This window comes from Uloborus diversus, chromosome 7 (genome assembly GCF_026930045.1).
Source record: "Uloborus diversus isolate 005 chromosome 7, Udiv.v.3.1, whole genome shotgun sequence".
NCBI classification, from domain to species: Eukaryota; Metazoa; Arthropoda; class Arachnida; order Araneae; family Uloboridae; genus Uloborus; species Uloborus diversus.
The window spans coordinates 9,353,513-9,475,408 of NC_072737.1; the positions used below are offsets into that span (position 1 = coordinate 9,353,513).

General features: G+C 35.2%; 2 protein-coding genes across 2 annotated transcripts; both read left to right on the forward strand.

Moving 5' to 3' along the window:
* The first annotated feature begins 11,659 nt into the window (after positions 1 to 11,659).
* On the forward strand, positions 11,660 to 78,670 carry LOC129226224 (cadherin-86C-like). The gene is made up of 25 exons (XM_054860822.1): positions 11,660 to 11,711; positions 14,682 to 14,750; positions 16,815 to 16,960; positions 18,704 to 18,748; positions 18,994 to 19,086; positions 20,644 to 20,856; positions 31,329 to 31,469; positions 31,623 to 31,701; positions 36,987 to 37,108; positions 38,354 to 38,557; positions 41,781 to 41,939; positions 43,030 to 43,194; positions 46,462 to 46,532; positions 51,401 to 51,650; positions 54,519 to 54,758; positions 57,731 to 57,810; positions 60,275 to 60,346; positions 61,434 to 61,508; positions 65,554 to 65,593; positions 65,687 to 65,811; positions 66,825 to 66,926; positions 67,742 to 67,884; positions 70,554 to 70,805; positions 75,354 to 75,582; positions 77,596 to 78,670. The coding sequence occupies exons 1-25, from the start codon at positions 11,660 to 11,662 to the stop codon at positions 78,668 to 78,670; spliced, it is 4,242 nt and encodes a 1,413-aa protein (XP_054716797.1).
* Positions 78,671 to 85,569: 6,899 nt separating this feature from the next.
* Positions 85,570 to 120,748, forward strand: LOC129226225 (neprilysin-1-like). Its single transcript, XM_054860824.1, has 9 exons — positions 85,570 to 85,639; positions 96,768 to 96,929; positions 99,000 to 99,083; positions 103,934 to 104,139; positions 105,492 to 105,677; positions 110,216 to 110,317; positions 111,738 to 111,892; positions 116,391 to 116,628; positions 120,644 to 120,748. The coding sequence occupies exons 1-9, from the start codon at positions 85,570 to 85,572 to the stop codon at positions 120,746 to 120,748; spliced, it is 1,308 nt and encodes a 435-aa protein (XP_054716799.1).
* Positions 120,749 to 121,896: the final 1,148 nt, after the last annotated feature.

Sequence of the window (121,896 nt, forward strand, 5' to 3'; positions counted from 1 at the left end):
GTGGAATTTTTGATGTAAAGGTGAAACGTTTTTTCATAAAATCGATTTTGTTTAAACAGTTTTATTAATTATAAATTTTTGAAATACTTTAGCTTTAAAATATCATCGCCGAAAAGTGACAGTTAGATGTATTACTGTTTACAAATTCCTTTGTTAATTGTGTTTGCTTTTTTTTATGTTTGCAGTTCCCCATTTCCGTTTCCCCCCCCCCCCCCCACAAATTTCGGGTTATTATTTATGTATTTATGTTCTTTTGAGAAGTAGAACGTGATTTACTTTTTGAAATTCTTTTTTAATGTTTTCAGACTAAGATTTCTTCGTTTCCTATTGGTCTAGTTATTGAGTTTTTCTTACTTTCATTGGTTGTTTTTTAGTTCTGTGTTATGATGAATTTAAACTGTTTTCTGTTTCTAACATAACTTTCTTCGAATGTCTTTACATCCACCAGTTCACGTATTTTCTATTGAAAAAGGAATTTCTTGTACAGTAATTCTAGACCAAGTGTATGAAAAACCAAACTGTAGAAAGATTTCTGCTTTGTGCTGCTGTTTTTAATAGTTATGGTGGCTACAGATGTCTTGAGTGTATCAGGATTGTCTTAATTTACTCTTGACCTGATTATGAAAAATGTCCCAACTTTGACCTGAAACTGATTTTTCCTTAATGTTTGCAAACATTTAAGCTAATCAAGTTAGTTCTTGCTATGTGTTTTATAGGCTTTCCGTGATTTTATTCTTTAAATGGAACAGTTTTCATTAATATTTATAATTAAAATTCACAATTTAAAGAATTTGTTGGTTTCAGTATGTTAAACTATGTTTCAATGATTGTTTGAAATCGATTTGTCGTTCAAATTGTGAAACGATTGATCCAAATTAAAATAAGTTTCATCTTGTCGCGTACAAACATATTTGGGCGAAGAAAACTTACTGAATAAGATATCGTTTCTACAACCAAAACGCTCGAGTACATTTTTTTTTAAATACAGATTGGTTGGAGTAATAAACGGAATCTTGAGTGGTAGGAGCATGTGTGGCAAAGTGAGGTAGTTAAGATGACTGAGCTTTTTCAAAATGAACAAATTAGAATTGTTTTTGAAATTTTTCATTATTGTTTTTTCATGGAGCAAAGTAAAAAATAAAGTGTTTTTCTAATAAAATATTTTCTATTTGTTTATAAAAAAATAATTTTTAATCAAATTACTTAGTAAATGAAATGTTGAATGAATAAATGAAAAGACACTGAAACAATAAATGAATAATTAAAATATATTAATATATGAAGAAAAATAAATGAGTGAGTAAAAGATTGAATAAGAAAGTAAGCGAATGAATGAATAGATAAATAAGTAAATTACTTAATGAAGGAATGCAAATGAATTAATAAATGAATACGTAAGTGATTTAGCAAATAATTGAATAAGTAAACGAAATGAACTACTTCACTTTGCCCAGCATGCATGTTAAACTGTGAGCTTTTAAAAAGTGCTCAGCTTATTAACTTTAAGTGGAAGCTCAACCAGGACGTATGATACTTCTTGAAAAAACATATTTATCTTGTGCAACATCATGAAGAGCCAAATTTAAAAAGTAACTTGTTTATTATGGCTATGATATATACAATGACATGTTAAAGGAAATATTGAGAATACGCTCTTTACATTATTAAGTTGCTCATAATACTTTAAATGACTTCTGAATCTAACATTCTAAGTCAAAGTATGAAACGTTAAACATACTGAGCTATGATATTCATATCAAGAGCAGTAAGCCGAAACTATCGGCAAAAACGGAGAGACTCAACTGAGCTGCCGAAAGAAACAACCAAGTCTGACTTGGGTTGAAATTGAAAGGGAAGAGAATGAAGCAAAGTGCCGGGAGCTAAAATGCTACCGGCAATTTGCATATTCTGCTGACGCGATCTTGTTGCAAGAAGGAATGAACGAATGAGAAAAAACCTAATGCAAATTAAGGTTGCCAACACTTTTGGAAAATAATTTACTTCCTTTCGTAACAATGCACTTGACTAATTGTACATAATATTTAAAATACAAATCACCTTAATATTAACTAAATAAATACTGCATCGAATATTATAAGCTCTCAATTAGTATTTAAAATGTTAATAACAAGAACTTTATCCTTTTACAGTAACAATAAAAATTGCTTGTATTATCATATAATTTAATCTTCGGTGGTATTTTTTTCCTGACTGGAAAAGACTGCATGTGCTACTACAAAGTTAAAATATTACGACATAGGTGGCGCTAAATGCAGAGTAAATATTTCGCCATTTCACTTTGCCCCACACTATTTCTTTAAATTTGCAACTCCAATAAACTATAAGAGGCGCTTCAGCCACTGCCTAATGGCGGATGAAAAGGGTAAAACAAACAAACGCCGTAACTTATAACTTGCTTTGACGCTTTTTTAATGTCAGTAATTTTTCATCGTGTTTGTGGGAATCTTTCTTTTCTATTCTTCTGAAATTACATTACGCCATAAACTGTCAAAAGCTTGTAATTTACCCCAAAGAAAAAACTTGGAGTGGAATGTTTTACCTTTTTCGATAGTATTGTTAATCACCGTAAGGTAGCGTATTCAAGCTCTGTAGTTGCGAATGGTGTGTTGATTTTGGATGAAAGGCATCTATTCACATCAATTTCAATTCTTACCACTAGCACAGCCAGGGGTTTGATCATTACTAGAGCTAGATCATTACGATCTAAGCTTTTCTCAGGGCAAAGCGTTCAGTCGTAACTGTCCACTTCTGCGTAAGCATGACTTCATCGGCAATGGAGCTTAAAATAAGGAGCTCTGGGGGAATTAAACCCCTTAACCACCCTACTCCTCGTCTCTACGGCCGAGATTCATGCTTTTGAAGGGGGGGGGGTGTTCATTTTTAAATTTTTTCCACAGTCAATAATCTGATATTTGCTTCTTTTTTCTGCTCCTTAATTTCAGACATTAGTAGGCCAAAGCCAATCTATGTCTATAGTAAGTCCAAATGTAAGTACCTGGCTTAGGGTGGAACGACCTTGAGGTGGTGAAAAACAACACGCTAGCCGGCCGATGGTATTGAAAAATCTTTCCCCTTACATACATCGATTCTCCAAATGATTTTCAGTTGCACGCATTTTAACACGCAATGCCCGTGAACTCGACACTTTTCTACGACCGCTTAAATTATAAACATGTGAGTGAAAACCGTAATGCCGTGAGGCCAGGACATTCGATACTGAATGATTATTAACCCATTTCTTTGAAGCAGAATCAATAGTAGAAGGTTAAATTTCTAGTATTTCGTAATTTTAAATCGATCAGTTTCATTCATTGATAAGAATAGTAAGAAAATAACTGAAAGGGAGATTCATTCGTAATTTGTCATTCTTTGAGAAATACGCTTTAATATAAAAACATTTTGTTTTTCTGTAATTATTTAGTTAAAGATGTTTACGCTGAAAGATATAATAGCAAAGTAAGTATACATGCACTTTTTATCTTGAAGAGTTACTGGTCACAAAGTATTTTTCTTCCTTTTTTAAAAGTCTCTCTCGATTTTTGAAATATTTTTGTTCGCTTGGGTCCATAAAAAAATAAATTTATATTTAATAATTTCAAATCGACCAGTTTTTTCAGTGATGAAACATCCAGAAAAAAAAAAGTTTTAAAAGTAATAGAAAAGCGATTTGTTAATCTTTGAAAAGTACCCAATGCCATTTAAGCGTTTTATTTAACTATGGTTGCTTAGTTAAAAGAAGTCTATGTTTACGCATTCTCATTGAATCAAAATTTAAGAATTCTTTAACTTATTGTCTTTAACATTTACTGAATGCAAAGAATTTTCTCTCAGTTTTCTTAAAAGCAACCCAAAAATTTTAACCAAATCCATTCAGTATCCATACAGTAGTCTCAAATCTATCTGTTTAATTATCTGGCCAAATGATAAGAACAATGTAAAAAAAAGTTTTCAATTTTCCAATCTGGAAAAAAAAAATTTTGCACAAAACACTATTTTACGGTAATTGCATTCGTAAAAAAAAACACAAATTATCTTTGTAAAGCGAATGACTTATACCTACAATATTTTTAAAAGAATTTAAATTGACAGCATTTTTTTTTTACTCCCTTAAACCTCGAATCATTTATGCTTGCTTAGGCCCGTAAGATCAAGAAATAGTTCGTACTAGAGATAAATAGCAACTGCAACTTTACTGCAGCAGAAAAAATGCAAATAGTTACATGCGTGCATACCGTGGTTTGCTTTAAAGAAACTTTTTTATCAATGCAAGTGGTTTAGGGTTATCGTTGAAAAAACATTTTCAAAATTATCGAAACGAACAAAAATTTTAGCGGATATTCATTTCTTCATAACATTATGTCGTTTGCACCGAAGAAGGGGTTTCTTTTAATTCCGAAACCCGTGCATGTATGTAATCGTAAGAAATCTTTATGTTCGATGAACGTTGATTTAAGTAATTTAAAATAATTAGTCAGAAATGAATTGAGTACACTTTTTTTTTAATACAGTAGTATTAGTTTGTGTAATAAATGCGCTGTTATTTTACTTTCTTAATTATTGCAGTTTTAACATGTATTCTATTTGTCCCTTATAATACTCTAAATTTTTAACGATTATGTGATAAGCTAATTAAGGTCATTCAAGGTAACTTTGAGCCACAATTTCTGTCTTTGAAATTATTATACTCATTATTAACACTCATATTTTCATAATCTAATTTCCCTGTCCCACTGATAATTTAATAACCTAATTTAATTCCTTATAGTACTCTTAACTTTTTTTAATTGTATGATAAAGTAATTCGAGTCATTTAAGGTAACTTGGAGCCATAATTTCTCCAATTGAAACTGTCCTACTAATATTTTATAACTAATTATTTCAATCTAGTTGTATCCCTTGTAAAACTCCTAAATTTTAATAAGCATGTGAAATACTTATTATAGTTATTCAACGTAACTTTGAACCACAATTTTTCCTTTGAAACTGTGTCACTCATATTTGAATAATCTAATTGTATTTCTTGGTAAAAAAAAAACGAAGTAAAAACTCCTAAAAATGAAAAGTAATATTTGTAAACGCTAAAAATTTTTCCTATTGTACTTTATAACGTCACAAGATTTCTATCCTTTTTAATACTGCACAGAATATTACAAAACAGAAAGAGAAATTTCAACAACTTCAAAAATAATTTCCAGACATTCACTTTAAAATTATTGAATAACTAGCTGACCTGTGAGAAGCATTCGCGTTCACCAGCAGGAATCGAAAATCCGTTTTATGTGTTTTTTCTGGAAAATAACCAAAATATTTGTTTAGTTTTCGCAGATGGCGGTAAAACAATCTTTGAAATACTGCCTTAATTACGAAATTTGATGAAGCATTAAGGAAGAAAGTTTTAAAATGCTCGCAAAAAAAAAATAAATAAATAAATAAATAAATTTAAAAAAAAACCACTTTGGAATAAGAAGTGTTGGAATGATGCAATCAGCTTTGCACAATATTGCGAACCTTTTCTTGTAAAATCATGCGTAGAAAACTTGTTTCACAACATTGCCAAGTGAGAGAAGCAATTGAAGGGGCTCAAAGCCATACTACATGACTGCACCTAAATTTTGTACGCTTAGATAATTACAGTGAAAAGTATTTTGAAAAATAACTAAAACAACTCATTTTCATATTTTTACTGCATTACCTATTACATTTTGCCATTGAAATATGTATTTTTAAGCAGAAAATGATTCAGCATAGCATAGTATTGTGTTTTTAAAATTTTTAACAATGGTTATTTAAAAGAAAACCCTAAAACTTAAAAAGCGAAAATTTATATTTTGATATCACAGCAGAACATTAAAGATTACTTCCATGGAAACATAAAATTCTTAATAGTATCAAAATTAGGTAGCTTTCGCTATCGTCGTCATATTGATACTTTTATACCATTTGAAAAATGAAAGAAGTTCTGAGAAATCAAAATTTCAGTACTGTTTTCTTTTTTTCTTCCTTTTCTTTTTTTTTTTTTTGTTATTAGATTTTTTATTAGAAAATTAAGAAAATACAGTCGGACCCGATTTAATGAACCTCTAGTTAACGAATTTCGCGATTTAGCATATTTTTCTTTTTTCCCGAGCAAAATGAAGGCAAAAATCTCTGTTTAACGAATAATAAACCCCGAATTAATGAATTATTTTAACAGCCGATTTTTTTTTTTTTGTATTATTTTGAGTTTGGAAATGGTGTATCCATCTTGACCGAAACAGAAAAAGACTTTTTTGGAATCGGCAATTTTTGACGGGCGGGGAGAGGGGGGAGCAATGAATAGCAATTATGATGCAGAAAGTGAATATGAAACTCCCACTAAAGCTGTTACTTTTTCTGTTTTACATCGCTTGGAAACTATAAAATCATATCTCATGCAGCAGGCTGTAAATGACACAGTATTTTTTTTTCTCTGCATAGAGTTGAAAGAAAATTATCTCGGGTCAATTTTCAAGGAAATTGTCAAACCCTATTGTTCAGTACTTTAAAATTTCGAATTAACTATTGTGTAATAACGGAATGCTGAATAAAATGTGTACACTTTCTAATTATGGCTATTTTTATGCAGTTGCTTATCAGATAAGACAAGTGAAAAAAATTCCGCACCCCGATATTACGAATAACCCCGATTTAAAGTATAAAAGTTTCGGTCCCTATGATTTCGTTAAATCGAGGTCCGACTGTATAAGCATGAATAGTGTTGTACATTTAAAGAACATTTATTCAAATTTCTGATTTTGTACTCATTTTGAACGATTTTATTCTTTTACGACTGCAATTTGTAACATTTGCAAATAGATAAAATTCCGTGCATTTTAAAATTCAGTGTTGCCATTGTGAAAGTTCAGTGTCCCATTGAAATATCGATCACTAGTTTTTTTATTTTTTATTGTTAAACATTTAATTTCTTTTAAAGATACTTCCTGTTTCGCCGCAAAACTTCTGCAAAACATTTTATGCCTCATATTAAAAAAAATCCAATTTTTCATCTTGATGACGGAATTACCGCGGAATGAAAATTATGCAACTGCGATATAAAAACAGGAGGTACACAGTCACCAATGTAATATTAGTAGAACAAGAACGTTTTTGAAAAACTTCCGAGGAAAAGGTACGTGAACCCCCTAAAATTTCATTAGCAGTGACCTCAACTTGATAAAGTTTCATCCTTAACACCATTTTGAAGTGTCGTCATAAAAATTTAAAAAAAAAAAAAGAAAAAGAAAAGCTCAAATTTTGATAAACCATAAAATTCTAATTTTAAGAACATGTCTCCGAATCTCAATCATTTTCATAACAGCTCTTTTCAGAATTTTACACTGCATTCCATTCTATAAAACAACCACAAAACAAAACATCAAAACTTATAGGTGGGAAAACAAAACAATGACGTAACCTCTTTTCAGTGTTGACAAACGCACTAACAATGTTTCCGTTGGACCACTTCTCCTGACGACATCATCGACTGTCATTACGTCACTTTCGCTCGAAACGTCACTCTCGATGAGATGACCGCATCATTAACGAAACGGTGAGAGAGCAGAGGCATTACGAGATATTTCTTCCTCGTTAACAATAGTATTTTGGGTTACTTTAGCAGTAGATTTTTTTGGTCGGCGTAAATAATGTAGGAGGCGTGTTTCACTTCCTAGTGTACTAGTACAGATTGACTTCCGGGACAACTTTACCCAATCGCCTGAATATATAACAAAAGAGATGAAGACAAAATGATTTCCTCTGTGGATATTTTCTGCGTTGAAGTGAATTTGTTAATCAATGAAATTTACAGCAGCAAAATATCTGTAAGATTGTAACTTGGTAGGAATATCACATTTTAGTAATAAATATTTTTCACTAAAAAAAGGAAGTACATCGGGAACTGAGTAAACCTAGTTTTAAGGGAACTATCTTCTGGTTATTGCATGCTCTTGCAATTATTTATAGTTCTATTTTTAATAATTCAGAAACTCAAATGTTAAAGGTAGGTCAAATTGAAAAATAATATAATCTAATAAGTTTCATTCACGGTTATATTTAGATAAGAAAAAAAAAAATGTTCTAGTCAATCTCTCCTGTACGCCAGGGGTCTAATTCTAATGAGAAACTTTTTACGCCAGTGCCTAATTATAGTTTTTAATCGCAAGGAAAGTCTTAATGAGGTGTATTTTACATAATGTGCAACCCTAGACTATTCCAAATTGTGAATTGTCATCTTCTTGACTAATAATAAAGCTGAAAGTCTCTCTGTCTGTCAGGATCTCTGTCCGGATCTCTGTCTGTCAGGATCTCTGTGACGCGCAAAGCGCCTAGACCATTCGGATGATTTTCATGAAATTTGACACAAAGTTAGTTTGTAGCACGGGGGTGTGCACCTCGAAGCGATTTTTCGAAAATTCGATGTGGTTCTTTTTCTACTCCAATTTTAAGAACAAAATTATCATAAGATGGACGAGTAAATTACGAAATTATCATAACGTGGAACATTAACATGGGCGCAAGCCAATTGGCGAGAAACGAAATTATCATAACGTGGAATTGTTACATGGGTACAAGCCAATCGGCGAGAAAATTCACCATAACATTATTTGTAAATATACAGGCGAACCAAAAGACCTTTTAATTTTTCTATTACGGGCAAAGCCGTGCAGGTACCACTAGTTGATAAATAAATAAGAAATAAGAACAACAATTAAGAAAATGAGACTCACACTCAAGAGATTTTTTAACAAATAAAAGCGTCATAAACAAAGAATATTTACGCTAGGAAACTTCATTCAGCAGAAAAAATTAAACAATTTCATTTGTAAAATAATATAAATATCTGATATCCGCCTGAGCATTATTTTGGGTATGCTCAAAGTTCAGAACCCTCTCGTTCGTTTTCTGTGAAGCTCTTAAAGAACGAAAGAGTTAATAAATTGTCGATCCATGTACCAACCACACTCTAGGGTGTCGTAGGAAGAAGCGAAGGGTGCCACGAAGTGTCCACGATTTCAATATGTATAGAAAGAGACATAGTCTAGGATGCTTTGAAACGAACTGATGTGTGCATCACATGACTTCCTTTTACTCCAATTTAATGTCATTTTCTCATTATTGGCAGTTTTAATGTGATTAAATAGTTTACTCTCTAAATATCACCAACAATGGCCAAATTGAAACCAGATTTAAAAAAAAAAAATTAAAAAATCGCCAAATTTTTCGCCAAGTTGGCGACAAAACTTTGCGACCAAAAGACTGGCGATATATTGCCATGTGTCCGCCAAATTATAACACCACTTGAGCTTACATCAAAATTAACAATGATTTCCCCCCAAAAAGGTGTAAAAGACCCCCTTTGGAGCATCCGAATGCAACCAAAAAGGAAGGTGCACAATTAGACCCCACTAGGAGTCTAAGTACCAAGTTTCAACTTTCTAGGACATTCCGTTCCTGAGTTATGCGACATACATACACACATACATACGTACATACAGACGTCACGAGAAAACTCGTTGTAATTAACTCGGGGAACGTCAAAATGGATATTTCGGGTGCCTGTACGTTCCTAGACATATATCCACGTGTGGTCGGGTTGAAAAATAAACTCAACATTCATTCGGGGGTGTGCAAAATGGAAATTAAGGCCGATTTTTGAGTGAAAATTTTTTCGCGAATACATACTTACTTTTTTGTAAAAGGAAGTAAAAAGGTTAATTCTTCGATGGGAGCCATAAATAAGAAAAGTTTGAGAACCCCTGATCTACAGTACACGAATTGCAGTTTGTGTTATTGCATTAAAATCAGAGAAGAAAATGTTTCTTTAAACGTGTTAAATCGCCATATCACAAATAATGTTTAGCGTTTTTTTGTGAGTGTTTCCGTAATACATGATAAAACTACCAAAGAACGGCATCATTTTGAAGTGCTTTTTCACCACCATTAGTTAAAAATAAGTTTACATTTTGACTTTTTCGAAAAAATATCATTAACGAAAATCGGATTTTCGAGTTACCGCTGTGGAGTGCAAATGCTTGGCAGGGGCCAACTAGTTTTCACAAATGAAAAATGATTTGAGCATCAATAACGTTTCTACATAAATCCCTCCTCTTGAAACTCAGAATACTAATTACTCTGCTTTGGCAGTCTTGACTGAAAAGAAACTGCAGTTCAAAGATTAAGAAACTTTTTTCTGAAAACAAAATGGTATTGGTAGCACAACGTCATGCAGAAGCAAGACACACAAAATAATATTATGTAGGAATGATAACAGTACTTGTCAAAAAGTAGTACATCAACAGTACTTGTTGTTGTACAAGTCAATAAGTTACGAAGAAAGCATTTCACAATTATGGTAATCTGACACTTGGAACTTTTAATCTTATTATTATTTTTTGTCCATGTGAAAAACCAAAGGACAAATAAATAAATAAAACTTAAACTCATTTCAAAAAAAAAATTAAAGCTTTTCAAATCAAGAACTGCAACCATCTAACTATTCCGTATTCCTAAAATTTAACACTTTGTGTGTATACCCTTTTTATATTTTTCTTCAATTTCAGATTGAGTGCTATTATCAGTTCAAGGATTACCAAATAAGCCTTCATACACTTTTCACATCAGTTTATTACGTTAATATAGCATAAGCTCTCTGTTCGCGTGATTTGTACTTTTGGAAAAAGAAAGAGACGAAATTTTATTACTTTTGATTAAAATGGTACTTTTGTTACAAATGAGTAATTTCATCTAAACAAAATTGCAGAACAAATGGAAGCATTTTATTGCAACTTTCGGAAGCATTGATAAATTGAAATGTAATAAATTGTTTGTGTTATCATATATAATTCGATGGTTTTATAGCGAAAATACATTAAATAAGAAAGTTTACCTTTTTGCCTCAATGGTACAGTAGATATAGCGTATATTTCTCGTATCTAAATCAGTTGGTTAATTTTGCAAAATCATTCAAGTTCTTAATGGATTTTTTTTTCAAAAAATAGGGCTGCGTTTCCGATGGACTTTGACGTAACAATCATTGTTATGTGACTAATTTTGGAGTACATATTTAGTAAATAGGTTCACGTGACTGTTGGGAGCAAACAAAAGAAAAAGCCACTGAAATCGGTTACCTAAAGCTGAGGTCGAAGTGAGATCAATAAGCAATCTTCTTTATTGCTCAGTTTTTAGATTAAACGTAAGCAAATCCAGAAAATAATAAACAAACAAATGGAGCACTAGAAAAAAAAGTTTTTTTTCTCCCAATGACTTCCCCGACGTTATTTTGCATAATGTGTTTTAGTAGAATGCTGCATATCGATTTTTTAAGTGCGGAACATTAATTGTTTTTCCAGGATGCTACGCATCAAATTTTAAGTTTAAATAATGAATTGTTTTCCCAGGATTCTGCATATTAACTTTTTCAGTGCTAATAACGAACGGTTTTTCTTGGATTCTGCATATCGACATTTCAAGTGTGAATCATGAATTGTTTTTCCAAGATGCTGCATGTTAAATGCAAATCATTAACTGATTTATTGTTATTTTCCAGTTGATATTCCTGTGGCACTGAGGAGTGTCTCCGCAGCCGGAGAATGAGGCCTCGTCGGCGGCGGGAAGCCTGAATATGATCCTGAGCCTGTGCCTGATACTCATGGCCTTCGTCACCGCCGCTACAGGTAAGCCTTGGATACAGGACTCTGCCTTGGAAACCCTTATTTACATAGGTTTACCTATTACAAATCTATACGTATGTATAAATAAATGCAAATGAAGAGGATTTTTCTGGATTACCTATATTGCTTACCAAATGTATGTACCTATATGTATGTTCTGGGGGGACCTATATGTTTACCAAATAAATCAACAGCTTGCGTCGGATTATAATCGAATTTGGTACGAAATTTTCTGATGTGTAGAAATTCACATACAGCGGTTATTTGGGCTTGCAATGTAAAGAGTTAGAATTTTTCTTTTAGTGCTATACCTATTAGGTTACAAAAATTTTCGCGGAGAAACTTGAAAGTTCAATTTTTTTTCCGTAATTTTTTTTAAATCTGTTTGGGATTATTTTCGTTGGCTAGATGTCTAATACTGGTTACGAGGACACTCAGCTGGAGATTCGGGTGCTGCTGCATCGATACTGGAAGAAAAGATTAACAATAATAGATGTTACTGCTGAAATCAAAGTCGATGGCACATTTCAGATTGTGCACCGTTCTATTAAGGTCTTTTCCGTTCAATGCAACACTTTCTGAAAGGACACAAGTTCGAGTCGTCAGAAAAGTTGAAGAAGCATGTCAAGAGTTCTTTGATTCGACGCCATCTGAATGGTACTTTTACCAGATCCGGAAACTCTCAGATCGATGGCAACAGGTGATAGATAAAGTCGGGGTTGATTTTGGGGAATAGCTTTTGCTTTGAATAATTTTTGAACACAACATCTAATTTTCAATTTTGTCCGCGAACGTTTTCTAGAACCTCGTAGCCTAAAAGTGCTCTTTGAAGAAATTACCGTATTATTTGGACTTTGTTACTTTTAGAAAGCTTGCCTAAAACTGTCTCGCTTCAAGTTTGCTCTTTGTGCTGAAAATCATAGCGTTTGTATTAAATAAAACAGGATTCATTAGCACTTTTCATTCAACGGGCTTTTATTTTGGCAAAAGTTCTCCACGATTTTTTTTTTTTTTTCATAGAATGTATGAACTTAAGAGGCGTGAACAAAATAGCCAATGTAAAAAAGATATTTTATTTAATTATTTTCAACTTAAATATCGTTTTTTTTTTTCAGTTTTAATGGGATTGTTTTTTGGTAGACAATTCAGGTATAATGTAATTATTAGACGCTAAATAAAATGACTCTTTTCCGCACGAAAGAATGAAGGAACCTTAGTATCGTATCGCTTACCCAACTCGACCTCCTTAGACTATCGACGAAACTTTGCAAAAATACTAAGAAGAGAAATGAATCATAATGTAAATCTGTTCCTTGAAAGTAAAGAGCACTATGTTCAAAATCAACTTTTTGGAAAAATATTTGAAAATCAGGATTTAAACACAATCCTACTCAACTTTTCATAACTTCCGTAACAGCATACAGTAAAGAACTAAGAAGGTATTGAAAAGTCGGTGTCAACAGCTTTCGCCAAGTGACACGATATATTCATTACTTCTTGAAGTGGATTCAGAGATCCCTTTTACATAACATCGATACGAAAAAACATAAAATTAACCTTGGTTTGCCTCAAAAAAGAAATAATCCGTTTATTTGGATTATCAGATTGCAATCAACAAAGAGGAGTGCACCACTTGACACTGTAGTAGTAGTATATACCAAATTTAAACCTTCTATGACTAACTATTTTTGTGTACAACCATTGTTGTATTGTTAACGTACATCATCCAAAACTAGACTAATACCAGATAAAAATCCTTAAACCTGTTCTTTGAGAGTAAAAACGCATATTTTGTTTGTCTACAAGTTTATAACATAAATAATTTCATATCAAAAAAATCAAAATTCGTTTAGGGAAACTGAACTGGAAATTAGTTTCAAAATTTGAAAGTTTTCATAGAGACAATCCCTCCACCTTTTTTTCATTTTGCAAAAAAGAGAAAGATTCAATACGCTCTTGTGTCATCATAAAATTTTAAACTGTAAGTATTTTCTGTATAATCCCAGTTTTCAGTAGGCATAGTTTTTTAATCTATTCCGGGGGATTTAATCAAGAAGGGATAATCCGAGTTTTTAATCTCTAAGCATTTTGTGGATAAGCCGAGTTGGTGTGAACACCAATTACCTTGAACTTTCGTGACTCCACTGTAATTTTATGTTCGTGAGGAAAAATTAATCCTATCAAATATTATTGAGAGTACGTTCCCAAAACTTGGGGATGAGCAAAATTTGCCATGCCTATTTATAGAACAACCATTTTCAAACTGTCTGTAAGCGATCTGTGGCATTAACAAGCATCTGGGAAACCCAAAGCTAGTTTTGAATAAACCTGACGCACTTTTCTGTAACTCAGCCTACATAATAGTAATAGTACACTGTTAAAATTTTTCCGGAAAATTTACGATAATTGTTACTGGCATCCATGTTGCCAGTAACTATTACCGTAAAAATCAAATGTTACTGTAAAATTTTACGGTTTCCTTGGTAGGCCGCAGCAACCAATTGGCGCTGGGATCGCTTATTTCTCCGGTAAAAATTACCGTAAAAATCAGCGATGCGTTAGCCCGCCATTTTACAGTAACAATTGCCAGAAAATCTTCCTGAATTTTTAACAGTGTAATAATAATAATAGTAATAATGTAGCTTTTAAATATAGCAAGATTTTGTTAACAGCAATAGTGAAGCTGACAATAATAGAACTCAGAAAAACAGGTGTTCAAATTATAAACGTCGACATTGTTTGTGCGTTATTTTTGTGTTCAATTGGTTAACTTTGTAGATATTGAAAATCAATTTCAAAATCTTAAGAACTGAAAATGTTAAATGCTAAAGAAATGTTTGTAGTTATTACTCTTAGTCTAGTTTTGTTGAAGAAACTGAATTTGTAAAGTGAAAACTAACATTCAAAAAAAAGTTCGAATTAAAAATTTAATTTGAGCTTAAAGTCTGTATTTAATCAGTTTTCATTTTTCAGGAGTGGCCCCAACTATTGACCTATCGCACAATATGAGAATTTTAAAACTTCCAATTGATACCAAAGTCGGTAAGTGCTTCCTTTTTTTAATTTGAAGTAACATTAAGAACAAATGCCCTCCTCTAGAGCAGAAACAAAATTTTGAAAATCACATCACAAAATAGACTTGCTTTTTGGGGTTTGTGGGACACTTGTTTTTGGGTTACAAGGAACCAGTGGCACACATGGGAATTTTTAAAAGGGGGATCCTGGATTGAATGTCCACCGTTCTTGTATCGCACTCCAGCGCACCGCCAAAAACTCTTCTGATTTTATCGATTGTCTGAAGCAAAAAAAAAAAAAAACAGAAAAAAGAATTACTGAATAAACAGTTTTTATTAAATAAGGACATCGGTGGGAGGAGTAATAAATTAATCGAGGGTGATGAGCTGGGGGAGGGGAGGAGTAATAAATTAATCGAGGGTGATGAGCTGGTCGGGGGGAGGAGTAATAAATTAATCGAGGATGATGAGGGGGGGGTTGGATCCCTTGGACCCCTCCCTTCTGTGTGCCAACGCATGTAACCCAATTGCTAATTGAAAAGGCTTTTTAACTTTTTTTCGCAATTTAAGCATCAAAATAATGCTGTTGTGCTGCCTGCTTGAGTGAAAGATCCGACTTTTTTTTTTTTCTAATTCTTAAAAAAATATCTGCTAATCCTGAAACAGGTATAAGCAATTTACTTTTGCAACTACACTGAATAACTGTATTGTAACCAGACATTTAGAAATGTTACATTTAACATCATCATTCTTCTAGCAATTAAATTTGTAGAAAGCTTATGATTAATGGCAGAGCTGTTGGAATAGCGAAACGTGTATAATAATCATGTTAAATTATCTGCTAAACTAAGACACAAAAGATTTAGGCACCGCACCTAGGCGGAATCGTACACCTGCAAATAAATCAGGTTTTTGAAACCGGTACTTTCAGATGCCTCTGTTATAGTTACATAAGTTATATTTTACTTCAAAATTACACTGAGGGTCTCAAAGTTGCAGAAAAAGTTCTGCAACGTATAAAACGTATTAGATTTGTTTATACATTGTAGTATTAATAATTTTATTTTCCGAGGAAGTTTTGTAATTTTTAAGGTGACGAATCGCATGAATATTTCGTAAATTTAATTAATAGAAATTATTAACTTAATTATCCTTCCCTCAAGAATATTTGGTTATTTTAAAGCTTGTGATGTTCAAAAACTGTAACAATAATGACCGTAATACAAATATTTTTCTTCTTAAAAAAAAAAAAAAAAAAAACAACATTGTTGGACTATAAAATATTACAATCAACTGTTTCCTACCACAAAATTCAACGGAGGTTACTTGGATTTAAGGTCCCTATATAAACGAGCCGGCGCATCAGCTTAAGATCAGCCATTTTGGATCGGAGCACGTGCTTCAGTGGTTGTCTTTTCTGGCGAGTTATCGCGTTTGGCGATTGTTCACTGCGAGCGATTATTAGCTACACATGAATTTTTTATTAAATAAAATATTATTTGCAGCAAATTTGGAGAAACACGAAACTTTGCTGTGGTAACCCTGGCTCCGCAACAATGAAAAATCCGATCCAAAGTGGCTAAACTTAAGCTGATGCGTCGCCCTATCTATATAGCGGCTCTACTTGGATTAGCTGGTTCTATTGCAAGAGTTGGTAGGGTCCAACTCCTTTATTTGTAAAAGCTACAAATACACCTTAGCCGATTATTCCGATCGGTTTCTCTGCCTAATGGTCATGGATTCCGTAGTGGGCGGTCGAAAATTTTCCGTGCATACTAATGGTGACATGTATCGCGGTCACAAAGTTCCCTGAGATCCCCCTACAGTTCAAAATTTGTGGGATATTGATAGTTGGCTATTTCGCTCCTGGTCTGGAGCGAAGTGTGTTGTCTGAGAAAAGTCTAACTTCCATCTTAGTTTTGTACGCTGCACTCTTCTGCATAAAATCTGATAGTAATGTAAAGTACTCGGTCTCAGTTTACTGAGTGGTTTAAATCACAAAAGCACACAAAAGCAGAAATGCTACAAAATAAAATGAAATTTGAAATTTTGCAAAATTCTACCTTGTAATACTTTTTCTTTCCAATTACAGGTTCTGTGATCTACCGTCTTCGGGGTTCCGATCCAGACAACAACGTCCTGACTTTTGGGGTCCGGGGTGAGGTTGGAAATAAACTGCTGGATATCCGGTCCGTAACGGAAACGCGAGCCAATGTCTTCCTCAGATCCGTCCCCACGGTAAAAACATCATTCTGAAAAATGTTTGTTTTGTAACGTTTGACAGTTTAACATGTGACGAAATTTAAGTAAATACAGAGTACTCTCCCAAATCTCAACCGTGAAAATATGCGCTCTTGGAAAATCCTGAACAATATTCGGGAATATTTCTGTGATTTAAAAAATCTCGTTTGTTTTGCATTGTATAAATGACATGTATTTTGTACCTCCAGGTGCTCCATGTTTCAACAAAATTTAAGTTTTTTACGATCGGACCATCCGGGGAAACTAGTAGTAACTGAATAGAAGTACACTGATTCCTTGAACAGTTCAATAAAATCACTCAGTTACAGAAACCTTGAAGTAACTTTACACATTTGCAAATGACATCAATCATTCCATGCGTCGTCTTGGACTTTTTGATTACTTCAGAGACGTCATTTTCTTTTCGTGTGCATTACAAACCACACTGTTAAAAATTCAGGATGATTTTCTGGTATTTGTTACTGTAAAATGGCGGACCTAACGCATCGCTGATTTTTACGGTAATTTATACCGGAAAAATAAGCGATCCCAGCTCCAATTGTTTGCTGTGGCCTACCGAGGAAACCAAAAAATTTTACAGTAATATTTGATTTTTACGGTAATAATTAGTGGCAGCATGGATGAGAGTAACAATTACCGTAAATTTTCCGGAAAATTTTTAACAGTGCATTTAACGTCTTTGAGACGCCATAGTTGAATATAGTACATTAACCTCTTGACATAATCAATTGCACAAATAATTTCTGCTAATCCTAAAAACAGGTACAAGCACTTTACTTTGCAACTGCAGTGAAAAAATATATTGTTACCAGACGTTTAGAAATGTTAAATTTAACAACATATTTTTCAAGCATTAAGTTGTGCAGAAAGCTTATGACCAATAACAGAGTTATTGGAATTGCGATTTTCATACCCCTTGACATAATAAGTTTCATGCTTTCGACTATAAAAAAGTTCCTCTCAATTATATAATAACTCAATAATAACATAAGCCCTCGCCATACAACGACATCTCAGAGATATCATTTCTTTCATGCAGATCCACCGAGAGCCCTTGTCAGTCTAGTCAAAAACTGAGGGCCCGGACTTTGTACAGGCCCGGCTCCGAATTGGAATAGTATAAATATAAATTTTAAGGGGGTAGGGAATCCGACGACCAAACTGGCAATTGACTTGCCATGGCTCTCGACTTCCGTAAAATGGCTCTAATACGCGTCAAAAACATAGTCTAACGTATTCAATAAGTTACCACCCTATAGCCAGGGCTAAGGCAGAACTACATATTTTCAGGCTTTAATTTGAGAAAAAAAATAGAATTGTTAAAATCGGGGGTAAAGCAATTAAAAGTTAAAAAATAATTTAAATGCATTTTGATTTTAAATATTCAAGATATCAAACAATCTCCAGGCTAAGAAACCAAAATGACACACGTCTTTTTTTCTCAACCATTTTTCATCTTTGTCTTAGAAAGATAGTTTTGAAATTAATTTTACTCCTCTAAAAAATGTGTCAAGGAGTACTTTCACGCTTTAAAAGAAACTCGAACAATATTTATTTATTTATTATTATTATTGTTTTTTGATAAGTCTCATTCTTTCTGCTGAAGAATAGGATCAAAACATGTTATAAAATGTCGAATACTATTACTTATTTAATTAAAACGAAATTTTGTTTTTGGAGATTCATTAATCGTTTTAAAAAAATTATTTGGTCTTTCAGGAACGAGCGTATAAGCTTACAATCTACGTTACAGACGGCATTCAGGTAAGCTATATTTGGATACGCTGAATAATATTAAGTAAAAATATATAACAAAAAAAGTTTTGTTGATTTAAATAAAAAGTTTAAAATGATATTAATTTTTAATGATTTTTAAATGATTAATTTATTTTTCATCTATTATCTATTAATCGTTCGCCACTGTCTGAAAGAAAATCTAACCTTTAACTGAAATACTGTTAATGCGTACTTTAAATTTTCACTTTGTTTTACTGTGATTTTTTTTCCAGACAACAGAAGTAGAAACCAGTATTATCATTACAAATGCCACCAATCAAAAATCACCTTTTTTAGAGTTCCCACCCCTCATCACAGTTTCAGAGGTAAACATTTGATACTTTTTTAGAAGTTACTTTTATAACTGAAAATATTGTAAGATAAGGATGATAGTCTGAAATTATTTGTTTAGGAAGGAAACTGTAAAAGAAGCTTTAGACATTTTCGTTCTCTTTTATATAAAAAAAAAACACAAAATGCTGTCGGATTGGCGAAAGTAGTCAATTATCGAACTCTGACGGAATAACCCCTTTTAACCACCATGTGGTGAAGTGTGGAGTATATTTAACCCTAAAATATATTTCTTGGGCTCTCAGCTAATTTTTCCCAAATTTAAACATTCTTCTAGTATTTTGTAAATTTAATTTAAAGTCGTCTGAATTCAAAAGCTCAGTTTTTCCGGAATGTCAGACAGCCCACCTGACTAGTAAAGGGCCAATGCACTGAATTCATTGTGACCATTTTTGGAAAATGTCCGTCACTATGTGAAGAGTTTTTGTGACTACTTTATCTCAAAACGTGACGCAAGAGAACAAAAATTGGTACTAGACTGAAATTTTAAAACCTTCGACGAGTTTACCCCATAATCAGTCCGACTCGCACTCTTACTCCACATCCTTGGCAGCAGTTAGTTGTTGGAAGGGAAAATGACCATTTCTAGCTCCAACTTTTGGAATTTTCATGCTTTCGACTGCCGATTCGGAGTTCATGTCTCGGCCTTCGACTCCGCAGTCATGGTTTCTAGTAACGATGCAGCTTCTTCTTAAATAAGTCAAAAATTATTTTTGCTATAAAATAGTAAATTTCTTGTTCTGGACATTCAAAATAATAATTGAGATTATTAATATTTGGTGCAGTATTTATTTAGTTAATATTAAGAAAACAAGTGTTTTAAATATTTTGCACACTTAGTCAAGTGACATCAGGGCAAAGAGGATGGGGCGAAATGAAATCGTTCATTTCGTTCAGTTCTTCAATCATTACTAAATCACTTACATATTCTTTTATTAATTAATTGAATTACATTCCTTCATTTAATAACTCGCTTATTTATACATTTATTCACTGTATCATTCACTCATTAGTTTTTCGTCATATGTTAATTAATTAATTATTTATTGGTTTATTGTTTTGTTAGCTTTTAATTGTTTTATTCATAAAGTCACTCATTCATTCAGTCAATCATTTGATCAAAAATATTTTTCATAATCGAATAGAAAATATTTGCTTAGAAAAATATTTTATTTTTCGATTGCACCATGAAAAAAAGAAAAAAATGAAAAGGTTCCACTTTTTTGCAAGGCACAAATTTACTGCCAAAAATTAAAAAGTCATGTTTCAATGAAAGTTGTATTTAAAATTGTTCTTTCTCTATATGCTGCAATTTTCAAAATACATTTCCAAGTTGTTCATTTTGAAAAAGCTGTACCATCCTAACTGTTTCATTTTGCCCCACACATACCCTTACTGCATTTTTTTTATGCTGTCGAGATGTCAACGAAATATTGCGAGTAATTTTATAACGCATTCCGAGAAAAAAAAAAAAACTGCCTTACTGTCCTGAACGACGACACACCACTAATATATGTACATCCTTTTTGAAGCTGACCCAAGAGAAGGAGGTGATAGGAGACCTGGTGGTGAGAAAGAGGAACAGCAGCAGCCTCCCTGTGCTCTTCGAAGTCGAAGGTTCGGACAAATTCGCCATCCGTTACGTCATCAGTCCCCTCAAGGAAGCGACCAAGGCGGAGATCTTCCTCGTACAAATGTTGGACTACGAGAAACAGAACCTATTCACGCTCACCGTCTACGCCTTGGTACGGAAATTACTGTGCTTTCACACAAGCAATTCCCATTATTTAAAACTTCTTTTGCATCTAGTTAACATTATTGTAGGCTTTCGCACGAATTTACCGCCCTTAAGCCACGGCTAAAGCAGTCTAAAAGGAACCGATTGCTTTGGCAAATTAGGATTCAAGTTAACATGAAACACAATTTTTTAAAAATAGAGGAAAAAACTCTCAGGTGGGAACATTTGAAGGTTCAATGTACAAAGTTTGGAACAAAAAAAAAAAAAAAAAAAACACAAGAGCCTTACATTTTAAAAACTTACATTTTCACACATTATTCTTTCCTACATTTAAAGTATTTTTATCAGCAGAAAATCGGTTTACTCCTTATTACGCCATGAATTTATTTCTTTAGTCTCAATTCTAATTAATACAACCTCTTTATCATTCTAACTATTCTTAAAGGCAATTTCGATAGTAGAAAATATGGTTAATCTAGGTAATATGGATAATCAACAAAACAAATCCTTAGAATATTAGTTTAATTTATCAAAATAGAAAAAAATAACATTTTGTAACAAAATTACATAGAATCGTTCACCAAGACTAAAAAATAATATTTTTTTAAAACACGTGCCTATGTGATCGAAGCACGTTCCAGCAAGCACTTTATCCTTGGCCCTTAATTACTGGCCTGATTTTTCAAAGATTAAACCAACAAATACATTCAAATACATTCGGTTCAATATGGCCCTTATCCAGTAATTATGGGTTGATAGCTCAGCTGGAGTAGGGTCGAGTGTGCGCTCCAGGCCACCATGATGTTTGTTTATTTACTTTAATCTTTTGCACAATATATGCAGAGGCTAAACATTTTATTGAAATTTAATGCGAATGCTTGAAGTATTTTTGAAACTTTCTCGCTATCATAATTTTAAATTGTTACTTAAGTGAAATTAAAAAAAAAATCAAATTTGAATCAGATTATCTGGAGTTCCGGATCAATGAAGAGCGAATTAACGAGATTCTACTGCAGTAACATATGAGCCATTTAGGGGAACCTTGAGATGCAGATTATCTGGAGTTCCGGATAAATGAAGGGCGAATGAACGAGCTTCTACTGTAATATCATAAGTCATTTAGGGTAACGTTGAGACAAAGTTTCTGTATTTTAAACTGACTCACTCACTTAATAGTTTCCCTGTTTAACATAAAATGGCAGAAAAACTCCGAAAGTATTCCACAGCTACATAAAATATAGAAAAAATAATGATTAAATTCATTTAAAATGGATCTTGCTCATAGTTATCATGCCTCTTTGTATCACATTGAACCTCGTCAGAGATGAGACGCAGAACAAATTATTTTAACAACATTAGTGCCACTTTAATGCAGGAAAATAAAGCTTAAAAACTTTTAAAAACTCATAATCGTTCAAAATTTCCTGAGTAGCTACGGAAAACAGTTTTCGCAACACAATTTATTTATTTTTTTATTTGGTGGATAGGTACCGCATAAAAAGTCTCACGCAGAAAATAATCCAACAAACTTACGATAAAACTAAGAATTGCTTTTTTAAAGGGATTCAAGACACCGCAGCTACTTGGAATCCCTCTAAAACATTCACAACCTGATTTATATTTAAAAAAAAAAAACATGGCAACATTAACAGTAAAATTAGCAAAAGCTCTTATTTTACAAATACAAAACTTTTGAAAACGTATAACCATTTTCTTAAGTAGCCTGACAGCACGCAAATTTTCTTGCAGCAAACTGGTTCAAAATGACTTTCGCCACTTGATACCTCGCATACGTTTTATAAGTAGTTTCATCAATTGAGTCCGAGTTTGATTGAAATTTTCATGTACCGCACAAAAACAGGTTTGAGTGAATAGAATATGACAATATAAGATGAACAATTTCAAAAACTTCAAAAATGGCTTCCAAACAGTTAACTCTGACCGATTGAATAATGCAATATACAATACTGCCAAATTTCTGTTTGGAAAATAAAGACTAGTAAAACTATTTTATAACTTTGCCAGGAAATCTAGCATAGGACCTTCTAGATCTTTTTATCAGTAAAATAGACTAGAAATTCATTGAGTGGTGCAAGGTTAACAAACATGGTTCAAATTTACTATAAATTACTTACTCTTGAACTTTTTTTTTTATAATTAACGCTCAAACATCATTTGAAGCAGTGAGAAGCAAACGGATGTAAGGGCCAAAAAAAAAACAAAAAAAAAAACAGATAATCGGTGAAAGTATTAGGAAAAACCACTCCTTTATTTCGGGACAAGAGATGGTACTAGTAGCCCTGGTAGGTGCTACTGTACGGCATGATTTAGAGAAAAAATCTATGAAAGCCTACCTAGGATCTGAACTTTAAACGCCTTTTACTCAAAACTTTATAAGTTTACTCATATTCTTTTGCTTCTCGCTGCCTCATTTGTACGTTAATTTAAGGGGTTTTTTTTCTATTAGAAGACTTTCTAAAAACAAGTGGAAAGTTAGTAAAGACGCAGAAGCACTATTAAATAACCAGAATTCTAATTTGAATAACTCATTCATAGAAAGTACATAAAGGACGTAAATCTCTAGACTTTGTACACAATGAATATTTAAGCAATCATTTAAATGGGCTTGGACCAAATGAGAAGTTAGTTTTATTACCAATAGCAATTTTTTTTTTTTTTGAGCAATCACGATTGCTTATTGCTTTCATTTGACTGTTTTTGGAGTTCTTATTTTATTTTCCTACCGCCACCCTCTGCACCATCACCGTCGACCGGCTCCTCACGATGCAGCTCCTATAGCGAAAGCCGTCTCCAGGTTGCATCCATGTCCTACACACACGCGCGCATACGCAGGGCCTGATTAACGCACGGTCCGGTGGGTCCGCGGACCTGGGCACCACAAATTTAGGGGCACTAAAATAGACTAAATTAACTTCCTTTTTTGCTGTTCCAGTGAACGTTCCTTTTCAGCTTTTAAAAGAATCAAAAATCATTTGAGAAGCTGCGTTTCTCAGGATAATTTAAGCGTTTTCCTTATTGACCATTGAAAATTCTGCGACATCAAAATTAGATTTCGATGATTTGATCGACACATTTGCCTCTGTTTACCCCAGAAAGGAGCCTTTTTAAAGCTTGATGTCAGAATTAGATTTTTTTTTTTTTTTTGCTATTTTTGCAGTGTTAAATTGTTTTTTAACTCATTTTCACCTTAAGGTAAAGCAATTTTAACTATGATTAGTATGGTGACTATCAAGTGTTTGATATTCAAATCCTAGGTTTCTGTCATAATGTGTAGGTTTCTAGTATATTAGATTTATAGTATAAAACATTGACTTTAAAATTGTGCTGATTTTCTCATGGGGGGGGCCCATCTTCTTCTCAGGACCTGGGCACCAGTTTGTCTTGATCGGGCCCTGCGCATACGTACGCAACTACACACACACAAGCACACATACACACAAACAAACACGTACATACCCACACGCATACATACGGACACCTACACATACACACACGCATACACACAGACCTACACATACACACACACAAACACACACACATACACACACATACATACAGATACCTACACACACAAACACACACACATACACACACGCATACATACAGACACCTACACATACACACACACAAAAACATACACACACGCATACATAGACACCTACACATACACACACACAAAAACATACACACAACTACCCACACATTCATGCCTGCACACATGCCTACACACACATACACATACCCCTACACACAAACACACCTACCCCCTACACCCAAACACACCCGCCTACATACACACTCTCGTGATTGCGAAAAACATAATTTGAATTCAAGATGTCAAAATTCAAATTTTTTTTTTTTTTTTTTTTTTGCTTTCAAATCCAGTTCGCCCCTAAGTTTCCTGATGAGATTTTAAGTTGAAGAACCCGTCAGTGTCTGTTAAAGATGAATTTTTATGAGCTTAATTTTTAAAACCCACCTCAGACGTTAAAAAATATATATTTAGCAGTAATATTGATCATATGATATTCAGGTAGTCCATGGTTTAATTTACATTTGAAATCTTAAAAACCGATGTATTGATAAGCAGATATTGTTACTGTTTTCTACAATTTTTCCGATCAATCTTTCGTTTAAACGTGAGCATTAAACCGTCTTATTCCGAAATCTTTGAAGTTTACTTTGTTTCACTTTCAATTTCATTCCTTTCTGCTAAAGAAAAAAAATCATTTAACTACATCAATTGTACAGATTTTTTGTCTGATAGAATTATTTTTTTCATTTAATTATTGTCTCTATTTATTTCGATTCACCCTAGAGCTAATATTACTAAGTTTTTTAAAAAATTTATTACAAGTTTGTATTGTATACGTATGATACGGAAACACTTGTTTCCGTAACGCTTTAATTTTCGCGAGCCCGTCATAATCACGTAAATTTAAGCCTCGTGAAATATTTTTTACTTCTTTTTCGGTTCTGTTCCTTAAAAATTCGCGAAAGTTTTTGCTCGCAAATTCACCAACGTCTTCATTTTCACGAAAAATACGGCTCACGAAAAAAAGTGCTTTATAGTAACGCGTTCATGTGGTTTTCAGCGGATTCAAATCCACAATCAAATGCAATAATTAGCATTAGATACAAAAGAAGGTTATTCAATACAAAAGAAGGCTATTCACTTACCTCTATTCGCCAATATTTTGATTTTCAAAATTTTCTACGTTCCTTAAGTGGAGGCACTACAAAAATTTCTATCCTATATTGAATAAATTCTCCGACATTGTAACTTGCAAGAACTATTATTTTGTAGCATTTCGAATTAATTTTTTTTTCTAAGCATCCTGATAACGTTTAACTCAAGCACACACATGTAAGTACAACCAAAAAGAATTCACAATCACAATATCTCAATGGAAGCCATTTCAATACACATAAACAGATAACGCCACATTTCCGCAACGCCCATCCAAATCAACACATTGGCAACTCTACGAGCTTGTTGCCAATGCAAAATTCAAATGCAATAAATACTCCCAACAGAAGTAAGAGTTTTTATGCAGAAGAATTTCAATTGGGACTATTCACTCCAGTGTCCACCGTACCTGCCACTATTTGTGGTTTAACCAGTTGGATGGGACCCTGATGATAGGACATCTCTAATTCTTTGATTTAGATCAGAAGCCGTGAAATCTCGCGTCCAGCACCCCCCGAGGTATCGTTTCACAAAGAGGACTTTGTGACCACGAGCATATTTAACGTCCCGCAGTCACCATTAATGAAAACGGTGGATCTTCGACCGGTTAGGATCGGCCCCGATCGAGCCCAGGATTCTCCGGTCACAAGTTCGATGCTAAACCGATAGGCCACTACAATCTTGTTTCAATTGGGACTGGGGTTGATTGGGTTTTGGTGCCCAATAGCTGAAAGGAAGTTCAGCATTTCACATTACGGTGCAATGATGAAATCCGATGTTGTTATTGCCTTAGCACACTAGGTAATGATAATTGTAGCAACACAATGTCTATCTAGTACATCAATTATTTATTGGAGGGTTACTGGTTACTTACATTTCGAGTTCGTGTACTTGGTCACGCAGGACTCGTTTACGAACTCACTTCCAATATGACAAATAGTACAATTCAGGCACATATATATTCAGTAAGTTACCGCCCAATAGCCAGAACTAAAGCAGAAATACATGAAATACACCGCCGTTCAGTCATTTTCAGCCGAGGACTGCAGTTTCGTGCTTATTAGCACTCATCAGCCCGGCATAGGAAAGTGACTGAGCTGGAAATGGAAAACCTCTTAAGGAAACCAAGAGTGTCAAACAAACTGGTAGCTAATATAAGAATTAGCGCAGAACAGACGAGTGACCGAAACAATGGTTCGGTTCAGTTCGAATATTGAAGGCAAGGCATGGTATATTCACATAGTATAGGTCAGGCACATAGTATAGGATAGAATTAACAGCACAGAGAAGGAAATTACAACCAGGACAAAAGGGCGGGAATCGAACCCATCACCTCGGGATTATTCCCAACTACGCTATCGAGGACCGATGATATTAAATGCTTATATTTATACGGAAGCTCAGCAGTTTTGCATACATAGAGGACTGTGTATTGTCCGTTTTTCACAAGAAGGCACTTGACTCCTCCCTAGTCACGTGGTATCCGATGATTCTATTTCGCTGTTTTCGGCTGAAACTTTTAGGCAGAAATTCGGATAAAAGCAGCAGTTTTTAAAGTGTAAGAATAACTAAAATGACAACAGACGAGTGAAGCAAGTGATGTAAAGGACACTAAGACTTTTTTGCACATTAAAATGCACGCCCAAGTTAGGGATGTCTGATTGTGTCCTTTAGAAGTGCGTGGATTGCGAACCGATCACCCCCGGCGTAAAATGGAACTCTGCGTTCGAGGAGGCGTGGTGAAGTGCCTTCTACTGAAAAATGGACAATACAAAGCGCTTTGCTGCCGAATACACACAGGTAAAGCATTGGTTTCCTAGGAGCGAATCGCCGAGAGGAAAAGTTAATTCTTCTGCGCATGCGCGCCCGTGCGAAATCGACGTCGGGAGTGGCCACGCCGGAATCACTTGACATTGATTTCAGTGTCACGCCGAGTAGCGACGCCAAAGCTCGGTGATTTCGCTTCTAGGAAACCAGGGCTTAAGATAGAGACCCAAATGATATCATTAATAGCTTGGATGTTAATTTTTCTCCTTAATGGGTAGACGTGAAATGGTTTGAAGTTAAGCGAAATTAAATGTGGAGACATTTCCTGATATGTTCCATTTTTCATGTATGACAAAATCTATGATTTGTGAAATGATTATTACTTTTTACAATGGGAAAAAAAGTTTGTGAAAACATGTTATAGATTATTGTGTAACCTGAACACCTTTTGCGAAGGCAGTAGGAAGCCAAGTGGCTAGGAAATCGCAACATCTCGGACTCAGTTCCCGATATTATAAGGATCCTCTGATTTTTTGTGTAGTACATGTCTTTATCTTTACTAATAATAAAGCTGAAAATCTCTCTGTCTGTCTGTCTGGATCTCTGTGACGCGCATAGCGCCTAGACCGTTCATGAAATTTGGCACAAAGTTAGTTTGTAGCATGGGGGTGTGCACCTCGAAGCGATTTTTCGAAAAGTCGATTTTGGTATTTTTCTATTTCAATTTTAAGAACATTTTCCGGAGCAAAATCATCATAAGATGGACGAGTAAAGTACGAAATTATCATGACGTGGAATGGGAGAACGAATGAACATAGCCAATTGGCGAGAAATTCGTCATTCATTATTTGTAAATATACAGGCGAACCGAATGACCTTTTAATTTTCAACTACGGGCAAAGCCGCGCGGGTACCACTAGTACTTGATAAGTCTGTGGGCTCGAAAATCTTATGGTCGGTCGATGAACAATCACCACAAGTACGTGAATCTGGAGTAGATTTCCCTCACCTTCAGTCTTGTGTCCTAGTAATTCAGGTGGAAAATACTGGTGCTGCCATTTCTTGATGGTTAGGTCATTTGTCGCTGTTTTGTGTTAAAAGTTACGGTATTGCCTACTAGGTGCTCTTTTGACATTATTAATGACAATATTTTCCACTACTTGTATGTATGACGAATTACTGTGAAAGATATGATAAGAGTTGACATGCGTTGTTATGTGAATGACAACATTCACATAGCAAAGACATCGTCGAAAAATTGAAAATTTCCGGTGATTATGACATGCTCCAATTCCGGTCACTCACTGCAACATCTTCGGCATTTCGTCGTTTTACACATTAGCTTTGACTCGTCATGTTGGAATGTTAAAACGTGCTAAAAAGTTAATTGTAATTCTAAAAGATCATGAAAGAATGGAATAACTGTGTTTTTCATACAAAATTATTGAATGTAATAAGCAGTAAGTAACGTAGCGGGATCTCGATGGTGTGCCAAATTTATTTTAGCTACCTGTTTGGTGGCCAGATTAAATGAGATGATATGCGCCGCTAGATTGATCATTGTTCAGTGGCGCACACAAGGGAGGGGTCCGGGGGGTCCGGACCCCTCCCATAGCTCTTGCATTTTTCTTATTCCAACTGATTATGATTCTATGTACTTTATACACAAAATATTTCCTAACAAAGAAAACAAGAATTTCAGTTCTAACAATCGAGAAAAAAAATCCTCTTAAAAGATTTTTTAGAAAATGTGTACGTTTCTTGTAAAGAATTGCACAAGTGAGAGATCTTTCTCGACTTTGAGAAGGCTAAAAACATTCTAAAATAGTACTATGTATAATTGAACGTTTAATGTGTTTTTGTACTGCGGAATTCAAGCAATGTCACCATTACACACTGAGGAAGTTATAAATAAAATCGAAAAATGAACTAGAAAACTAAACTTTATTCTACGATGTTTTGTAAACCTATAGAGGCAGACTATGGGTGACTGTAAATGAAAACAGAGTGATAATAATGTTTCTAGTTTTGTAATTACAGGTTATAAAATGAGATTTTTCTTGTTCTTCAGACTTGATGCTTCTTATACTTGAATTCTGGCATCTGTTTTCATTTATGAACAATGATAATTGTAAATACATTGCATAAATTCTTTTGCTTTCAGGTAATTTAAGTATTTGTTATTAATATTTTTTTATTAATTAGTGCTAATTATTTACTCAATAATTTATTTTTTACTGTTTTTGTTCTCAAGAATCAATAAAATCAAGTCAATATGTTTGACGGCATATTGGAGTATGATATGAAAATGGGACTTTTAACTATGGACCCTCCCCTTGCAAAATTTCTGTGTGCGCCACTGTCATTGTTTAATCTAGACTGACCCGTCATAACAATGACGAAACAGCAGTCCCTGAAAGTAATAATCGGGCGGGCTATCGGTATATTTTATGATTAAATGTGGAGGTACTAATCAAAGCTATCCATGTCAAATTTCGACAATTTTTTGGGAGTCCACAAAAAACGAGTTTCTAAATAACCTTTTATGGAAAATTTATTTATATTTTTATATATAGATTGATTTAGTCTCATCTATGTTGTTAAAAGAAAGCTTTTAAGAACATAACCATGTAGAAACCTGAAATCAAAATTTTAAATTTGATTGAATCTAATGGACATGTTTTCCTTTAACTAAAATCAGAATGAACGTGCTTGTTTCGAATGAATTACGAACCTAAAACATTAACAGTCGTTTACCATAATCTCAACAGCAAGTAGCACAAAACTTGACAGTAGATCAGATCCATGTCAAGTGACCAAAATTGGGTCTCTTAATGGCTTGAAGATTGCTTTTTGATTGGAACAAGTCCATGGATATGTTCTTGTTTGATTTTGAACTCTTCTCAACATAGTATAAAATGAAGTGTCCAAAAAGCGTCTGTGTGTTTCAACCCGCGAAACTCGAGAACTACTCGGCCGATTTCGCTGAAATTTTCACAATTTGTTCCTTTAAGTCCTGAGAAGGTTTGCAGACCAGTTCGAAAAAAAATCGCTGAATAGTTCTTTTTTTATTCCAATTTAGGCCCAATTTTCACATAAATTCCCGAATATGGGGGTGAAAAATTACTCGCAAATAGTAATATTATATATCGTTGGAAAGGGAAGAATTTTCCGGGTTCTACGCAATTTTTTCCATTGCTCTAACTTAATTGCGGCGGGAGGTTTTTACGTTTTTAGCTTGAATTTGTTTAGGCTTAGCTGAAATTTAGGCACTACTTTCTTCATTAAATTTATCAATAAAAAGTGAATGAATTGTCCTACAGTTTTCGTTTTGACACCATTGAAAAGAGCTACCTTTTTTACTCCAGATCTAACTCGACCTATGGTCGGAAGTTTAATTCTCTATCTCCATTAGAAAAAAAGTTACAAGCTAATGAAATGAAGTTCAAACATCTGTTCTCTATTCAAGTTTTCAACCATTTTATTTTGCGTTTCCACGGTAACGCTTTTTGAGTCCATCGTTTCCACCTTTCTCATTTTCCATTCTGAAACTTATTTTATTTTGTGTTTCCATAGTTACGCTTTTTAAATCCATCTCTCTCATTTTATTTTAATTTCTTAAAAGTATTTTAATATCTGTCGTCATTGTTTGGAGTTGAAATTTTGCATGATGATTTTTTTTTTTTCTTTTATTTATGCCTGATTGTTGAATATACGTCACTTGACACAATTTTTGTTTTCAAAGTAGACCGGTCAAAGCCGGGCAACGCAGCTAGTAAAATATAAAAAAGAAAAAAAAATGACATTATTATAATTTTATTGAAACTAACAATACAGTCTAATAGAAACCATCTTATATATATCTGAACCAGCTACTAACTGAATTTTTGTAGATACTGGATAAAGGTGGTTTTGATTGGTACCTAGTCAAATGAAAATCGTAAGAAACGTTCCTTTTTTTTACACCAAACAATAAATAAATATCACTTTGATAATCTTAGAACCCATGGACAGACGAAGACGTAGACACTAGAAATGTGGCCATGTTGACGATCCTGGTAGCTGTGCGAGATGCCCAGGACACACCCCCTGTCTTCCACCCCTTGCCACCTGTCATTCAAGTCTCCGACAGCTTACATTTGGTAAAGACGCATATTTTTACCAGAACATGGATTTTATTATTTGTTATTTGCATGCATGAAAACTATAGCATTGATAACAAAATCTTCTTTTTTTTTAGCTCACGAAATTTAACATTACATTATTCTTTTCTCAAACGTCTTTTTTACTCATAGGGAGACTACGTAACGCAAATCATTGCAGAAGATGGAGACTTCGGCAATCAAAGAAATGTCACTTACAGTTTTGTTCCAGGTAATTGTATTTAATTATTCTACTTAACTTAATTCAGTTTCAATTGTTAAATCTCTTTTTGAACACAAGAAAGGTGATGCCATATTTTTTTTTAACTCAAAACATCTTACTGACCTAGTTATATGTCTACAATTTCTGCAAAATTTATTTATTTAAGTGATGTGTTTTCGATTGGAGGGGTGGATACAGGATTTCTTTTTAGGGGGGGGGGCATGCTCAAGAACGTAGTCCTACGTACAAGAATTTCTTCTACGAACAACAACCCCTCCCTCCCCCACCGCAAAAACTCTTCAAATATACAAACAAAAGTTATTGAAATCATAAAAGCTCTTCAAATATTTCGATTCCGAGTCACAACTGACTACAACTGTATTTATGTCGAGGACTGCGTACTAAGTGCCTTGCCTCCATTATTTTTTATACCGATAGATGGCAGCACCATCACCGGATCGAACAGTTAATGAGAATTTAGAACTAGACCAGGAGCTAATAGCTACCTGGTGCTAGCACCCCCAGAGGTATCGTTTCACTTGGAGGACATTGAGACCACGAGAATATTTAACGTCGCCCATCCCCTTTAATGACGACGGTGGGTCTTCGACCATCGAGGTTCGAACTCAGGACCCTCTGGCCCCGAATCCGACACTCTACCGATCGGGCATCCACGGCCCACCTTCAAATATGCTTACAAAAATCATCGAAATCATTGATAAAAATCATTCTAAAAGTTTTATTTAAAAATAGTTTTTCAGTTTTAGAATGCAAGCCGAAAATTTTCGGAAACAACTTAAAGTTTTCGGAAATTTCGGATCACAAAACCTCTAATTGATTAAATATTTGCATTATACTCGACACATATTTATCTTAGATGATAACTTTGCATGATACTCGAACACATCCATCTCGTATGCAGAAAAATAACATCACTTAAAATAATAGTAAAAAACACGGCGAAAATCTAATAAAAAAATAAATATTCCATTAATATAATTCGGACTTGATGAATTACTCACCGAGTGATTAATTTCAATTGTAGAAAACTCGGAGGTTGACGAAGAAGTCGTCGCAGTCTCAGAGTCTGAGACAGGGACTCCAGATATGTTTCCATCGATTTTGGATTCATCAGTTTTTACAACAGTCCAAAAAAAGTCTACAGTCGACTCCCGCTACAACGCGATCCGACTTACGCGAAATGGCTATAACGCGAATTTTTCCCCGGTAAAGAATTTTATTCCCAACGCGAATTCTTCACCCGCAACATGAAAATTTTCCGAAGGGAATCGCGGTTTTTTTCGTGAATAGACCTTCATCCCTTTGACATCGCTGAGGGTGGAATTTCCTACACCATATTAGTCTGCACATCGCTTATACAAATAACTACTCCTCATTTTCCATTTATCTTTTTCATTCTATATGGTAAAGTTGATGAAATATAATGACACCTAAGAGCGCTGTTTCATTTTGAACTGTGAAGATAGAAGGAAAAAGAGAAAGTTTCAACAACTATAGTGCATTTGTTTTTCTTACTACATAATATACGTACCGTAGTGGTTTATTTTACGTCTTCCTTTCCCATTGATCATTGACTTTCTGCATCGTAGCAGTTTTTTATGTTAAATAAAACGATTTTTTTTTAAATACAATAGATAAAAATTCAATTTTTTTTTTTAAAGAAACAGTAATGTATAGTTAAGAAATGGTTTTTAACAGTTTGAGGTGGTGTTTATAAGTGTCTTTAATCGTATGGGTATATTTATAAAAGTTCTTACACATACCCTTTTCCACAATGCGATATTTCAACTTACGCGAAGGATCTTGGAACGCATCCCTCGCGTAAGTCGACACTCGACTGTATACTGCTTTGTCACTCGAACGCTTCATTGTTTTTGTTATAGGTCAGGGGTTCCCAAAGTGGGTGCCGTGGCACCCTCGGTTGCCGCAAGGAAGAGTGAGGGGTGCCGCGAGCAGTTCATGTTATAAATATGCGTGTATAATTGAAATAGATTAGGGTGCGGTGAAAAAATTGTAATTAATCAAAGTTTGCCGTAAGTCGCAAAAAACTGGGAATCCCTCTTACATGTAGTTCTTTTCTAACAAACGCGGCCTTTTTCAAAATGGTTTCCGTTTAATACGGCGGGCTAGTTGACGATAATCTTTGTATAATAAGGTTTTGTGCTAATAGGCCAGTGCCAGTAATGTTTGAGACCAAAAAAATTTAGAACAGGATGAAACTCATTGCAAAAGTAAGAAAATATAATAAAATTAATAGGAAAAATAATTTACGGGCGATCGGAGTTCGGGAAGGGGGGAGGAGGGGAGTTTAAGGGAGGGGGGAACGGTTTATCACGATTTTCGGAAAAACTACAAGTCCTATCGAAAAAAAGTAAATGGCAAAGTTGTTGGCAATATAGTGAGAGCCGCTTATTAAAATCATATTCGTTCTCAGAATATTTGATTTTTTAAAGATGCTGATTTCATAAACCGGAATACCTACCTTTAAAAAAAATTAAAGGTTTTGAAGTTTAAAAACTTTTAAAAAGGAAATGAATTACACCATTTATTTTTGTTTTAAGTATTTCAAAATGCAGTTCTCATTTTAACTAAACATAAGGGGTTTCTTTTATTTTACGCAAGGTTCTTAAAATATTGGCGTATTGCAGTTTGGTTAACAGAATTGGAGAGTAAATAAGATTCAATATCGTTTGTGTGTGTGAGAGAGTTTGCTTAATGTTTTGTATCGTTCAACATTATATTTTCTTTTTTGCTCTAAAGTGCATCATATATCATCAAGAGCTTTTCTGGCATCCATTGAAGAGATAAATTTGGCGCTGAGATTTCCTCATCTTCTGAGACCAATTCCTTTCCTTCTTGGTGCTTCTTTATCAATTTCTCTGCATGATGTCCAAAATTTTGATTTTATAAAACGGCGATAGTGATTTTATTAAAGGATGGTTTTAACATGTTTTGGTATTACAATGATTCTGTTCTTCCAGATTTGATTTTAAAAAGCGGCTGATTTTATGATCCAGTGATTTTATTAGTGGCGGGTACTGTAATAGGAAATACAACTTTTGTACTAGCACTGATTGAAGCCCAACACTGAATAATTACTGTGTTTATTTTTTGGTGCATTTGTTTTGTGCTCATGTTTTGCGATCATTTTAGTGCTTAGCAATATTTTTAATTCTATATCTTCGCCTCAGAGCAACACTAAGACATCTAATCCCAGGAATAATGTTAAGATATCCTACTGTTGCACTGAGGCTATGCTTTTGCAATTATATTTTCGTTTTGTTATAAAGTATGGAGCATCGCATCTCAAACTTAAAAAAAAAAAAATCGCCCAAATTTTATTGTCTTTGTGCGTGTGTGTGCTTACGTTTTTTTTTTTGCTTGGTTCTTATTACTTAGTACCCAAGGAGTTCGCCAGCTTACTTCGGAGTTTGGAAGGCGTTCGCAAGGGAAAAATGTTGGGAACCACTGCAATACAGGACCAAAAATTCAACACCGATATTCAGTATTTCTAAAACGTAATACCGGAATTAATACCGGTATTTAAAATTTCTCAAAAAAATGATTGAAAACATTTTGTTTCGATGCCACACTTCATAATTTTGTACACAAATTGTATTATTTATAAAAACGTATTATGAACAAATATAAAATGAAGGAACAAACGTCATAATGAAAAAATCAGTAATAGTAAAAAAACATAATGCATTTATTGAATTGTCTAATCTTTGAACTCATTTTAGTGCTCAACTTTTCTACAGCTGAAAGTACTCTTTCTGAATTCATGGAGGTTGGTGATACTGTTAACAATGTGCGATTCATCTCCCCTAATTGTCTAGAAGTCCTTCATCTTCAAATAATTTGGTCTCTTGCTTTTTATTTTGGGATAAATTCTTTTGTGTGTGTGTGTTTCTTTTGTATAGAATTCGGAATACCGGTATTGCAATTACTACTCCCATGTTATCGGTTCCGAGATATACTTTGGGGAATATAATAGCTCAATTTTAAACTAATGAAGTGATAAAAGTAATGAAAGCGACAATAAAGACAAATATAAAATATTTGAAGTGGGACAACACTCAACATACTCAATGGCTTTTCATACTGAGAAAAACCCATCTATTTTCCAAGCCAGGGGTGCAAATGACAATGCTTACTGGTCCACGAGTATTTCTCGAACTACTAACATAAGAGATAAGAGTGCGAAGCAAAATAACCAACTTCTTTACTACTGTTCAAAGATAAGAAAGGAAAACAAAACAAATCTGTATGCGTTTATATGATTTTTAGCACGAACTTGTTTATTACGAGCACACGGTTATAACGAGCAAAGAACGTGGTTTCTAGGCTCTCGTTATAAGCTAATTCGACTCTACTATACCGGGTGTTCCGTTTTAACCTGCAAAAAACCTCTATTTTCGCAACCAGTAGTCGTAGATGCATAATTCCAATTTGCAAAAATGTTCAATATCAGATGCAGAGTTAAAATATTGAAAATTTGAAATAAACAAAAAAAAAAAAAAAAGAGTAAAAAAATTACAAAGTTTAACTTTTTATACGTACCCCAAGTCCCCTAACTTATGTTTAGGGAAATAATCTCCATTGAAAAACAATTCTAACACAAAAAGTTTGAAATGAGTACGACCAATATTCATCGAGATATGCAACGCAGCGTTTTGTGACTTACACCACTTTACACTCGCCGTCAATAACACCTTTTGGGGGAAAATATAGCATTTAACAAGTGTTTATAAAACTATATGTGTGCAGAGTGTGGTTTTTCAAATTGTTCGAGGTTTTGCAGAGTGTTTTTGCGTATCACGGCATAACATTTGCATGAATTTTTGAATAGCAATGAAAAATATAAATACCTTGCTTTTTTTAATTTGACAACCTATCATTCTTCTGAAAGGGCGATAAGTTCCAATCATACCTTCTGTATGGTCCCTTAAAACCTTGAACTGGAATATCTCCTTTAGTTTCGGTCGCATAAGTGTCACGTTTTTTGAATCAAGAATAGTTTTCAATTCAGATTAGTTCTTTAAATATAAGTTAGAGGACCTAGGGCCCGTATAAAAAGTTAAATTTTGTATTCTCTGACTCATTTTTATTTTTGCTTCAAACTTTCAATATCTTAACTCCGCATCTGATTTTAAACATTTTTGCAATGGGAAACATGCATCTAAGACTAACGGTTCCGAAAAAAGAGGTCTTGCAGGTTAAAACAGAACACCCTGTATATATTTTACAAGTATCTTTTTTTTTTTCAACAGGTTCTCAAGGAATCACATACTTCAACATGCACTCTAGGACTGGAGTGATCACTTTAGCGTCTTCTATTGAGCTTCTGAGGGAGGCATTTCAAACGGCGGGACCATTCGTGCTGTCGGTCCAGGTATGTCTCCATCAATGTTTCATCACATTCAACACTAACGCGGTTCCCGCACGGCTCTGCCCGTAGTAGAAAATTAAAAGGTCATTTGGTTCGCCTGTATGTTTAAAAATAATGGATGATGAATTTTTTCCAATATGCTATATTAATTTGTTCGTTCATGTGGTGGTAATTTGCTCGTCCATGTTATGGTAATTCGCTCGGTAAAATGATCCTAAAATTGGAATAGGAAAAGAACAAAACCGAAATTTTGAAAAATCGCTTCGAGGTCACACACCCCTATGCTACGAACTAATTTTGCGCCAAATTTCATGAAAATTAGCCCAACGGTCTAGGCGCTATGTGCGTAACTGACATAGATCCAGAGATCCAGACTTTCGGTTTTATTATTAGTAAAGATAAAGATTGATCAAATATCAAACTCAAACCAGTAGAAGATCGGTAATAAAATATTTTGTTCCTTGATTGTTTTTAACTCGCTAATTCATAGCACCAATTGAGAAATGTTGCAATAATGACAGAACATTTTTTTTTTGTTCCTTCGCGCTTTTAACTTGCTCATAAAAGTGCTGACACATGCTCAAGCATGCTTGCGAATTCAAACTTGAGCGTGTTGTTGTAACGTGAATAATCTTATACATTGCCAGCATCGTGCTGGTATGAAATTGTCCAACACTCATTCAAGCTTGCCGGTACAAACATGTTTCAGCAAATTCATTTAGAATCAAATACAGCGTTCGTGGTGCCGAATGTTTTGATCGTTGCGATTTTTGCACAATCGGTACAAACTATTTCATTCTCGCCTCTAAGTCAGGCAGGACTGTAAAATATTAAATATCCAGTTGGGGTTGGGGGAATGTGACTGACTCATTTTCCCAACCACGGATTCTCGTCACAAAAGTGAGTGTTTTTTCTGATTTTGAAAAAAATATATAATCGTACATTAATCATTTCAAATGCTTATATTATGTTCTTTTATTGTTTAGAGAATATTTTACAAACAAGTTTGATGTTTCATCGTTTTATTATCTGAAATATGCATTTCTATAACATGTGTCCGGATTATTGGACGTGTCATAACTATTTCAACCTCACCTATAAACTTGAAATTTTACCTATAAGATATTCTTTACCATAGTACACTGTCTACCAAACAAAAACACTTTTGGTTAAGTATTTCAAAATTCCGTCTGAAAGGGTTAACACCAATGGATATTCTTAGCTCTTCATATAATTAATTTTTTCCAGGCTACGGAGGTAGAATCAGAGTTGATCCCCGGCCTTCCAGCCAGTTCGGAGGCGACGATGGCCGTCGTGCTGGTCAATACCGAAAATAGGCCTCCGAGGTTCACTAGTCGGCGGTACGTGGCGACTATCGAGGAGAATAGTCCCATTCTCACCGCAGTCATCTGGGAAGGGCCGGAAGTCCCCAAAGTATTCGACGACGATCAGGTAAGATCACTTAACTGGCATGGAATTTTATCTTGTTGTAAGTTACCGCCCTAAAGCCAGGGCTAAGGCAGAAATACTTAAAATACACCGCCAGCTAAGTTATTCCATCCGAGGACTGCAGTTTCGTGCTTTTTAGCACTCATCAGCCCGGAATAGGAATCACACTAGCTGGAGGCGAAAAATCTCTTAAGGGAGCCAAGAGAGCCAAACAAACAGGTAGCTAATGCAGAATTAACAAACCAGATGAGCGACTGCAGTAATGGTGCGGTTCAACTCAAAGATTGATGGCAAAGCTAAGGTATTTTGTAGTAAGTTACCGCCCTAAAGCCAGGGCTAAGGCAGAAATACTTAAAATACACAGCCAGCATGTTTGTTTGGCTCCTTTAAGAGATTTTTCGCCTCCAGCTCACGTGATTCCTATTCCGGGCTGATGAGTGCCAAAAAGCACGAAACTGCAGTCCTCGGATGGAATAACTGAGCTGGCGGTGTATTTTAAGTATGGAATTTTATTGTTTTGTGTTTTGCGGGTGCGAACATTCAAACTGTACAAACGTTTTCCGTGTGGTAAAATGGCGGTACGTCTAGTTAAAAAACTTTACCAGACAATTATAAAATTTTGTCTCCTATGTAGCGCTTGACAGAAATGCATTCAACGATAAGATGTACCATTCCTTTTATATAATTCTGTTAATTATATAAAAGAAAGGGTTCATCTTATCGTTGCATTATGTAAGTCATTTCATATGATTTTGTCTCCTCATGATTTCACATGATGTTGCTGTTGGCTTAACCATACATGTAAAAGTCTAAACTGGACCAAAGGCGGTCCTGACAGCTTCGGTGTCCTCGTAGAGGTCGTCGTGGTGGTTACTCAGGGGTTATCTTTCTTTTGGATGGCAGGGAAGGAAAGTGATTGCAGTTCTAATGGGCTCTTGTGTTATTCTTTTGAATTTTCAGCTGACGAAAGTGTTTTCTCCTGAGTTGTGTAATTGTTCTTCTGGGTACTTAATTCGCAAAGATTTGATGTTTGATGCATGCTTCAATATGATCTTGATTGTTCCTTTCATAAACTTTAATTTTGTGACTGAGAGCGACTTATTAGGGCTCCGTATTGAGAACACTCACCTCTTTCGTCAAAATATCGGTGCCCTAATAACTTTCAATGAGCACAACATGATGTTGTACCCTTATTATTATTTATTTCTCTCTTTTTTTGTACCTTGGATCAACTTTTATGGTGTCAACAATTGGTTTACATCTCGTGACTTATCTCGATTCATTCAATATGATGTTGGGCCTTGCTTCAATGTAAATTCCACTTTAAAATTGTACGCTTACAGTACAGAGCAAGTTTCAAATTGTGCTGGAAAAGCACACGATTCCATCTTCAATTCGTTGCTGTTTCAGCTATTTTTAACTTATGATTTTCCAATACAAAATTTTACGGGAAAACGTGTTGCCAACGTGGATGGCGGGCAGGATACGCACCTGATTCGTGTTGTAAAAAAAGGATCATCAATACTATTTTTTGACGAACCTGCACTATCCTTTGAACACTTTTAAACACCCCTCAAAGCAGTTCCAAACCATTCCTTAACTGTACAGTATCGTTTTCTACATAAATGCAGTACTTAAAAAACTGAGCTATTCGACGTAACATACTGTTACGATGCATAAAATCTTTAACTGTAAGAACCTTTTTTTTTCCTATCTTCACAAGCTTTCAATGAAGCAGCGCACTGACTGACGCGGTGTGCAAACTTCTGCCATCAGTGATGTTAAAGGAATTAAAATCCATTCTCAAAGCCAATGTTCAGAACCCAATCCTGAATCCGATATTTACGCCCCATGCTTCATTTCCAAAAAAAATCTTGTGTTTCGGCCAAGGAGTTTGAGTTAATTCTGAGATACGTTGCTCATGAAAAACTCGCGTTGCATTCCATTCGCGTAAGCCAAATCACGTTGTACGAGAGTCCATTGTATTATTACTTTCTTCTATATCTAATATATAGAAAAAAGTATTGGATTCGTGCAAATTTTCGAATTTCGAATTTTGACGGATTCGAACGTTTTGAGGTGTGCTGAGTCCATTTCGACTATTTTTGGAAAATGTCTGTCTGTCTGTGTGTGTGTGTGTGTGTATGTGTGTATGTGTGTCACGTCTGTGTGTGGCCGCTCTACAGCAAAAACTATCGCATGAAATTGAACGAAATTCGGTACACATATGTGACCCTATGTGAACTTGTGCCCATTGGTTTTTGGCGCGGATTCCTCCAAGGGGGGTGGAGCAATGGGACGTTTTTTGAGTTACGAGTGCTTGCTATTCCTCAGGAAGTAACTGGCGGAATCAAACAAAATTTGGTCTATATGTTGCCCCTAACTGGAGCAGGTGCTGATTCAATTTTGGTGTCAATAGCTCAAACGGGGGTTGAGTTATAGAACGTTTTTTGTCGTCGATTGTGACTGCTGCATCTCAAGAAATAATGAACGGAATGAAAGAAAAATTTATCGGCGAGTAGCCCTTAGTGGGTATAAGAGCTGATTTTATTTTGGTGTCAACAGCTAAAAAGGGGGTAGCGCAATCGCCCGTTCTTTTTTTTCCATTGTGAGTGCCCTATCTCAAGAAGTAATGCTACGTTCTGTTTGAAATTTGGAATATATGTGAATCCATATGTAAACAGGCTTTGGTTCAATTTTGACTCCAATCGCTCCAAGAGGTGTTGATTTTTTTTTTTTTGCGAATAAAAATAGTTTTATTAATGCAACAATAAGAAAGATAAATCGTAATAGATTGTCGTCTGCGTATTTCTCGTGATTTTAATTGTATGGAAATGATCGGAAATACTATCTCAATGAATTAAAATTTTTAACTGATGCCATCTTATGTTTTTTAATAAATAAAATATTTGTAATTAATTCAAGTAAGGCTTTTAAAGTAACTTTCAATTTTCGCTCTTTGCTTTGCTTTTACAATAATTCAGACATTGGGATGGTCGTCAAGTTTTTGCATGTGTCATTTTGTTTTTGTTAGGAATATTGCTTCCTCGTCAAGCATGGGGAGGGATCAGAAAAAGGAAAAATATAGAAGAAAGTTTCGTGATGGCCACAACATACTAGTTTTTCGTAAATTTCAGTATTTCGTTTACAGTGTGTGATTTATACCCTGATTTATTTTTGTAGCATGTTATTTTCGATATTATCTTGATTCATTTTACACTTCCAGGGAAAGAACGGTAGTTTCGAGCTGGTCTTGGATGGTGACGGGGGCACTTTTAGCGTTCAACCCTCCAGGGGAAGGAACGAGTTGATGTTTTCGTTGTTGGTCAAGAATTTCACCTTGCTGGATTATGAGACGTCAGATACCAAGTACCTCGAATTCAGAGTTAGTATATTAATTGCCAATTACTAGTGATCCAGATTGGTCCAACTCTAATCTGTACTGAAATTGGTTTCCAAAGGGGATATATCCTGCTAAACCATAGGGAAAATATCTGATACCCCCTTTAAATTTTGCATATGGGCGCCCTTGCTTTAGAATGCTCTCTTTCATTTTTTTTCAACCCTTAGTCAAAAAAATCCGCACTCGCTAGTGTCATGAAATGTGTTTTCAAAACGCAGAGATTCCACACATAACACTATTGACGATCTCCTCATAATGTTTGATTTTTTTACCGTTTTGTAGACCTATATATCTTATTATATTTACTTATTTATGGATTTATCGCTTTATTTTCAATAAACAATATGCTTAGAAAATGTAATAAATTACTCACCACTGGGAAAATAGCAGACCAGATATTTGATCAAACGATTTGCTTAATTTACAGTCACTGAAACACATTTGTTTTATTTACTACACAAAATTGTCTGGGGCGCCTTTGAGCATTTGAATAAATTCATTTTTAACAACAATATTCTTTTATAGTTAAATTTGTAATTATGAATATCACTGAAATTAACACATTGAAAGTTTTTCTTTATTTTTCAAGTAATCAATTTGTCGCTAAAAATGTTCGTATGTCAAAAAAAATCGAAAAATGAGTGATGACGACCACAGAAATGTCCAAAGTCGATTTTACAATATGACCAATGGGCGTATCTCTACAATAAATAGTAAAAAAGTTGCAGTCCCACACCCCCACAGGATCTCAAGCGATACAGTAAACTGGAAATCTTTGAATCGGTTTTCTGCAAAATGCTTAAAATTGAGATACGCTCGTTTGTCTTTTTAGCGACGAATTATTTGTTTAAGTCAGTTTTTGTTAAATTTTATTATATTTCCTAAAGTGAATGTTTCATATTTTTAATTTCTGTTGCCTGTGTGTAATAGCAAATATTTTATGCATTTGCTAAAGAACCATGTTTTTGCATTTATCAAAAAGAATTTTCTTTTTGTGAAAGTAAAAATAATGCTCATAAATGCAATTTCAGAAGGAAAAGAAGCGCAAATATGATGTACATTTGAATTTCAGGTCATTGCTCAAGAGACAGCTTCAGTGCGCCCCCTGTCAGCGACTGCCGAAATTCGCGTGAAACTAACGGATGCGAATGACAACATTCCACAGTTTTCCAGCGAAGTGTATAACGTGACCCTGCCAGAAGATGCACCCCCGGGTACAGTACTCACGAAAATACAAGTGGGTACTTTTCCCTGAGAAGGATATCAACTATTTATCAAAATTTAAATTGACCACCGTTGACTGACTTGAACGCGACGTTCCCTCTGATTAATTACAATACCTCTGATTAACCTAACAGTGGATTTAAGAGGATTTCTGTTTGGCTTATTCTCATTAGTCATAAGAGGACCTCTGTTTTGTCCTCTGAAGATGTTCTGGATGGACTATGGCCGTAAATCCTGGAATTTAGCTTAAATTTAACCAGGACTTTTGACAGCCAATAAGCTGGCATTATTTTTGTATACAGGATGTTTAAGAAAATGTATACACATTTTGAACTTCCATAGAAAATTTATTTACAATGTAAATAAAACGTAAATAACAAATGTTAATACTGTTCAAACTGGTAACCTGCAGCATCAATACAATTCCGAGTACTAGTTACCACTGATTCTGTACATCGTATGCACATCACACACTGTTCCATGAACTTCGAATTCGACTCCGATGCGCGTAATTGTTAATCTTGAAGATGGTTCTGTATCATAATCCCTTCTGTCTTTGAACTTTAACATTATCAACTTCTAGTACCACGTAATAACCTGCTTACGTTCTAAAACTCAAACCTACGTCCGCCATGTTGATATTACGATTCGATTATGCTGCCACCTGGTGAAAAAATAACATTAGCCTTGTAGAGCGGGAAATCCTGAAATGCAACTTTGTAGAACAGTAAATAAATTTTCTATGCAAAGTGTGTATACCCTTTTTTTTTTTTGGAACACCCTGTATATTAGGCAACTCGTTAAGCAAAACTTTAGAGCGAATATAAAAGCTATCGCTTTCACGAGTGCATTGGTAATACTAATAAACTTGCAAGAAATGTCTGTCATAGAACTCAAGTTAATTTCCGCAGCATATAGATCCAGGGTTCCCACTCTTCCAGCATTTTATAAAAAAAGGGTCTTTATATGGCTTTTTTAAGGCCCATTTTTAACTACTACATAGAACCGCTTCATGACAGTATCGCAACGAGAAACTTTTCAAGGTGGAAAGAGTTTCGCTTAAAAACACATGCAGAGAAACATACAGGTATACAATCGGACCTCGCTATAAAGTCAATCTCGTGAAAGTGACCCGTGCCTTTGTAACCAAATCATATGTTTTTTATCAATGAGCATGTATATAAATAGAAAAATTCTTTGTTAAATCTCCTGTGCTCCAAATTATCAGTTTATTAGGTTGTAGCTTTTTTTAACAAATGTCTTTGCCGTTTATTAAAAGTCCAGGGGTTTTTCAAATCCTAAAAAGTAGGGCCTTTGGTCAATTTTTAGAGCTTTTGGCGACTAAATATGCCTATAAGAGGAGCCCCTACGAACAATACTTGAAAATAGGACGTTTATAGGGGCTTTTGTGGGCCCGTGGGAATCCCGAGATCGTTATTGTCAGTTTATTCAAGAAAGTTCGTGACGATCTGGACTCGTGGTTGCAGCTCAAGAGATGTATTCGTTTGAGATACTGAGAAACAACATAATTACTCGCCTTATTTTTGAAAGGATTTGCTTTTTTAAGGACACAATTGTCGCAAAAAAGACATTTGAAGGGTTTGCAGCAACGAAGAGTTAACTCTATTTTTTGATCGTTGGGAAATCTCCTGGAGTTAATTAAATGTTGCCTCAAGCCAATGAAGCAGCAAAGTCATTCTAGCGAATAACTTGAGAACTATCAACTGGAGATAACTCCATGTTAAACCAAATGAACTTGAGAACTATCAACCTGAGATAACTCCTTGTTGAACAAAACGAACTTGAGAACTATCAACCAAAAATAACTCCTTGTTGAACCGAACGACCAAAAGCTGGAGTTAATTCTTTGTTGCTGCAAACTCTTCATTTAGTATCAAAACTAACTCAGCCCACGAAGTTTCAAAAGTATTTTTTTTCCCCGCATAATTTCATACTTATTTTTCTAAACTATCCCGTCACAGAACGATTTGGAACGAATCCCTCTTAACCAGGTGCTACCGAATGCTGCCGAAAGCCCTCTCTACAATAGAATCTCGTTCATCCCTGGTTTTTTCCGAATCTCCGGATCAAATTTGCAGCCTCTTAAAAATGTATGTTCTCATTACTAATTTTAAATTGTGATAGCAGAAACGCAACGATAAGTAAATGTACTAAAACTTTTTTATTTTATTGTACCATCGATGCAGCACATTGCACATTTTCAGCACAGATTTTGCATTAAGTTATGGTAATCCAACACGTACCCCTGAAGCTGCACTATAATGATAAAGCATTTGGCTATCTTTCTTGATTCAAACGCACGTGATAAGAAATTAAAAGTATCTGATAACAAATTAAGTGAAAAATTGCTTTGGTATTTTGAACTTTTTGTCCACAAAATATGATTTTTTGATGTAATGAATGTCTGGATTATCTGTATTTTCAATTATCCGGAGTGCTTTTGGTCCCACTTAGTCTGGATAAATGAGGCTGTACAGTATAAAACCAACTAAATCCATAAGATAAATAAATACCTTTGTGCTGAACATCTCCCTTTGTTTATTTTTACCTTTTTGTCTTGATTGACACCCCCCCCCCCCATTTTCTTCTATTTATCTTTATTTTTCCTTTTTTCGAATATTTTTTTGTTTCTGTTTATTTTATTTCATGGTTTTCCATTCAGCTTTTCCTTTCTTGCGGTTCACGGTTACTGACAATTTCTTTTCCTTTTGTTTAAGCTTCGGCTTAATCTTTGTTCAATTGAATTCTTTCTTTCTGGGTTCGTACCTAAGAGAAAGCTCTTCGCCTTTGCTTGCATTCCTATTGGTTCCTGATCGGTTTATAACTTTGTCATTGGTGTTTGGCTAATCCGCTGTTTTTATCTTTTATGCTGCATGCTTATCTGCTCTTGGCTTTTGTTGGATGTCTTTTCATCCATAAGCTCATTATTTTTTGCATTGAAAAAGGCGTTCCCTGTAACGTCGAAACACGTGTCTGCTGTAATTTACAAATTTGTACTTACTTTACAACTAAATCTATGCTTTTACCGTATCGCCACTATAAAAACGTACGGAAAACATAAATTAAAAAAATAAAACGAAAATGAAATCATACACCGAATGTTTTCCAAACAAAGAAAAAAAGCTTTTAGAAACGAGCGCATTTTTTTTTTTCTCTAATGTAAAATTATAAAAAAAAAAAAAATTGATTGAGCTAGTTTGATGCTATACGCTTGAAATAAGCTGTCTTATTTGTAATAAAGAAATAAAATTTCTTACAGGCCACAGATGAAGACACCGGAAGCTATGGTGTTGTGAGATATACAGCTGTTAATGGGCCTATTGCTGGGAAGTATGTGGTATATTTACACATCTAATATTCTGTTTTTTTTGTTTTTTTTTTTTTTAAATTTGATTATGCATTTTCGTTCTTTCTGCTTTTGAGCAAGAAATCATCATTAAAATAGAAACCAAATGGAAAATTCAACCTCAGTTGACTTACCGAAGTTATTTTTTTCTGTTTTTAATAAAAGAGACAGTTAAATGATAACAAAAATTCAGTTTCAAACCCCATTAAAAATCGAGTTAGGAGGTGATACAAAGAGCGATTATGACTTTTTTTTTCACACCATCCAATTCTATACTCTTCAATGTATCTGGAAGAATATTCATAATGGATTCAGTGTGCTTGTCCTCTTAAAATGCACAGAGAATGATACCAAATTGGCTGTTAGCCCTTATAAAGAAACTTTTCATACTTACTTTTCTGAAAATCATTTTTTGTTGCGTTCACCCTTTATACACATAACCCAGCGGTCGGCAACCTGTCGATCGCGATCAACCGGTCGATATCGAACCTATTTTCAGGTACCTACGGGTACGTTTAACGGTTTTACGGGTAAAGTTTAACGGTATTTAAAAAATTTCCCAACTTTATGTTCAGCGGAATTTTTTATGTTCACTATTTTATCAATTTTAAAACAAGTAATATACTTATGGGTGAAAATATTTGTATGTGAGTTAACAATGTTCTCATAATATTATTTTATCAAATTAAAACTAATATTTCATAAGTAGTAAAGTCTATTTTGATAAGATTTTGCCTATAATTTGAAATCAGCATAATTTTAACTTAACCACGAACGCAACACGACCGTTTACACCTCCCCCCTCGTTCTAGGAACTCATCAGTCTAGAGTACTGGAATAATCGAACTGGAAGTAGATATTCTCTCATTGAAACTTAAATTACCAACAAATTGGTAGCTGAAAAAAATTTAGATCACCGGTGGAGGACCACGTGCAATGCTGCGCTTCAACTGCTAAACGGAAGTAAAAGCTTAAGAAAAAAGCTGTAAGCTACCGCGTTCAAGTCAGGATAACTATCAACAGCCTGGTTGTGGCATCCACAGAATGCAGTCATTACCGAGTCAGAGACAGATGTCCTCTCATTGATCTTCTCATATAGAACATCAATGAGAGGACATCTGCCTCTGATTATGACGGGGCTGTCGGTATATGCTAGTTTTTTGTTTTGCCTTCGAGCGGCAACTTTGGGGGGAGGGGGGCGGTAACTCGAAGCGAATGAAGTACATCGTTATTTATTTACATTGTACATGATAAGAAAAAAATTTAAAGGGGATATAAAAACCTTGCTAAAGAAACTATCAACAAGGTTTCTTGTGAAGTTAAATAAAATAAAAAGTGTGAAGTGGGACAAAGCAGCCCTACTACATGTCTAAAAGCAGCCCGACTACATGTCTCAAATTAGGCCTACATGACTGTACCATCTTCTTTCTTTATCACAGTAATTTGAAAGATTGTAAAGTGGTGCAAAGTAGCCCTACTACATGGCTCAAAGTTGCCCTAAAGGACTGTAACATCTTCTTACGCTTTTGCGTTAAATATACTAAACATTGTAAAGTGGTGTGAAGCAACCTTACTACATGATTCAAAGTAGCCCTAAATGGGTGTACCATTGTCATTCTTTATTGCATCTTACATAATTAAAAACTGAGCGTATGTACCTATCTATCTATCTATGTCCGAGTTTCTTTTATCGATCGCCTGTGAACTGACCATCGAACCAGGCATCGATAGATTCGTAATTTTCCTGTCGTTATGTTTGGATATTTAACATAATCCTCCGATAATAACTAGCTGAGATATCAAGTAAAAACTATTAATTATGATACTAAGATTTCGACATAAAATCCCTATTTTTCGATGGCTTTCCTCCATTCAAATTATTATTCAGTGCTTCATCTCAACTTTCCGTAATAATCTTATATAATTAAAAACTGAGCGCATGTACCTATGTATGCACATACGTATCTTTGTCCCAGCTTCTTCTGAACGACATTGAACTGACAATCGAACCAGGTATCGATGGATTCGTCATCTTCCCGTCTTTATGTTTGGCTATTTAACATAATCCTCCGATAATAATTAGCGGAGATATCAATTAAAAACTATTAATTATGGCACTTAGATTTCGATGTAAAATTCCTATTTTTCGAAGGCTTTCCTCCACTCAAATTATTATTTAGTGCTTCATCTCAACTTTCCGCAACAAAGCTTTTATTAAAATTTATAGCGTGAAGAAAATCATTGCGACGAAAGATCAATTGCCATTTTTCTTCTCCATTATGAACAAATAAAATTCTGGAATTTGTTTTGAGGCAAAAAAGAGACTTAAAATGTTTCTTTTTTCGTTATTTTTTCGAAATATGCCCCAAAATTTTACTGTTTTTTTTTTTTTTTTTCAAGCCTGATTGCTGAACACGAGTGACTTGACATAACTTTTATTTTTGAGGTAGACCGTGCAAAGCCGGGCGACGCAGCTACTTAAATATACTAAACATTGCAAGGTGGTGCAAAACATCCTTACTGCATGATTCAAAGTAGCCCTAAATGATTGCACCGTCGTCTTTCTAAATTGCAGTGAACTCACTAAATAGTGTAAAGTGGTGCAAAGCAGCCCTACTACACATTTCAAAGTGACATTAGGGGCCATTCATTAATTACGTTACGGTCCCAAGGGGGAAGGGGGTTTGAAAAATCCCTACATACCCTCACTGGGGAGAGAGAAGGGGGTTAGACCCTTTCTTACGTAATATTTTCTAAGTCGATATTTTATATTAGAAATGCACGGTCAAGTGGTTTGGCAGTAACATACTTCATTTACTGCTGGAAGGTAAAAATTATTTTAGGATGACTGTTTTTTACTTGTTTTTCAAAGAATGAATAGTGTAAAATTTTATAAAAGAACTAGCAGTACCCGCACAGCGATGCCCGTGCTAAAAATTTAATGAAAGTCCGTTGAATAAATAAAATTGACGCCCCCTCCCCCTCTAATGTAAAATGATCATTTTTCTTTATATAAAATGCGTACACACCTTTTCAAAAAAGGAAAAAACTGTGGAAGTTTATTTGGAATTGAAAACGTTTCGTCAAATCATTAAATTAGATTTACAGTTGCTTTAAAACTCTATTTAGCAAGGGAAGAGGTTTTTACTACAATTTAAAATATTTCGCCAAATAAACAAGGAAAAAAAAACATCAAATAATATCTTTCATGTGTAAAAATAATTCCGCAACTCTATTGTTTATCGCAAAACTTGCCCAGCAACCACGCTATCATAATCGATCCGTCTAACGGGAAAAAAAAAAAGCATATAGTGGAACATTCAAAAATCGTCGTCAGAAAAAAAAAAGAAAATGCCGTACATTTCACTCGGATAAAAACAAATCAAAAGTTTCTTTTCTTTCAAAATAAATCGCCAAAACAATGAATTACACTAACAATTGCCTTAAAACAATAATCCTAGACTGAACTGCTCAGGGCCTAACGCGCCAAGCGACCACGCTACCGGAACCCAGCTTTTTTGCGAGTGAAGCGGATGTTTTTTCTTTGGCAATAATAAATGTTTCGCCAAACAAACAAAAAGGTTTAAAATCACATTAACAGTAGCTTTCAAATCTTTATATATTAAGAGTTGCGTTGCCCGGATTTGCCCGGTCTACCTTGAGAATAAAAATTGCGCCAAGTGACATATATTCAACAACCAGGCTTAAATAAGAGAAGAAAAAAAAACACCATGCAAAATTACCCTTCCAAACAATGACGACAGACATTAAAATACTTTTAAGGAATTAAAATGCGAAAGATTGATTTTAAAAGCGTAACCATGGAAACATGAAATAAAATAAGTTTGAGAAATTAAATGCAAAATAAGGAAACAAACAATGGATTCAAAAAGCGTAACCGTGGAAACGCGAAAATAAAATGGTTGACAACTTTAATCAAAATGACATATTTCGAAATTGATTTAAAAACGCTTGTAACTTTTTTTTCCTTTGAAGATAGAAGCTAATTTTTTCGACCACGGATCGAGAAAGATCTAAAGTAAAAAATGTCGCTGTTTTCAATGGTGTCAAAAGAAAACTGTGTTACGATTCTTTTACTTTTTATTGACAGATTTAATGAAGAAAGTAGTGCCTAAATTTCAGCTAAGCCTAAAAAGGTTCGAGCTAAAAACGCAAATTACTCCCGCCGTAATTAAGTTAGATTATTGAAATAAATTGTTTAGAACGCGGAAAATTCTACCCTTTTCAACGATACATAATATTAATATGTGCAAGTAATTTTTCACCCGTTTAATAGCCAATAATAGGGAATTTACGTGAAATTTGGGCCTAAATTGGAATAAAAAATGAACTATTTATCGGATTTTTTTCGAATGATAGCCTATGTTACTCAGTAAGAAAGCACCTTTCATATAGTGAAGGAATTTTTCAAATAGGTGCAGAAGTTACGGAGATTACCTCGAACATATACACACACAAAAATCCGCCCTCTCTCTTTATAATATTAGTATAGATTGCACTATGTATGACATGTCTTTTTTTTTTTTTTAATTAGTATCGCATCATACACAAAAAATATTTGTCGAAAAAACATTAAGTCTGAATTCCTTTTTGTAAATAATTGTTTGCACAAATTAAAATAAAAAAAAAGAGTAATAGTGAATTTAATAACCGTTCCAGTAATGTAAGATTCCTTATTTTATTATTTTGAAAAACGGAACGGAATCTTATGTAAGATAGGGGGGGAACTTATTTAATACGCGGGGGAAGGGGGCAGGGGGGGTCGAAATTCCCAAAATCATCCTTACGTAATAAATGAATGGCCCCTTACCATCATCTCCTTCTGTTGCAGTCTCCGCCTGGACCCCGTGAGCGGAGAGTTGAGCCTGTTGAGCGGCGAGGGTCTGGACCGCGAACGCATCCCGGAGTACCAGCTGACGGTCGAGGCGAGGGACGACCAGGGCAAGGGCAACCGGAACACCGTGGAAGTGCGCGTGGTGCTCTCCGACGCCAACGACAACGCACCAGTCTTCCTGCAGCCCAGATACGACGCCGTCCTCAACCCCGACATGAGAAGCTTCTACGAGACACTCAGAGTGCAAGTAAGTTCATGTGACTTGGGAGCCGGACATAACGTCCAGATCCAAAACGTCCAGGTCCAAAACGTCCGAGGGACATAACGTCCAGATCCGAAACGTCCACGGGCAAAACGTCCAGGTCCAAACCGTCCGAGGGACATAATGTCCAGATCCAAAACGTCCGAGGGACATAACGTCCAGATCCGAACCATCCACGGACAAAAGGTCCAGGTCCAAAACGTCCGAGGGACATAACGTCCAGATCCAAAACGTCCACAGACGAAACGTCCAGATCCAAAACGTCCGAGGGACATAAACGTCCAGATCCAAAACGTCCAGGTCCAAAACGTCCGAGGGACATAATGTCCAGATCCAAAACGTCCAGGTCCAAAACGTCCGAGGGACGTAACGTCCAGATCCAAAACATCCACGGACAAAACGTCCAGGTCCAAAACGTCCGAGGGACATAAGATCCGACGGACAAAAGGTCCATGGACAGAAAGTCCACATTTTTGGACAGCTAGGACGTAACGTCCAGTTTTCTGAGCAATCTGGACAAAACGTCCGGATTTTAAAATTTTTCCTTTGTCTCAATTTGTCTGGATTTGGACGTTATGTCCGACATTCCTGTGGCTTTCGCTCAGAGAACACATAGACCCAGGGGCGGATCCATGGTCTATTCAAGAGGGTGGCGCACAATGTTTCGATTAGTACAAGCTAGGTGGACAAAAGTCATGTTCAAAATTCTAAACTTTGGTATTGGGATAATGCAAACAAGAAACCAAAACATGATACTTAGTTATTTGTTTATGTCTAACTCCCTTCCGTCACGTGAGCAATAAGGTTCAACGGTACGTATCCGTTTGTAATTGAATAAATCAGTTTAGTTCCAGACATCATTTCATCACACAAAATTAAAGTCTTTCTAATTTCATATGATTTTATTGTTCAAGATGGTTATTATTTATAGTAGGAAGTGCATTTTTTCCCTAATTTAATTAATCTATCTTGCTATTTAAACAGTTAAAAAATTTTTTAACGATGAACGAAGGAGTTTTGACCCGTTTCAAAACTTTCAAGTGATGGAATGACTTGTACCCATTTGTACCCGGGCTAAATTTTTTGTATATAGTAGCTACAGCTTTCCTATGATTAATAAGACGTATTTATAGTCAGCACACTCGAGTGCAACTTTTTTTTTTTAACCCAAAGCTTTGGGTGCTTTAATACTTCTTCAAAAAAATCCCTACTCTAAAGAAAGTACTCTAGAGAAAAAAATATGTTGTACTCGAGTATACTGACCTATAATACGCCTTATTAATAATGGAAAAAGTGCAGACATTACATACAGAAAATTTATCCGGGTACAAAAGGTTAAAATCATAACCATTACTTGAAATGTTTTAAACGAGCAAAAACTCCTTCGTTTACCTTTAAAAAATTTTAATATTGTTTAATTATCAGAAAGAGTAAATAAATTAGGGAAAAAAAGCACTTACTAGTATAAATACTATCCATCTTGAACAATTAAACCATGTGAATTTAGGAACACTTTAATTTTGTGTGATGAAATGATGAATTCTGAACTTGACTTTTGTCCACCTAGCTTGTATTAATCGAAACATTGTGTGGCGGGTGAAAACCGTAAAAGTCATCGCCCAGAACCGTCGGTATTATTTAACTTTTTATTATCATTATCTTGTCTTTTAAATACTAATCCCCCTGTCGCCCTCACGAATTTATAGCCCCCTTGAACTGCCAAATTGCAACTGTGTGGGCGATCACTGTCGCAAGGCAACAAAATTTGTAACAATGAGTTTTATACATGAAATACACCGCCAGCTCAGTCAATTCCAGCCGAGGACTGCAGTTTCGTGCTTTTTAGCACTCATCAGCCCGGCATAGGAGTGACTGAGATGGAGGTGGAAAACCTCTTAAGGAAGCCAAGAGTGCCAAAAAAAACTGATAGCTAATTCAGAATTAGCACTAACCAGACAAGTGACCGAAAACAATGTTTCGGTTCAACTCAATTTTGAAGGCAAAGGCAGGTATATTCAGTAAGTTACCGCACTATAGCCAGGGCTAAGGCAGAAATACATGAAATACACCGCCAGCTCAGTCAATTCCAGCCGAGGACTGCAGTTTCGTGCTTTTTAGCACTCATCAGCCCGGCATAGGAGTGACTGAGCTGGAGGTGGAAAACCTCTTAAGGAAGCCAAGAGTGCCAAAAAAAACTGGTAGCTAATTCAGAATTAGCACTAACCAGACAGGTATTTGTATTTCTGCCTTAGCCCTGGCTATAGGGCGGTAACTTACTGAATATACCTGCCTTTGCCTTCAAAATTCGAGTTGAACCGAACCATTGTTTTCGGTCACTTGTCTGGTCAGTGCTAATTCTGAATTAGCTATCAGTTTTTTTGGCACTCTTGGCTTCCTTAAGAGGTTTTCCACCTCCAGCTCAGTCACTCCTATGCCGGGCTGATGAGTGCTAAAAAGCACGAAACTGCAGTCCTCGGCTGGAATTGACTGAGCTGGTGGTGTATTTCATGTATTTCTGCCTTAGCCCTGGCTATAGGGCGGTAACTTACTGAATAATGAGTTTTATATTTAAACATTTAATGGAGAAATTAAATGAAATTTGCTGTTTTTCATCCTAATCGAAATAATAATTTTGTTTTAGAATTTTAATTTTTCAGCGTTAAGTGGTACCTTATGATTAAGCAAATCAATTAGTGAAATCCCGAAGTCTATAATTGGTCTAGCTGCAGAGATATAAGCAAATCCAGGCCTCAGATTACTCCGTGACAATCAGACGAAGTATAATAAAAGTGCTTAAAAAATAATGAATTGCACTGCTTTCAATGGGCACTCACGAACCAATTTCTCACGCAGGCTTACGACGCCGACGGACCCGGTCCCAACAGCGAAATCACGTACGAGATCGTGAACGGGAACTACCAGGAGAAGTTCCGGATCGACCCGCGTTCAGGAGAACTGGGTCTCACGGCGTCCCTCCTCCCCAACCCGGACATGCTGGACCCCGGGTTGCCCGTCATCACGCTCACGGTACGGGCGCACGACCAGGGGGTGCCCGTCAAGTTCTCTACAGTCAAAGTGCAAGTTCACTACCAGGTAAGAACGAAAAGATATGTAAATCCCGAACAGGGGTAGAACTAAAAGATAAAGTTGCAAAATTTATTTCCCGTTTGAATTCTATCAAGCAACTAACTTCGTGAATGATGTTTTTTAACCCCCGATACACAAAGGAAGGGGGTTATAAGTTTGACGTGTCTGTGCATCTGTCTGTCTGTCGGTGGCACTCAAGCGCCTACACGGATATAGACCGATTTTGAGAGAAAAAAAATTTGTTCGAAAGGAGAGTTCATCGAGCGTGTTTTTGGATAGGTTGCGTTTTCGGGTGACATTAGTTAATGAAGATAGTAATTAGAAACCTCTAAAAGGTTTTTCTCGATTTTTGCAATGAAAATATATTTAAAAATTTTAAAATTTAGTACCAAAACAAGAATATTTTTTTCAGAATTCGAATTATAACGTTTCTTAAAGCAGATGTTAAATACCGCTAAGCCTTTATTCAGTGATTAGTAACCGAGTTCATTGTTGGCCGACAAGGAAATTAAACGCAATGGTTTAAAATGTTTATCTGTTCCCAGTTTCTATTTTTTAACAAATAAAATATCTGTAATTGATTTTTAATAGTATAAGGCTTTTAAAAGGATTTTCATCTTTCCCTCTTGATTCTACATTTGCGACCTAGTCCTTTTTTTTAAAAAAATTTTTAGTTATTTCTATCAATAAGCAACAGAGACCGAAATTTAAAAAAAAAAAAAACATTTAGCTAGGTCACACACTTATGACAATGCATATACCAAAAATAAAGTTAATTTTATGAGAGCCTATATTTGATCTAAGTCCTATCTTTCACCAACAGTATACGAACATACAGCAGCTTTTGCTACTGTCCACCTCTGGCAAGTTGAGCTCCGCTGCCCGACCGATTAAACAATTCCATTTGTTGAAATTGGGATGAAGAAAAACGGCTTAAAAATTTGCGGATTTAGTTTGCAGTGTTATTGCCCATTTGGCGAACAATATAATTCAGGTAAGAAGTAGCAAGCGGTACAGCATGTTCTCGCCAATAAATGTTAGCAGAACTCTACGCCTAACAATTCCTCTTCTTAGTGATTGGTCTCATTTGAAAGAAATGGACTTGCTCACACACACACACGCACACACACACACACACACACAAGGCTATAGCTGAACTTCTCAGAGGTGGACAGTATCATATCCATGAACTTCAAGCTCAAGCAGACTGTTCCATCTCATCCTGAATCTCATTCTAACTGAACTCAAAACTATTTGCCATAAAAACTCGATTGCTGTTGCTTAACTCCAAACTTTTGAATAATAAGCACAATATGTACATTATATTATAATAAATGATATTTAAAATGCGGTACCATACAAGGTAAACATTACAACATAAAGGAAAGGTTACAAGGCTAAATTGCTCTAATTTGTAGAATAATGCATATAAGGTGGTTTCTGGGTTACAAGAAATCGGTTTTTTGATAGTTTGATTTTTTTTTCGGCGGTAGTTTGACCAGGGAATGAATTGTACTAGTTTGTACTGTTTTATTTTAGATAATTGGTCACAGTCACTTCCTTTTGCACAATACAGTCGAGCCGGCTTAACAGAATAGCCATTTTCCATAAAAAAAATATTCTAATAAGCGGTGTATTCCATTAACCAGAATCAAAACAACACATTACATTGGTTTGGTACATCGAAAATGTATTATATTAAGCGGGATATTCTTTTAACCGATATTCTAATAAGCGGGCTCGGCTGTACCAAAAAGGAATGAAAAAGAGAGAAACACACACAGGATCTTAAGAGAAAAAAAATTGGAAAAATAAAGGGAAAAGCAGGAACTAGGAACAGGGACCGATTTAAGACAGGCTCGGATACAAATAGCATCTGAGAACCCTAACAACAAAGTACCCACGATTTTAATTAAAAGTAAAGACTTTGCAAATGATGTTTCGGAGGTAACCGAGACCATACCCCTTTTCTTTTTAATATGCTAGAGAACCTGGCGTCTTCTTAATTATTATTTTTCGTTACCGATAAAATATGAAATAAATATACCCACTTTAACGGCACATTCCAGTTGAAAATTATTTTCAAATTAGCATGAGCAAATATTATTATTTATTGCGATTTATTGCTTTCAAATGTAGGAAGATCAATAAACCTGTAACTGAATTTTTAAATTAGGACGTCTTCATTTGACTGAATCAGATGAACATTAGTTTCTTTTATTCAAATCATAATGGACAAGTTTGCTTTTGAACGAACCTAAAAACGTTCACAGATGTCCACCACAACCATAACAGCAAGTAGCACAACAATTGACAGTGTACGGTGTATAGTGCAGCTCTGGTTAGTTGAGCTGTGACCTTGACTATGTTTACCTGCTTTGAGGGAGTTTAGTGAAAAATAGACGTGTTGTTGGCTCGGATTTTAGGTGGAATATTTTTGAGAAGCTACTAAGAAAGTTTCTCAACTCAACTTAGCGCCAATTACCCCACCTTTTTTTCCGAAACAGAGATAAACATTGTCAGAGTCGGAGCTCTACTTTTCAGAGCCTCACAATACACCAATTCCCTGCCACGTGACCAAAATGGGTTCCTTCTATTGGCCAAAGGGACGTATTTTTCTGTTGAAACAAGCCTATGGATATTAGACATGTTGGCGTTTGATCGAAGACTCTTAAGTTTCAAAAGTGAATTTAAATATGATCTGATATTTTTTTACTGAAATTACAATACAGTATTATAGAAACTATAATGTAATATTTTAATCAGCTGCTAACTCAATTTCTGTTGAAGCTGGACAAATGTGGTTTTTATTGTTACCTCCTCAAATATCGGTATTTTGGTAAACACAACAATATACATTTTTATTTATCCTCTGATTAATGAGTCATTAATGCAGATTTCAGAACTTTCCCAATTATGTAATAACATATTATTTTCTTGTATTTATTTTTTTAATTTTTGTACTTTCTAAAACACAGGAGTATTTGAATCGTTCCATATCTTTCATCATACCTTTGTCCGCCAAACAAGCATCAGAAAGAAAACCAGATTTAGAAAGGTGAAAATGTTTATCTTTTAAATATTTCTTTTAAATTACCACGCAGTATATTTAATAATGGTTAACTTTGTATAAATGGTAAAAAAAATGCAAGTCATTATTTACATTGTAATTATTCAGAAACTGAAACACTGTCACCGTCATTTTGATTTGTGGAATTCAAAAATCATCCAATCTTAACTTACCATTTCGTTGCTTCAGAGTAACAGGAATGCATCTAAAAGCAACGCAGATATACTTTAACAATAGTTGGGTTGCTGTTAAATGTCTTATTGTTACTCTGAGGTTAAAAATTGGCCAGTAAAAAGTTCATCATAAAGTTAATATGGTTGTTTCCTCCAGTCAAAAGTACTACTTTGAATCACAAAAGTTGTAAGAATAAGCAACAAATAATAATAATAATAATAATAATAATGATAATAATGACAAGGAGCGAGATAAAACTTTCATTTTCCGAACGCTTAACTATTATTATTATTTTTTTTTTTTTTCAGATTTTGAAAATAAGGCGGGATCTTTATGGCGTCACAAATAATGTACTTTGGCGCATCTGTCTTTCGCGTTTCCACGTTATGATAATGAAGAAGCAAATGAAATAATTGCGCTCCATGCTTGATATCAATCCTATCATTGCCAATACATGAGAGTAAAGAAGCGAATTAAATATTATGTTCTGTGAATGGCATCAGTGAATGCATTTCATCATTTAGGATGTCACCGGCAGAAGCGTAAACAATGAAACCTCACCAATTAAACTAATTTTTTGAAAATTTTAAACTTAGTCCAATTATTTTTAAAATGGTCAGATCCTATGTTTTTAAGCATGCTCTTTCAGAAAAAAACACTTTAAAATTTTCAGAAATGATGCGCTTTAATACCTACAAATTTCTTGAAGTTTAATGCTTTATAAAATGAACTGGTTCCAGAGAATTGTTTCGTTTAACTTAATCTACCTTTTTGAAACGTAAGCTCTGCTAATTTAATTTACACCAATCGCAGATTGTTCCGACACAGTGTCGATAACTAACCGGGGGAGAAAACCAGAGATTTCAAAATTTCAGCTTATCACCTAAAGTAATGATGGTGAAGTACTTTTAGTTACTGAAATTGGTAGACTAAGCAAAAAAAAAATTAATAACAACAACATTCACCCAGAAAATTCTATCATTTTCCCAACAGTTATCTTTTAATTAATTTTTTAGAGCGTCCGATTTTGCACGAGACAAAAACTTTGCCTTTTTGCAAGAAATATAAATGATGAAAAAAGCCTTCAGAAAATTTCAAAATGCGCAAACGAGTGAATTCATGTATTTTGGAGTTACAAAAAATCTCTTTTATTATGCAATCAAAGTGAACTTACGGATATTTATCCTCATTTGTTTCGCCAGTAATATTACTTATTTTGGAAAGAAAAGGAGCCCAAAGTTATATACGCAGAACGTTTTAGCGACGAATCAACTTTTAAAGTTTACAATGGCATCTATCGGTTACAATACTACTGTTTTACAATGTACGAATTATTATTATTATTATTATTGTTTTTTTTTTTTTTTTTTTTTGCTATTTTAAACTCTAATCAGGTTGAAGTCAGATGCGCAGTGGGAACTGCAGCACTATATGATCAAAATTATTGGGATACTTTCAAAAATTCACATTTTTAAGGATTTCTCAAGAAAGAAAAGACCAATTGCTTTGTAACTTTTGTCATGTAAAAGGTATGCTTCTGCTGTGGTTTTCCAGTAAAAGTTACGTTACTCTTACGTTTAGGGGATCAGTAACAAATTGAGGAAAATAAAAGTAGTTTTTGATCATCATTCATCGTAAAGAGCTGAGAATAAGCTGCAAATTTCAAAAATTAGTTACCTTACTATGTGCAATTATTTTACGTACTTTCGAGAAAATATCACTAATATACATGAAGATATCAGCATTTATTTCAGAACTACGAATTGTATTTGAAGGTTTTTGGCTCATAACGCGTAAAGTTTCCCATCAAGGATTATCAAACTTTCAAAAAACTTGACAGCACACAAGAGAAGCGTAATACTAAAATCAGAAGTTAAAATTTTAAAAACTTGAAAAGATATGGACATTTAAAGCAATTAATATTTCACTGCGCATGCGTAAGAGATATCAATTTATAACTTTCACAATCTAAAACCCAACTATATTTTTCAACTCATAATAAAATTCCAGTTCCATATCTTAAAAATTCAGAAATTCAGAAAGTTATCAGCGATCTAATAAGCCGAATTTCAACAATTCTTGGATATGCAACGAGTCGTGAGGGGTAGTTCGGAAATAATCTGTTTTTTCATGAATCACACTGAACGATTGCAAGCGAATGTTGCAAACACATTAAAAGTTACTACTCATTTTCACACAACCTAACATTTTTAAAAAAAGCAATTCTTTATTTTCATTGATTTCAAATAGTTTAACTTATCCATTCATTTTATTGCAGGGGGTTTTCTACTTTGACTGGAGCTCATGTCAATGTTCATTCAGTGCATCCACATAACGCCAGCAACGAAAAGTAAGGCTTTTAATTACACCGAAATCAGTCTAATTTTCTCTTTGTAAGGGCATTCTATGCCTCCTTCATTTCATTCAAGAACTAATTTACTTATTCGCTTAATAATTTATATTTTATTAAATTATTATTTAATTAATTTATTAACTGATTGGTTCATTAATTTATAATTTTTTTAACCCCTTCAGACCTGGTGTCCGGTATATCGGACATATACTTTAAACAGCTGCTAATCATTTAATAATTGATTTAATCAGTTGAATTTTTTGTAGTTGACTCTTTACATTCTACTTATTATAATCTGTGAAATAATTTTTCGTTTTGGGATTGACAACACTGACATATGAGGATTGAGAGATAGAGAGTGGCTCATTTTTCCAGCCATGGATTTTCATCTGAAAAGCGAGGTTTTTTTCCTGATTTTTTTAAAAATATATAGTCTTTAATTAATCGTTTCAAACGCTTATATTATGTTTTATAATTGTTTGTAGAACATTTTATAATGAAGTTTGTTCGGTATTTTATCGTTTTTGTATATGAAATATTGATTTCAAAAATATAAGTCCGGAACATTGGACGTGCCATAACTCTTTTAATTTTTCTCCTGCTAACTCAAAATTTTGTCTATAAGATACCCTTTTCCATAGTACACTGTGTACCAAATATCAACATTTTTGGTCCAATATTTCATGATTCCTACTGAAGATGTTAAAAAGTGACAATCCAATAGAAAATATTTCATTAGTCTCCATATCGGCACTTCAGAGTAACGGTAAGATATCGTAGTGTTATTTCTGGGATTAGATGTTTTACTGTTGCTCTGAGGCGACAATATATGGAGCAAAGTGAACATTTTCCACATTTCGTCGCCTCAGAGCAGCAGAAGGATATCTTAATGTTGTTCCTGGGGTTAGATGTCTTATTGTTGCCATGAGGCGACGATTTATTTTATTAATGTTATTCCCCTATGTACTGCAGTTTTGTTCATTTTGTAAAATGAAAGTTATCTTAATTATTTCGCTTTACCCCCATATTCTCCATCTATGTGAAAGAAAAAACGTAATATTAGGAGATTTATATTATTTTCCAGATCAATCATTCGCTGTTGGGTATCATATCCATTATCTTCAACGGTGGATCTAAGCAACGTGGAGAACATTATTGGGTAAGTCTAACTTGGTTTAAAAAAAAAAAAAATATCTAGATACGTTTATTTCCAGCTGATAAACAGAGGAAATAATTAATTGATAATATTAATGCGAAATAATTGGTAATATTAATGCGAATAAAAAAACAGACGAAATAATTAATTGGTAATATTAATGCGAAGGAGGATTTGAACTATCAAGACTAAATGATTAAAGCCATTATAAACGTTATAAAAATTGAAACCAATTAGTTCATTCGTAACAAATTTCATCAAACATAATAAAAAGAAGGGCAAAATATGATCAAATTAACCATAAATGGCTTTCAGGAAATTCAATGGTAGCAGACGAATCGATTGTTGCGCAACACTCCCTAAGGCCTACCCTCCCTGCACCCTACAGTCCTCGGCTGGAATGACTGAGCTGGTGTGTATTTCATGTATTTCTGCCTTAGCCTTGGCTATGGGCGGTAACTTACTGAAAATACCACTGCATTGCCTTCAATCTTCGAGTTGAACCTAACCAATGCTTCGGTCATTCGTCTGGTCGGTGCTAATTATATATTAGCTACCAGTTTGTTCGGCACTCTTGGCTTCCTTAAGAGGTTTCCCACCTCCAGCTCAGTCACTTCCTATACCTGACTGATGAGTGCTAATAAGCATGGGCGGATTTATGGGTGGCAGAGGGGGGCAATGCCCCCCCCCCCCCCCAGTTTTGGGAGTACTTTATGTAGTAACAACACATCTTCCAAAAAAAAAAAATTTTTTTAAATAATAATTTTTTGTTTTTTGACTAGTTCAGAAGGGCATGTGTGGATTTATAGGAGGAGGGGCATAGGAAGCAATGCCTCCCAGTTTTGGGAGGACTTAAAATAGTAACAACACACCTTCCAAAATCTTAAAACAAAAAATTCATTATTTTTTTCTTTTTTGAATAGTTTAATGAAAATGAAGAGAATAGCGAATGTCCTTTTCTGATGGAGAAAAGAAAAAAAAAGAACATTAAATACAAATAGTACAGCTTTCACTGGGATGCTGAAAATATGCCTATATTCACTATTTTGAACTGAAAACCATTTGGGCAAGTGTATAAATGAAAATATAGGCTAAACGAGCTATGCATTCAGCTGCAACACTTATAATAATTGACGATTATTTTTAAATTAGAACCTAAAACAAAGGGAAACCCCCTCCCCATTTGCGATAATAGAATGATCTACTTGTTATGATATGTTTTCTTTCTTTTCAGAAAGTTTATTTTCAATTTGCGTGATTTCAAAAATTAGATATTTTGTGTTGTTACAGACGAAAGATTTTGAAGAACCTTCTGGAATTCACACGTTCATATTGGTAAAATTGTAAAAATCCTTTAACACCGTAAAAACTGACGAATTTTCGTAAAAATTACAAAAACCTGCAGGTAAGAGTGAATTACATATAGGGCCGGATTTGCCTATAAGATAAACAAGCTATAGCTTCGGGCTACTGCTTTGAAGTGGGTCCGTAACTCGAAAAAAAATTGCATGATTTGTTCCTTAAAAAATGGTAAGTGCTTGAAAAAACTAATTTCATTTTCAAGTGCTTGAAAACCTTGAATATTTGGAAACGTGTGGCTACAAACCTTAAATTTTAAAATTTCTAACAAATGGTTAGGGGGAGGAATGCCAAAATATGTCAAATTCAGCTCCATGCTACATCCTGCATCAAAAGTGTAAAAATCATGATTCTTTCGTTTGTAACATATTACTTGAAATAAATTTTTGTGAGTCACATGTTTCATATTTTGCTATTTATTTAATCCCAAATGCAGTATTTTGGAAATTCTTCTGTATTGATTGCTTTTATCTTGCTTCTACTGCATATTGTTAATCAGTTTAGCCCAGAAAAAATGATACACTACCTCTATTTCTTTTCGATTTCTGCACTGCTTATAATTTAAAAAAAGTTTGTTGTAATGAGAGAATTCTATAGTTTATTTTTTCTTTTAAACTTAAAATAGCTGGGGTTTTTTTACAAAGTTTGAATAATACTGTACAACTGTATAATCTAGTACTCAATTTCAGAGACTGGAAAGTGCAAATAAGATGCCTTAAATTATTAAATCTTCCAAAATTCTTGAAAAGAATTAGCGAAGTATAGCCTACTAGGGCTCTTGTGCCAAAACACCCAATCTAACGAACCAAACCTTGAAAATAATTAGACAAGTCTTTGAAACTCCTAAGCAAACTGTGCTTCTATTTTATTTCTTATCAAGAGTATAAATTATGAATTGTTCTAATAAGTAGTATGTTACTCTCATGTTATATTTTCTAAATCTGTACAGCATTTCTTTTAAAGTATTAACTTACATCACAAAGCACATTTAAATCATGAAACTTTAAAAAAATATATATTTGTCTATTTTTCCCCCCGAGATTTTTGTCTGTCCAATTAACCCTTATAAGGCTTCAAAATGCAAAATTTTGTATCCATTTTACAAAATTTCCTCCGGGGGAGAAACCCCCGGACCCCCTAAAATTGAAGATATTCTATATCCCACTTAAAAGGGAGCCCTGCATCGCTCTCTTGAGCCCTGCATCGCTCTCCAGTCACCTCTCTTAAGGTCAGTAAAAAAAGGACAGCATGAAAACACACATTAAATGAAAACGACACACAAAAAAAAGGTAAAGCATGGCCTTATGCATCACCGGAAACAAACCAAAACATGGGAAGGGGGGCAAATTAAAATGCTGCTCACAAAAAGAAAGAAAAATCCTGCCCCCCCCCCCCCCAAGAGCTCAGTCCTAAATCCGCCTATGCTAATAAGCACGAAACTTCAGTCCTTGGCTGGAATGACTGAATTGCCGGTGCATTTCATGTACTCCCTAAAAGGATCCATAGTATGTTAGATCCGTATTTGGTTTCATAAATTTTATGAAAAACGTCGACTCTCCTTCGATATAATGCGAATAAATTTCAATGAATTAAACAAACAATAATTTATAATTTTTGCTGAGCAAAGGATGCGTCTCAGAAGATGCGCCAATTACTGAGCCAAAAAGAGTTTTGCTATTTCTTTTTAATCATTTAAAAAACTTCTCCATTTTTTTTTGCTTAAAAGTACGTTTGAATTTTGTTTCTATCATAATTAGAACGAAAGCTATTATTTATTTTTGTTGCATGCATTTAACTAACATTATATTTAACTTTAAAACTTGAAACGCGTTTTTCTCCATGATGCGATTTTTTCCGATTTTTTTTTTTTTTTGCGTTCAAACTCTTTTAAGTCAAAAACTGATAAAGATAATGAAATGAAATTTGGAGGATATCTTTCTTAAACAGTTTACTTTAATTTTTACTCGGCAAGTTTGAAAAAAACTTTTACTACAAAAATCATGATTCTAAAAAAAAAAAAAGTATCTTCGAATTTTTGGAAATTTTTCTTCAAATATTTTTTATTTTTTATTGAATAACCATTTTTTTAAATCGCCGAATAAAATTTAAAGCTTAGATATTTGTGCATTTTTTAATTGAAAATTGACCGAGGAGTTATAGCGATTTAAAGCAACCCCATTAAAATAAATTAAAAAAAAAAATTAAATTACTTAATTATTTTTTTTAAATCTTTAAATTATGATCTTGCTCATTGAATAGATGGTGAATAAATTCAAAAAATTTCAAAACTCTAAACTGTTTTATAACATATTTTTCAAAATGTGTCCGGAACCCCCTCAAGGTAGTCAGTCTTCAAAACAAAGAATCATATGGAATCGGATTTTAAAAATTGAAAAAGATGATCATAGGTTTGAAGGTTTGGTATTTACACTCTGCACAAACTAATTTGCTCGATGAAGGCTGAGTTAACTATGTAGAGCTTGCATAAAAGTACTTGTTCAGTCATTGTTCAATTTTGTCTTGTAAAATTTGCACAAAAAGGTTTGCTAAATCATTGTTCATTTATGTCTTGCAAAGTTTGCACAAAACGGCTTACTAAACAATTACTAGATTCGATAAGCACTTACCTGGAGTTATTCTTTGTTTATCCATCTATATCATTAGTAATATTTCTTCGTATGTTTTCTAGGAACCTCTTGGGCCAAAACTATTACTTGTCATCGACAAGGGTAAGATGCATACATGCATGTCTATTGCTTTAGCTTTTGAATGAAAAAGATTACTTGATGACTAAATGTGCTCTGTTTGTCCCTTATTTCCAGATAGAGGCCATCAATCGTAGTAGCTTTGATATTGTCTTCTGGCTTCTCATAGCTCTGGTGATCCTTATGATCCTGGCCATCATCGCTCTCTTCCTATACTGTTGTTGCGTAAAGACCGCTGAAGGGTAATGATTCTTCCTCCTTTTTTCGATAATGTTTTAACTAAAATTTTTGCAGAATCCATTATTAATTATTATTATAATTTTATGATAAAAATGTTACATCAAGACAACTAAAGGTTAAGTTCTTTCAGCCTGTTGTTGCGTTAAGGCCTTGGTTAAGCACCCCGAAGCATATGAACAACCTTTACTTTGCTAGAAATCGTGGTGACTGCTAATTTGCTATCCTGTAAAACAATATCTCTCTTTTATAGCTTGTTTCGTTTGTTCTAATTATTGTTTCATTTCAAAACAAGATCTTTCAGACATTATTCAAAGGGGGGGGGGGATTAAAACATTCAAACTTGAACTCAGAATTTTTAAAAATTGAAACTTGTTTAAATGCGATGGGTGAGAAAAAAGCATGGACGACTCATTTGCGTCAACTGGCCAATCAGGAGTCGCAAAATCGTTACGGGGTCCTGCTAAGTAAAGGTTGCTTATATGCCACCCTGAGTGATAAACAAACTAATCCCTACCTAAAAACTTTTCCTGCGTACAGATTGCTGAAGAACAACTACTTGGTTAAAAATATTCATAGATATTCCACGGAAATTAATTTCAAAACAACTACAAGACATAATTAATTTGAAATGCTTTAAGAGGAATTAAGATAGCAAGCCAAAGGCAATAAAATGCGTTATCGCTATAGTTGTTGCCTCAAAGTGACTTTCGGACACACTCAATATGAATTGCAATTCAAACTGCAATAAATCTCAAAACATAATCTATAACCAAAATTTTTCATACCTCGAGAAGAAGAAAGGCAACATCAATGAAATTTGCGCATGAACTTTGCAGCGAAATGCAAAAACAGCAAAGTAGTAAAAGATTTCGTAATAACTTTTCAGTTTAAGTTCCATTAAGAATTGGAGTTGACAGCAGAAAAGATTCAATGCTCCTGAGCGTAACACTAATTTAATCGAAGCATCCCGAGATCTATTTTTTATTATTAGATTTAATTTTTCTCTTTTTTCCAGCCGAGATATGTTGGAACTAAAGAATAAAGTTGCACCAGAAGAAAATATCATTCATTACAAAGAAGAAGGGGCTGTGAATCTAAGCACGGAATCTAGAAAAAGGTAAAACTTGACGGTTCATGTTTCCAAGATACGATAACATATTACTTATTGTTTACGTGCATAACCTGCAACACATTATGTATCTTTTATTTACATAACCTTAAGGATACTATTAACCTTGTACTTTCATAACCTTTAACAGAATAGTTACCCTTTACATATATATTACAGTAAAATCCCTCTAATGTGGACACTAACGGGACCATTGTTTTGTCCGCAATAGAGGGGTGTCCGCATAAGAGGGATGTCTCCGCATTTGAGGGGTGTCCGTTAGGAGGGGTTTTATATATTATTAGCAATGGAAAAGTTGGACAAGTAGGAACGAAAATATGAACCAAAAATCCCAAAGCAAGATTATTTCTTTCATTTATACAATGTAATTCTTAAATTCAAAAATGATAAATTCTATTTCAACTGCGTTAAGTTTTATATGCACATTGTAATAATTACACTTAGTTTTTGATAATACTATGTATATTATTCAAGATTTTTGTCTGCAAGTTTATTATGAGATACTCATTAAGGGCAAATAAACACGCCTGGAAATATGCAAACGTCAAATTGATAACGGGAAACTTGTAAGTGTTCGGGTTCCCCCCCCCCCCTTTTTTTTGTTTTTTGTTTTTTTTTTGTTTTTTTTCCTTTTTTGATTTTTACAATGCATAATTACCAAAGAAATATCCCCAAGAGCCATTCCAACATGATTATCCGAGCAAATTAGAGGTGCTAAGTTCTCAGGGGCCCTAATGTTTTTGTTAACTACCATTACATTCGTGCAGTAAGTAACTCGTTCTCACTATTTTTTCCTCTTCCAGGGCGGACAGTCGCGCTCGAGCTTCTTGGCAGGAGGGTCAGGCGACGACCTTGAAGAAAAGTCACGTGAGGTCCGACGAAGAAAGGCCCTCCCCTCGTCATAGGGCGCAACAGGCCACCACGACTTCCTACGCACAAAGTATCGGTAAACTTCTATCACGGATATTTCTTTTTATTCCAAAAAAAAAAAAAAAAAAAACAAGTTTTTGAAAAATGACGTGTTATGTTTGATTTGTGATTGGCATGTAGCGAGTCACTTGATCCAAAGCTTGAATAAAAACACAGTTTGAAGTATTTGTTGAAAACTAAGTCGCAATTGGTTTTTGTTTTACAAGTGAAGTTAAAATGTTTTGTGTTATGACTTCGCGAATGTACTTTCATCCTTTCAGCATCACTGACTGCGCAAGTTCCCACACACTGCACTATAAATATAGCTTTATTGGTGCTTAGGGTGTATATATCACCACTTCTCATTTTTCATGTATTTATTCTAAATATGGAAGGTGATGAAATATTGTGGCACATAGGCACGCTGTTCATCCAAAGTTTGAAGATGGAAACAAAAGGTGAAAGTTTGCGGCAATTTAAGAAAAGATAAAGATTCTAGATACGCACAGACCTTAGTTTTAATATGAAGCTCGCAGAGTAGTGTTTAAGCAAAATGCAAACAATATGAAATTGGAGTCTGCTCTTATACTGTATATTGTAGAGATCCTGAAGGAGGGGTGTTAAAATAGGTGTATATGTTATTAATAGTAAATGCGAAGCTACTGCATTTAAAATTATATTAGAATGACGATCAGATTGCGCAGCATAAATCATCATCTTCAATTTGTAAGTTATAAATATAACTTATCGTATTTCATGTATATTACGCTTACAGTGCAGTTTTTTATTTTTACTACATACTGTACGTACTGTACTGTTTTATTTTTATGTCTCTCTTTCTCTCTCATTGATCTTGTGCATCGTAACAGTATTTTATGTTGAATTGCAGCTTTTTTTAAAAAGTACGGTAAAAATTCAGCTCTTTATGTAAGAAACGGTAATATATAGTTAAAAAATGGTCTAAAATAGTTTAAAAGGTGTTTTAAAAAATCTAAAATAACTGAGTATGTTAATAAAAAAACATATACACAACACTTTTCTGCAACGCGAAATTTCGACTTACGCGAGGAGTATTGGAACGCATCCCTCGCGTAAGTCGGGATCCGACTGTATTTAAAAATTTAAAAAATCCCCGACTGAGTCGCAAATGTAGAATCAAGAGGGAAAATTGAAAATTCTTTTAAAAGCCCAAATCAATCACACTACTTGCTTTTAATTTCCTTGTCGACCAACAATGAATTTGGTTACCAATCGCGTGAATAAAGGATTAGTCGTACTTAAAATCTTCTTTAAAAAAGCTTTATAATTGGAATTCTACTTATCATGAAAGTTCCAAACACATTCTATTAACGCAGAAAAAATACTCTTTATTTAGGACAATAATTAAATTAAATTAAAATTTTTTTAAAGATGTCTCCACTGCAAAAATCGCGGAAAACCTTTTAGAGATTTTTAATTCATATCTTCGTTAATGAATGTCATCCGAAGACGCTACCTAGCTAAGAACACTCTCTATTAACTGTCCTTTCGATCAACACTTTCTTTTTCTTAATTGGTCCATCCGTTTAGGCTCAAGAGTGCTATACGTCAAACGTATAATTCCCTTCCTTTGTGTGTCGGGGGTTAAAAGCGTGGTTACAAATTGATTTGCAACAATCCTGCTTTTAATGTAGAAACTGGGGAATGTAGATAACACTTGCTTACATTGAAACTTGCAGCTAAGCAATACCACTTTGTTGCACAGGTTTTGACACGGTGAAGAACGAGTAGAAAAGTCTAGGAGGTTGATATGCCTCCCTCTATTTACAAATTTATTTTTAATGCTTATGTATGTTTCATCGTCATTTAAATACTTATTATTTTTTTATTTATCCATTCATTTCCAATCACGAGTATCACTATTTATTTTCTAAGCTTATGTATATTTCGTTGCTTATTCATTGTTTGCTTATTCGTTGCGTTTCATTTACTTATTTATCACACACACATTTTTCTCTTTATTTATTTCCAAGTAACGAGTGCCACTATTTGTTTTTAATGCTTGTGTATGTTTCATTGTCATTTACTTATTTATTATTTTTATCTTTATTTATTTCCAATGACGAGTATCACTATTTATTTTAATTGCTTGTGTATGTTTCATTGTCACTTACTTATTAAGCAATCACATTGCTTATTGTTCTCACTTGACTGTTTTGAATTCCTATGATTTTATTCCCCCCCCCCCCCGCCTTTCTTTGCAGCACCACCGTCAACCGGCCCCTCTCGATGCTGCTCCTACAGCGAAAACCGTCTCCATCGTGCGTCCGTGCCCTACACACACACGCATGCATACATACAAACACACAGAAACACATACACACCTACACACACGCCTACATACATACACACACACAGAAACACATACACACCTACACACACGCATACATACATACATACACACACAGAAACACATACACACCTACACAGACGCATACATACATACACACACACAGAGACACATACACACCTACACACACACGAACACACATACTCACACAGTCATACCTGCATACAGACAAAAACATACACGTGATTGCGTAAAACATAATTTGAATTCCAGATGTCAAAATTCAAATTAATTTTTAATATTTTTTAATTATTTTTCTCTTTATCTATTTATTTCTAATGACGGGTAGCATCTAAAACAAGTTTTTTCTGTTTCAGACGAGTCGCCTGCCAGGCGCGGGTTCTACCCCGACGGCGGCATCCCCGCCGTGGCGGGAGAGCGGGGCGGCATGGAGCGCGCCTACAGGCGGGGGCGGCCCCTGAGCCCCGGCACGGATAGAATGGTGCGCGAAATGGCCGGAGAGGCCGAAGCGAGGAGGCTCGGCAACTACGTCGTCGTTAGAAAAGTGGTGCGCCCCAGGCTCCGAGTCGACGCGGCCTCCACAGCAGAGGGGGAGGACTCGGAAGATGGTAAATGATCATTTCTCGTTTATTAAATAAGCACTAATACAGTGATCCCTCGCCTTATACGCGACCTCTGTTATACGCGTTTTTCAGTTATGCGCGATTTTCTTACAAGCCCGGCCAGTGATATAGGAAAACAATGTTAACTCTTGTTTATTTTGTGACGTCGTGAGTCACAGATGTAAAGATTAACAATTCCAATCTTTTCATTAAATCAAATCACACCACGAACAAGGAAGGACTAAACCCCTTTTTAAAATTAACGAAAAAAAAATTTATTTACAGAAAAAAAAATAAAAATCGTTACATTGATGGGGTTACAAATTCAGGCAAACACAGTTGCCTCAGTGGTGGTCACGAAAAAAAAATCACGGTTTCCAACGAAACCGGAGAAATGCCTAAGGGCACCTGTTTCTCTCAAGTCCTAGAGCAATCTGCTTTTTCAAAAGTGTGGATCGAGGTCTTTTTCGAAGAAACGGGGCTTGTCCACTAAGCCCCCTTAAAATATCCCATTGGTGGAAACTTGGTGACGAACACTGCTACGTCGTTTTTGTAGAAGAAACCAGGGCCCGGATTCGTTGGTCGACCGGCGCCTCATTAACATGGAGCACACCTCCCCGTCTGCGGTTTTTCGGCAACGACAAAGTCGGACACCGTCCAGGGCTGTCAGGCAAACTCGTCACACCTGGTTTTAAAACTGTCCGAAGTGGTGCCAGACAGTCTAGTCCTTTATGTAGAAGCGGTATTCCAACAAAGGCACAAAGGCGTAGAAGAAGAATAGCTGTCCGTCAGTTCCACAGAGTACGGTCGGGCATCCCCGTCGCACAATGGACGCGCGGCATCAAAAAGGGCACAGGACTGAAGATGCCACAATTTATACACGAAACCTAAAATGCACCTTTCACTTATGCGCGATAAATTTTTTTCAAGTTTTAGTTAAATCGCATATTTACGCTTTGTTTATCGGAAGATTTGTGCTCTTCTTGTTCTGTCTCTTGGAATGCATTCACACACCTTTACTTTATTGTTCGGATTCTTCAAAGAACGCGTTCCTTTTTGCACAAGTGTGCAATTGAGGGTGGAATTAGTCTTGTAGTTGACATCGAGTGACGTCACTAAAAGTCGTGGTCAAGCGGTAAGCACTGACGTAGCCTATCCAGGATCTTTTACATACTCGTATACTATAGCTCTGATCACGTGACTTTTTTAGATTTTGGGGAATTCGCTTACGTACTGTACTGTATATAAAAAATGACAAAGCTTACAATTTCAAATTTTACATTTTTATAAAATTAAAATGCATAAACAGAAATTATATGCGTATTTATTCATTAGTATTAGTAGTGAAACTATTAGTATTACTATAACAGATGTGAACTTATTGCATTTAAGCTGACTTTTGGATTTTTCACTCATGCGCGAAAATTTCGATGTCCCCTTTGGTCGCGTATAAGTGAAAGGTCACTGTACAGTCAAACCCTGCTATACCGAACTCGGGATGTAACGATACCTCGGTTGTAGCGAACCTTAAAATTCATCCCAACTGAAGACCTATGTTTTTAATGTATTTTCAAACGCTTGTAGCGAACTCTAAACGATGTTGAATCGGCTATAGCAATCCAAAACTTTCTAACATTTTCAGTTTTTCATAGCACTTGTCTCAGTTCATTCCTTGCCAGTTTTTCCATAAGCAATCACCAGCTTATTCAATAGTTGACCATTTTTCACCAGAATACTATAGTCCAAACCATAATCCTCTCCTATCGTTCCTTTGATAATATAGTACTGTGGACTTCAAACTAACCATAGCTGAGTTAAGCTAGTGAAAAAAAAATCTGTTGGGGGTTAAGTTAAATTTATTCTGAAATTGGAAAGCAGCGAGTCTATTCTCAATTTATAAGGAATTTTTCCTATTTAATTTACTACAGTCACTACCAGGCAGGATTGTAGTTCTAAGGCAGCTCTCCGTGTTTTGAGTAAATTTTTGGCGACAGTAACTAGATAAACAAGTTGTAGATTTGTTTACAATAGTTCGCAGAAATATTAACATACATACCTAAAAGCTTGCAAAGAAAAAAAAAACATTTTCCTTCCCGTATTATGGATAAATGAAAGGACATAATCAATAGTTTGTAAAAATTACTGAATACAATAGTTAATGGGCCATTCTCCAGAAAACGTAACTTTTAAATGCAAATATTTTTCAATTTCGAAACCTTTTGTTTTCCTTTTTATTCGTTCTTACATGAAAGTGTTACCTACTAGAAGTAACCATAAACAATGGGCCAGCTAAGTTCCAATTATTTTACTCATAAATTTAAAAAAGAAAAAAAATGAAAATAAAAATGCCTTGTTCATAAAAAGTAAAAAATAATAATAATAATAAACTTAATATTTGAAAATCGAGGACAATTTAATATCAAAGTAGTAATTTTATTAATTGTTCAAACAATCAGCTATTTTAATGATAATTGGGAATATAATATAAAGCTCTCTTAATTAAAGTATGGCTTAATTAGTCGTTTCAAATGTACGTTAAAAAATAGTATTTAGTAAATTTGAGGATATACTGGCAATTTAATTGCGGTAGAATGCCTATTATTGATGTATTTTTTTTTCTATCATTTATTTTCACCTCAGAAATAATGACATTGATAAGGTCTGTCACGGAGGTGAGGAATTTTCTATTAACATAGGCCTAATAGATACATTTTTCAGGTAATTTTTTTTTTCTTCGTCGCTACAATCTGCACATGTTAAGCATATAAAAACATGTTCACTTTTTTTTTTTACAATAATTTACATCCCTGAAATTCAAGTTTACGGAGGTGAGAAATCAGAATAACCACACTAAGTTTTTAAAGCAAAATCTATCTTCTTGGTTTTCAACAAAAACTCACAACTTCAACTATGGCTGAAAATAAACAAGGGGGCTCCCTTGTATCATCTTCTTTACTAATAATAAAGCTGAATTTCTCTCTGTCTGGAGGATGTCTGGATGTCTGTAGGATGTCTGTGACGGGCATAGCGCCTAGACCGTTCGGCCGATTTTCATGAAATTTGGCACAAAGTTAGTATGTAGCATGGGGGAGTGCACCTAGAAGCGATTTTTCGAAAATTCGATGTGGTTCTTTTTCTACTGCAATTTTAATAAAAAAAATATCATAAGATGGACGAGTAAATTACGGAATTATCATAACGTGGAACCGTAACATGGGCACAAGCCAATTGTCGAGATACGAAATTATCATAACGTGGAACCGTAAGATGGGTACGAGCCAACTGGCGAGAAAATTCACCATACATTATTTGTAAATATACAGGCGAACCAAAAGACCTTTTGATTTTTCTATTACGGGCAAAGCCGTGCGGGTATCACTAGTGGAAAATAAAATTTGATGTCATTCCTGCCACGTGTTAATGAGGAATGGCATTTTGTGTTTAGGTAATGGAGGTGAGAATTTAATAAGTGACATGACTTCTTGTCCCACTAAAACGAACTAAAACACAATATTAAAAAATAGAATATACTTAAACAATTAGTATTTGAGACACTTGTGAAAGGAATAATAAATAAATAAGTATATACTTTTAATTAAACTAGTTGTTAAGCAACATAAACAGTCACACAAGGTGTGTGACATGCCACGGAGGTGGGAATTCACATGTTGTGAACCAAAAATATATACTAAAATTAAAATTATTATTAAAAAATTTTTGGCAGGTTTAAATAGATATATTTTTGATGAAATTAAAAATCATTGCTAAATGAATTGTTCTTTAAAGTTTTTACTGGTAAAAGGCGTGTGACAGAAAAGTTACACTTTTTGAAGAATGACCCTAATATTTTACATATGTTACCCTTTTCACTAATAGAAATATTAACGACATTCAATAAAAGAATTATCTTATCAAGTGTAGACTTGTTTCTGAAAAAGATCTCACGTTATTTCACCAGCTGCATGAGGCAAAACATCCGCCTGCAAATTTCAACTAAAACTCACAAAATTTGGCGACTTTTCTTAAAAATGTCGCTGACTTTAAAGAATCATATTTCGGTTAACGGAAACACGAGGGCAAAAATATAATGTTTCGAAAAACATGCTTTACGATGCTATGATTAAAAGTTTGTTCTATCATCAACCTAACGTATAATTTCCCTGTTAGAATGACACAGTTCAGGGCCTGATTTTCGCATCTGCCAACTAGGCCTGGGCCTGGGGCCCTATCTTCTTAGGGGCCTTAGTATTTTTTTTAACTTATGCGTAACATTGAAAAATCATGTATTTTTGTGAAAATAATAAAAATTCCTTTTTTGAATAAATGTTAAACATTATTTCACTTTGACTTAAAGTGATAGAGTAGAGAGGGCGTTCCTTCAAAGCATTGTGGACCTGAGGCCTTACTTTTAGTTAGCCTAGCCTAGGACACAGCTTCTATCATCATCATCCGCAACGCAAATAGTCATTCCTCACCCCTACTTTGGTAGATCCGAGGTCAACTTATCAGAACCGTGTGCTTTCTGTGCTGACTTAACCCAATCTCTCTTTGCAGGGCCACGGAGGACGGAGATCCTCTACATCCGCAGTCCGATGCGGGAAGACGAGGAGGAGCGGCCCTACGTCCGAGACGGCGAGATCCTGCGGAGCGTGAGCGAGACGGCCCTCAACGCAGACGATCCTCATCTAAGGGTGCCTCCGGCCTCCTACAGGCACAGGGAGCCTGGACCAGAACCACCCCCGCATGAGGCGTCCCCCTCCACGCAGCAACTCAAGTTCTCCAGGTCTGAATGTGTTGAAAGGTTGGGAAAAGCAGAGATTCAGACAGTTGAACACACACAAACATGTTTAATACGAAACATGGGGACACACATATCGATGCCTCAGAGCTAATAAGATAGCTAATCCCAGAAATAATACTAAGATATCTTACTGTTGTTCTGAGGCGACGATATGGATGCCCCAATTGCCAAATCGATTGACTCCACTTTTTAAAAAAAATCCTCATTTCTGCCTAAATAGTGCTTTATCAATGCTTTGCATGTGAATTTATATTTCAGTTTTGCTTCAGTACATTCTGATCCTGCGATGGCAGAAAATGTAACACGAGGGCGCATTCACTCCTATGGACTCCTCCTATAACACCACCTCACTCCTATAACACCGTCTTCATCACTTTTCTCGACTTTTTGTTTTATGGAGTTAATCGATTTTGCAAGTGAGGCATCCATATAGCAAGACATAGAGAAAAGTAGTGAAACCTCCGTAAACAAGACTGTGGCTTTCAGAGGGCGGATTTTCAGCATCCAATGATCTTTTACAAACAGCTATAAGCTTTCTCCTAAGTCCGATGGTGGATTAAAAAAGAGATTTCGCGAACTCCGTAGAAAGCTGCAAAAGCAAGGAAGTTATGTCTCTTCCAATAAGGAATAAGCACAGTTCTTGCTTTTAAACCAATATAGAAAGAGATTACTTCCAACAGCAAAATCTCTTCCTCCCTCCCCCCACCCAAACTCTTATGTAGTTGCCCTCATCTAATAGGGGGGGTTGATCATTAGATGCTAAAATTGCAAAGCTAAAACAGATCTAACGATTTTTAAAAAGTAGTCTTATGAAATGAAATTTAGAAACTTTTGCTGTCACAAATGTGAGAAAAAAATGCAATAGGGAGAATTAATCGAAAAAGACCTTCTGGCTCACCCAAATTTAAGCATAGTTAATGACTTAGTTCAATTGTTTTGTGGATTTTTTTCACTTCAATGTTAAATGGTTTTTATAAAGAAACGACTCTACTTTAATGTTGTCTATCTGCGAAACTATAGCTTAAAAATTAACGAAATTTGGGTACAACGTAATGAAGAAATAGGCATTCGGTGAGCGAATAAAACAAGCTCCAAAGTTAAAAGTTCCAAATTTCTTGAGGTAGAGATGTGTGCAATATTATCTGATTTAGATCTAAACTGCTTTCAAGGCCATTTCTTGAACAGCATGGCATTTTGGATGACTAAAAATAATTTCCGCCAGAATCTGAAAAGCAACATCATTCAAAAGTACATTTTTTTTAAAAATTAAATAGTAAAAATATGAAGTAAACTAAATATAAAGTAAAAAAAAAGATTATGGAAAGTATGTCACTATTAACACTCAACTGATAATGATAAATATTCGATTAACTGTGCGGCTATGCGAAATAAGCGACACGGAGAAATTTTCAAGATGCAAAAAGCAAACTTCGCAATTATTTGGCTAAAACTGGAAAAAAGACCACTTGGATCATCCGAGAAGCAAAATGATACGCTTCACGAAATGCTGCTTGCAAAATATTAACGTTTTGGAGTTGTGCAATATATACCTAGTTGAGTATAACCCCAGTTAAATGATTGGCAAGGGGAAGGAAAAGTTAATTAAAGGACATCGTTAAATCGAAGAGCCAAGATATTCAGTGCCGTCAAATCTGGACCAGGGAAATGTATCATTAAATTGAGGCTATTGTTAAATCGAGTATCTTTTAAATCGAAGATATTCTGTACTTGTAGTAAGATATATATAGAAGTTGTCAAATGACTATACGTCGAGTGATTCCCTATACGCTCGAGGAATTACACGTGCGCACTGACGGGAAAAGAAAACTAATTTCATTTGATTCAGGATGGGAATAAAACGGATATTCCAGTCGAACTTCTTTGATAGGAAATTTTTTCTTTAACCCAATGCTTCTTGTGTTTCTCTCAAGGAAATGAAAATAACTGCATTTGTACCACGTTTCGAACGGTGATCTTTACTTTTTGTTTTCCTAGGTATCACAGAACCGAAGGTGATGTTATTGTTGCTGCAGATGACCCAGCTGAGATGGAACGCCATTTTCATCCACACGGTCCTCCTTGGGTACCCTTTAACCAGCAGGGCGAATATGCTCGTACTGGCAGGATGCCACTAGAGAGATGGGACGGACCGGAGTTCAATGCTCCAGATTACAGACGATATCCTCAAGATGCTCCCCACGGGTTCGCCGGGATGCAAAGAGGACCACATCCGAACATGCAACCGCATCCTATGTATCCATACCCTGATCAATTTGCTCACACTCACCACCATCCAGAACACCACAGGCATCACCATCATCAACTTGCGGAACCGTATAGAACTCAAGGACCACATCCGGATATGTACCGTCACCGTGTTCCAGAACATGCACAGCGACACATTCAACGACAGCAAACTGTGGAACAGGCTAGCACAGAAGCTCAACCACCAGAACCAGGTGATGGGGATGAGCCTAATGATGATTCTCGAACGGTTGTTATAAGTCCAGCACCTCCTCCTGAAGATCCTCCCGAAGAACCACCAAGTGAAGAGGGTGGAGACGCCCCAGAAAGTCCCACTGATCCAGCAGAGGAAGAAAAAGAACCAGAAGCTGAAGAGCAGGCAGAGAAAGAAGAAGAAGCAGCTGCAGAAGAAGAAAATGGTAATGGTGAGGCACCAGAAGAGCCCCCACCGGAAGAAGCTGGAGAAGCAGCTGAAGAATGTCCAGCGCAAAGAAGAATGTCCAGACTACATCCACTATCTACGGAAGATTCAGAAGCAACGAGACTGGACGATACAGACGCAGTTGACAGTCGCGAAAATCACGAAGATTCAGACAGATTGGGACTGAGAACCACTGAAGATGAAAATTCGAGGCCGGAAGATCACCTTCTGTTGCACACAGATGGGGAAGATGAAGATTCTGATTCTGGTATCGGGAAAGATGGTACAGCACTGAGGTTAAAGAAGTCTAACCTAATGGAAAAGAAGTCTCTGTTCACCATCGCTTACGATGGCATGCAAACAAGAGGTCTTAAGTCCGCGGGAGAGCGAGATGATTCTCCATGATGTCGGGCCTTGCGTTTTGAAGTTAAGGACAGATTGAACTTGGTCAAGGTCAATATTTTATGCCATACGTGCATTAAAATCATTTCATTACAAGTTGAAAACAATTTTTAGCTTTCAAATCATTTTGCATTACGTTAAAGGAGAATGTTTGATATGTTTAAAACAAAAACAACGTTTTAAGGAACTTGTTTAAGCTGACTGCGAATAAAATATTCGTATTGGAAAGCTATTATTCTTGGATTGTGTATTCATAATCAAACGGATGAACTTATTTAGAAACTGAAACAGTGATGTTTCAAATCGACTTTTCTACGATAATATCTTTTGTGATTCCTCCAGAAAAAAAAACTCTACATTAGAACTACTGAATGTCTCCCAAACATTGTAATATTGCTGTTGTAAAAGGTAACTGGAGTAAATTTACATTGAGGGACATTACAAGAGTGATTGTTGTCCAGATTAAAAGTTTTAGTTTTGAAAATCGACTGTGATAGAGAATGAAGCTGCGTGAAAAGTGTATAGAAATTCAGTGGAATATTTATTTGTATAATACTAACATCCGTCCGACTTTTACCTACTTAAAATAAAGGAATACGCATCTCACGATAAAATAAAACTTCTACTTTACACTGCCGTCTTCGTGAACTTTTTAAATCTTGACCTGTAGTGTTTCAACCACAAGCTTTAGTATTTTTCAGTTCGTTCAAAATGTTGTAAAATTATGCAATTTAGCAATGGACGTATCATGGCTTTCTGGTGGTTGTAAAAATATCTCCTCTTAAGTGTTATGTCAAATTTGCTTTTTATGTTGCTAATTGTTTATAAGGTGTTTTTAAAGCGCATACGCCTATAGCTTTTTTTTATTTTATACCACTCTTTTTTACTTCCTTTAACAAAAAAGGAAGTATTGTATTCGCGAAAAAAATTTCACTCAAAAAAATCGACCTTAATTTCCATTTTACTCACCACAGAATAAGTATTGAGTTTTTTTTTTTTTTTCTTTTTTCGACTCGATCAGACGTGGATAAGTGCCTAAGAACGTATAGACACGCGAAATATCAATTTTGACGATTCCCGAATTAGTTACGACGAGTTTTCTCCTGTCATCTGTATGTACGTATGTGCGTATATATGTCGCATAACTCAAGAGCGGCATGTCCTAGAAAGTTGAAATTTGGTACGTAGACTCCTAGTGGGGTCTAGTTGTGCACCTCCCCTTTTGGTGGTATTCGGATGTTTCTAAATGGGTCTTTTGCCCCTTTTTTGGGGGGAAATCATTGTTAATTTCGATGTAAACTCAAGTGGTGTTATAATTTGTTGGGCACTTGCGATATATCGCCAGTCTTTTGGTCGCCAAGTTTTGTCGCCAACTTGGTGACATATTTGGCGATTTTTTTTTTTTTTAAATCTGGTTTCAATTTGGCCACTGTTGGTGATATTTAGAGAGTAAACTATTGAATCTCATTAAAATTGCCAGTAATGGGGAAATGACATTAAATTGGAGTAAAAGGAAGTCATGTGATGCACACGTCAGCTCGTTTATTTAATAGTAGTTTCTCATGAGTGTTTGGAGTACAGAAGTTACGGTTTAGTTCAACTTCTCATTTCTAAATAGCTTTTCAACGGCATATGCTTCTCGTAATTTTGATTTTATGCAGCTACTTGTTTTTAAGAAGTTTTTCAAAAGCAAACACCTGAATCATTTTTTTTTTTTATTTCATGCGGCGCCTTATTTCTGAAGCGTTTTCCTAGAACTCATAACTCCATGCCTGTCACATTTGCAGATAAATGTTTTCAGGTGTTTCTTAAGCATTGATTGAATTTTGCTTCTAAGTCTCAACAGAAATGGTAGAATGTCTAAAGAACTGGTATGTTCTAATTAGGATACGTTTGATACGTTCATGGCTAAAATGCCTTTTTAAATGCTAAATGCATTTTAAAACAGCTTCAATTATAATTTTTAATTATGTGATCAAAGTTTTTACGTATCATCAAATGGGGCAGTAAGAAGCAAAAGGTATGTACGGGCCAAAATTAATAGTTAGAGATAACCAGTGCAACTAGTACGAGAACCTCTACCTTTTTTACGGCAAAATTTAGAAAAAGAAATGTCAAAGAAAGTTTATTTAGGACCCGAACTTTTAACTCGTTTTAATCAAAACTTTAAAACTTTCATTTGCATCCCTTTGCTTCTTACTAACTCAAATAGAAAACGAATTTATTGACAAACGTATTGTTTTTAACGATTTTTTACCACTGATTCATGTTTTCCCCTATCACTTCATCTACAATGCCATAGCATGTGTAATAAAAAAGATGGTGAACTTTTGTTTTAGTGTGTCAATTTTTACTTCGTCTATAGGTGTCGTTCTTTCTTCCTACAGTTTTCATACAATCTCTATATGCAGTAGAACCTTGATTACCCGAACCTCTTTTAACTGAAGTGGGTTTCCTTGAATTTAAATTTTTTATAACTGTTTGGAACTTTGCAATAAGTCTGATGTTTTAAATGCTATCAAATTCTTAGGCACAATAAAATTATAAGGTAGTTTTTACAATGTGTTTAGGTTTAAATTTAAAAAAACAATCATAAAAATAATTTAACTATTGATAACACAATATAATTTCCATAATAACTTCCAGTTTACTAAGCTTGGTTAAACATGCCAGTGAGAGTCAACAAGCAATTTTGCAGTTAAACTGGAACATGGATACAAAAGTCTAGGTACCAAAATGTCGGTAAATTTCATATGTTCTGCTTTGCCCTTGCTTAAAGGGGGAAAAGCTAAGTTTTTTCATTCATTTTCGAGTTGAATCACAGCATTGCTTGCGAACTCTCACTGATTTGGTTGAGTAATTTTAGTTATCAGTTTCTTGGTAATCTCAGTTTCAATGAGAGAACATCTGTGTCCAGCCCAGTTGTTGACTGATTTTAAACCGATGACTCCACAATGAGGCCGTTTTATTTAAGGTAAAAAAATTACAAGAACAAAGACAAATGAAAAAGGTACCATGAGAAAAATTATTCCAACTTGCTAGAATAAATGGAATCCATCTTCAAAAAAAAAAAAAAATCAAAATCATTAACTTCATCATGGAACCAAAATAGTCTCAATTAAAAGTATCTACCTATGCTTTGCTTCTTTTGACTTTTGGCTGCATGTAAATCCATAAAAACTGACTTACATGCAACAAAATGCATGACATTTTCAAGTGTTTATAGATTTTTGAACTGAAGAAAATATTTCCGAAACCATTTGTTTTTCATAGAACGGAAAGAAAAATTGGACGACCTATGCATAGAAAACCATTTTGAGGAAATGAATGCTTTCCTACGTGTAGTCCCAAGAGGGAAAAAAAGATGCAGTAAGATATCCTGAATTATAATGTGGGTAAACCTAATCTGGTTGCATTGTGAAGGCTACGGAGATCCTAATCGCAGCATTACGGCACTGCCAAGTTAGGTTTACCTCTACTATACAGATTATTTGTTTTAAGACGCGTTTAGTAGGTCTAAGTGACTGAATTTTTGAGTAGTAAAATTAAAGTGTCAATCTTTAGAATAGTGTTTAGTTTCTTGCCTCATAAATTTGCTTGAAGTATTAAAAGAAGAAAAAGTTTAAAAGTTTGATTTCTGAAAAGATTTGATCATAGATAGAAATATAGGCTGCTCCGTAAACTTTGTATCGGTAAATAAAATGTATTGGAAAAACCAGGGGGGAAAAATTACTTCAAATTTATCATTATCTTTTTTTCGTTTTGAATCTTATCTCAAAACGATTTTTTTTTCTTTTTCGCAGCTTTAACACACTTCTACATGTGCACTTTAAATAGTTCTGAAAAGATATGGACGATTTTCAACTCCACGTCGAGCACTAATTCAGCCAGAGTATACTTTCCGGGGCCTGACGGTTTGGTCATATCAGTCTTTATATGGTTATAAATTGTCATTCATTTTGGCAGTTTGTTTTGAAACCCAAAGTTCTATGAGGTTGACTCTCCAAACTCACTTTATCGTGATCCTGGGAATTTTTTTCTTTCATTTATGGCATTTTCAGTTTTCGATGTTAGCGACACCAACATGCTTTGAGCCAATATTGTAGCAATGGGGAAAAGAAACTGGATGAGATTAGGATCAAAATTCAAAAAAGAATTATTCATTTATCTTAATTATGTTTTTTTTTTTCTTTTCTTAATTTTTTTTTTTTTTTTTTTTGTCCAGAGCAAGATTTAAATAACACCAAGTAGAACTGAATTGAGAGAGAAGAGAGATATTACGTACAGAACAAAAACTCTTCAAGTACTATCCAATAACATCTACAGAAGTTGAAAGCATAATTTCATCTTTACGATTATTATGTTAAAATGCTAGTGATTTATTGTTAACTAATGTGCATACGGTTTTCTGAGGATAGTTGTATTTCTATAGCAAGTAAAATCACCTTGATAATGCAGAGCTAAAATAGGAAGGGAAAAAAAAAACATCCAATCATTTTATAATTAAACGTATGACCTTTACTTTGAGTTTAAAAAAATGCATATATTTTTAGTCTTAAGCTCGCATTTTTCAGGTATTTTTTATATTTTAAATTTTCTTTTAGGCTAGATACTCTGTCTTGCAAGCATAATAATAAAAAAAATTATCCTGAAAATTTTCAATTTCGAGAACAAATCTTGGAGGATGCATAAGACCCTTCGACCCCCCCCCCACCCACCCCACCCAATGTGTACACCACTAATCAAGAGGGCCAAAAGCTAGGTTGACAAAAATATCATTCGGTTACGAAGCAAAAAAAAAAATAATAATAATAATAATAAATAAATAAAATAATAATAATTATTAAAATCAACAATAAAAATTGTTTTTTCTGCTTTGCTTTTTATATATTTTTTCATATTCTTATAATTGTCAACGATGAAATGCAAAGAAAAAAATGTCCATTTTAATGAAAATAATTTTTACTGTGATGACTATAACTTCACCATAAATGTCATTCATTCACACATATTACCAAAGCACATACATAGTAAAAAATACATATCTCAAAAGTCCATTCAATATATTTATTTACAAAAAAAGAAAAAAAAAAACAACTGAACACAACAGAAAAATCTAGATCAAATAGCAAGACTACAACAAGTCGTGAAAGATCAAATTCTGCTACGTAACAGATTTTAAATGGGACAGGATCAATTAGTCCGCTGTGTACCGCAACATCCCGTGCGATCTGGTCTCGCTTCCTGCTGCAAGAAAAAAGCTCCCTTACACTGCTCATGAAGATGACTACAACACTGGATTTTTAAATCTCTAACTTCCATGAAGAAACAGGTAAGGTGCATTTTTTTAAGCGGTTTAATTAGTTTTTATGTTTTAATTCACAACAGTTTTTTTTTTTTTTTCATGCGTAACTTAGTAGTTTCGATTAAAGAGACTCGGTACCCTGTATGCGCGTAATGTTGAATTGCTAAACTTTATGTACCTTTTTCTCAAAATAGTTTAATGATAGAAACATACAATTTTGAGTGTTTTCTAGAAATATCGAAAAATGTATTGACGTGAAATTTTAAGTCAACTTCATTTATTTGAAAAAATGATTAGATTTTAACAATAGTCACTTTTTAAGGGGGAAAAAACACTTTTGACCATAAAAACAGCAGTTTAGGAAGAAATGCGAGTCCCAAATCAAAAATTTACTGCAGTATAAGTCTAAACATATAAATAAAATGTGGTGAACAAGTACAATATGTGAAGTAGTTTTCTAGAAAAAGGAGCATTAAGTTTTTTAAAATTGACCTTTTGAGAAATCGTTATTGAAAGTAAAATTTGACCTACAACTTGAGCTATTTATAACCTAAGTAGAAATACAAATTCAGTGTCATTTGAAAACTCCTCAGGTGAATATTGAATTTATAAAAAACGAAAAACAATGCTAATGGTTTTAAAATAACAACTAATCTTAAAAGTTTATGTTTGCAAATTTCAATTTTTTTTTCTGCTCAGAAAATTAACTCAAAATTTATTAACGAAACATTTACACCTTCGTGCAAATATACTGTTATCGATGATTTGAATTGCTTGTGTGTGCGTGTGAGCGTGTGTAATTTTTGAACTCAGTGCAAAAACCATAGATAAAATTTTATGTAATCATATTTGGTTTATATTTTTCCGAAAATCCACTCAAAATTAAGAGAACGATACATTTACACCTTCACGCAAATATATTGTTATCAATGCAATGTCTGTCAATGTCCTTGAAGAACCTGGGTTAAGTGAAATTTATATTTGTATTGAATTGCGGTTGCGTATAATTTTATTTTTTGCTTCAGCCGACATCGAAAGTTATATCTAAAAGTAGTATCCGATGGTGTTTAAAAAAATATAATTATATTTTACTTTTTGAGCAATTTTTAGCTGCTGTTTCAAAGTCGGTTCGATTTTTATTATTATTTTTTGAAAAATGTTGATTATTTTTTTTAATTTTTAGTCAAATTAAATTTTGTTAAACGTATTGTGTATTTGCTAAGTCATGTGCATGGATTGTTATTTCTATTTTTACTAAATGCAAAGAGATTCTGTCAACTATAACAGCTGCACCCACATGCAATCAGAATGATTATATTTTATTGCCAAACGTTCAAAAGGGGAGAAGCGTATCAATATTTATATTTTAACACCGAGTATAGAGTTAAACAAAGGTATGGTAGGCGCATTACAGGATGATTTAAGGATTTTCAAAAAGAAGCTCACACATGGATCTCGGCATTAACTAAAGCTTATCTTAATTTTGTGCCAATTTTTCAAAAGAGGTGGTACACATAAAATTAGTAAAAAAGATTCCGAATGCCCACATCATAGAAAGTTTTTAATTTTCAGATGCGCGTGTATTTTCTTTTCCAGAATGACTGTGTCGCCATTGCTATTAGCAGCATGTACGGCCCTCATACTGTTCACCACTTTTCAAATCAAAGGTGAGTATAAAGGATTGGCACTGATTTTTGAAACTAGTTTATCAACGCAAATCTTGTAATTAGTTTAGTCTTTAGTAGATCAGTACTTAGCTGTAGTAGCATTTCTCAATACCCATTCATATTCCTATTATCCTTTTCTGTCTATGCTCATTGTGCCACCATACAGGGGCGGATACATGGGGAGAGTCATCGGTGTCAGGATCGACCCCCTCCCATCCCAAAATGTTTTCAATTAATTAATTATTTTTAAAGGAAATGTTTAAAATATTAATTCCTTTTACTGCTGATTAAATTAATTAGTTGCGTTTATGCCCTACTAGGTGCCTTATTCCTGGCCGATTTGGCCCTTTTTTTCAACACCCAAGCAGTTTCAGAAATGTTTCTTACCCAAAACCCTATATTCTTCCATACAGGGGTGCCCACAGGGGGGGGGGGGGGGGGATTATGGCGCAAGTTGCGCCATCAAAATTTTTGGGGGGGATTTTTTTCCCAGAACTTTTTTTTTCTATAGAACATGAAAATTTTGGAAAGAAAAAATATTTAAACTTATTCAACAAGAAATAGATGCATTAAGAATACTTTTTTCACTTACTTTTCAGGGCCGTCGCCAAGAGGGGTGGGGGTGCTACCCCCCCCCTCCAGTTTTTCTGAAGTTATGCCGCCAATTTTATTTTAGCGACGAAAACGAACGAAGAGAAAGGGAAACTCTTCGTTGCTTAAAAAAAATAAAATAGTAATTATAAATGAACAATTGAAATAATAGTGCCAAAAAGTATCTTTTATGTAAAAGTTGAATAGAAAATGTAATTTTAAAATACAATTTGGGAACATCCATCATTCTCTTTTATTAAGAGTCGCGGAAAACATTTTTATTAACCAAAAAAAGTATTCAGTACAGTACACTTTCCACTAGGCCACAGAATGGGTATGTCTGCCTAGTCGGAAGCTATGGGCTTGGCAAAAATTAAAGTATTAGCATAATGGGAGGGCAGAAAGGGGACAAAACTAACATGGTGCACCTTGTCTCTCGGCGGAACTGGTTATACAAAACTATACTTCATGGTTCTTCAGTAAAAAAAATAATAAATAGGACAGCTTCATTAGAACAGCCTATAGGATAGGGTTCGCCGAAACATTCCTATATGTATTTTTTTTTCTTTCTTTTTTTTTTTTTTTGATGAAAAATATTGTCCTGAAAATCAATAAGTGGAGAAAAATGTATGGGTCGCCGAAAGAAATTCGAAATAGAAAAAAAAAAAAAAACAGTTAAATGCAAAGAGAGATTCAATGTATTGTAATGAATACTCACACCAAAAGTTCTAAATTTTTTAACGTAAAAATCGTAAGTAAATCACAGCTTAATCAAGAGATGCAGGTGGCATATTTAAGATAAAATGAAGTGGAATAGAGACCTAAGGTATCACAGAAAATTACATCTTTTCAAAATGTTTAAAGTCCTTTTTTCAAGGCCGCAAACGCTTGTATTGAAAGAAAGCAAAAATATTAGGGTGGAAATTGAAAGTTTTATTATGGAAAATTCAAGCAAATAATCGTGTTTGGCAAGGAAAATTGGATGAAAATATTACCACACTATGTTTATCTGTAATTAAAATTGACAATGAATATAGGAGGAACGTAGCCAAACTGAAAGGAAGAGTGGGGAACTCCAAGCCCTTCTTTTTACGTCCCCAAAGCTAGCTTGGTTTTTAAAATTTAGGTTTTGAAAAAATCCCGGAAAAATGTTCTCAAACCACATCCTTTAGCCTAACGTCATTAAAGATGGCCTACACCTGAGTATTTAGGAAGGACTGCAATTTCGAAAAACCATAAGAATGCTCCCAACGTAACCTCCGAGAAACGCCCTCTCAATTAATCATTCATCCTCATTCATGATCGAATAAATTTCGTCTTTTGGACTTTAATTTAAAAAAAACTCCCTGAGTTGTCCCGAAACTGTCGTCCTCCAAATATTACCGAAGATCCTCAAAAACTTCATTGCTAAGGCTTCAATTTAGAAAAAATTTCGGGGGAGAGATCTCCAAAACCTTCTACCTCTCTAAAAGTATTAAGAAATCGTCTACGATTGCTTTAATTGAATTTCAATTTTGAAAATTTGCCAAGGGAGGACGCCGAATCTCTCCACCTATTAACATTAACAAAAAATCTTCTAAAACTGCGGTTTCTACGAAATTTTTTTCCAGAGAATGCCTCTCTCTCTCCAACATCATCGAAAAATGTCTTAAATCTCGCTTTTAATGCTTCAATTACGAAACATTTCTGGTCGCGAGTCCCTTCAACCCCCCCCCCCCCCCTTTCATCGAAGGTTGGCTTAAATTACATTTTCGAAGCTTTCATTTCAAGAAACTAGCGATTCACTAAATTTAACAAAAAAAGTCTACAATCGCGTTTTTAAGACTTCAAAATTTCAAAAAATGTCGATGGGAGGGCCTGCATCTCTCATTTCGGTAATATCACCATAGACCGTCTGAAACAGCATTTTTCGATCTACAACTTTCAAAATTTTCCCAGGAGAGAGCCCCCGGACCCCCCTTTACGTGTCACAATCGGAAATAATTCACAATTGGGGTTGCGTGCTTGAAGTTTGCATTTTGAAAAATTATAGAACGATGATCCCGAGTCTCTTCCTCCCTTAACATCACCACAGATCGTCTAAAACTGTGTTTTTCAAATAACAGTCTTGAAAATTCCCAAGGGAGAGCCCCTGGACTCCGTCTTCTGAACGTAAGATTGTGTTAGGAACTTAAATTTGGAAAAATTATCGGGAGAGGCTATAATGGAACTTTTCTCCCCTTCCTCCCAAACTTAAAAAAATATAGTTTAAAACTGCGTTTTTATGTCTTCAAATTGCGAAATAATGCAAGAAGATAGACCTTCGACACCCCCTAATCCTGATTTAATATTATCCTTACGATTATTTATATTACTAGTACTAAGGTCTAGTAATATGACTATCCCTGCTAAACCAGAAGCCAAATCTTCTCTCTCTCTGCACATTCGAACATGCGTTTGAAAAAATTAAGGAGCCGCCAAAAGCGTACCCCCCCCCACCCCCGTTTTTTGAAATAGCAACGGCCCTGGTACTCCTTTCTAAAATTTAATGACTGTGTCTCTTTTTCAATGAAAGGAGCATCACAGGCGGCATAGAGTTGGTGTCCATTTCAAAGCTGGATCAGAAGATTTGATTTCTTTTCAATATCTTATAAATTTTCTGGAAGTAGCACAATTCTGCATGATGAATATGTGGGACAGTGAAGAGAGGGAGGGAGGTCAAAAATGTTTTATTGCTTGTAATAATTCTGACCAGTATGCTCTAGTCAGACCCGCGCCAAGCTTGATCGGCGCCGTCGTGAAAATGTCTTTTGAGCGCCCTTATGCACTGACGTTCGAGAAAAATATAGCAAACACACCTGGAGTGAGGTTTTGTAGACAAATACAAAATAGAAAGGAATACGTTTGGTATTTGATTTATTCAAAAATACTGTGTGAATGTTTAAATTTGTAATATCGTGCACGTTTTTACTTCGTACCTCAAAATTATTTCCAGTTCAGCAGCTCCTCTGATGTGCTAATAATGCGTTTCGGAAAAAGAAAATATTTTAAATATCAAGTTAAAAAACGCCACTTTGAATATCTATCTAATTTCTAAGTGATGAATAATTGATAAAACTTTTATGACTGTTAAAACATGACAACAGGAGCAGTGACGCAACAAGAAAATAGTTTTAGGAGGCCACAGTGAGAACAAAATTATCCTTTAAAAAGAGGGGTCCGGGGTTTCTCCCCGGGAAATTTTTGAAACTTGTAGTTTTAAAAACGCATTTTTAGACGGTCTATGGCGATGCTATTGGGGGAAAAGATACGAGGGGTCCGCGGAAATTTGTAAAAGTTGAAGCCTTAAAACGTGAGTATAGGCCATATTTAATAAAGTTAGAGTAAGCAATAGAACTCTGGGACTCTCAATGATTTTTTTTTTTGAAAATTAGATAGAAAACAAAATTTTTTTTCCTTCCCCCTTCCAATTTTTCTGAATTTAACATTCAAAAAACGCAATTGTAGACAACTTTGAAGATTTTTACGAGAAGGGGGTTGTGGAGCTCTCACTTGGATTTTTTTTTAAATTGAAGTCCTAAAACTTAAGCAATGTTCTATGATATTGGGCGGAGAGGTTCAGAGGCTATTCCACTTGCAAATTTTCTTAAGTCATGTTTAAAAAACCTATTTTTTTGTAATCGCAAAGGAAAGCGATTCGGAGGAACTTGCCCGAATATTTTCTGAAATTGATGTCTAAAAAACGCTATTGAGCTATTGTAAGTCCACATTTGGTAACATTAGGGCAGGCGATCTTTTGAAATTGAAGCTCTAAAACCGCAACTTTAGGTAATTTTCCAACTCAGTTTCAAGCGATGCTATTAGGTATTCGGGGGCTTTCCCTTATAATTTTGCGAAATTGAAAATCTGGAAGCAAAATTTGAGATGCTCCGTAATGCTTTTGGCGGGGGAGGGGAGGGGGGACATATTCGGAGGAGTAGCATTTTGAAGACTTTCGTAATTTCAGAAGAACTAGAAAAAAGAAAAATAATTTGAAAAAAAGGAAAAGAAATAGGGTGAGGAGGAGGGGGGAGTAGCAGATCAATTAGCTGTAACTATTGAGAAAATTTTTTATTCAAAGATTTTTTTTTTCTTTATTTTTGAAGAAATTAAAGTTTTACCCCCAGCATCAAAAGTTTTACCCCATTCCCCAACAGAGCTCGGCGCCTTTTTGACTCTGGTGTCCTCGTGCGACGTACGACCTTGCACATAGGGACGGCGCGGCCCTGACTCTAGTATTTCATCGATTAATTTGCACCTTGACAATCGTTAAGAACTGGTTTTGAAGTCCCTCCAATCGAAAATTAATATATCTTCTTCATTACAGTCTGTTCTTAAGGTGTTAAAATTATTTTTCGGAAATCATATTTACTTTCTTCGATATCTGATACGAGTATGTATAGAAGGATACTATTTGATTCGTTAAAATTCTCGAGTTCTGATTTTCGATGTGTGCAGAATAGCTGAATCCATTTTTAAGGATTTCCGAAAAATATCTGTCATGGTGTGTGATCCATCTTTTTTTGGCTATGTGACTTCAATTTTGGAAAACTTCCAGGAGAGCACCCCCACTGTAACGTCAGAATGTCACCCTCTTTATCATCAAGAGTCATTCAAAACTGCGTTTCTAGAAATGCAATTTTGAAAAATTTATAGGAAAGAGCCCCTGATTACCCCCTCTTTCCTTAACACGATCAAAGATAAGACTAGAATTGCGTTTTTGGAGTATCAATTTAAAAAAATTGGCGGGGGAATGGCACCGAAATTCACCTTCCACTAACATTATTAAGATATATCAAAACTGAGTTTCTGAAGCTACAAGTTCGGAAATAGTGGAGTATCCCTCTCCCTCCTCCCCACTCTCGTCAACATTATTAAAAAGTCGTCTTAAATTTAGTTTTTAGGGCTTCAATATCGAGAACATTCCAGGAGAGCTTCCGAAAACTCTTTTTCTTAACATCACAAAGGTCGGCTACAATTGCGATTTTAGAACTTCAATTTCAGAAAACTGCTTGTCCCCTAACCATAGATAGCGTTTTTAAGACTTTAATTTTGAAAATTTTCCAGGAGGGTCCCTAGGGTCTTTTCTTTTCTTAACATTACCACAGATAGTCTAAAACTGCGTTTTTAGAACTACAATTTTGAAAACAAAGGAAACCCTCCTAAACACAACGGTAACTATTTACAATTGCACTTTTAAAGTCTCAATATTGAAAAATTACCGGGAAGGGGCCACCAAACCTTTTATTCTCCTAACATCACCAGAGATTGTGTAAAACTTTGGTTTTAAAATTACAATTTGGAAAGTTTTCCGGGAGAGAAACTCCACGGATCCTCCATCTAATTGACAATAAATTTCCGTTTCACGGTTCATGTTGTATACATCTAGTAATGACTCCATCCCAAGCCAGGAAGTTGTCCCTGTAATTATTCATACGTTTGAAAAAAAAAAAAAGGTGTTGCAAAATTCAGGGGTACCCAAAACTTGTTTACTGAAGGTTCACGTTTTAAAATCAGGGAAGGCAAGGCGGGTCAACAATGCAACAACATTTCAGTTCAAATGGTATTTGTTAGTGCTACCCCCCACCCGCCCCCGTGAATTTGACAATTTGTCTGGAAATTACACACTCTAAAAACTGTTATGTTTAACCCAATTCAAAAACGAGAAAATTTTTGGGGGGGAATTTGCGCCATTGAGCTTGGGGGGATGGGCACCCCTGCTTCCATATGTCCCCTCATCCTAAAACGGTATTCTGTATCCGCTTCAGGCATCCATAAGTATATACAGGGGGTATCAGTACAGCGTTTACAGACTGTCAGGGCAGTTAGAGTACACCTAGACGATGGAAAACCACATGCATGGTCGGAAACGCTTTCCTGGCGCGGTATTGACGACACAAATCACCAAAAAGACAAGACACGAATTAGAGAAGAAAACATGTTTATTATCCTTAGTACAGCAAAAAACTAAAAAGAAAACAATAACATGAAGGAGCCAACGATCGTCATGAAAGTAGGTGTTCGAAATGACGATCCCGGGCCGTGATGCATGCCTCACATCTTCGGCGCATTGAAGATCGATCGTCAAAACGAGCGCCGGCAACAAAAACCGCGTGTGCGCATGCACCTTAACCTGATACTTCGGTTTACGTAACAACATCTATCGTGTACACTAAGGCCCCTATATATACAAGCCGACGCATCAGCTTAAGATTAGCCCTTTCGGATCGGAGCGTGTATTTGAGTGGTTGTCTTTCTGGCTAGTTATCACATTTGGTGATTTCTCACTGTGAGCAATTATTAGCTGCACTAGAATTGTTTGTTAAATAAAATATTATTTTCGGCAAATTTGGCGAAATCCGAAACTTTGCTGTAGTAACCCAAATAGAGCAACAATGAAAAATCCGATCCAAGATGGCTAAACTTAAGCTAATGCGTCGGCCTATCTATATAGCGACTCTAGTGTACACCACACAAAAACTTACCAGCATTTTTGCTTCATTAAAAATAACAAACATGTTTTCTCCTTCTTCGTGTCTTGTCTTTCTTATGCTTTATGTTTTCACTAACGCGTCAGGAAAGCGTTTCCGACCATTCATTGCTATGTGATTTCCCATCGTCTAGGTGTAAACGCTGTATTGATACACCCTGTATAAGCAATTTACAATACGGATAATGAAATAGAAATTAAAACTGAAAACTTGTTAACATTTTAATTATGTGAAAGCTATTAAAAAAATAAACTTTTAGTATGACAAATGAAGAAATCATTTCAAGACCCGAAACACGTGACTGCATTCTTTTGTTATTATTATTAACTTAAAATGTTGATTTAGAATTTTAATAACTAATTTTTTTTCTTGGTATAGTGTTTTAAATACCTCTCAATAATGCCACTTTTATTTTTCAAGACAAAACAAAGGAAGGAGAAAGGGCAAAGCCAGTTGAACCTGTTATTTGCACAAAAGAATCATGCTTAAAAGCAGGTAAGATAAAAAATATGTAAAAAATATGTTTTTAATGTATGGCATCTACTGCGTACCACAGTTTTGACCATTCCTCCTCCCCTACACTCGCGTCCGAAAAAAGTAACGTATAAAGATGCCAACTTGGTGTATGTAACTGAAACATTATCCTGTATTTAACTGCAAATATTTGAGAATGAGTGGGGGTTGCTAGGTTTCGTTTTGATAAAGCGTAGCTTGACAATTTATCGGGAACTTTAGTCCACTCGTGACCCATTAATAAATTGACGTGACTACCTATCCATCAATTTATTTTAAGAGTTCAGAAGTCAAAATTGAATTAAGTTTGAAAAAAAAAGGTTTTTTGTTCCACATGAATTGTTAGCTCTAAGCCATGGTAAAAACTAACTTAGCCGACTTCAGACATTTCTGAAATTAATTGAAAAGATTGCACCGCAACGGTTAGAGGAAGGAGACCCAAAACGGACTACATTTTGGTACCCAGCAACCTACTTATTCACTCAAAAAGGATCATTTCAGAGTCATTTGCTTCTAAAAACGTTCTTGAAGCTGTGAGGACTTAAACACAAAATACCAGTTTTAATTGCCTCTAATTATATGATCTGACAAGGAAGGAAAAATGACGGTTGGGCCAAAGGATGTTCCAAATACGGTTTACTTGAGGAAAAAGTATTTTATCCCATTAAAAATAAATAAAAAGCATGAAATTTTCATTCAAAAACTTTATTAAGTAGGGGAGACTGCGGCTATAGTAGTGACATTTTCGTCATTTTTGATACTACTGTAAGATTTGAATTGATGTGAAACATTTAGTGCATCATATCATTAGAGTAACTCTTGAGCAAATATATTTATAAAACAATTATCAACATTTTAAGCGTTGTTCATGACATAAAATGGAATTTGTGGAGCCTCTAAGTTTGTTTCAACTTGCCCCGTAGCGGGGCTAGTAGAGACATGCTTGAGGCACATTATGACACGCAAAAAACGCGTACAAATACGTTGTAAAATGTACAAATTAGGTAAGAAATGCAATTAAATGGGATATTTTAAGTTAAGAATGAACAAATTATTCATTTATAATGATCTTAATACAAAAGAGAACAGCTTTATGTTTTCAATAACATTTTAAACGAAATGAAAGTAACATAGTTAAATTATTAACTCTTGTGAACTCTTTTTTAGAGAACATTAAAAAACTGTGTTAATCAGGAAAGATAAAACGTAGACCAGCAGTAATTTTTGGCCGCATAAATCTTCGACTCAGTGCAATGTGTAGTCCTATATCCTAAAGGCTTACCTATTTTTATACTCCTCATTATCATCGCTTGTTTCAACATCCGAAGTGCTGTTAATGCAAATAAAATAACAATAATAAATTTTTTGGTTCATTTGACACTAGTGGTACCCGCACGAATTTTCCCGTAATAGAAAAATTAAAAGGTCTTTTGGTTCGCCTGTATATTTACAAATAATGTATGGTGAATTTTCTCGCCAATTGGCTTGTACCCATGTTACGGTTCCACGTTATGATAATTTCGTATCTCGCCAATTGGCTTGTGCCCATGTTACGGTTCCACGTTATGATAATTTCGTAATTTACTCGTCCATCTTATGATACTTTTGTTCTTAAAATTGGAATAGAAAAAGAACCACATCGAATTTTCGAAAAATCGCTTCGAGGTGCACATTCCCATGCTACAAACTAATTTTGTGCCAAATTTCATGAAAATCGGCCGAACGGTCTAGGCGCTATGCGCGTCACAGAGATCCAGACTTCCTACAGACATCCTCCGGACAGAGAGACTTTCAGATTTATTATTAGTAAAGATGAGACCAGTTTTTGAGTGGCATGCATCTTGTATCCAGTCTTCTATGGGTCTAAAAACTTTGTATTGCTTTAGGCAAACTAGACATAATCAAATTTTATCATCTTCAGAGCTATCCGGGTTTTTCTTGTTCAATTTTTCACATAACGCTAGTGTTATTTTTTGCACTTTTTGGCATTTCGATGGTTTATTTTATTTCTTTTTCTTCTTCAATTTGTTTCTCGCGTTCTCTCGCTTTTTATTCTGCTCGATTTTTTTTCTTTATTTGCTATTTCTATAATGACAGGTTTTAAGACATTTACGAGCGGAGCTTTCGATTTCCAGCTTTAGGTGGCCGTCTTTTCCCTATAAAACGTACCGTTGTTACAATGCTAATGTCAACAGTCATAGACTCATCTAACCCAATGATATTTCTCACTTCTGAAAAACTGTTCTGGTTTCTTCCCATCATTGACTAGATTTCTTGCTGAAGTGCTGGTTTTGATAGCACCTTCATATTTATTTATTTTCACTATCATTTTGGCCATCAACGCTCTCATCTCTGGCGGATAACGGACCGGAGCAAGTAGGAGTACTGTCACAACGTGCCTCCTTGACTATCACAACTAGTCCCTGTTACGCCATTTTGAACATTGCTTAATATTTTCAGAAATATTATCATGATCAACAAATGAAATGCATAGAACAACTCGAAATATAGGTATTTAAATAATGTTATTAAAGTTTTCACACCTCAGTATCCTTAGTGGCAATGACACTTCCAAAGCAGATCAGAAAATTTATTTTTGCTGCAGAAAGCATGATAAATATTTTTATCTTGAAAACAGTCCAACGCTTTTGCTTCCACATTTACACAAGACACTGAAACCATCAACCTGATCACTCGCATGATATGAAAAAAACAGTAGTAAACGAGTAAAACCTATTGGCTCGGTCAGGAGGCTTGGTGACACAGCTAACCCCGGTCTCCCCCACTATCTTAGATATTTTATAAAGCATAAAAATCAATTACTTTATTTTTTTATTTGCAGAAATCACAAATGTTTCAAAACTCTAATTATGGTTGCAAGTCATTGCACTCTTGTGATCACGATTGTTCTTTTTCTATGCAATAGTGGGGATTGCAGGTACTAAGTATGGACTAACTTGTTTGGACAATGAAGCTTGGGCACTTGGTAGTGGATTTAGGGAGTTGAAATCACCCAAATCATAAAGAGGGATAGCCCGTTTTTTGAACCACCATTGGTAGCCCGTTTTTAGATCATCCAGTACTTTATGCTTATGGTGTACTAAACTACTACAAAAAAAAAAAATTTTAAAACAAGTGCCCATCAAAAAGCCTACATAATATATTTTGAATTCGAAACCACTTACTGTACTGAACAACTTAGAAAGAACGAAATTAGGTTGAACACACGCAGACGTCGAAAAGTTTTCAGTTCTTTTATTTTTACTTATAAAATGATTCTCAAAAAAGCATATCCGTTAACATACAAAGTCAATCGCTCACTACTATTTTGCCATTTCATGCTGATCCATTCGGTACGATTGGTCAGACTTCTCACAATCCTCCCTCATTTTCAGTGGGTTGCCTGTATTTAGACCTCAGCAGGTTTTTGGACCACTTCCTCCCCATTGAAGGACACCAAGTATTGAGTTAATTTGCATAAATAATTATATCGCTCATCCTTCTTGACTTTTCAGCCGGGGCCATCCTGGACAAGCTAGACCAGACCGTGCACCCGTGCAAGGACTTCTACGAGTTCGCTTGCGGCCACTACATCCGGAGGACGGTCCTCCCGGAGAACATCCACGCCATGTCCGTCATGCAGAACATGGAGGACGAAGTACTTATGCTCATCTATCGTGAGTGCATTTGGTAGTTTCTGTTCATTCCTCGTTACTATCATTAATCTTAGGCCTCCTACACAAGGTGGTTAGTTCATTCACCTTTCCGAAAAGTTGCCTGTTAACTAATTGAATTGATGCAACTTAATTGCATCAACTTTTCTGTTTATGAACCAAACTTATTCGAGCAGCTGCTCCACAACCCTTGTAAAGCTGAACGGAGTTGATTCAACTAGTTGTAACTTGTGTGTAGAGCAAACACTTGTCAATCTACCGATGAGTAGAATCAACTAAAAAATTAATTCAACTCATCGAGATGAGAATGGTAGCGGCACGTGTGTCTGATGAGCTGACTGTCGCGTAAAGGATGAAGCACGATTCCTCCACATTTCTACCTGGTTATACATCCTGATAACCGTTCGTTGGAACAGTTGATTCAACTATGATACCTCGTGTTAAGGAGACCTTAATACCTTTTCTTTTTTGCTTCAGCCTATTTTCAATGTGTATTCTCGCATAGTCAAAAGGACTACACCCAGTAGACAAATCATTGCGCAGTATTTGTTTACCGATAAAACTGTTTCGACCATATGAGAATACTACCCAAGTTTGGTCAACTGTCTTTTCAAAGGAAACTCTTGCATTTTAATCGCTTTTTGCCATTTGATTACTCAGTTCCTGAACAATTAATTAGATTACTCTGGATATTAGATTTGCCTCTGTTTAATCCTCAGTCTGATGTAGGGATCAGTTTTATGCGCTAAGCTCTTCCTGACTAATTAATTAGGTTACTACCCAAAGGTTACTCTGGATTTCCGCTTTTTAATCTTCAGTCTAATGTAAAGATTTGTTTTATGCGTTAAGCAATCCCTTGCCAATTAATTAGGTTAAACTGAAATTCCTCTGTTTAATACTCTGTCTGATGATCAGATTCCTTTTATGCGTTAAGCAGTTCCGGGCCAATTAATTAGTTTACTCTGGATTTCCTCTCTTTAATCCTCAGCCCGATTTAAAGATTCCTTTTATGCGTTAAGCAGTCCTTGGTCAATTAATTACAAACGCATAGGAAATCGAAATATCTATTTGGACCGTCTCTGGGTTAATTATAATAAGGTGTCTTGGGCTTTGTATGAGCGTATTGAAGTACAAAAACAAAATGCTTAGATTTTTCATTGCTGGTGAAAAATAAATGCAAATTTTATGCTATGATTATACGTAAAAACACGCAACAAAATCTCGTACAATTTAAAAAGCACACTTAATACACAAATATAGTTTCAATTCCTTGTTAACCGCTATATTTTACGCCAAAAGGTGTTATTAACCACGGATGTAAAGTAGTGCAATACACAAAACGCCGCGTAGTAACGCCGAATAGTTCATATCTCGCTGAATATTTGTCGCGTTGGAATTATTTTTCAACGAAGCTTATATTCTAAACTATAAGTAAGGGGACCTAGGATGCATATGAAAAGTAAGATTTCGAATTTATTCACTAATTTTCTTTTCATCTTCAAACCTTCAATTTCTAAATTCTGTACCGTAGTTTTACGTGTCAAAATATTAAATTTGCATTTATTTTCTACGGCTACGAAAAATACATATATCTTTTTTTTTATTTACCGCGACAACCTGCTGTTTTTCTGAAAGGGCGATAAGTTTCAATATCATCTTTTTGCACGGCCCCTTAAAATTTTGAGCTGGAATATCTCATGAGTTTTGGTCACAAATGCTTCAATTTTTGTTGGGTTGGAATTACTTTTCAATCGAGATTATTTCCCCAAACATAAGCAAGGGTACCTGGGGTCCTGTTTTTTTCACTAATTTTCTGTTTTGTTTCAAACTTTAAATATCTTAATTCTGTTTCTTACTTTGATTATTTTTGCAATTAGATGTATTAACCTTGGGCTAACAGTTGTGAAAATAGCGGTTTTTCAGGTTAAACGACGACGCGCTATACATTTAGATTTTAATGTCGTTCATTTTTGAATGAAAACTTAGTAAACTTGCATATCGGGAAATTGTGCATAAAGGTAAAACTGTGAAAACTTATTTCGTGATTGTGTGCACTAATCCTTTGTTATACAGGTGCCTTAGAGTCTCCCACTCTGTACCGTACCGGAGGCTCACTCATCAAAGCTAAGATGCTCTACGAGACTTGTATGAACAGCGGTGAGTAATCCTTGCCTTTTCAATACAGTTAAGCTCTCTTAATACGATCACGTTTAATACGAAATCACGGCTACAACGAACGTTTTGTTCGTAAAGTTTGGTTTGCTATCTAATTATATTAAGAACTAGCTGTACCCGACGCGCGTTGCTACGCCAACAAAAAAATACATCATTATACTGATTTTCATGACAATCGGTTGAACGGGGCAGAAGTTGCTACTCTGCAGTGCCACCTGGTGGCGAGTGGCTTCAATGAGCATATTATGCACCTTCTCCGTGGAAAAATACATATATATAGCAATTTTCATAATAATCGGTCCAGGTATCAAGTAAAGCCGTGACTATACTCAAATTTTGTACTCACGCAGTTTGCAAGATCAATCAATCGCTAAAAATATCAAATAGAAAAAGTTTTAAATCCCCCCGTTGCATGAAAAGCCATAAAACAATAAAGAAAGAATTTATTTGTTCAAACTCGAGAAAAATGGCAACAGCTAACTTCTTATCAATGAGATCTTTGACGCGAATTAATTTCTGCAGCCGATCATTTTATTCGTATTTTATCCAATGGATTGTGACTTAAATTGGAATAAAAAAGGAACTATCGATCGGATTTTTTTCGAACTGGTCTATAAACATTCCCAGTACCAAAAATAACAAACGGTGAAAGTTTCAGCCAAATCTGCCGGGTAGTTTTTGAGTTCATGGATGACATACAGACAAACATTCATTTTTATATATATAGATTTCACGTATGATTCGTACACTAAATTGAAAGTATCGGCTAAAACGAACAAAAATTTCTAATCTCTTTACTCAAAATGTTCATGATTGTGAATACTGTAATTTTCTTCTTTTGAAATGTTCATCATTTTTTTTTATAGGTAATAGAAGTTCCATTGTCTATCGGGAAGAAAATATTAAAAATTATGCACAGAAAATAAAGTCCGTACATTTGTTTACCTGTGGACATTTCAATTTACCATTGTGGATTACAACCTCTTCCTCGATTGTTGGTTATCATCTTCAAAATTTTTCGTAAACATCCATTTATAAGAAACTAGCAAAAATACCCGGCGTTGCCTGGGTCAGTAATAGTTGTGAGAAACAATCGCTACTTTTGTTTTCTGTTTTAACTGAAAGAACTCAAAACACACCGCTTTGACGTCATTAAAAATTGAGCTTCATCCTTACCCATAAAAGTAAAACAGCAATAAGTATAAAGAACGAAAGAGTATTCATTTAGAAACGAAAGCGCAAAGTGAAGCATATAAAAATTTGAAGAAAGTCCAAAATATATCTAGCAAAAACAAAGATCACTAAAAAAAAACTGTGCGCTTAATTTACTTAAATAGTACAAACACAAAAAAGAAAAAGAAAAAATGCTTTCTACTATGTTTACCTAAGTGTGCAAAAAGTGAGTTTCCAAATGTTTAAATGACTTTAGACTCATGTTTGCTCCGGAGAAGCCTTGATTCAAAATTTACATTATGATTACTTTTAATGTTGCTGTTGTTAGGCAACGAATTTTCGAAACAATGGTTTAATCTTTAATCATTTGATGTGGAAATTGCATGACATTCACAGTTTTCGATCACGCCGTTTTTAAACTAAGATTTTTAGCAATAAATTATAGCCTAAGTTGTTCCCCGATTATGTAGCTATCTATGGTGAAAAAATGGTTAAAATCCCTCAAGTAGTTTTGAAGTTTACCCCGGACATCCGACAGAGATTAGCCCTTTATATATAAAGATAAGGATGCAACTCCTAAGAAAGCAATAAATATCATGCTTGCTCCAGAGAGGCCTTGATTCAAAATTTACATTATGATTACTTTTAATGTTCCTGTTGTTAGGCAACGAATTTTCGAAACAATGGGTTTAATCTTTAATCATTTGATGTGGAAATTGCATGACATTCACAGTTTTCGATCACGCCGTTTTTAAACTAAGATTTTTAGCAATAAATTATAGCCTAAGTTGTTCCCCGATTATGTAGCTATCTGTGGTGAAAAAATTGTTAAAATCCCTCAAGTAGTTTTGAAGTTTACCCCGGACATCCGGACAGAGATTAGCCCTTTATGTATAAAGATGAGTGATTTTTTTTTCTGAATGCAAAAACAGTTAGACTACAATGTGTTTATTAGTAGTAATATTTTTTACATAGAGGTAATCATTCCTTCGTTTTTTCACAGTACCACTCATTCACGGTTGTCACGAATAACGGCTAATACGAACAAATTCGTGAATTTTTGACATTTCGTATTGACCGAGTTTAACTATTTAATTTGTAAAACTGACCAAAATGCCAGCTGGGCTTCAATTATACTATGTAAAACGATTTTACTCCTTCCCAATCATTGTTTTTTCTTTTGGTGCCATCATAAAAACAGGAAGATACTTAATGTCCATGCAAAAACTTCGGTTTAGTGGTCAGTAAATCGAACGAATTTTCCAATTTATTTTTATTAAAATCAAAGAAAAATCATTATAAAACGCAAACTAATAGAAAAACTAAAATTCTTCAAATTGAGAAAAACTAATCTAGCAATGTGTAAAGTCTGAATACTTAGAGCTCTATCAAAGGAAACAGTATTGCTAAATCAGAAACAGATTTTTTTTTCTTGAAAAGTTTTATATAGTGTTATTTAATATTTTAATCGACCTTTAAATGATTTGTTTGCGGTTTAAGTATTTTTAGGTGGATTTTTTTTTTCAAGTTTTTAGAGAGCTTCCAATGGTTTAAATTGACTTACTATATTTATTTCAGGGATCTTTTTTTTACATTTTAACGGTACTTCTAATCTTGAATAAAAAAGCTTCTTTAAAAATAATAATAATTTGCTTATTTGTGACATGCTTCTTCTTTTATTTCTTTTTAAATGTGCATTTTTTGAGCAATCACATTGCTTATTGTTCTCACTTGACGGTTTTGATGTTCCAATGACCGACCGCCTCCTTGTGCAGTACCACCGTAGACTGGTAGCTCCCGATGCTGCTCTTCTAGCGAAAACCGTCTCCAGGTTGCGTCCATATCCTTCACACACGCGCATACACACACCTACACACACGTTTACATACACACAAATACATATACCTACCCCCCACACACCCACACAATAATACCTGCACACAGATACAAACACACGCATACATGCATACACACCTACACACACACACACACTCGTGATTGAGAAAAACATAATTTGAATTCCAGATGTCAAAATTCGAATTAATTTTATATATATATATATATATATATATATATATATATAATGTTAGAGAAAAGTTTGGGGTGATTCCATTGCCTAAAAAGCATTAATGGGGCGAAAAGGAAAATGTATTTTGAAATGAGTCTATTGAAAATCATGAAAATAAATAATAACTTCGCAAAATAAGTATTTATTATGTACTAGTGGTACCTGCACGGCTTTGCCCGTAATAGAAAAATTAAAAGGTCTTTCGGTTCGCCTGTATATTTACAAATAATGTATGGTGAATTTTCTCGTCAATTGGCTTGTGCCCATGTTACGGTTCCACGTTATGATAATTTCGTAATTTACTCGTTCATCTTATGATATTCTTGTTCTTAAAATTGGAATAGAAAAAGAACCACATCGAATTTTCGAAAAATCGCTTCGAGGTGCACACCCCCATGCTACATACTAACTTTGTGACAAATTTCATGAAAATCGGCCGAACGGTCTAGGCGCTATGCGCGTCAGAGACATCCTACAGACATCCTCCGGACAGAGAGACTTTCAGCTTTATTATTAGTAAAGAAGATAAAGATCAATCTCTAGGGTAGAGGAAGCTGCTCCACCCAATGTACAGTACCGGAAAAGCCAATTTCATCGTACCTAATAAATCTGTTGAATGAACTAAAATTGAGAAAATGGCTACTGATTTACAGAAAATTGATTTTTCTTTCTAGGTAAAGTATTAAAATATTAAAATAACAGAAATGATGAGATCTAGAACAGAAAATAGGAAGTTCCCTGCTGTTGATGCGTCTGTTGCTGAAACAGCAGCTGAAAATGTTATTAGTAATAAGATTTCCATTATTAAAGATGAAAATTATCAGGGTTATTGTGGTGTCCTAAGGTGCCCCACGACTTTTTAATTTTTTTTATGAAAATTTAATTTGATTAAATAATAGAGTAAAATAAATTTTAATTGAAGCAAAAATGTCTAAACTGCATGTTTAGCTAAGTTTGGTGAAAATTGGTTTGAAAATAAAATTTCCAAAAATCATTATCTATAAAGTATCCCAAGGTGCCCCCACCTTCCCCTATATAAATTCAGTAAACAAACAAATGAACCAATGAAAATATTGAAATTTATCATTTAAAAAATCAAATTGTATTGCATTGTCGAATAAGTACACACAGTAAACCAGGGCTCCCCAACTTACGGCCCGCGGGCCAATTGCGGCCCGCGAGCAGCTTTCAAACTAGAAAGATATATATATATATATATATATATATATATTTGGTAATATATTTCTTTTGAAGCATTTTTTGAAAGAAAACTAAGGCTAGAAAATCTCAAAAATCACTACTAAGCATGATCATAGCGAGAGGGGGGGGGGAGACAGGAGCAAGCATTTCCCTGGAGAAGAGCCTAAACTTTTACTTTCCTCCCTGAAACCACTAAAAATAGTCTAAAATTGCATTTTTTGGACTTCAATTTAAAAAAAAAAAAAAAAGCATCGCCCTTTTGTTTCACTGAAGACATTCTTTTGAACATTTGTTTGTTACTTACGTTGATTGTTTTATTCTAAAAAAATTATTACTTTATATAAGAAAATATTGTGCGAAAGTCGAAAATATAAGACCCATTCTTTTCCAGACACTCTGGAAGACGACTCTGTGCGAGTACTCCGCCAGTACCTGTCGGAGAATGGCGTCGGCCACTGGCCCGTTCTCGACGCTGATTGGTCGTCGGGAGACATGAACCTGGAGTGGCGATTGGCCATGCTTTTCGTGCACCACGCTCCCGTCTTCTTCCACATGTACGCGGATGCAGGACAATCTAACTCCGAGTACATACTCAACGTAAGTACTTTGCACGAACACTACTCGCGAAAGATTGGCTGAACCAGGGACGGACTGGCCCGCCGGCCCATCAGCCCGCGCCCTCAAGCCTGAACACCTTTTTTTAATTTTATTTCATTTTTTTTTACAGTTTTTTATAAATTTATTTTATTTTAATTTCTTGGTGGAAAATTCCTTTATTTATTTATTTATTTGCGCAAACTTTTTTTTCTTTTATTTAAATCCGCAAGCCTGTGTATCAACCCTTTTTTTCCTCTTTTTTTTTTTTTTTTATTATTTTTAATTTTTTTTTTTTTTTTTTTTTTTGCTTCTTTTGGAGGTCAAGGTCCACCCCTGTGCCGAACAAAATGCATCTGTTCAGCTATAAGAAATAATACTTTTTATTTAATGAATCAGATAATATTCTTTAAAAAATTACTACTTGTTTCAGGAAAATATCATTTTAAAAAAAAAAGACTTGAAGTTGAAGAAGAGAGGTTATACTTCTACTACGAAACAGTTTTAAGCATTTCATTTGTAATTTACCAGGATGAAGCTGACAATCTTAACAGCTCATGGAACTTCAGTCTGACCGCGAATAAATGACCCTTGTCAATCATTTGAGAAAACGGGTCCATTCCTTAAAATAGGTAGCGAAGGAAGAAAGGACACGTGCCATATTTTGGAGTTTAGCAACATTTTGGCGATATGAAAAAAAAATTACTCCTAGTATATTTTCTTTATATGATTATTTAGACCTCAAAGATTTAAGCTGCGGCAATAACTGCGTTGAGTAGGCGAAAAAGTAAAAAGGACAAGCCTTGCATTCTCTATTGCAACCCTTCTAGAGCCAATTTTCAATTGAAATAAATTATCAGGGGCGTTGTTAGCGCTGACCAATGGCTGCTGAAAGAAGTAAAACCAAGACCCACCCACTTGCGTAGGGTATGACCTGTCCAATGAGACAACTGCCTTGACCGCACAAAATTAAAATGTTTTACCGTTTTGGCTATTTTCTTGAATTCCAAGGTGATGTATTCAGTCTAAAGAACCACTGACACCACTTGCAAATTCCGTTCCTACTTTTCTCCTCATATCGCCCCTTCACAAAAATGGAATATTCTGAAACGGGGCGGAGAAAAAGCTCAAGTTTTCGTGGTCGAACTATATCCATTTCGCTTAGAAAGCACTTATTATTTTTGCAGCTAATTGGTAGTAGAACAGCATTGACACTTTTACTTCAAACTTTTCCAAGTCTAGGTTTGTTAAAATGAGGCCTGACCTTGAAAAAGTACATTTCTTCTAAGGAAAAATGCTTGTTCTAAATGCTTTTTACGTTTCTTATTGTTTCATTTGCTTAACTTCCCTGTTAGGTATATCCGGCGTCGTCTCCCCTGGGGTCCAAAGAAGTGTCCGGCATGGACCGAGAGCGAATTTTCGAGGCTTACCACAAGCTCCTCATCGAGACACTCAGGCTGCTGGGGGTGGCAGAGGTCAGAGTGCAGGCCGATTCCTTCGACATCATCGGCTTTGAACTTCAGTTCTCCATGATCACGAATGTAAGCCATTGGACAGTCCTCTTTTTGTACTAGGGTCAGTTGGGGGAATAAAACAGAATTTCAGTGTTTCAAATTTAGATCATCACATTTCTTTTTGATGAATCGGAAGATTACATTTCGCGCAATTTGTCCAAGAACACACTCTCTGAGCGCAACTGGATAAGGAAACATTTGACTTTATAACGGTTGGTCTGAGAATTGAAACCATGCTTACATTTGCCACAGCATGTTTCCTTTCCCCCAGAGACCAGGGTGTAATTGGAAAGAAAGATTCTTTTCCCCATATATTTGATGTAGGTAGATGATAGCAATATGCACACCCTATCAACTATCAACGGGACCTCTGGCCCTCAAACTATGAAGGACTGCGTGCCAGGCGCCTTGCCTTCAGAAGACAACACAATAGATGGTGGTGCCATCTATGGACAGTTCGAGAATTTAGAACTAGGTCAGGAGCCGAATAACTTTTTGGTCTGGCACTCCCAGAGGTATCGTTTCACTTGGAGGACATTGTGACTACGAGCATATTTAACGTCGCCCAGTCACCATTAATGACGACGGTGGATCTTCGACCAGCGAGTATCGAACCCGAGACCCTCCGGCCCCAAGTCCAATGCCTTACCGATCAGGCCACCACGGCCATATGCACAACCGGTTTAGGAGTTATGCATCAGGAATATTTAATCTACGGCACATGTGTCACAAGCGACCTGCTGAATCATCCAAATGTAATCTAAATCCATTCAAAAAAGAAATCATGCACATACCTAAACTATGGACTGAATTTGTGTAAAATACACAAAAAATTATCCAGCACTAAGCTATCGCCCCTAAAGCAGGACTAAGGCAGAACTACATGCAAAATACCAGACAGCCCGGTTATCACATCCTATCCTATTCCTATTCAAAGTCACAACTGACTACAACTGTATTTATGTCGAGGACTGCATACTAAGCGCCTTGCCTCTGTTATCTTATATACCGATAGATGGCAGCACCATCACCGGATCGAACAGTTATTGAGAATTTAGAACTAGTCCAGGAGCTAATAGCTACCTAGTGCTAGCACCCCCAGAGGTATCGTTTCACTTGGAGGACATTGAGACCACGAGCATATTTAACGTCGCCCAGTCCCCTTTAATGACGACGGTGGGTCTTCGACCATCGAGGTTCGAACCCAGGACCTTCCGGCCCCGAATCCGACACTCTACCGATCGGGCTACCACGGCCCTTATCACATCCTGAGACTTCAGTTTCGTTCTTCAGTCAGGAATAGTGAATAACCGAGCTGGAGGCAGATTTTATCTCATTGAAGCGGAGCGTGCCAAACATTTATTCGTCAAAAAAAAAAAGGGGGGGGGGGTTAGGAAGAGAAGAAAACAAAGTTCTTTCCATTTACTCCTGATTACAGTATTTATCGGGTAAATAGTAGCACCTAAATTGCACGTGAAAAAAAGCTGAGAAGGTAAAATTCATAACTGAATGTTTTTATCGGGGGGCACGGCAGTGCCCCCGCCAAGTCGAGCGCGAAGCAAAACACTGCCATATCATCCTTTACTGGAACCATTTCGCCGCATTTTCAGGTCCCTATTTGAGACCCTCTGGATGAGACCAGAACGCAGAAATTTTCGTCATCCAGTAAGCTATAATCACATAAAATCCAAAACTTCAAGTCTGTAGGTCATTTAGTTCCGAAGTTAAGCGAAAGCAAAGTTTCGCATTTATGACACTCACTCACTCACTCACGATCATAAGAATAGAACTAGTACTTCCCATAAACTCAGAGAGGTGAAATTTGGTACAGAGTTAGGGTTTAATGGCCACATAAGGGGAAAACTATAAAAACTAGGCTTATCGAAGATCTGGAGTGACCCTGATTAGAAAACACAAAAGCCCAACCAAACTATTAGAGATCGACATACCGCCTTTACAAAAAATATTCAACTTGGTGGGCCGCTTCATTTGATGTCGAAAATCGAAAGTCTGAAGTATCTAATGAAGAACCCTCAGCTGATCTCAGCTGTATTAGAGATATGGTAATGCCCCCTTCTACTATTGGTACATAAGAAAATCGACTGTCATTGCAAAAGTCCCAGCGTAGTGGGACACATCTTCTAATTTAATCTAGCCTAACTTTAGTCTACTCGAACATTACACAAATTAAATGTTTCTACAAAAAGAAGTGAAATCCCACCAAAAACATTCTGTAAAAAACTAGCCAAGTCTCGATGGAGCTACTTGTTTATCTCTAAAAAGTAATGAAATCTAGACAAAGTCATGACAACTCTAAGTTTCCTTACTGCAATTTCTTTATCATTATAGTTAATGTTGTGTGACTTGGCCGTTGAAGGGTACACAAGGGTACAAAACCAGGTGCTCCATGACACCATTGCACCAATCTGTCGCCAGAACCGCTACTCATTGACGATGGAAAATTGCCACTTGGAAAACGTTGATTCAATAACCAGTCAATTGTAGGCTTGATAAAGCTGCCGTATTTCAATAATACTTATGTATAGGCGAGCCTGGAACAAACAGTATAACAAATTATTTCCAGTACAGACAGACTTCTTATCATTGATAGAAGTCCTTCTGTACGTCTATTTTATGTTAGATCGGTGGTCGATTTGACGCTTCAAAAAGAAGAGAGCAGAAGTCAGCATTGTTAATGCTGAATGCATGTGTTGCACAATCAACAACAGCCTAAAATGAGACACTAGCGTCCAACTACCAATACCAGTATGGGCTATTATCTCGCTTAACAAACATAAGTAGTTACAAAAGATATAACATTACGTGTAAACAAAATTGACTTGTACCCACTAACGTATAAAGAATGTTTAACGGCCAAGTCACACAACATTAACTATAATAATAAAGAAATCGCAGTAAGTAACCTTAGCCTTGTCATGACTTTGTCTAGATTTCATTACTTTTTAGAGATCAACAAGCAGCTCCATCGAGACTTGGCTAGTTTTTTACAGAATGTTTTTGGTGGGATTAACCTTCCGCATGAGAAGTAAGTAAAAAAGATAGTAGAAAACCAATTACTTTTTATTTCTATACCAACTGGAGATGAAAATGTAAGATTGATCAACTTAAAAAAAAAAAAGAAGGAAAGAAAAAAAAAGAAAAAAAAAACCAAGTTTCTTTTTACAGTGTCATCTTTGATAAATGTGACGCCTGCAAAATTATTTGGAAACAAGCTGACCCCTCATAACGCCAGTTTATGTTGCCTAGTTTTCAACTACCAACATATCAGTTTAAAAAACAACTGCTACAAGTGTGGTAATAAAGTTTGTCTTCAATAACACCGTGTTTCCTTTTATTCCAAATCCCAACTGACCTTTAGTACTTCTTAGAAGGACATCTTGAATGGTGTCCTCACTCCTTAAATTATAGAGTGAATGAAAATACGTTGACGTAAAAGGATAAAAGAAAGTTTATTTCTCTTACAAGCAGACAAAGTCAAATTTTTCTTAATCAGTAACACTCGGGGATTCGCGATTACAAGGCACAAGGTTTTATCTCTCAATTCATACACAAGGAAATGAAAAAATAAAACATAAGGGAAGTATTTAATAAATATAAGTGTTAATAAATATAAGGGTAAAAATAAAATATAAGGGACAATATTTAATCCCACCAAAAACATTCTGTAAAAAACTAGCCAAGTCTCGATGGAGCTGCTTGTTGATCTCTAAAAATTAATGAAATCTAGACAAAGTCATGACAAGGCTAAGGTTCCTTACTGCGATTTCTTTATTATTATAGTTAATGTTGTGTGACTTGGCCGTTAAACATTCTTTATACGTTAGTGGGTACAAGTCAATTTTGTTTACACGTAATGTTATATCTGTTGTAACTACTTATGTTTGGCGAGATAATAGCCCATACTGGTATTGGTAGTTGGACGCTAGTGTCTTATTTTAGGCTGTTGTTGATTGTGCAACACATGCATTCAGCATTGACAATGCTGACTTCTGCTCTCTTCTTTTTGGAGCGTCAAATCGACCACCGATCTAACATAAAATAGACGTACAGAAGGACTTCTATCAATGATTAGAAGTCTGTCTGTACTGGAAATAATTTTTTATACTGTTTGTTCCAGGCTCGCCTATACATAAGTATTATTGACAAGGGAATGAATAAATTTAAAATATTGAACTTTTGTTTCTATTTACTCTATAGAAACGTACCAAAATCGAAACGATTTCCACGGGCTACTCAACTGTAGCAAATCTGCTAATTTCCGCGGGCATGTGTTTTCTTCCTATATTGAGAAGTACGTCCCGTTTTCTCCACTGAAATAAATTATCTACAGTATTTGTCTTTTAATCTGCATTTCAGCCAACAGCTGTCGTTACTTCTCCTTAAAATATCACCATTATTAAGTATACTTATAAAAGCGGTTGTCATAGAAGACCGAGAAAAACCACACAGTCAGAAGGTTAAAAAGTGATTCGAAATAAATTTTAAGTTATTGAATGAGACTTTTTGTGCAAGTAAAGTAACCATTTCTACATCTTTTCCTCCAGATCTCTCAGCAGTGTTCATCTCAAAAAACAAACGATTCAAATTCGGATGACAGCAAATTATACAACATGACGGTGGACGACCTAGAATACCACATTCCACAGGTAATATTCGTGCTATGTTTAATCCTGATTTTTCTGCACCATTAACACAGCTATTTTTATTGCATACAGGGTGCTCCGTTTTAACCTGCAGGACCTTTATTTTCGCAACCGTTAGTCCTAGATGTTCCAATCGCGAAAATGTTCAAAATGAGATGCAGAGTTAAGTCATTGAAAGTTTGAAGCAAAAATAAAAATGAGTCAAAAATTACAAAGTTTAACTTTTTATACGGACCCTAGGTCCCATGACTAATATTTAGAGAAATAATCTCCATTGAAAACTATTACTGACACAAAAAACTTGACATTTGTACGACCAAAACTCAAGGAGATATTCCATTTCAAAGTTTTAAGGGACCATACAGAAGATGAGATGGGAGCTTATCGCCCTTTCAGAAGAATCACAGGTGGTCAAACTAAGAAAAACAAGGTATTTATATTTTTCATTGCTATTCAAAAATAAATGCAAATGTTATGCCGTGATACGCAAAAACACACGACAAAACCTCTATAAATTTGAAAAACCACTCTATGACCACATATAATTTTAAACACTTGTTAACCACTATATTTCTCCCCTCCCCCCCCCCCCCCAAAAAAAAAAAACGTCGAGTGAAAAGTGGTGTAAGTCCCAAAACGCTGCGTTTCATATCTCGGTGAATATTAGTCGTACTAATTTAAAACTTTTTGGGTTGGACTTATTTTTTAATGAAGATCATATCCCTAAATATAAGTTAGGGGACTAGAAGCCCGCATAAAAAGTTAAATTTTGTATTTTTTGACTTATTTTTATTTTCAATTCAAACTTTCACTATTTTAACTCCACATCTAATTTTGAACTTTTTTGCAATTTGAAGTATACATCTAAGACTAACGGTTGCAAAAATAAAGGTCTTGCAGGTTAAAACGGAACACCCTGTAATGTTATATATCTTCTAACGTGTATAAAGCATGTAGTTTATCTTTACTAATAATAAAGCTGAAAGTCTCTCTGTCCGGAGGATGTCTGTAGGATGTCTGTGACGCGCATAGCGCCTAAACCGTTCGGCCGATTTTCATGAAATTTGGCACAAAGTTAGTTTGTAGCACGGGGTTGTGCACCTCGAAGCGATTTTTCGAAAATTCGATTTTGTTCTTTTTATATTCTAATTTTAAGAAACTTTTTCCGAGCAAATGATCACAACGTGGAATAGTAAATTACGAAATCATCCTAACGTGGAACCGTTATGAGCCATGGGCGAGCCATTTAACATAACCAATTGGCGAGAAATCCATCCTCCGTTATTTGTTAATATACAGGCGAACCAATGACCTTTTAATTTTCTACTACGGGCAAAGCCGTGCGGGTGCCACTAGTGTATAATAATAATAATAAGGGCATAGTGTGACGTTCATATCAGACTTTCTTTCTCTTATTTTACAGATCAAATGGAGCCGGTTGATGACATATGTTTTTAGGAACCTAGGCCTTCCTATTGACACTTCCAGCCTCTACGTGCAAGTGCACTGCAAACAATATTTCCAGCACTTGGGAACACTGCTGTCGAACACCAAACCCAGGTCTCGTCTTTCGGTATCGTATTGTCAAATGCCCAGTTTTCTGGGTGTCTCTACTATTGGAGTAAAAACAGCTACTGCCTGACCACGGATTGTATGGATAGACAAACATCCGTTTTACAGCCGGAAATGGACAAATCTATTATTTTTAGCGATGTCGGCTTTTGCAGAAGCAGAGTCTCATTCAAGTGAGCGGAATACACGCATCAGATTTCTACTTTTCCCCCTCATTCAGATTCGTCTCATCTGGACGTTTGAAAATTCCATACAATCCGTGGTTGGACAGTACAGCGTTGGAATATGATAATTTACTTAGGCTAGTAAATCATGTATCAGCTTTTATTAACCTATTTTGCTCCCGCAACACGTTCATAGATACCTCTCTTTATAGTAAACTAGCTGTACCCGACGCGCGTTGCTACGCCAGCAAAAAAATACATCATTATACTGATTTTCATGACAATCGGTTGAACGGGGCAGAAGTTGCTACTCTGCAGTGCCACCTGGTGGCGAGTGGCTTCAATGAGCATATTATGCACCTTCTCCGTGGAAAAATACATACATATAGCAATTTTCATAATAATCGGTCCAGGTATCAAGTGAAGCCGTGACTATACTCAAATTTTGTACTCACGCAGTTTGCAAGATCAATCAATCGCTAAAAATATCAAATAGAAAAAGTTTTAAATCCCCCCGTTGCATGAAAAGCCATAAAACAATAAAGAAAGAATTTATTTGTTCAAACTCAAGAAAAATGGCAACAACTAACTTCTTATCAATGAGATCTTTCACGCGAATTCATTTCTGCAGCCGATCATTTTATTCGTATTTATCCAATGGATTGTGACTTAAATTGGAATAAAAAAGGAACTATCGATCGGATTTTTTTCGAACTGGTCTATAAGCATTCCCAGTACCAAAAATAACAAACGGTGAAAGTTTCAGCCAAATCTGCCTGGTAGTTTTTGAGTTCATGGATGACATACAAACATTCATTTTTATACATATAAGTAAGGTTTCAAAGAAATTCTGGAAGGAATTCTGTGGCGGACGTGCATCCAGGAGACCGCATAGCACCAACAGCCTTGAAATTTTGTACAAAACTACTTCCAGCCCCGAGGCTGTGCACATGGGGTTTTAGTTTTTAGAAATCGAATTAGTTTGTTTGTACTTAAAATACACACCAGCTCAGTTATTCCATCCGAGGACTGCAGTTCTCGGATGGAATAACTGAGCTGGTGTGTATTTTAAGTATTTCTGCCTTAGCCCTGGCTTCAGGGCGGTAACTTACTACAAAATAGTTTGTTTGTATACATAAAAAGTAGTCGAAAACTTTGTACTGCACAGTGAATAAAATATGACAACGTATATAAAGTACAAATTCAAAATGAAAAAAGGTTAAAAAACCAGCAAACAGCTGTTTCGGCACTCTAAAATACAAGTGCCATCATCAGTGCAATTAAAAACGAAGACAGGTTCAACCCGACTAAAACACAGTCGAGGCGAACATTGGAATGAGAGACGAGTTGTAAAAGATATGAGAGCAGTACCGGAAACGATGACGTCAAGGTTACGTCAGAACTACAGAGGACAGTTGCACTCAGGAGAAAAACTGATCTCAGGAGAGGAGTTTTTCTCCTGAGTGCAACTGTCCTTTGTAGTTCTGACGTAACCTTGACGTCATCGTTTCCGGTACTGCTCTCATATCTTTTACAACTCGTCTCTCATTCCAATGTTCGCCTCGACTGTGTTTTAGTCGGGTTGAACCTGTCTTCGTTTTTAATTGCACTGATGATGGCACTTGTATTTTAGAGTGCCGAAACAGCTGTTTGCTGGTTTTTTAACCTTTTTTCATTTTGAATTTGTACTTTATATACGTTGTCATATTTTATTCACAAGTTTGTTTGTAATTTTGTTTGTTTTAAGCTCAAATTTCACGTAAATTGTCTATTATTGCCTATTAAAGGGTTGAAAAATTACTTGCACATAATTATATTATATATCGTTGGAAAGGGTAGCGTTTTCCGTGTTCTACACAATTTGTTTCAATGCTCTGACTTGAATATGGCGGGAGTTATTTGCGTTTTTAACTCGAACTTTTTTTAGGCTTAGCCAAAATTTAGCCACTACTTTCTTCATTAAATCTATTAGTAAAAAGCGAAGGAATTGTAATACAGTTTTTATTCTGACACTACTAAGAAGAGCGGCTTTTTTTCACTGCAGATCTAACTCGACCTATGGTCGAAAAACTGAGCTTCTATCTCCAAAGAAAAAAAGTTACAGGCCGTTAAAAATCGAAGTTCGAATAATCTTCATCTCCATTAAAATTATTGATGTTTCATTTGGCGTTGCCATAGTTACGTCTTTTCGATTCGCATGTTTCTTCTTTCCCTTATTCACAAACTTTAAGGGTTTCGATTTTAACGGAAAACTTTTGGCTTAACTCAATTCAAGCCCTGAGCTAAAAAGCAAACTATATTACCGAGACTATGAATATACAAAACTGCAGTTTTGCAATGCTCAAGAGCCCCTTGCCCCTTACGGCTCTGCAAGTTGGTATAAGTTATTTTTACTCATAATGCGTTTTTAATCTGTTTCTTTCTAACTGACGATTTAAGTCTTTGCTAATCAAATAAGATTGCGAAGCAATCTTTGGTGGTTGGTGAGCGTTAGCGAGCGTGGGGCAGAGCCTCCTAGTAGTAATAAATTTTTCCTAATATCACTTTTAATAATGTTGAGGTTGAATGACAGTGAAAACGTATTATGGTCATTTATACCGATTTATTCTAAACTAGTGGTACCCGCACGGCTTTGCCCGTAATAGAAAAATTAAAAGATCTTTTGGTTCGCCTGTATATTTACAAATAATGTGTGGTGAATTTTCTCGCCAATTGGCTTGTACCCATGTTACGGTTCCACGTTATGATAATTTCGCATCTCGCCAATTGGCTTGTGCCCATGTTACGGTTCCACGTTATGATAATTTCGTAATTTACTCGTCCGTCGAATGATAATTTTGTTCTTAAAATTGGAATAGAAAAAGAACCACGTCGAATTTTTGAAAAATCGCTTCGAGGTGCACACCCCATGCTTCAAACTAACTTTGCGCCAAATTTCATGAAAGTCGGCCGAACGGTCTAAGGCGCTATGCGCGTCACAGAGATCTTGACAGACAGAGATCCGGACAGAGAGAGATCCTGACAGAGAGACTTTCAGCTTTATTATTAGTAAAGATTCCTGTGATTGTAATTGCAATATATAAAAATATCGCAGTGAAAGACCGAAATTAGGTAAATGTTGACGTTATACGGTGAATGTTACCACTCACATAGCAAAGACAGCGCTTGTCTTTTTCCTTCCATAATCTCACCTCTTTTTTATTGCAACAGAAGCCTCTTGTATTCCCGAAACATGTATCTGCACACCTTCGAAATTTTAGCGACTTAACGCTGTTATAACTTCGTTTACTTAGTCTTGCTTTTTTTTCCTTCTCTTTGAGTCATTAGTAATTATTTGTAACTGTATAAATTTTCATTCACCAAATTAACATTTTTCATCTACTTTATTTTTCCAACTAGCGGTACCTGCACGGCTTTGCCCGTAATAGAAACATTAAAAGGTCTTTTGGTTCGCCTGTATATTTACAAATAATGTATGGTGAATTTTCTCGCCAATTGGCTTGTCCCCATGTTACGGTTCCACGTTATGATCATTTCGTATCTCGCCAATTGGCTTGTGCCCATGTTAAGGTTCCACGTTATGATAATTTCGTAATTTACTCGTCCATCTTATAATATTTTTGTTTTTAAAATTGGAATAGAAAAAGAACCACATCGAATTTTCGAAAAATCGCTTCGAGGTGCACACCCCCATGCTACAAACTAACTTTGTGCCAAATTTCATGAAAATCGGCCGAACGATCTAGGCGCTATGCGCGTCACAGACATCCAGACATCCTCCGGACATCCAGACTTTCGGCTTTATTATTAGTAAAGATGAGTATGGAAGCTGTTTTTAAAACTTTTTCTGTATGTTTTTTTTTATTATCTATTCCTGGCTTTATCATTGCTTTACTTTCGTTTCTTGCCTTGTACTCTTATAACTCAAAGTCGAACACCAGCGTCATTAATACGAGTTTGATGAGCATGACAGAGTACCTCATGACTTTATAGTTATATGTTCAACATTTTCCGCTAATAAATAGGTTCCACTGTAGAATCCAAACGATTATTTGTTGCAGGAATTTAATAAATACCTTTGCTCACGAAAATTGAAATAAGATATAATAACGTGTAATTGCACAGTTCGTTTCATCCATAAGCTCACTTCTTCTGCATTGAAAAAGGCGTTCCTTGAAACGCCGAAACACATGCATGCAGCAAATTTGTGCAATCAAATGTTGTTATATCCTATTTTAACTATTTATCACATTTTCCGACAATTTGTCACTGTTTGAAAATTTGTGCACTTACGTTGAACATGTCTTTTCCACACTTTTCATGCCGATTTTTTTATTTAGGACGCTGGCCAACTACATGTCCTGGAAGTTCGTCTTGAGCTACATGTCCTTCATGAGCATGCCGTTCAGGCAGATCTTCCAGGACTACACGCTCCTGACCCCTGAGCTGCGCCATTCCAAGCTGAAGACGTACACTTCAAGATGGAAAGGCTGCGTTAGCCTCGTCAGTTCCTGGTTTGGCAACGCGATCGCCGCCTACTACAGCAAGAACGGATACCCCACAGAAGTAGAGGAAAAGGCAAGTATAGTAAATAGTAGGGAAGACCGTGTACAGGTGATCCAATTTTTACTTTCTTCTATATCTAATATACAGAAGAAAGTATTGGATTCGTGCAAATTTTCGAATTTCGAATTTTGACGGATTCGAACGTTTTGAGGTGTTCTGAGTCCATTTCGACTATTTTTGGAAAATGTCTGTCTGTCTGTGTGTATGTGTGTGTGTATGTATGTGTGTCACGTCTGTGTGTGACCAGTTTTTTGTGGCCGCTCTACAGCAAAAACTACCGCATGAAATCGAACGAAATTTGGTACACATATGTGCCCTTATGTGAACTTGTGCCCATTGATTTTTGGCGCGAATTCCTCCAAGGGGGGTGGAGCAATGGGACGTTTTTTGAGTTTTGCGTGATTGCTATTCCTCAGGAAGTAACTGGCGGAATCAAACAAAATTTGGTCCATATGTTGCCATTAACAGGAACAGGTGCTGATTCAATTTTGGTGTCAATAACCCAAACGGGGGTTGAGCTATAGAACGTTTTTTTGTCGTCAATTGTGACTGCTGTATCTCAAGAAATAATGAACGGAATGAAAGAAAAATTTATCGGCAAGTAGTCCTTAGTGGGTAAAAGAGCTGATTTCATTTTGGTGTCAACAGCTAAAAAAGGGGGTAGCGCAATCGCCCGTTCTTTTTTTCCATTGTGAGTGCCCTATCTCAAGAAGTAATGCTACGTTCTGGTTGAAATTTGGAATATATGTGAATCCATACGTAAACAGGCTTTGGTTCAATTTTGACGCCGATCGCTCCAAGAGGTGTTGATTTTTTTTTTTTTTTTTGCGAATAAAAATAGCTTTATTAATGCAACAATAAGAAAGATAAATCGTAATAGATTGTCGTCTGCGTATTTCTCGTGATTTTAATTGTATGGAAATGATCGGAAGTATTATCTCAATGATTTAAAATTTTTAACTGTTGCCATCTTATGTTCGTTAACAAATAAAATATTTGTAATTAATTCAAGCAAGGCTTTTAAAATAACTTTCAATTTTCGCTCTTTGCTTTGCTTTTGCAATAATTCAGACATTGGGATGGTCGTCAAGTTTTTGCATGTGTAATTTTGTTTTTGTTGGGAATATTGCTTCCTCGTCAAGCATGGGGAGGGATCAGAAAAAAAAAAAGAAAAATATAGAAGAAAGTTTCGCAATGGCCACAACATACTAGTTGATTTTTGTTTTTTTTTTCTAATTTTTGATACAGTAAAACCTGTAAAGTTGACCACCTTTGTAAATTGACAACCTGTCTAAGTTGACCGCTTTTGTGAGGAACGGAATTAGTCCTATCTTATGTAATGAAGGAAAACCTCTGTAACTTGACCATCTCTCTATCTTGTGACCACCTGTCTATCTTGACCTCTAATATACACCAGCTTTGGTTTGGAGTATTGTAAAAAGCCCTTTGTAAGTTGACCACTAGGCAAAAGCATTAGATTGTACTAAAAGTTTCATCAGTTATGCCCCAAATAAGTAACCAGAAATTTGAGAAAAACCTAAATAAGTATTTATGTTTACATCAAAAAACATTGGGCTAAGTCCCAAAAAATGCGTCAAGCTTCAATAAGGAGTTATTTTGTTGAAAAGGAGATTACCATGGTTACAAATGTACAAGAAAAAAAATCAAATGAAAAATTTGAGTCCCTTTTGACTTGCTATGAATTTTTAGGAATTGTTAATATCAAGTAAGTAGTTTTTCATAAGCAATAAGGCTTATAATATTTAATTATTATTATTATTATTTTTTTTTTTGATCGATTCACAGAAATTTTAAATTTGTATGATACTTCACGCGTCATTCTGGTAAATAATCTCTAAAAATATTTAAACAACATTTTTTCTTATTGTTTTAAAATAATGTTAAACAATGACAGTGAGTTTAAAGTATTCCAATGAGTTAAAAAATGAATGCGTGGGACAATAAATGACAAAAAAAAAAAAAAAAACTTTTTATTACTATCCTCTATAAGTTGACCACCTGTCTAAGTTGACCACCAAAGTACTGCACCGTAAGTGGTCAACTTACACAGGTTTTACTGTAATATCAAAATAAAATGTCATGTAATATTGTTACTACGTCTTAATATCACTTTTTTTCTTTTGTGTAAATGCCTTCGTTGAAAATTTTAGTAACAATTTAACACAAAAAATAAAAGAAAAAGTGTGGAATGTTTACAGAAGATTTACAGACACCTACGAACAGACAATTAATGAAATAAGCAGGTGTCCGAGTTACAAAAGTGCAACACAAATCTGAAATTAGCAGCTTTGCTGAAGCAAGACAACAGCAAAGGATGTCCGAAAAATACTTGACACACTTTAAAGTTCATAGAAATGCAAAAAAGTGTCGTATCAATGTACGCGGTTTGCGCTATAATACTTCACAAATATTCAAGAATTTTTCTATGACATCCCATGAAAGGAAAAAAACACAGAGAGAAACTAACTATAAGTAATTTTTATTGACTGCTATATCATCACAGTACGAATTTGATTTTCTTACCGTTACGGTACAGCCGTCAATAGAAGTTACAAATGATTACACTTCTTTCTTTTTCTTTTTTTGAGCAATCACGATTGCTTATTGCTTTCATTTGACTGTTTTTGACGTTCCTTTGATTTTTCCCACCGCCACCCTCTGCACCATCACCGTGGACAGGCGGGCTCCTCACGATGCCGCACCTATAGCGAAAGCCGTCTCCAGGTTGCATCCATGTCCTACACACACGCGCATACATACACAACTATACACACACACGCACACATACACACACCTACACACACATGCACAAACACATACACACACGAATACATACACACAACTACCCACACATTCATGCCTGCACACAGACACAAACACATATGCCGACATACACATACCCCCCACACACACACATACACATACCCCCCCCCCCCACATTTATGCCAGCACACAGACACAAACACACATAATCCGTACACACCAATATACACGCCTACATACACACACTCGTGATTGCAAAAAACATAATTTGAATTCAAGATGTCAAAATTCAAATTAATTTATTATTATTTTTTTTTTTTTTTTGCTCATTCTATCCATTTCAATGACTAAAAGTAGTACTTTTGACTGAAGGAAACCATCCCATTGATGATTTTTTGTTAATTTATATTTTTGGCGCTTTATGGTTAAAATGTTGAGACAGGGCGTAAAGGCTTCACCTTGATCTCCTGTATTCAACGGTACCAATGTTGAACTGGTAGACATTCACAATTTAAAAGAGATAAGGTTAGAGACGCACACACACACAAAGATGCACATAGGCTTTAATAGCATAAATATAGAGTTAAATCTATTTGCAAAAAACTTCAAAGGACTGAAGATGTTACTTGTAGTAACGGGAGTTTTGTTGAAATGGAATTCAAACAATGTAATGTATTAAGCAATAAATAAATACCTTTGTGCCGAGGAATAACAGGAAATATCCAACGTTGTTTAGCACAAATAAACAGATTTCAAAATACCGTGTTTCTGTATTTTGAAATCTGTTTAAATATCTGTATTTTGAAAGCGCCAAAAACTGAAAAATGGGTTCCTTGAAACCTCGAAACACGGTATTTTGAAATCTGTTTATTTGTGCTAAACAACGTTGGATATTTCCTGTTAATGTAATGTATGTTCAGATGGAACTGAATATATCTTTTGCTAAAATAGAAATTTCGATCTATTGGTATTCACTGTAATAAAGTTTTCTACATTTAGTTTGAATCAACGACAAAATAAAAAGTTTTGGCAAATTCTGGATAGGATTAAATAGCCTACGTATTTGCACTATTCTACATTGTGGTTTTCATGTTCTCCAGCTGGGTCTGCACTGACTCTCTATAAATTATAACAAATTAATAGAGCACTAAAATCTTTAACTTAATTTTAAATTAACAGTAATAGAGTACAAAAATAATAACTGTGTTGGCGCTTATTAAATATACTTATATATTATTTTCAGGCAACAGCGATGGTCGATTCTTTAAAGAATACATTCATGGACATAGTGTCATCAACATCTTGGTTAGATGAAGAATCGAAGAATGTCACATTAGAAAAGGTATGACACCCACGTCATTTGACTGCTGGTTGGTACTTTCACCTACGCTCTTTGTCCACGGTCAAAATCTATCCGGGGAGAAAATAATTGATCTTCATTTTGATGAACGAACATAATGTTTAAACTGTTTACTTAATTCTCATTTTCTTGAAAAACTGAAAGTAGTTTATCATAGGAGAAATTTTTTTCCATGTTGGTTCTTTTCACACCAGCCAACTGACATACCATCAGATACGTTGTAATTTATTGCTCAAAATACAGTTTTTGAACTCGCAACACAACTTGCTTCCAAGCAATTATGATGGTTTTGTGAGTGACGAGCTGGGAAAGTGCTTCCATTAAGACATTTCAGTAATAGAGAGAAGGTAATACGAGAAGAGATGATACGAGCTTTTATAGTGTATTTTTCCGTATCACAGTACATATATTTGCATTTTTTGGTTTCAATAGCGGCAAAAAATATCAATACACACTTACACACACACACATATCTATATATATATATTTACTTCGGCAGCCTTTTGTTCTTCTGAAAGGGCGATAAGTTTCAATACAATATTATCTTTAGCACGGCCCCTTAAAATTTTGAAATGGATTGGTCACAAATGCTTCAATTTTTTTATTATTTTTTTGTGTTGCAATTACTTTTTAATGAAGACTATTTCCCTAAATATGTTAGGTTACCTAGGGTCCATTTTAAAAGTTAGGTTTCGTGTTTTTTCACGTACTTTCTTTTTCGCTTCAAACTTTCAATATCTCAACTCAGCACCTTATTTATCCCATTTTTTACCCGACTGTGCGGGCGTTACGCAAAGGAGGGTAATGTGTTTATCAGTCTATGTATGTATGTCTGTTCCTATGTGGCGTTCTACAGGCTAAACGCGTTGGCCAATTTTGGTAATTCTTACGTCAATCGATTTGTCTTAACCTTGGGAGTGTCACTAAACAAATGACAGTAATCAAAAGTACCATTTTAAGAACCAGTTGCCATTTGTCAGTTTGGGATCGGCGCACCAAAAGGAAGCACCAAAAGAAAGAAAGTCTACTAATTCGATTTTCATCTCTAACATGTTGCATTTGTTTTTGCTTTGATTCAAGGGACTGAGTTTCGCGACGTGTACTTTCTTGAGAGGCTTTTTTAGTTTTGCGAGAAA

What these genes read in the sequence shown, in the direction of transcription:
- LOC129226224 (XM_054860822.1), top strand. Translation starts at nt 11,660, where the DNA reads ATGATCCTGAGCCTGTGCCTGATACTCATGGCCTTCGTCACCGCCGCT. An exon ending in CATTCGTGCTGTCGGTCCAG is followed by an intron (nt 37,109 to 38,353) that starts GTATGTCTCCAT and finishes AATTTTTTCCAG; the next exon opens with GCTACGGAGGTAGAATCAGA. An exon ending in AAGTGCAAGTTCACTACCAG is followed by an intron (nt 54,759 to 57,730) that starts GTAAGAACGAAA and finishes TCTAAAACACAG; the next exon opens with GAGTATTTGAATCGTTCCAT.
- LOC129226225 (XM_054860824.1), top strand. Translation starts at nt 85,570, where the DNA reads ATGACTGTGTCGCCATTGCTATTAGCAGCATGTACGGCCCTCATACTG. An exon ending in AGTTCTCCATGATCACGAAT is followed by an intron (nt 105,678 to 110,215) that starts GTAAGCCATTGG and finishes CTTTTCCTCCAG; the next exon opens with ATCTCTCAGCAGTGTTCATC. An exon ending in CCACAGAAGTAGAGGAAAAG is followed by an intron (nt 116,629 to 120,643) that starts GCAAGTATAGTA and finishes TATTATTTTCAG; the next exon opens with GCAACAGCGATGGTCGATTC.